A 144,179-nucleotide genomic window follows, 5' to 3' on the forward strand; every position below is an offset into this window, starting at 1 on the left:
ATATAAAACTTAGTTGAAGCAGAGTTTTATTGGTACAGGCCTGCCAGAGACTAGAGCTCTTAGATAAAACTGTCTGTGAATGCTAGTAACTGCTGTTTACACAACCCAGAATTAATGTTTCCAGAAAGAATTAATTCAGCTGAGAAATATACTGGTTGTGGTTTGGTTTTGGTTTTGGTTTTTTTAATCAGCTATTTACTCTTTTAATTGGGAAATTAAGAGAATAAGATATCTCTGTATTCTTCAGCACAGTACTTCATTTCATGTTGAATTTCTCATTTCTCCATAATTAGTGTGACTAATTCACAGAACTCTGGGTGCTCTATAAGCGCTCTAAGTAATCATTTGTGAGGGGTTTTCTCCAGCCTTTGAATCTTACTATTCAAATGTGCAATGTATTGAAGAAAAAAGAAAAAAACTTTCCTAGAGACATCTAGTCCACAGCCAGAGACACATAGTAACCAAGCCTTAAGAGAAAACACCATGACATTAGTAAACGAAACCTTAAAGCAGTCTTGGAACTCCCCATCATAAATCTCCTCTATTTAAAAGGACCAGTACTGTGGAAAAGAAAGCTGTGTACAACTTGTACTTCATGAGACTGTTAATATTTGAGATGCATTTATCTCTAAAGCATCCTTTTATTTTCTTTCTTTTTTTTTCTGAAAGCATAAAGCAGTTTTCATTTATGTGTTACCATCAAAGATGAGGAAAATTTGTAATATAACTCAAAAGCTAGAACGCAGATTTCAAAGTCAGATTTGATGGGAAACTTTTCATTTACTGTTTAGAGTTATTCAAAGGATTATACTGATCTATCTCAAGTTTGCTGAAGCCACTTCTACTAATTGAACTGACTTTTCTGACTACCTGTAGACAATCACATTATGAGTCAAAACCAGTCTGACTTACCATTTGCTATTGTTCATGGACTATTACATGTGATGCTCCAGCAAAGATCCATGGAAACAATGAAGCATCCAAAAATTGTCAGATGGTATCTTGAACACACACATTGGATCTGCATCTTAAAGCATAGTTTAAATAATCTCTAAAGGTGCAAAACAACTGGATTCTGTAATATCAGTAACTTTGCTCAGGGATAAAGATTACCTGGATAGCAAATGAGGCTCCTCAGAGGACAACAGTAGCAACCCTGGAATGAATTCCCAGAACCAAGGAAGCAAGCCAGCTCTCTTCTGAAAGCTGCCTTTTCTAACACTCCCCTAAATAACAAACATTCACAAACATAAGGAACATTTTGCCACAGAAAAGCAATTTATACAAATTTCCCATGGAGAGAACATGATAGAACAAACAATACCAGAACACAGACCAGCAGTCCAGGCTCAACGCTTATTTAACAAAACAGAGCCTCATGATTTTTATAGCATAACTTTCCTGAACACAGAAAAAATACCTTATAGCAAAAAAAAAAAAAAAAAAGTTTAGAGTGTAAGTAAATATAGTACAACAACAACTAGGTGAAGTAAATCTTTACCACCAGGGAGTTGAGGAGGAAGCCAAGTAACAATGAATACCTAAATTTCCCTAACTTACCCCAATTACAGAGATAAAAATAAACTCTGCCACTCCAGAAGACTGCAGTGTGTCCTATGTTATTACTCTTTGTACACAGGTGTGACAGTTTGGAGACTATGCCCATGTCAACTTCTCAGTTCCACAATTCCATCTGATTTGGAAAATAATCTTTAGTATAGAATGGAGTATTCGTTCTCTAGCAGCAGCTTGACACTTTGGCAAAGACCACGTCTAGAAAATCCTGACAGAAAAATCAGTGCCCACAGTTACTGAATGACTTAACCCCGGAGAAAGAATAGACTTACTACCAAGATTTACTACCAGAAAAGCCACTAGTTTTCAGTGTGTTTTTTCACAGAAACTTATCTAAGAGTCTGGTGCTCCTGCTGCACATGGACAAAAAGTTTCTCTTGCTGTCAGTCCAAAATCAACACCAGAGAGTCAGTTTTAAAGGTAATTCCTTTTAGGTCAAAGAATTCAGTTCACTGGTAAAAACAAAAGCCTGGCAGGAAGAAATGTGGAGAGATCAGACACAGGAACCAGCTCCTGGGAAACATGAGGTCTTCTGAGAGTGCACAGAGGAAAGCCCCAGTGCGACTTGGGACATAACAACCAAGCAGGCAGGTGGCCTCTGGAATAGCTCTGAGGAAATGCAGAGCACTGGCAACCACATGCCAAGGCAGCAAACGTGGAAAGCTGGTCTGACCACACACAGCATATCTTGGAGACGCAGATCTGCACAGCATGACTGGGAGTATGTGCTTGGATACTGGATCTGCCCATTGCTGTCCAAATAATGCCCTGGCTGCTCTTCAGAAAAACATTCTGACCATTATGTTTTGGAAGAAGTGCCTGGTGGGGCACTTGCACAGGGAAGAATTTCCCTGAACCTCATGTGCACTTAAGCTTTCCCCATCTCCACATTTGTATAGAGTTTCAACAAGGACATACATTTGCCTTCTGTCCTGGTTTTACACCTTCATTTTCTCCATCCTCCTCAATGCAAATTATGTCTTAAATGGTGTCTCCCAAGAAACTGGGGTCTGCACAAACAATTAGCTTTTGTCTTGTTGATTAGCCAAAGTAGGGCATAGTGGTTAGTATTTTAACACAATCTTATTTCCTTCATTTTTTTCGGAGCAGGATCAAGACTGTACCCCTACGATCTTATGCTCTTGGTGGATTTCAAAGCTCCCATTTGAAATGGTATGCAAATCAAGTTTCAGTGTCTGGAGTGCCCAGTCTAAGTATTCTATTTTAACAATTTCAGAAGTTGATGCTCTGTGCTTTGCCACATATTAAGTATATCTGTCTGCTATATATCCCTTATAAAAATTTAAGCTCATGCTCTTGAAAAGTACAAGTGCTAAGAAAAGAGAGAACACCTACAGGATAAAAAATTATTAGAGCTATAAGAGTTCAGGCAATCCTTATTCTCTCTTGGCTGTTTCAATTATGACAGGTTTGAGAGGGAGGGATTCAACCATTCCTCCAGTAGTCCACTCTGCATATAAGGCAAGACACAGCATGGTCTTTAATATTGAGACGAAGATATTTTAAATCTACAACACACACTTGGAAAAGAACTATTTTTGCTTCATATTTAACCTCCTTTGCAACTATGCATTGCTTGTAAAAAATGTCCCAAGCTTATTCTCAGTGCTGTATAAACATGAAAATGCTTGGGAAGTTCATGGCTAAGTCGTGGCTTGGATGTTTGTTGTAAAGATTATAGTAACAATTATTGAAAAATGTCTATCTTATATCATGTTTTTCCCATCCCTTGATGTACAGAGTGCAGTTTCCCAGGCAACAGACTAGTCCAGAGAGTCTGTAGACCTCTGAAGTTTTTCCACTGAAAATATGAACCATTGTAAACTGAACTATGTCAGCTGACCCAGGTTTGCTTTCCTTAGTGTACTTGCTCAGCTCTAGTCTCTGTACATGCTGTGATGTACACTTTCCAGGTCCAAACCTACTGTACTAATTGATTTTCCAAGATAGGAGAAAACTTTTAAGAAATAAAAGTATAAAAAAGGGTGTAGGGAGGTTTGTGAGCCTCTCTCACTCCCTCCTTCCCCACTGTTTTCCTAAGGGCACACAGAAAGGAAAAGCCTATCACAAACCCCTGATCTGACATGTCTTAAGAACCTTATGGGCTGAACAGAATAATTTTTTTCTGTCCCATGAGATCAAAACCTACCTATAATATGGGTGAAAGAAAAAAGCTGATAAAATGGATATTTCTGGCACTCAGAAGCTTCATAAGATTGAGCCTTTTCTAAGCGCTGCTATTATGAAGAAACAATTTAGTTACTCAAGGTTTACTATATTTAATTAGGACCAATGACAACATCAACAAAAGAAAATGTACCGATTCTGTAATTGTGCTTTCATTGCTGTAAAGGATACTTGAGTATAAGGCAATCTGTGACCTGCAAACATAGGCAAAAACATCTTTCTGCTTCCCAGTTGTCCTTTGTGGAGAGTGAGAGGATGAACCAGGTCTACAGGAAGGAGTTTCACTCTTACATGCTCATTCCTTAGCCAAACTAAGCATATATGATAGATCAAATTAAGTAGCAATGTAAGAGCCAGTTATGTCTTCCTGCTTTGGGATTTTTATTTTTTACATCTCTCAGGACTGCTGTAAACTATGGCCCTTGAAGCCTGACGCATGTCATAACCTGTTTTTTCTTACATTAGTCATGTATCTTCTTCACAGTCTTGCCAATGAGGCAGTTCAAGAATCAGCACGTCAGAAACTCCTCACAGCAGTGACATCCTCATTTGGCTCCGTAGGCTGCTGTCTGTCTCCACACAGTAGGCAGATGGAAGACAAGTTCATAAACTGAAGACAATTTAACAAGATCTAAGAGTTCAGCTGAACACTAAACATGGATTTCTCTTACAGATCACTCACATGTGGAGGCTAAAATTTCTCTATGGAAAACAGACATATATAACCCAACTGAATACTCACTTTTAGGTTGTAAGTCATATATAAAAACTCACCTCTTCTAAGTCATCCACTACTGACTATTTAAAAATAGTGGTTCACAATAAAACAGAAACCAGGAAAAGACAATGTAAAACAGATCAAATACTGCTTTCTGATATTTTTCAGTCTATCATTGTAAAACCAAGATGATTCTTCTTTACTATTACTGCTTTTTTTTCTCTAGATCACTGCAAATATAAGCTAAGATATGATTCTTGGGTTCTATCTGCATTCACCATCACTATCACAGTGTAAAACCTCTAAGCCTAGCTGAAAACATTTTAAGATCCCTGGAGCTATCTTCGAAAGAGAAACTTTTTGAATCTCAAGATAAGTCTGTATGGTTTCACTGGGTCAAAGCCACAGTTCTATTTGGGTTTTTTAATTTATCTATTCAGATTATACTGTATGAACAGGAGAAATATTCAGCTTCTTTTTTTCTGGCTAAACAAGGATGACAGAAATGAAAACTTTCCCTCCTTACCAGTCCCCCCTCTAAAATCAGTCACACTGTGTATATAAGGAGCCTTGTTTAGAAGCAAGGTATCATAGGAACATAGTCATGTTTTGAAAATGGGAGCTGTTCATCTGAGCTGAAAATCTAGTATCAGAGTGGTTGCTTAGGAAAGCACAATGTCAATTCTTTGTGTTCAAAAATAGACTAGCAATGAAAAGGAATAAAGTATTTGCCTCACTCCTTTTATTCTAAGCAATGGATATTCCCCAATGTGATAGGCACCCAAAAACAATGGTTGCCAAAGAGTTAAAGGCACAAGAGCAATTAACGGTTCAAATCAGAAGCGTTAGCACACCAAGGTGAAAAGAGTGTGAGCTTCCACTGTGCATCCTGAGTTTCTATTGCCATACAGTTCCTGTTTTCCCACTTCCTCTTTTTTCTCACTTTCAGGTTTCCACTGCTGGGAATAACAGTGAGATAATATGAAAAACTTAGTATATAATGGCACTGCACTGTTTTTATTCAAAGTACCTGTGTACATCATGTGCACCCACGCTTTCCAACAGCCATTTTAATTTTAGGAGCAGTTATTTTGATTATTTTAAATTCAGATTACAATGAAGATACAACTTTATTGTCAGGAGGCATTTTACAAAAGAGAAAACAACAAGTAAGAATTTGTGGAAGAGCTCTCAAGTCTGATAAAGTCTCCTACTGAATTGCCAATTAGCCCAGGAGTATAAAATAGCACTGAAAGGAAAAGGAAGGGAATTTTATCTACAGGTGCACTTGCATGCAACATCTTTTACTCTCTACAAAAATAAGAGCTACTGACAAATACTCTCCTTGCAAAAAAAACCCAAAACAAAACACAAAAAAAGGCAGAAAAGGTGTGCAAAGGCAAGGCTTTAGGGAACTAATACAGGAACAGTGAGAGGCAACTCTGGACGCCACTGAGGTTAAAGACCTAATTAAGAAAAAATGCAAATCAAGAAAGAGTTTATGCCATCAGAGGACCTCAGTGTGGCCATCTTCTGCTAATCTGAGAGCTGCAGGAAATGGATCAATAGAAAATATGGAGTAAATATATTATACAAACAGCTAGACTGATAAGCACATAAAAGCTCTCAGTAGCCAAAAAATTTTAAAGTTTAGTAATTTTTTTTCCTTCCTTCTAGCTGTTGTCATTTCATAAGAAGTCATCTGTGGATTTCAGCCATCCTCCAAGGAGGAGGTTAACAACCTCATTAACTATGATGGATTTTCTCTTAAGCTTTATTCAGCACAGAGATACCTTCTGCAAGGTTTGAGATCACGCTAACAGTGGCAATCTCAGGAGGACACTGAGCTGCTAATGCACCATTCCTCTTTCAACATGTTCGTACCCTGGGAACAAACGGGAACATAGCAAACGCTATCACGTTTGCTTCAGCACTCTCAGAGCAGCTTCATGGACACCAATGTCCTGAGAATTTGGCAGGCAGGGAAGCAATCTGGTGTTTATACTATATGGCACATGTATGAAACACTTCTATGCTAGTGACAAAGATAGTAAAGAAGGTCCCAGCTGTTACACAAACAAGTATCAGCTGTCATACTCCTCAGAATCTGTGTTCCTTCACTTCCTTGCATGAATGTACTAATGTTCCTTCCCCAAGCACCCACAACCTCCACTGGCTTGTCTGAGATACTACTTAAGGTCTTCAGACATTCTGGTAAGCAGCTGACCACTCTTCTGCAGGGAAATAATACTTATGAACTAGGCAGAAGAACTGTAGAAAACAGCTTCCTGATTTCAAGACACATATCTGCTGGAGGGTAGAGAGGCTCTGCAGAGGGACCTCGACAGGCTGGGCAGATGGGAAGAGGCCAATGGCATGAGATTTAACACATCCAAGTGCCGGGTTCTGCACATTGGCCACAGCAATCCCATGCAGAGCTACAGGCTGGGGTCAGAGTGGCTGGAGAGCAGTCAGGCTGAGAGAGACCTGGGGGTGCTGGTTGACAGTAGACTGAACATGAGCCTGCAGTGCGCCCAGGCAGCCAGGAGGGCCAGTGGCATCCTGGCCTGCATCAGGAACAGTGTGGCCAGCAGGAGCAGGGAGGTCATTCTGCCCCTGTACACTGCACTGGTTAGGTCGCATCTTGAGTACTATGTCCAGTTCTGGGCCCCTCAGTTTAGGAAGGATGTTGACTTGCTGGAGCGTGTCCAGAAAAGGGCAACAAGGTTGGTGAGGGGCTTGGAGCACAAGCCCTATGAGGAGAGATTGAGGGAGCTGGGGTTGCTTAGTCTGGAGAAGAGGAGACTCAGGGGTGACCCTCTACAACTACCTGAAGGGGGGTTGTAGTGAGGCGGAGGTTGGTCTCTTCTCCCAGGCAACCAGTACCAGAACAAGAGGACACAGTCTCAGGCTGCATCAGGGGAGGTTTAGGCTGGAGGTTAGGAAGAAGTTTTACACAGAGAGAGTGATTGCCCACTGGAATGGGCTGCCTGAGGAGGTGGTGGGGTCGCCGTCGCTGGGGGTGTTCAGGGCGAGGCTTGACAGGATGCTTGGTTGTATGGTTTAGTTGATTGGGTAGTGTTGGATGATAGGTTGGACATGATGATCTCGAAGGTCTCTTCCAACCTGGTTAATTCTATTCTATTCTATTCTATTCTATATACAGATATGGCAGTCAATGCATCAGGGACAGCCCCAACCTCACTGCCCAGGCACTGCAGCCTCTCACCTCCACACAGTTTCTGTTTCCCATCCACACAGTGGAGGATGGTGTCAATCTGCTCTCAGTACAGCATGCATGTCAGTATAGTGATACAATCCGATATGACTGTTACCATTTGTGAGAAAAAGATTCTATCCATACTTTTTTTTTTTTTCACTGTTTCATGCCTTTCTTTATTTATTTCTTTTGACTTAAGAAATAAAACAACTTTTACTAAGTCCTTTGAAAATACACTGAAGAGTTGTATGTTAGCAGCCACCATTTCTACTTAGGCTTCTAATAAAAAACACTAATAGAGCTACTGGGGATCCAAATTTATCTCTGAAAATTATCAAATCCTCAACATTTATTGGGCAAGTACAAAAAATATTTCTAATTAAAACTAGAATATTCCTCAAGAATTGTTTTGCAAGTTTGCCAGTAGCCCTGTGGCACTCTGTATTCCATGAGATATGAACAATCCAGCTGATCTCTTCAGCTCCCGTATTTCTATTTCATTGTCCAATATTAAGCAAAACTATTACAACAGGATAACTGAAGGAGAGTCCAGCATTAAAGAAAGGTATACAAAGCCCGTCTGGGGCACAAAAGTATGGCTGAGGAGAAAATTGTACTTTGCTCATCCATGCCCTCAGAAGAAGCTTAGCTAAGGTCCGAGAGGAAAGGATTGTTAAGTCCAAGCCAGCAAATGAGAAAACCCCCACTACAAGGAATGTGAATCTCAAACTCCCACATCTTTCCCAATAAGACCACTTCTGGGAAATAATCCAGATTCATTTTTATGGGGGGAGGAAAAGCTCAAATTCAATTTCACAGCAAGGTAGAAGAGAAAGAATTTTTATGCCTTAAAGATTTCTCATAAGAAAACAGTTTTCATCCATTTATAGTAATTAGCATTCCTAAAGTTAATTTGTACTAAAGAACTCAAAATTCCCGGCTTTGTCAAGGCCACTAAGCTCACATCACATAAACAGTTATCCTGAAATATTGCATCACCTTAATTTTGCATTTGCAGTTGATTTACACTCAAATGGTTGAGCTGTTCATACTGCCTACTTCAATACATTTCACTGATGATTCAAAGTGTCCCTTTAAGTTGGTACATTATAAGAGGACTTGAAAGACACCTTCATTCTTCTTCCCCAGACTCCTTTTTCCCCTCCAGTCACGTTCTCCACTCCCCTGGCTCCTGGTCTCTGTCTCACTCTTCAAAAACTTCCACTCTTCTTAGGAGTTTGTAAAGCAAAAATAGCAAACTACAGTCTGCTAATAGTCTTGGCCACCCAGCTCCTTACAACTGCTCTGGCTCTCCTCACACTCACTTTCCCTGCTGCTCATGAGCTGCAATGAGTCACTGCTGGAACCACAGCTTCTTCCTCTAACACCGGCTGCTCTCAAAATCAACAACAATCTGCAAACTGGAGATAATATCATCTCTCTTTCATAGGATGGAACAGTATTTTCTGGCCAGCCACCCTGGTTTTTCTCAGCTTGCAGTTTCAACTGTGTCATTCCCTCTCCCTCATGCTTGAAAACTGCAAACACAATTACACCTCATTTTCAAGAAACAGCAAGTAAAATGTCTTTTTTATAATATCCACGTGCAAGTGCACAGATGGGACAAAATAAAGCCAAAAAAACTCCCATCCACCTCATCTCTTTCTCCTAAATCCATATACTCTCATGGTACTACATACCTTAGAAATGCAAGTTATGTTCCTAATATTTCAGTAGAAATAATTGCCTCTCCACTGACAACTTGTCAAGTTTCAGGATGATGCAATATGAGAAGAAAGAGATAATCTTTCAGATTTATAACAGAAATATTTCTCACAGACCCTTAACCAGTGCAGTGTTCTTGAGTGCCACTGCAACACATGCTGATAGTGAAAGTTACGTTACCTGAAGTAAAGGACTTCTTCATGCTCCACATAACATTAGAAATTATCTGTGACACAAAAATATAGAAGACAGAAAATAAGTGCTTCTCACAGTAGTCTTTCCTATTTACATGATTTCTTCGCCTTTCTGGATCAGCTTTTTTTGTGGCTTTGTTTTGTCTTTTTTTTCCTAGCTTTACTTTTATTCCTGTTACTTGTCTCACTTCATCAGGACTTCTCTACGAATATTTCATTCTCACATTTTCAAGTACACAAGCAGGCTGCTATAAAGAGAAGCATTAAAAGAAAATCAAAAGGGTGTGTATGTATGTGTATGCATTTATACACGCACACCTGACAGCTCCTAAACTACATTTCTAATTGTGTATGTGTGTAAGCAGAGTACCCACCAGGGTACCATAAGGCTTGATGAGGAACTGAACATACACAACTGATGTTTTCCATGTGAAAGATTCTGTTCATCTCATAGGGACACTTGTATCTGAGAACGAGCATCCAGTGAGTAAAGAAAATCATAAACAGGGCACTATGCTCCAGTGTCACAGCACTGCACTAGGGTGCAATGTTTCAACACATGTTAAACTGGTTGCAGCCAGAGCCTGGCATGGGTGACTGCTGTGTGCTGCCCAGCCTGACCCCTCATCTCTCTTCTGCTGGGTGCAAGGTGGATGTGCAGCCCAATCAGATGCCATTAGCGAGCAGCACAGTATGTCTTCCAGGGCACAGCACAGATCAGCCTGTGCAAAGGATGGAGAAAGGAGGTGTATTGCACCTCTGAAGGCAGATTTACAGTTCAGTAAAACCTTTTACCAGCAGTAGAAATGATTCATATTCCATGGCTAGCTAGATCAAAAATTCCACATAAGGTTAATCCCTGTTTCCAGGAGAAGGCCAAGAGATGTGCACAAAGGGATTAGGCAGTAATCACAGCAGATTTCTAAAATAATGTAATGAAACAGACTCAGGTATTGAGGCCTGCTGGAATAAACCCAGTGCCCAACTTAGAAAGAATACGTGGAACAGGAAGAGACACGCAAATGACACAGTACCTGGAAGCTGGGGAAAAGGCTGCAAACCTTAACATTCCAGTCAAGCCTCAGAAGAGGCTTAATCAGAGCTGCCCGCTTTTAATGATAGGAATTATATCACAACATGGTTTTACTTCAGTTACTGAGGCATGCACTATGAGATTGAACAAGAAAGTGAAAGGTTGTTTTTCCCAAGTTTGTTCACATTGAGCCCAGAAGTCCAAGGAACAGTGCAGAAGAGTTCAAGCAGCTAAGAAACAGAATTTGAATGTTTCCCTGCTTCCCTACAAAGCAGCAGTAAAGCAGAGCTGACACTGCACTAGGGAGATGTAATAAAACGAATATAATTTTTCTCATAAAAATACCCTTTCATTAAATACCAAACCCAAGATTCTTTCTAAAAAGAGGTCAGTTCTGATATATCTCACAACTGAGATAATTACTTGATAAAAATATTTAAACTTCTCAAATTATCTTTTTCATGCTTAGTAAATAAATGCAAAGACAACACCTTTCCTTTGGGAAATGCCTGTCCCCTCATTGCCAGATAATAGGAGAATATTGAAGACAAATTAGTATGGCTTGGTTTTTGCTCTTCCCTAAGCACCCACTCCTGATCTCTGCTAGAGAGAAAGCTTTGATCAGAGTAGCCATCTCAACTCAATTCAGTTGGAAGATGGTCTTGTCTTGTCTCACCTCTCACTTTCAGGAAGACCACAAATGCCAGACCTGGCTAGCCATTGTACTACCTAAACAAGTCACAAAAACCTCAAGGGATGAAAAAATAGCCAAAAAAATCTCCTTGAGCAACAACTTCTAGTGCCGTACCACTCTTCCCAATGACCAGCTTGAATCTCCCAGGTTGTCCCTCATGTCCATCATCCCTTGATTTTTCAGCTGTAATTATCAAGATTTACTTGCCTTCATCATCTTCGTCTCTTCTTGCTTAGCCCAAGCCAAGCTCCTGTTGCTGGATCAGCATGAGCAATGAGTGTATGCTGTATGCTGCCCATATTAAAAGTATGGTGTATGCATGTTGTGTGAACTCTCAGCCTGTAGGAAGCATCTCACAGGGGTATGGCAGCAGCCTAGCACCCCTGTGGCACTCCGTGGTCAGACACAGCCGCAGTCCAGCTGCCCTGTACAAGGGCAAAGATGTACATGTACACTTACAAAATACTGCATGGGGAAGTCTTAGCAGGCAATCTCCCTTTGGCTTTGCTGTCAGGAGGAGTCAGACATAGCCTGGATCTAGCTTTTTGAGGCCAGGTGGCTACAGTTCTAAGCTGCAGCCCAGAATATAGACAGAGCATGGTAGTGACAAAGATGCCTTCCCAACAAAACTGCACCAGCCAAGGCTTATACTGAACTGTAAAATAAATCTTTGATAACTATACAGCTATACCAGAAAGTAAAAACTGTTTCTTTCACATAACATGTTTAGTGTTAGTTTTATGTGCAAGTCAGTCAAGAATGGGGTTACTCACATGCTTATAGTCAAACACAAAGACTTGCTGGACCAGATCCCAGGTGCCTCCATTATTATCTCCATATCTCAAAATTATGATTACCTATTCAGCCTGCTCAGTTTCTCTGTGCTATTGTATCTCCTGCTATGCTGAATAGATTTTTTTTCCCTATTAATTTTAGCAGATGTTTTAATTTATTCTTTATATTATATTTTATTAATGCTTCTCACACTGGCATCTAGGCAGATGGCCAACTTCAAAACCAAACTTTTATAGAGGAATTAAAAGAACAGTCAGGCAAATGGGTCCTTCACAGCTGGAAAGTTGTTACTGTATGGTATATTTATAGTATATAAAAGATACTTGTGAACAGAACAGATGGTAGCTTAAGAATTTACCTGCATTTGGATTTTGTCCTGAATTTCAGTAGGTCCTTGCAAGTTTGACATTTGGCAGTTTTATTCTTCCACTCTCTTCATTTTCTCTCCTAACATTGCACATTCAGGTTTTCTGAAAAGAGATACTTCTATAAACTCTTCCAAAAAAAACCAACCAAAAAAAAAAGTTTCTAAAAAAGGTTAAGCAATAACTCTAAACTGTTAATAAATCCAGCAGGTCATCTGGATATAGTCCAAATTATGAGCAGCTGCAGTCTCTCCCACAGATGTGATATAACACTTTATAAACACGTGGCTTCCTAAATATACAAGTGTGACAAACATATAATCTCTTCATCTATGTGTTTCACAAGCTATTTGAAAGCAAACTCTTAACTGGAAACCTACTCAAGTTTTAAAGTTGAAACTTCGGAAAACGAGAGCAGCTTTTATAATAGTTTCCTTATCAACTGTATCCAAGCTTAACCTCCCTTTCTGAGGTGACTGACAGATTTCTGCAGGCACTCAAAGCCTTTGGGTGTTTGCATCACGATTTTTATACGTATATAGTAAGTACCAGCTCTTTACACCAAACAGTGTACTTTACACTTGCAACATCCAAGCCTATCAGTTGAAGTCAAAGGAGAGATTTATGACTTCCAGATGGGACCTTCATCTCCAGTTGATTTACAAGAAAAAGGTCATTGGTACTTAAACTTGAAAATCCACTTCACAACAATCAAGCTGGGGCCTGGTGACCACTGTGCTGTAAGGTCTCTTCATTTGGCACACTATCACTCACAGATTGCTAGATTACTTTTAACAGCATTTTGAGGACCACATGGTCAATATTTCACCTTGACATAGACAATTCTTTACATCTGATATCTGTAGTGTGCTACATTACAGGGAGAAAAAATGTTAAGCTCAAAATCAACTTTAAAACAAAAAAAGTAAAATGTTTTAATAAAAATCATAATAGTAATATTATGATTAATAACTGTGAGTATTATTTGTATTATCATTAAAATTGTAATTATTGTTATTATATTACTTATACATTTGCTCCAGAGGGACGCACAGGCCTTTACTGTGAAGCCATAGAGTCCAACTAAATATATGAAAGTATATTACATTTATCCCTTTGTTCTTGGATGGATACAACAAATCCATCAGGCTTCCCATAACAGGATCACTCCAGACTCCTACAATTCAGCCCTTGTTTGCTTGGTTCATGACAGATCTGTTCAACTCATTGCATACCTCTGTCAGCTAACTGCACAAGCAAGCCACCGTCTCTACACAGACAAATTATACAATATAAGCTTTTCAACAGGTTTGGGGGGTTTGTCATAACACCTAATTGTATGCTAGGATTTAAGGAAAAAGCTATTAGTATTGTTGTCAGGTAATTATTACATTATAGAATAGAATACAATGTAATAGACCAGGTTGGAAGAGACCTTTGAGATCATCGAGTCCAAACTATCATCCAAACCATGGCACCAAGCACCACATCCAGTCTCTTCCTAAACACCTCCAGTGATGGTGATTCCACCACCTCCCTGGACAGCCCACTCCAATGGCCAATCACTCTTTCTGTGAAGAACTTCTTCCTAACATCCAGCCTAAACCTCCCCTGCTGCAGCTTGAGACTGTGTCCTCTTGTTCTGGTGCTGGTTGCCTGGGAGAAGAAACCAACTCCCACCTGGCTACAACCTCCCTTAAGGTAGTTGTAGACAGCAATAAGGTCACCCCTGAGTCTCCTCTTCTCCAGGCTAAGCAACCCCAGCTCCCTCAGCCTCTCCTCATAGGGCTTGTGCTCCAAACCCCTCACCAGCTTTGTTGCCCTTCTCTGGACACATTCCAGCAGCTCAACATCTTTGCTAAACTGAGGGGCCCAGAACTGGACACAGGACTCACAATGTGGCCTAACCATTGCTGAGTACAGGGGCAGAATGACCTCCCTGCTCCTGCTGGCCACACTGTTCCTGGCCTATAGTGACAAATAACATTTTTGTTTTACTGGGAAGCTGGGATGGGTCACTGTCTTTGTTCAGAGAGAGACAGATGCTCTTTCACCTCTTCTGAAAGGGGTGAAAGGAAAACCTCCACACAAACAATTGGATAGAATTGGAAATTTTAAATGGAAATGCTATTCATAACTACATAAACCAGCGTAAAAAATATAAAATACACCAAACCCATAGTCTGGGCTTCACTCATAACCCCATTAAGCCAAAGTTTCACACAAACCTCCCTGTAAACCAGGCCAACAGACCCAGGCCTTCCTACCCCCCCCCGCCTCCACCATGCCTCTCTATGCCCCCGTATCAAACCAAGGTGACAAAGCAAAAGTTCAGCTTGGCGGCTCCAGGCCCCAGTTAGGCCACTCTCCGGGCCCAGTTGGCAGCATTTCCAAGGCCAAAGCCAGGCCTCACTCCTCCACAAGGGATAACAGCCTGTGCGTCCTCCCAGGAGAGAGGGAGGGGAAAAGGAAGAAAACGACTCTGCAGCCAGACTTACAGGAACAAAATGCACTTTCTGGTGTACCTCCTGGACACTCTGGACTACCTGGACATCTGCAACTTCATGGTTCTTAAAGGCACCTAGCCTCAAAACCATCACAGTGGCATGTCACAAGCAGCAAATTCTGCTTGAGACATTGAGCTCCTTCCAAGAGCTTTGCAAGGGGTCTACGTGTCTTTGCGTTTATAGTCTCCCAAAGTACCACATTTCCCTTCCAGTCAAATATGTATTCTACTAGGAAGAAATGGATCATGGCCTTTGCACAAAATGTTGTTCCCAATAAGCTTTCCTGAAGTTCATACAGCCCAGGCATGAACAACAATAGCGCAGCCTCGTTGTTAATGCTTTTTGTTACAGACCGTTCTAGAAACAACTTGTTTGCTCTAATTATTTCAACACTGCTGCTAAGGTAGCTAGTATGTGCTATTAGTCAAATCTGGTTTAATATAGAGCAGCTGAAATACAGTCTTTAATTATAAAACACCTCATATAATGTTTCACCTACTGGAGAGAGTACAAAGCAACCAGAAAGACATAACTCACTAACTTTGAGTCACTTACAAAAATAAAGCTTTATTTTGCAATGAAGTTAGGATCAGAATGGAGTTAAGACCTAGTGCTCAATTCTCCCTCAAGTTTAGTGTTATTTAATTCATAAATTAATTTCAGTTTTTCCCTTTCTGTCATAAATATCACCCTTTAAAATCCTGATATTTTCCTAATTAGTCAATTCCTTTTTACTAAATATTAAATTACTGTCTGGAAAACCTCAAACCATCCCAACCTTTCTCCCAACTGATTGCAGGGGGGTGGAGTGTGGTAGCATTGGTTTTATTCTGTTGGGGGGAGGGGGCTGAGCATCCAGGCACAAACTCTATATTCTCATATTTCCACTGACATAATTTGGAGCCAGGTTCAACAAAGGACTGAAGGACCTCAAAGGTAACTGAGCACTTCAAGGCTTTGTTTTTCAGTATCTGACAGTGACATCAAGGTCACATTATCACTTTACAGACCATGCAATCCCGATGCAGAGCAGTATGCAAGCACGTACCTCACACAGGGTTCTCTGAGCAGGAATTTACTGATAAACTACTGTTATTCATTGGGAAACAAAGGAGTGAGCCCTTTCAACCCGTCAGCTGATCTGCCGGTCACAACAATAAATGCAAACAGCTTATTTTACCACACTGGAGCAGCACAAGAGCTGGTGTCTTGCCTGCAAAGACCTGGGTCTGACTGCCTGCTTTCTTGTCCGCAGACAGCACTCTGTGTCCCAGCCCTGCTGCAGACCAGCCTGGTCTGAGCAGGGATGAAGAGACGTGCTGTGGCACCAGCCTCATCAGTCTCTGGATCAGCCAACACTGTGTGCAAGAAAGGCCTCTCAGGGCTTCAATCTTCTCAAGCTCAGATGTGAGTTGCAGCACAAGCTGTGACCTCTGCACAAGACAGGCATGCTCTGGGGTATGCACACAGACACAGCTACTGAGAATACCCTTGAGAACACCACAGCCCAAACAGGAGAGCTCATAGATGTCTAAGGATATCAGAATAGGGGGCAACTAGGGCCAAAATTAAAACTTAGCATCCTGAAAAACCCTTTTCAGTTACTCCATCTCCAAATTCAAACTCAGAAGTGGCTGCTCAGAAGTGGCTGTTCAGATGTACCCTGACACTAGTCCCAAGAGCTGGAGTATAATTGCCTTTGCTCACCTTGCCAACTTTTTTCACAAAGGGAGTTCATTAATATTTTGACTTTCTGCAGTGGTAAGCATTGCTCAAAGTGAGCAATGGTGGCAGGATCTATGCCAAGGGGATAATTAAAAAAAAAAAAAAAAAGATGGGGTGGGGGGCAGATAAAGGGATAAAAGAGACATTACAAACACTGTGGAAAAACTTAACATGGGCATTGCGTAGATTCAGAAAATTCTGGAGGTTTCCAAATAAACTCATAATTCAGAAGCATTTGAGAGACAGCATTGCATCAATAATAGATTTTAAGTAGGTTATATCCTTGAAAGAAGGTAGATGCTACAGCGGACAAAATAAAGTTGTTGGTGGTCTAATACATTGCAAGTGGTTTATCACCTACAGCACTGCATCCTTTAAAGATATCCAACACACACACACAAAATCTCTCAAGTGAATTTATTGACTAAAACCAGTTCCACAGAACCAATTAGTATCTTACACAGGCTGCCCTGCAAGGCTTATGAGGCCATCCATCACTTGTCCATTTAACTATTTAGCATTTGTTCCAGCAATTTGTCACACTGTCAGAAAGGTAGCATTTCAGAATAGGAGTTTTGGGTTGAAAGAAATCTAAGTCTGATAGTGCAGATATTTCTTTTTTAATAAGACTTACACAAGATTTATGTTTCTCTTATTTGTAACCTTAAGCATCTTGTCTAAAAGGTGAGGTTAATCCTTTGTATTCCAAAGGTTCCACATTGAAATCAATTGCTTTATATGATAATTTAAAAATATAATGCAAAATGGAATTACTTCAAACTTTATCAACAATTTATAGTTCTGACATCACAGAGTACCTTATCTTACAGCTGCAGTGCTTACGCTTGTGTCACTTTTTCCATCTAGTCATTTGCTTTTACATTCATTTCTGGTGACTTTCTTAATTTCACAGCACCAAATTGAATGAAAGACAAAAATATCAACACAACATTAGCATGACTACTCCTGAGGTATTTTAGATTTTTCAGGCCCTATATATCTAAAAGAACAGAAAAAGTAGTGCTGCAGAGCTTCCATTACCCACCTCCAGATATTTATAAATACAAATTAACATGAACATATAGAAAAATAAAGCACAAAAGAAATATTTCAAGCTTGGCTATCTCTAAAAGAGAATTTGATATCTTTAACACAGGTACTGGGAACAGTTTCAAAAGGCTGGCATTCAATTTAAAACACATCCAGAACATTTTCTTTGAACAACATGTAGGAATTAGACTAACACCATTTCTACATTAAATGAAAACAGCTACAATGAGTATGTCAGCAATCTGTTAACGTCCAGACACACGGCCGTGTCCATGTACCTCCTATTCTACCGCTTCCCATGTTCCACTGAAATGAAAAAGAGTTATTCAACAACCTTTAGATTTGGTCATTGTTTCAGAAGCAGGAGTCAGTTTTTCAGTGCATGCAGATCAGAGGTCTGTTTTCCTGATACCCTGTAGAGTTTCATGATTTAGATTTCTTCTAAAGTGGCTGCAGCAAGGAAGCCTGGGAATCAAATGCCATCTCTGCATCTGAATGCTGTTAAGCAGCTCCCATGGCATTTCTCCCTGACTCTCAGTGTGTGCCTGTCACCGAGCTCACTCCCAGAGATAAAACAGCAAATGTGAACTCCTGTGGGAAAAAGCGCCAAGTAAAAAACCTTTCTTGAAGCCCTGAGAATGCTACAGCTGAAGACAATCAATGGGCCTTCAATAGGTGTGCCCATCTCACCTTGTACACAGAAGGGTTTGCAGTGCTGAAGTGTTAGGTAGGGATAACTGAATGTTTAATGTATACAAAGTAAAGTGAATATCTGTGGGTAAAAGGCTTAGCAAATTGTGCTAGATAGAAGAGTCACCGTTCAAAATCTCCCAAAATATGCCTCTGCTTCTTTGCTGAGTAATCTCAGTGTTAAACACCTGGCAGTTTTAAGTTTGGGTTTTTTATACCTCTACCCATTTATATCTATAATTAACATCCTCAGCCTTATCTGCTTATCTGCTGAATATAACTGTTATATTAGTCTGTCTGTAAAGGATGTACCTACCTTAGATCTAGGTTACTCTGCCCCCACAAAAAAAATATTATTTCCAGCTACAGTTAGAGTACCACTGCAGTTCTTTTAATGTGGAATGAAATGGTCAGAAGGAGAAAAACTGAAGGGCAGGCCAGCAGTTAACAAAAGCCAAGGTGCCAGTGCCTGACAGACATGCTGAAAAGCCCAGTTAGAAGAGGAGAAGGTGTACGCACATGTAGGGATGCTGAGCACAGCAAGCAAGAACATCCACTTAAAGGTCTTGGGTTTCTGTAAGAGCTATTTACTTACCCTCAGAACAAGGTTTGCTTTTTTGCCTTTTGGAATACGCATCCAACATCAAAAAGCGTAAAATAAATATGGAAACATCTTCCTGCCACAGACACTGACATAGGGGAAAAAATCCTGAAAAGAAAACTTTGTGGGTCTTAAACACAAGCCTGCAGGGAGAGCTGCCCACAACCAGCAATCTGTCTGTTCCTCTAGCCTCTGTCTTTAGGGAGAACTTGAAAAACCTATCAGTAATGACTGCCAACATGAGCCAGCAACAAATATCATGGGCTGCCTTGGGCTTAGAAACCATAGCAATTCCTTCTGACAGAAATCTGAAGAAGTTAAAAATTAACCAGGAGATAGGATACCATAATATTCATACTCTATAGACCACTCCACCCTCTAAAACAAAAACCCACAAAAATCCTCAGCAGCTTTGGATTTGCTTTTCATTCCCTTCTCTAAAGGAAGTTTCAGGTCAGATCCCAGAAGATGCAAGAAAAGGTTTTTGAGTTTAAGAGTCCAGAGTTAATTGCTATTCATTTGGCAGGTTTGGTACAGAAGGCAGGTCAGAATTTCTCACTTAACCAAGGATGAAACTCACATTTAAAATATAAAAAGCTATAGCTGCTAGTGAAGTCTTATTCAGAGAGATGATCGCAGCAAGAACCTGTCCTGAATATAAAATGCATCTGGGATCATGTAACCATCTCAAAGGGTCCAAACCCACCTCTGACTGCCTGTCTGTGGCTGCTTTCAATGACAGACAATTGAGCACTAAACTACAGCTTCTCCATCAGCCAGCACATGGGGCAGCTTGGTGCACAGCTGATTGAAATCACATAATCAGGTCAAGAAAGGTTTCACAATGGCCCTTAACATGGCTGCTATCAGAAAGTGGGCTCAGAGTTATAAAGATCAATTACTAGTTAAGCAACCTTCATTACCATTCATTAATACTTGCATCAAAGTGGGGAGAGGAAAGTAAGACTGTGGAAGCAGAGGCAAGATTTCAAAATAAGTGTAGCAGTGCTTTCCACAGTTTAACATTTCTAGAGAAAGAAAATGCTCAAAATAAGACAGCATTGGTAAATAATCACATTAAGTATTAAATTTCCTGAAAAGAAGATGGGGAACTATGAAAGTTTATATAAACAAAGCAAAATAAAAACATTGAACACAAAACTGCATTCTCCTAGGATGCCCTACTTAAATGAAAATATTCTTCCACTTCATTTTTACCATGCCACCTGCCTGTTGCCATCTGTATTTTCTTGCCCCATTGCAGTGGTGACCTGTGGATGTTATAATTTGGCAACTACTTTTGAATTTTCTAGGGAAAACCAGGATTACAGAATACAGAATTAACCAGGTTGGAAAAGACCTCAGAGATCATCAAGTACAACCTATTACCTAACACCTCATGACAAATAAACCACGGCTTCAAGTGCCACATCCAATCCTGTTTTGAGCACCTCCAGGGACGGTGACTCCACCACCTCCTTGGGCAGCCCATTCCAATGGCCAATCATGCTTTCTGTGAAGAATTTCTTCCTAACATCCATCCTAAACCTTCCCTGGCACAGCTTGATACTGTGTCCTCTTGTTCTGTCATTGAGAATAGTAATTTTTTTTATACAATAAAAGATACAGTTGCCCTGTCACACAGCTGTATCTTTTATAATATCACAGTTGCAATGGTCACAAGAAGGAAAAGGACGGGTTAGGGTTTTTTGTGGTATAGTGTCAGACTTCTATTTTTCAATAAAAAGGGGAGAAAGGGAGATAAGTTTCCAAAACAGACAAATTCCATACTAAAAATGCAATTTTAAAAATCACCATTTTCTGCCTGAATCTAAAGATACGTGATATGGTGTTGCAGTTTGAGCTGGGTGCCCCCCTGGTGTGTTCAAGAATGTGCTGGGTTGAGGCAGCCCCCTCTCTCCCCACCACGGGCAGGAATAAAACACTCAGACAAACGGATTGCAAAAGTGATGAAAGTTTAAATAGAAAGCAGTGAATATTACAGAAAACCCAAAGCGCAGTGACAAAGAAAGATCCCAAAGCAGACCCAGAGGCATCCCATCCCCACCTGAGGGTACACCCGAGACCCTCAGGGCTCCTTCTTCCCCCTCCCTCTGCTGGGCTAGTCTCAGCTGGCCAGGCCTGAGACTGCCCATCCCCCCGTGGCCTTGGGCCTAGCCAGGCCCAAAGCCAGGAGACATCTCCCCCAGTTACCGGCTGGCGGAGGAGGAAGAAAAGAGACAGTGCTAGACTCCGCACTGGATCTTATAGTGGTGCAAAGAATTATGGTAGGAAATACACAATTTCCTGTGTCCATCCCTCTGGGCTGGACTAATGGACACAGGAAGTGAACACACCAGGGGGGCACCCAGCTCAAACTGCAACATGCCACCCCTGTATTTCATACCATAATCTCTGCACCTAAACACATCATCAAATCAGAATCTCCTGATGACATGTCCGGCGAAGTCCACATCTTCATCTGGGCGTCCACTCAAACAGTCTCTCATTCAGGCTCAAGTGTCAGTCCATTCCAGTCCTTCTCCTCTCATCTAACGGAACCTCCCACGATGCAGAGTTCACTCTTCTGCGGTGCAAGCTCTTCATGGATCCGTTGGACATCCTGGTCACCTGGAAAGAACCTCACAACTTCTCAACCAAACCATCATTCCCATTTCTATCCACTCAGCGGCATATTTCCACCCCTGGGGCAAGTCAGCCAGAACAATCAGGCTCTGCTGCTTTTCCACCCCTCCAGGAAATAGCACGCTGAGCCTCTCTCAACAGTGCACGGACCTATCCAAGCCCAGTGCTGACCGCTTCCAGCCGCGGCCCGAGGCTCCACAGACGCATGCCACAGGTACACCGCCCCTCCACTGGGCGTTCGCGTACCGCAGATGTGGCAGCTCCAAGTACACAGCCCCACCCCGGGAGAGAAGGGGCTGCTCCACAACCTGCTGAGAAGAAGGAAGGTGGAGCCAGGTGCTAGGCGCCATTTTCGGAACTCGTCCGAAAACGTCGGGGAAGAGAACAGGGCTGGCCCCGCCGCCGCTCCGAGTGCACGGCCCGAGCCGCCGCCGCCGCTCCGAGCGCACGGCTCGGCCCTCAGCCGCCGCAACCCGAGCATACAGCAGGGCTCCAGCCACCTCTACCGCCGCGGTACAGAATCAAAATCGCCTCCACCCCTCGGGCATTCAAACGGCTCCTCCAGAGAAAGCCATAAACGCGTCCCCAGGGCCCTTGAGAACAGCTTTCGAACTGAGTTCCCGTTCGCCCTTCCTGGGTATCGGGAGCCGGGCTCGCCCGCTCCGCCGCGGCTGGCCCTACCCCGCAGCGAGAACGGACCTGACTTTGATCTGCTCGCCGCTGCCCCCTCCGCCACTTCACCCCCCGCCGCTTCTGCCGCTCCGCAGAGAGTAAAGGTGGAGGAGGGGCAGGTCCCGCATTCTTAAGCGATGCCCCAGTTCCGATGGTTAAGAGCCACCCCTGCTTGAAATAGCAGGAGGGGCTCCGTGCCACCGGCTACGCACCAGGTGCCCCCGGCAATCCACGAGAACTCGCACAATCGCCCCAACAACAACAACACTTGAGCCCCAACTGCCAGAGAACCAGAACAACGCCCAGAACTAAATTTAAACTCTCTTATCTTTTGCAATCCGATCTGCAGAATGCACAATAACAAAACTCCTCTCCTGCCTGGCTCGCCAAGAATGTGGTGGGTTCAGAGGCAGACCCCCTCCCCACAACAACCATCCTCTGCTACCAAGAATGTGCTGGGTTGAGGCAGCCCCCTCTCTCCCCACCATGGGCAGGAATAAAACACTCAGACAAACGGATTGCAAAAGTGATGAAAGTTTAAATAGAAAGCAGTGAATGTTACAGAGAACCCAAAGCGCAGTGACAAAGGAAGATCCCAAAGCAGACCCAGAGGCATCCCATTCCCACCTGAGGGTACACCCGAGACCCTCAGGGCTCCTTCTTCCCCCTCCCTCTGCTGGGCTAGTCTCAGCTGGCCAGGCCTGAGACTGCCCATCCCCCCGTGGCCTTGGGCCTAGCCAGGCCCAAAGCCAGGAGACATCTCCCCCAGTTACCGGCTGGCGGAGGAGGAAGAAAAGAGAGCGTGCTAGACTCCGCACTGGATCTTATAGTGGTGCAAAGAATTATGGTAGGAAATACACAATTTCCTGTGTCCATCCCTCTGGGCTGGACTTCTGGACACAGGAAGTGAACACCCCAGGGGGGCACCCAGCTCAAACTGCAACATGCCACCCCTGTATTTCATACCATATTTCTAAGACTTTGAAAATCAAAACAACATTTTGCATAATCTAAACCTTGCTGGGATTAGATAACAATTAAGAATTGCTTTACCTCTCTCTTGGGCTGCCCCTGCTACAAAGTTAGGTGTATATGAATTACCATTGGGTTAATTCAGGAAATTGTTTGTACTTTCATTCATATCAGGTATGGAAAGATAAGTGGAAAATCTAATTCTAAATCCAACAATGGTATATTCAACTACAGACATCTTTCAAGTATAAACAGGTTCTCAAGTTTAGGCCCAGAGGAATGTGTAAAAAGGACCAACATGCAAGAGCAATGCTGCTTGTGGGGTGTGTCAAGAACAAAGTCGAAAATATTTTGGTACAACAAGCAGACAAGAATAGGATGGATGCTCTGATAAAGGAAAAGCCAGAACGTACATTACCATTCTTCTGTTGTCTTCTACTCTTCCTCTCTCATTTGCTCTCTATTCCCAAAATATCTGTAGCTTATTGACTTCTTGTGATAAGATGGAAGGCAAAATTCTAGATGCAGCTTTAAAATCCACAAAAATAGTATTTTTGGTAGCAACAGAAGCAGCTTATTGGAGCTCACACATTTCCAAAGGTTTTAAAACCATACAACCCTGCATAGTTTGGAAGCAGACAAACTATGTGAAGAGCATAGAACCTTAGAAAATTTCAGGCTGCAAGAGACCTTTAAAAGTCATCTATTCCAAACCCTGTGCAAGAAGCTGGGATATCTTTAAATGAGCTTGCTCAGGGCTCCATCCAACATGGGGGAAGCACAAAAGCCTATAAAATGCTTTTTAAGGAGTTTTTGCTTTTACAGCTATTCTGGCAGACAGAAGTGGATGAAGCTTTGTGACAGGGCAGCTCTATCTTTTATTATATCAAAAAAAAGGGCAACAAAGTTGGTGAGGGGCTTGGAACACAAGCCCTATGAGGAGAGACTGAGGGAGCTGGGGTTGCTTAGCCTGGAGAAGAGGAGACTCAGGGGTGACCTTATTGCTCTCTACAACGACCTGAAGGGAGGTTGTAGACAGGCAAAGGTTGGTCTCTTCTCCCAGGCAAACAGCACCAGAACAAGAGGACACAGTCTCAGGCTGCACCAGGGGAGGTTTAGGCTGGAGATTAGGAGGAAGTTCTACACAGAGAGAGTGATTGCCCATCAGAATGGGCTGCCCGGGGAGGTGGTGGAGTTGCCATCACTGGAGGTGTTCAGGAGGAGACTTGATAGGGTGCTTGGTTGCACGGTTTAGTTGATTAGGTGGTGTTGGATGATAGGTTGGACATGATGATCTCAAAGGTCTCTTCCAACCTGGTTTATTCTATTCTATTCTAAAATCGCTATTCTCAATCCCAGTTTTCCCTAGAAAATTCAAAAGAAGTAGTCAAATTATAACACAAAACATAACATATTACTCAGAAGTTCAAAATTGTGTTGGAATGGGTGAAAGTGCTTGGAGTTTTATTCAACAGTTCTTTAACTGAAAATCAAACATGTTATTCAAAGGAAGAGTGTTGGGGGTTTTTTTTAAAGATTAATCATCTTTGTTTCTCATTTAAAGTCTGGGGACATAGCCAATCTTTTCTCCGTGTTCTCAAAGGGAGATATTTCGCATTAAAAAGAAATAACAAAATTGTTCTCATCTTCTTTATACGTTGTCATGGAAGACAAGTCATCACAAGAAAAAAAATTCATGTTTCACATTTCTTCAGGTCACATTTTGCCAATATCAGTAGTGCTAAAATTTTTCTGGAGCTAATACAATCTGATCTCTTAACAGTTTATCCACAGAAAATGCTATCTACAAAGGTGTTCTTGTAATGCTACTCAGGGGAAAAAAATAAATTGAAAAGAAATTGTACAGAAAATGAGAAAAAAATAATTTTACTACTCCTACATTTTCTGATTTCCTTTGCAACCTAACATCTCTAATTAAGCTTACTTCAAGTTAGGAAGCCTAGTAAATCCAGGAATTTGTTTCCACAGTGACCTATCAAAGCTCCAAGCAGTTCCATGGCTCTAGAGTCAAGAATTTTCTTTAATAACCTGTATAGCTTCAAGCATTTTTGCCAGTATGCCTGATTTAGTGCTAGCCTCATAACCTCCCTTCAAGTCTCACTCAAAACTCATGATTAGTTGATGCTGGTAGCAATATAAGCAGACTCCGTGGATTCTTAAAACATTTTACAAGTCTCATCTTTAGTAACCATTTGATCAGGATCACAGGATGTTAGGGGTTGGATGGGACCTCTAGAGATCTTCAAGTCTAAGCCCCCTGCCAGAGGAGGACCATAGAATCTATTATAGGTCGCACAGGAGCACATCCAGATGGGGCTTCAAAGTCTCCAGAGAAGGAGACTCCACAACCTCCCCAGGGATCCTGTTCCAGTGCTCTGTGACCATTACAGTAAAGAAGCTCTTCCTCACTGATTAGATCCCCTCTCAGTCTTCTCCTCTCCAGACTAAACAGCCCCAGGGTTCTCAGCCTTTCCTCATAAGGCAGTGCTCCAGTCCCTTCATCATCCTTGGAGCCTTCCATAGGACTCTCTCAAATAGATCCCTCTCCCTCTTGAACTGGGGAGCTCAGAACTGGATGCAATATTCTAGGTGGGACCTCACTAGGGCAGAGTAGTAGTATCAAATATTCTCTTACATAAACCACTAAAATCTATAAGAGAATTTGCACAGTTAAGGGTTATTGGAGTTCTAACAAGGAAAAAGATTTTTTAAATAATAATAATAATTAAAAAACCAACCAGACAAACCTAAAAGGCATAACAAGAGAGGCTCATTAAATATAAATTAGTCCACGGATTACGAGTGGATGTACTGCTCATTGCACATGTGCCTTGACACACTTCATTTTTTTCTGGACAGACTGCAGGAATATCTGTGGGGTTTGAAAGCAAAACAAACTGAAACAGTGGATTCCTTATAAATTACATGCACTATTTGTTGGTGTACTTGTTAAACCCATGGAGAAATTACAAATACTTCAAAATAGAACTGTCTTCTTGGTCTATGTTTATACAATGCCTAGTTCAGAGTGCTGATCAGTGACTTGGATGACACCAATACACAAATATTTCCATTGTTTCTGTTTCTTTGACTCTAAGAAACTCTGGTAAAGACAACGGTAGAATGATTCACTTAGCAGCTCAATAAAGGGCTTTTATTGAAAAGTTAAGAGCAGTTAGATGGTTGACATGAAGAGGTGTGAAAAAAAATTCCCTCAAGAAACCTAATTGAATAAAGTGTTGCCTATAACCTAAGTTATTTTTTACCCATGGCAAGACCTTCTGTCTTAAATTTAGTTTTCACTAATTATATTCACGTGAACCGAACACATATGCTGCAAAGTATGCCACCAAATCTTTCTATTTAATAGCCTCTGTTCTCAGGCTCTAGGAGTTTTGCAGGCTCCTTGACAGGAAAGAAACAATAATCCAATAGCCTCATCTCTTTGAACTATAAAACTAGGGATTTGGGGAAAAGCCCATATTAGAGTTCTAAAATAAAGCTCTAAGGCTACAAGTTAAAAATACATTTACTGACAGTACTGTTCCCCAGACAATGCTTATTCCCAAAATACTATAAATTAACAGTACCTTTGTGCATCTCTCTGGAATGCCATGATTGGAAAAGATTCTCAGAATAATGGGGGTTTGCACCTATGTCAAAAGCCTGCATATTCCTTTATTCCTCTTTCTTTTTTTTCTTCTTGCAGCAATCAGAGATTGCAACAAGGAATAGGTAGCTGTGAGGAGGGAGAAGAAGCTAAACACTATCCCCCTGTGCACTTTGGGAAAGCACACGAAAGACCTGCCCAAAGCAGCTGCATTTGTCAGCACAGCCTGCTGCTTCTGCTAGTTCACAGGGACTTAGTAGACTACTTCACTGGCCCACTTTGCATGCTGTAGCTGGAAAGAGCTATTCACCACAGGCCAGTTGTACTGGACATCCTATCAATACTTTCATCATTCTTCATACACTGAGCTGAGCTATGCTTTGTTTGAAGGCCCAGAGCATGCACAGGTGCTGGGGAGAGCTGATAGTGACCAGCCTGCCCTCCTCCAACTTCGAGTAGATGACTTGTAGCAGAATGGAATTTTCTTTTTATCTCTCTTCCTGTGGTATTTCCACTTCTCTAAAAGGGAAGTCTATCCACACCTTGATATAAGGTCCATAAGAAAAGGATGCAGCATGGATTTATTATTTTTTTTAAAAAGATTTTTCTCTACAGCTGAAATCTTGCTTCAAGAAACAGGTTATATGCATCAAATAAGCATCACAGCATAAATATGAAGCTAGGTATCTACACAAATGCTTTTCTAGTCTAAAACTCACTTGCTTTCTCAACCTGTTTTTAATGTTTTGAGCAATTATTAAACAATACATGAACTAGCAATGTTGAAGTGCAGCAACAGTTGATGAATTGCTTTGGTATCTAGGGGCAGAGATAGAAAATTAGGCAAGAGATACAAGATCAACCTCAGCTAGCCGAAACAGCTAAAATCACTCTTACCTCCCATAAAACACACCTGGTTTCGCCAAGATTTTCCTCTAGGTATCAGAGAAATCCTTAAAAGAAGGAGAGATGGCAGCACTCACATGGAAACTTGCAGATAGCTTTCTCCCACTCCTGACAAGCATGATACCACACCCTACTGAGAAACTTCAGAGGTCTTTCCCTGCTTATGCAGGCAGATGCTGCTCAAGTGAACCAACAGGCATTTCACTTGTGCAAAAAAACAGATGAAGCACCACATACATATTATTTCATTTTAGAAAACTTCTTGATAAATGCTAAAACACCTTTGTTCATGCAGTATTAAAAACATGCTCTAATCCACGTGAAATGCCAATAAACCTGCTGACTCTAATAATCCCAGACTCCTTTGTTAGGTACTGAGTGATCCTCCCTGCTTCTCCTCCCTCTTCAGTCTTACTTTTTCTCTTCCTTTCTTTTCCTTTTTCCCCTTCACTTTGTTCTTTGCGAAAATTTATCTTTCCTCACAAAACCCACAGATGAAATCCAAAGATAGCTTGTTACAGCCCTTTCTATTAGAAAGATTTGACTATGAGTGCAAAATGTCATTTCTACAATTAGGTGAAATTGCCTTTCGATGTTCATTTCTGTGAGCATATACAGACCACTCAAAATGCAGCTAGCAAATTGCCACAATTTTTTCCCTCCACACTACTATAGGAGCATTTCAAAAACTGAGAAAAAACTAAAAAGAATATTTGAGCTCACTAGAAACAATTCTAAACTTAGGTAGCAATGTGGCAATGGAGAAAATCTGAGGGACAAAGGCTTCCTTTAAGAAGCACAAATACAATTTATGAGAAAATTGCACTACACACAAAGCAAAGTGAAAAATCTTGAGAATATTTTTAAATGAAGACTATTTACTATAGTGGTAAATGTAGAATTAGGGGTTCTCAATTAATGTGATTAACCAAATATGTAACCAAAGAGATATTTTACAGTTAATTACTGTAATAATCACTGTTAATTAATAATTACTGCTGTGATCTCCAGTGATTCCATGAATTTCCTTCCCTTAACTGAGAAAGTACTTCAGTTCTCAAATAAATTCTAAAAATCAGATACCCTTAGTGTTTAAATCTGTAAATATTTATGCATATCAGGAACTTTATTTAATCACACATCTGAAGCAAGAGGAACTCTCAGTTTGGCATTACAAACCCAGACATTTTTTACTGCACACAGACCTCCAGGGCCTGTTGTCTAGTAACACTCACTATCCACTTTAACACATTGTCTTTAAGCTTTCCCAGTCATGGGACAAGGAATATGATACCACGTATCAGTGTTATTCCTCTCCCTACAACTTGGCTCCACATCACTTAAGTAACAATGTTTTTCCAAGAAGTCTATGCCAGCTAACATAGCTTCCTTCTACTCTTAAAAGTAATGTTCCAGTCACAGGAAGACAATCAAATAAATTGTCCCCTTGAATAGAATGTCTCTTTTCCCTTTGGCCATGTAAAGGACACAATCAATCTTTGTCCTCCAAAAATCTAAAAAGCAAATCTGCTTTCCTAAGTAGATCTGAGAGTTTAGGAACAAATTGGCTAATAAAATGCACATGGTTGGATGCCAGCTTCCTCCTCAAGATCCCAAAAGCCTAAACACATTTGGCACTGCTCTGCTTTTCCCAGAATTTAAGTATGGATAGAAAACAAAGACTCCTTTAAAACAAACAAACAATCAAAAAATACTACTGGCTTCCTATGCTTTTCAAAAAAGCTTTACCTAACATTCTGTAATCCAAACTTCCTTGAAGCACCTCCTCTTTGCCAGTACCCTTTCCTTGCCATTAATTTCCTTTGACTGCATTTGAGAATCTATGCCAAGCACATACAGCAATTCACGCGTGAAAGTTTTAAAACAGCTTTCCATTGATTTTTAGCCATTCCTCCTTATTACAAAAGTCATCACACAGAGCTAGGAGTCAAAAAAAAAAAAAAAAAAGGCAAAAAAGCAGAGGGTAGATTCATATTGAGAACAACACAAGTAAGACATCAAGTTTTCTATTAAGTGGCAATTTAGCATTTTAGAGCCAGCAGGCGTTCTGCACTATGCAATTCCAAGTTCTCCCTACCTATACAGTCAAAAGAGAGTTCTTGGCCATAATGGAGATCCAGACACACACACAAATAAAAAAATTAGTCTGGCTGTGGGCAAAAAGAAATAGTTACTGCCTCCAAAAAAAAACCCCACACAAATGAAAAACCCCATTCCACACACCAACATGAAATTAAAGGCCCAATATTCTCCCTTAGTTGGCTGATTCCTGTGCTGGTTTTATTTGCCCCTTTTTTCCGACCTAATTCCATGGTAATGTTAAAATTCAGTTCATTGAATAATTACAATTCTTTGCTCATCACCATCCCACCAGGACTTCATTTTCCATTGGCAGTTACTCTTCCCTTATTACTTTCTCAAGACAGCTTTCAACCAGCAAATTCAGGCTCAGTGCTGAAACAGCTGGGACATCGAGGCTTGGACCTCAGATGGAGTGAGCAGTTGTCTTAGAAAATGAATGTTCATGAAATGTTGAAAAGAACAAACTCCTGAAACATTTCTTTTAACAAACTTATAAGTCCTTATGGAAAACTTGCTTGGTTTCACAGAAGCTCATACACTAAAACCTGAATTTCTAGTATTCCAAGGTCTGTGACCTGCTCCTGCATTTTAAAAGCAATCATCACTCAGGCATCTCCTCCACAGCCACCTCTGTCCTTGCGCTCCATCAATGCTGCTGGGCACTTGGACCTCAGAGTCCAAAGCTTAGCTTGCAAAGGGAAAATGTCAATACTTCCAAAGATAATGCTATTAACTCTCCACTTCAAAACTGCTATTTTTCCTCTTTTCACAACACCAAACATCTTCAACTTTGTAGCAGCTTTAGGCTCAGCTCAACCTAGCAAGTACCTCAGAGCAATGATTTTCAAGATATAGTCTGCAAAGCACTCAAAGTTTGTGTAGATCTATATGGATGACTTGAAAAGAAAACATTAAAAATTCAAGCTGATTGTCAGCGGGGTTTTGACTTGCTGTACAGGGATCTGTATTTTCAGTGGAAAAGGTTGAGAGGTTCACATATCAAAAAAGGTTGAAGGCTACAAGTTTACAGTGTAAAATACAAGAAGGTTAAAGTGACTTGATAATTTCAGACCCAGATCTAAATATGTCTTTCAAGATGCAAACACAAGTGTTTTCCCTCACTGAGCTATACAGTTCAGAGCAACTGCAGTTCAGATACAACTAACATTGCCTGTAATGACTTGCGCTGGGGACTGCTGATAGGCTTACCCAACCTGTCAGCTCGTCTGGTTTTGTTCTGTCTTGCTGCTCTTTTTTTTGTCTAGAAACAAAACTGAGGAGAGAAGCTGAGATCCACAGTTTTCTCTCTATCAGGACGAGCTCTTGATGCCACAAGCAGAGTTTCAACAAACCATTCTCTCTAATGACTATGCTAATTACTATATCAAGAGTGGAAGCTCACCCCACCCATTCACATCTCCACAAGACCCACACTCTCCAACAAACCTATGGCTACATCTGTTCTAGGAAGCAAAGCACTTGTAGCCCAGGTGTGCATGATTTTTCTCCAGATAACTAGATCTCAGGCATGCATTTCTTTGTTTTAAGCCATGCACAGGAGTAGGAGTAGGGAAAAAAATTTTAATTGGGAAAAAAAAAAAATCTATTGCATCATTAAAATGAAAATGACCTTCCTCTCATTAACAATCTTCATTAAGGCTCCCTCTACCCACTTCACTGCTGTGTTGATCTCCTTCCCCTGATGGCAAGGACATCATGACAAGCCATCAGGGTTGAAGCCTGCTCCAAGACTGTCATCTTGATTTAGGCAACAAGATCCTAGTATTTGCTGTTTCAGATATAAACGACACCAACAGTCAGGCAACATTTAGGGGCCAGTGTGCAGCTATGGACTGTCAGGACACTGCATCTATTGCAGTGTCAGGTATGGACTTTAATAAACACATTAGAAACAGGAATGGAAACTTTCCCTATAAACAGAAAATGAAAGATTTTTCAATAATTTAAAGAAAACATAAGAAGTCCACAAAGAATCAGATTCTCAAAGTTATTTGGAATAAATATTACAAAGTTTATAGAAACCAATTCACAGATATCCCCTCTGATAATGTTATTTTCTCTATAATTCACATATTTTGCTTTGTTGGTTTCTTGGTTCTGTTTTTGTTTTGGGTTTGTTTTGGGGGTTTTTTTTATGAGGAAGGACTGTGTAGCACAGAATTTGTTGAGCAGACATTCAACTGGCATGCTTTGCATCACTATATTCAATAATAGAATCTTAAATTGCAAAATCAATATTGAATATAAATATTCAGCATATAGGGAAGAGAGCCTACATCAAGCACTTTAAGACATTTCTCTAACACAAAGATATAACAGAGCTTTACAAGATATTTCCCTTCCCCCCCCATACGCTTACCTGGAAATAGCCATTTGAGGATTTATTACTTTTTAAAGGTTGTTTTTAGTACTAATTCTGTGGATCCATAAAAATTTGATTTCTAAAGCATTTTGCAACTGTTCACCTTGTTCTCCCTTTCAATACACCAAGGAAACAATAACAACAGCCGCTAGAGAATTATGCTACATAGAGTGAGCCACCCAGTGATCTTGCACTGTCACCTCCCCGGGTCACCACCTCTCTTTTACTGACTGGCACAGCAGCCATCAGACACAGTTCTGCCAATCTCCTTGATAGCTTCTCCCCCCCTCCCTCAGACCTCCCAAAGGCAATCCCCAGGACTCTGTGCTTTGTCCGCTCCTTGGGAGCAGCTAAACATTTTCATGAGGAGAGGACAGAGAGGTGAGAGAAAACGTCAGTCATCCCTAGAAATATTGCAGTGCCAGCTGCACTGGTGATGAAGGAAGAATATAATTTATGTGACTTCAGCCTAAATACTTTTATTTTCAGCTTGCACTTTTCAAGGGGGAATAAAAGATATGCAGAAGGGTTTGGATGTAGCTGACCCTTACATTCACCAAGTTTGTTTCTTGCTCCAGTGACCCAAATTGCCCAGCATATAACAGACTTCAGAAAAACACAAACATGATTTCTCAAAAACAGTAGAACATACAGAAAAGAAACATAGAAAATACAGTAAGTCACTTACAAAAAAACCAAACAAACAAACAAAACCCAACATGCTTCTCACTGCATATTAGCATCTCAACTTTATGGTTATAGTGTTCAAGAAAAACTGCAAGAAATTCTCTTGACATAAAAATCTTTTTTTCTTCTGAACCCATGTTATCCGCCGTATTCCCTGGCAGCCAAGGCAGACATTCCCATGACCACAGGAAGCAATGACGGAACTTTTCTGGGGAATAATTCAATCAAAAAGAGAGCAGATGAGGGATGCAGAGAAGAGATTTCTTCCCACATCCTGTCCCTTTGCGTACCAATAGGCACAACAAAACAACAACAACAACAAAATCCTCAGAGCAACTGGATGCTGCCACTAAAATGACATCTACAAAATTTCTCTCCTGGACTGTGCAGTAGTTCTGCCTTAACGAGATCCTGTAAACCAGTGATGAACACGAAAGAATTTGCTACTTAAAACCCCTGTTACGTCTTTTAAAAGGTAATGTTATCAATCAGAAAAGACTATAAATACCTCTCTCCACACACAAGGCAATTTAATTCTTCCTTAGTACAGCAATCAGGTCTATAAGCACCAATCTGCAAATGACAATGACACTTTTTCTGCCACACCATTGCATTCATTGTCTGTTAGAAGTCTGGTGTGTTTTATGAAGTGATTTGACTAACTCTGATGATAGTATGAAATATATATGCTATGAAATGCTATGAAATCAAAAAATTATTTTTTGATCAATGTCATTAAAATTATATGGTAACAACTTCATTAAGAACTGTTCATAAGGGAAGAAAACACTTTGTTACATTTGTTGCATGTGCTTCTCCCTGTTGTTGCTAGTCTGGTTCTTTCAAGCATTAGCTATTTAAAGAAGTTGTATGATGCAAAGAAGACAGCAGGTAGGGTGATTGACTGAAAGATTCAGATGTTAAATTGCCATATAGCTGTGGAAAGGGTAAAAATACTTCTCTAGCTCAATTCATTCCATAGGAATGGTCTTGGATTTTGTATCCTGTATCAATTTTACACTTAAAGGTTTCAAAGTGAAAAGACAGTATAAAGGGTAGTGTTTAAAAATAAAAATGTGCTTTTGCACAGCTTCTTTTTTTTTTTTTTTAAAGAAAAGTATAATATTGAAGGAGAAGAAGCCTGCTTGCTCTCAGTTAGGTTTACTAAATCAGTCATGAAGGCAGCTGATCTAAAATGCATCAGCTGTCACCTGCTCAGTCTCAGTTTGACAGTTCAATACCTCCTCATCTTCTGAGAATGGCAGTGCTGAGACCTGAGTAAACCATGTCTGTATGCAAACTGTCACAGAGTTCTTGGCATACCATTAGGCCTGACCTCCATGGCTGCAGTGACAACAGGGAACATCACAGCCAGTTGTCACCAGAGTTGAAATTAATGTACAGGTCTCCAAATTCAGCAGTGGGCAAGGTAAGCCTCACAAGCAGTGGCCAGTTGATGAACTCCATAATTATAGCAACCCTTTGGAGAATGCAAATGTATGTCACCAGTTCAAAACATATCTCTCTACATATCTACAGGTATATTTTTTTCCTTCAGTATTTATCTGGACCAAATGTGACATATAAATGTCAGTATATCCTACTTGTCAACTTCAGGTAGTAAAATGAAACATTATTCAGGGCCATGAAAGGACAATCTAAGGCACATTCCCAAGCAGTGACAGTCACGGTCACATTCTTAGAGGTTAGAAAAGTTGTACCTGATCATTTCAGTAGCCCAGGCACATGTACCAACACAGCAACACTTTTCACTTTGAAATGCCACTTTCTGGACCACTGCATCTGGTGGCAGGAGCTCACACAACCATAGTATGATGCTTCCAGCAGTAAAGGAACCCCACAAGGGCTGAGGCCTTCCAGCAACATTCCCCTGCATCTCCACGCCTAACTTGGCTAGGTAGACATCTTCATAGCTGTTTAAGACCTAAGAAAATATGTTCTGGATAAACATAAAATGGGCTTAAAAAGATAAAAACTCATATACAGATCCCTTAGTTTTCATGGTATTATCGACATCTATGTCTTGTGAGATTCAGCAAAGACTGTTTGATTTGCAATTCACAGTGAATCTCACATCCCTTCTGTACCATTTTATTCAGGTTGCAACTTCTCAACTTGTTTTAACTTGCCAAGCCTGGAAGTGCTAAAGACCCTGATTCTCCACTACCATCAAAGTGTCTACACCCTTTCACTCACATATCCATACTCACTTCAGGTATCAGATATAAATAGCTTGGCTGAGCACACTAGTTTTGGAGCTTCTTTGACTAAAGCAATCGTGAAAAGCAACACAACATCAAGACCTGATAAGCTGGAGAAGCTACTAGACATATTTCCATCCTGCAAGATCCTGAACTGAGTAACATACACTATCTGTATTGATATCTCCCAAACACTCAAAAGCATCTGTGGAATATGTGTGGAATATTTAACAGGGCCATTACACTTATCTTTAGTCTCCCATATAGATGCTTTAATCCAGTTACCTTTTCACCATAATCATAAAAGCAATGTTACAATGTCAAGAGTTCTACAGTTGTTGCCTTTTTTTCACTATTTTCTCCAGTCATCTGCAGAATTGCCACTGCCTAGTCTGGGAACAGTTTGGTCTCTTATCTTATATAAATATTACTGGTGCTTATCTGACTCTTTACCTTGAGGTTTTCATAAAAGAAGTGAGCAGCTCATGAAGTTAACCCAGAGAGCAAATAACTTCAAATGAACCATTGCATATTTCTAGACTAAATTTCAAAGAGCTTCCATTGTCTTCATCAGGAGAGAAAGCTACTTTCATATAATCCTTTTCCTTTACACTGCATCACTGGATATGCCTGGTAAAAATAACTGCCATGAAAATACTGGAGTTGTTGTTCTAGTCTACGTGGAAGGATTTGTAGAAGTAGCAGTGTCCACCACAAGCTTCAAATCAAGCAAGCTTTGCTTACTGTATGTTTCCTTTCCACAGTGGAAGTATTCTTCTAGAAAGTGACAAACTGATATTTAATCTGCATTCCTACAACCCTGTGAAGGAGAAATTTTGAGCATCATTCAAACTGATTAGTTGTACAAGTTAATAAGAGTCAGAGGCAACAAAACATCCTTATGACACCCATGAGGAAATGAAGAGTAATAAAGACTGAATTTTACAAAATTACCTCTTTACAGAAGCAGTTTAAGGTACTTACATCCATCTCAGTGTAGGAACCATGTTTCAGAGACCCTACAGTACTGCAAAAAGCACTCTACTCTCTATCTACTCCACAGAGCTTTTGCCAGAAAGTAAAAACATTGCAAATCAGATTAAAAAAACCCTCACTTACTAATAACCATTTATATTTTATGTCTACTAGTCTTGTGGCTTGTATATAAACTCTCCTTAAGGGTGTCTTTCAGAAGCTAAGCCGCACCTAAGCAATCATTTAACTAAAAGTCGTATTTCCTAACAATAATTAAGATATGACTCCTATTGGCTATGAAAATGTAGTTTAACAAAAAATAAAAATCAGCAAGATTAAATATAGATTTATTAAAATATCTGAGCCTGGTTTGTAAAAAAAAAAAAAAATTTAAAAATCATCTGGTTTAGTATACATTATGATCTAATGTTACAGTAATGACAAAATGTAAATGGCCACTAGCATTACATGTACCATTACCATTTGAATGCATGGTGACACTCAAATCCACTTGCCAAAGATCACTGATACCTCGTGGATAAATAAACAAAGCAGCCTGGAGCTCCCCCTGTACAAGCTTCCACAATTTTTGTCTTTGTATGAATTGAGATATGAAATATTTTTCTGCTAAGCTTAGAAATTCTGCCACAAATAGAACTTGATCAAAACCAACTCCTCCTCATTAGGATGTCCCCACATAATTCATTCGTAGTCTCACTTCATACTACAATTCATGAATTACGAGGTCATTCCTAACTGAAAAAATATTTCATCTCATGTCATCTCACTGTCATATATCTCTGTACACTAGACTTCTCCACGGTCAATCAATAGTAAAAGCAGACACAAAGTCCCGCAATTCAGCAGATATTTGGGCTTTTCTAAATCTCCCTTTCCCTTGTAAGTTTGGTTCTTTTCGATCAAAGACGACCTGAGAAACAGCCGCGCAACCCGCTTTGCAGAGTGCAAAAATGCCACACTCCCGCCAGAGGGCGCTTAATGCTCCTGCAGAATTTACTACCCATTAGAAAAGCCACTTCTGCCCACCCCGGCTCTTCACATTTCAACGCTAACGAATTTCCAATCACATTTCCTAGGCTTGAGTCCTTATTATTGACAAGCTACCACATAGGAGACTATAGAAACTGGGTAGCAAAAAATCAAAGGCACAGACACTCAAGACAGTAGAATGGTTTTGGGTTTGTTGGGGTTTTTTTTCCAAGAAAAAGGAAAATTGTTAGGCATATGTCTTGAAAGAGTTGAGACAGGTTATTCTTTTAACTGAATTGCAGTGAAGTGGATTTTGAAAATGCAAACTGGTTAGAAGCATGTATTGGTAACTCCCTGTATTTGGGAAATGATTTTACCCTGTTCCTAAGAGAGAACTGCCAAGGTGATTGCTCTCAGAGTGGTACAATACCCAACTCTGGTTGAGTTACAGTGCTTTGTCTCTCAGCTGTTTTCAACTAATACAACCACACATTGATATGTTATCCCTCTTTCCTGTTTTCTTCCCTTCCCCCAAAGAGAAACACATTCTCTTAGTATTACAGTAAGACAACTGGTACATCACAGGAAGTATTAAGCCTAGATATAATATCTACAAAAAGAGACAAACTGAGAAGACTTAAGTTTACAGTTTTCTCTTGTCACTGTGAAAGAACCATTCTCAGCTTTTGGGAGGGGATGAAGGGGACTATCTCAAAAAATTGTCATAAATCTTATTTAACATCAGTATGAGGAGATTCAGAGGTATTTTACATTAATGCCACAAGCAGTTATTAAAAGATTAATGAGTTTCTTAATAGCTGGTTTACTAAAAAGCAGATCAGTGGACTGTTTAACAGATTGCTTACAGACATAGCAGGTCTAAATGATTTCACCACTTCTTACTGGCACTGATGAGCACTATTTACCAGAGAATACTCTTGTATGGATTTAATGTATGTATTTCTATTAATCATTTATAGTCCCTTTATCAAGCAATGTCTTTTAATAATACAGGTTTTATAAGATTAAAACTCATCCCAGACTCCACTAAAGTTTTCTTAGTTTCCTCCACACTTGACCCGCTCTTCTAGTTCTTTCTACTGTCTACTTTGCTAGGTCTGTCTGTATTTATCCAGTCTCCCCCAAATGAACAAATACTTTTGTGTCATTAAACTATTCCCCACCTTCTTCTTAAAGATAATTGAAAACAACAGACTTTTTCCTTTCTAAGGTGGGTACATCATAAACAGAACCACAGTACAGCCAGAGGATATTCTGTATCACCATTACAATAAAGAAAAATTCACAGCCATTGTGTCTTACCACACCTAAAGCAGAGTCCTTTCTCATCGTTATGCTGCTCTGGATAACTTGTGATGACTGATTGCTGCAGAGATAGCTTTAGTATTGTGAGTGTTTATCAGAGCTGAGAAGTTTAGGTCATTGAATGAAGACTATTTTAAGTATGTCATACCTCCACTTAATTTTCCTAAAGTACCACAAAATCAGAAGAATGAAAAGATAATTACAGGGTAGTGAAATCAACTTAAATGCAGCAACTTAAAGATATGTAATAATGCTTCAACTAATTGCAAAATTACCCATTGAGGCAGATGTATAAATATGACAGTTATATAGTGTCCATAGTGTTTAGACACAGAGAAACCCCAAAAGTGTTAAGCTGAATTCCTGACATATGCAATTTTCCATTGCAAAGCCTGCACAATATTTTCAGTGCTGTAAGATCTCCAGGAAAAGGAATCCCATATTATAATACAGAGTCATCAATACTTTGCATTTACAGTGCAGTAGATGTGGTTTTCCTTCTTGGGCCCAGCACCTTCTGAAGTCAGGATGTCACATCTCCCAGTTCTTCACATCTGAAGAGGAGGCATAGGAAGTTCCATGTAAACATGAGAGAAATATTTTTCAGTGTGAGGATGACAGAACACTGGAACAGGCTGCCCAGGGCGGTTGTGGAGTCTCCCTCTTTGGAGATATTCAAAAACCACCTGGATGTGTTTCTGTGTGATCTGGTATAGCTGCTCTGGCAGGGGAGTTGGACTGGATGATCTTTCGAGGTCCCTTCCAGCTCCTAACATTTGGTGATTCTGTGATGAAGCTGCTGTTGGAAAACCCTGGCTCATGTACTGTCCCAGACCATCAGTGCCCAGCTGCAGCTCTTGTCAGGAGAGGGATCACAGTGCAACATTCCCATCTCTTTTTTTATATACCAAACCAGATTTATCAAGCTATAAAATTCCACTGATGCTGCTTACCCTCCCTTTTTCATATCAATATCTTATTTTATTCCTGTCTTGTTTTCCTGGAAATCACTAGAAGCCAGCCATCCACTAAACACTCCTTCATTTTCCAGCCACTTTAGTGTTTATTTTACTTCAAAGATTCCACTCAAAATTTTAGGAATAATCAGTAAACACATCGTAGCATGTGCATTTATGTACTTATAAAGACAGCTTAAAAAAAATACATTTGGAAGATAGCTTTCAGTTCTGTAGGAGTATTTGATTTAGATTAGAGAGAAATAGGCCTTTAAGAAAAAGAAAAAATAAAAACGAAAGAGAAGAAAAAAAACCCTACATAATAGCAACATAAAATTCTTCAATAGCCTGACAGGGTTTTTTAAAAGCAATGCTTCTTTCACTGAGAACTCTACAGGGACATTTTTGACCTCATTGCGAATATCAGTGCATGCCCTCAGCTGAACACAAACGTTTATATTGTTATTACTGCCAATAACAAAACTTCACTATAGAGCTGTTTACAAATGGTTCTATTTCATTATAATTATGTGCTGTCATTTTCTGTTTTGTCTTAGATTTTTCATAAGAGAAGTAGCAGGGAGTCTATCTGCCGTTTGTCCTTTGCAGATTTTCTCAATGGACTGAGATTTCAGCCTTCACAAAACAGTTGCTTCGACTACCAATTGCCTTGGTGCTCAAACAGCTCTTGAGCAATTGTGGATATTATTTGCATACATGTATTTCATTGGAATTTTTTTATCCAAATTGGACATTTTTAAAAAACAGCTTATTGAATAATTAATAAATACTAACAAATCAAAAGATGCTCAAAGAATTTTGCAGTGGGAAATGTTATAAGCCCTTCTCCAAACAGAAAAGCTGTTCTTGAAATCACAGCTCAGGTTATTGCATGGGAGAAGACACAACTCTAGCCGAGACCCTCAGAAATGAATGGAGAAGAGCAATTTCTTTCATGTTTCTTATCATCTATATTTCTGTTTAACTATAGCAGGAGGAGACTGGCCTTTTTTTTCATAAGAACATGACACCACTGATCTTCACCAAGAAAACAGGATACCCAAAGTGAGTCGCTGTCACTCTGTGTACTCCCAGCCCACGTGGAACAGCAATACAACACAACTTTGTTTTAAAGAACTGCTACAATACCAGAAGTCTTCAATGCTGCCATTAAGTGGGGAAAAAAAAAACTACAATGCTAGAATGAGATACATCTTTTTGTCCAGATCCAACTTCCCCCATGTAATAAATTAAAACTATGCCTCCAGTGTTTTTTTTTTAATCTATCACCACGTCAATGATTATTACAGCATGAAAAAAAATTAAAAACAAAAGCAAACAAGGAAGATTTATGGTGAATGAAACATTTTGAACAACTAGATAAGAGTAACCAAATAAATCTGGGGTTTGCTCAAACAAAAATTTTTATAACAACTACAGGTTTAAAATATCAGTGCTGAATACTGCAGTACAATTGTCAGTGTTGGAAGGAACAATTACCAGTTAATAAAAACTGAATCAAATACATTAGCTGGATAAAAAGACTATCATGCAGACTATCCAACTGTCATTACGGGTTAGTTCTCTATGGTGCGACCTTCAGTACTGTCCTACCTAATCCTACATGCCTGCAATGTCTTAAATGCCCTGCATTTAAAAAGCAATAAACTTAAAACAGCCTCCAATTCAAGGTGGGGGTGGCAGGGGGGGGAGAAAAAAAAAATCACTGTAAAACAATTTGAAGGCTACTGTTGAATTAGGTAGCATCACTGTCCCTCAAAACCATGGAAACTGCAACAATAAAAGGGTGGAGATTTTCCCCTTTGTCTGAAGTTTCCCACTTATCTTTTCCTTCTTTGATATTTCACCAAAATGAGCTATTTCATATGCTATCATCACAACGAAGAAAGGGTGGCAAACATATAGACATTTCTGAAAGAGGAATTTGTTCTCCCACCATGCTGAGGGTATCCACCCCCCAGTTCAGCATTCTGTGCTTTAGTTCTTTCTCATACAAAGCCTGGCCATTCCTGCAGCCCTGGATGCATCCTCTTTGTTTTCCAGCAAGACCACAGAGCAGGACATGGGAGTTCTCATTATTATATTCTTTTTTAAAGTGTTTTTCTGTAATTTCTTGTAAGAGAAATACATTGTCCCTCAAGCAAGTAGCATGACAGGACCAAGGAGAGGTACTGGGCACACAGGACAACCACAGCATCACTGAGAGTTTTGCAGAGGATGCATACCTGAGATGGACCAGCTGTACAATTGGATCCAACTCTCAGTCATCATGTTAGCTGCCAAGCAAATTTATGCTATTAGTAGCATAATGAAATTATGATACAGATCAAGTTGTACCAGTATTAATTAACATGTTACCAGCCACAAAAATGAGATTTCCCAAACTATGAGTTACAATGACAGTGGCCACACAAATTCCTGTAGCAGAAATGGTATTAAAAGTGTCATGAAACGTTTGCTATGAAGTGATCCATCTTTGTAACAACTAGCTCAGCTATCTACTTTGCCTTGCTTTCTCAAAGTGAAGTCAAAAGGATAGCTGAGCAAGACAAACTACCTCTTAAAAAGCAGAAAGACACTTCTGAAAGTGAAAGCACACACTTTTGGTCAACAGTGTGACTGAAATAGCCTGAAGGCTGTGAAAAGACCACAAACGTTCTTCCCAAGTCCTATTTCCAGTGCAGGAAAGATAAAGGTGCTATTTGAAGAACTAAGCTTCTAACTGAGAGTCATTCATCTTTTTTTTAAAGTATACAGGTAGTAAGATGGGTAAAAACACTTCAGTAAACTTGGGAGGTGGGGTGGGGGGCTAAACACAAACCAACAAACAAATCATCCCACTGCACAAAATGTCCAAGAACAGTGACACATGCATTGTGCATTCATCTGTGTTACATCTGCAGCCTCACTTTAGTTTAAGAATTTTCCTATTATTCTCCATAACTCAAAAAGTTCCCCGTCAGGATCCTGAATCTCTTGCAGACTAAGCAATTTTGAAAACCCATTTTTACAGGGACAATGCTAACATTGCATTGTCTCTGCAACTGGTTGAACTGCAGTTTGACATTCCATTGTAGGAGGTCTTAAGTCTAACTGCAAATGCCCTTGAGCACGAAATGTCTGTGGGCTGAGAAACAAAGTACAAGACTTCAGCCCAACAGGTTTCCCTAATAAGCTCTCTATGCTACACATTTTGCAAGTTCTCTGTACCATAAGATGAAATGCAGATGAGTAGGAGAAGCATGAAAGAGAGCTGGAGTGATATGGTATTTATTTTTCCTTTGTACCATTAAGACACTGACATGCATCAGGCACAGAGTGCAATGGAGAAGCACAGAAAAACCTGGGGGCTGTAAGAGGCCTCACATGAGTCTAACAAGACTGACACTTGACTCTAAATACAACATAATAATTTTAAATTCAAATATACAAACAGTAGAAAACATTATTCTCTATGGGCCTCTATTGTGTGGACATGCAAGAGCCGGCCTACATCTTGACGTGTTTTGAAAACTCATTGCTGTTGCTGCTTACAGGTTATTAACAGGACATGCTTTAACTCTACATGTATCTTTCCTGACTGTAGTGAGGTTGAAGAGGTATAAGAGATGTTCCACCCAGAAGATTATAATTTTGAAAAAAATATTATTCAAATTTTTAAAGACTGAATTATCTGCCAGATAGACTGCCAGAGAGCTCTGAAACATGATGACCCATGAACTACAACTTTAAGACCATAAAGTATTATATGATAATGAAGCCAAAGGTACAATAATGGACTACTGAATAGATAATTATACGTTCATAATGGGCAGCAAGAGGGGTTATGATCTATTATGCCTATCTTGAAATTTATATAACAGATTATAGCAGCGAATACAAGTCCCATTCTGCATTTGAATCCCACAATGAAGCAAGATAACACAGAGGACACACTCAGCATCATCACCACCCTTACAGCAGTTTTCCTTTTTCCATCACCCAAAATGGCCCTTTCAGAGGTCATGAATGTGAACAGTTATAAACAAAAGGCAGCTGCACCCGAGATCATTACCCATGAGTAACTAAATGATGACACATTGTGTAACATACTTCACTCAAGTAGAATCCTACTTTGGGAACCATAGCTTTCACAAGTTTCCACAAATGACATGATTCCTCATAATTTCTGTACTTGGAAGCACCACAGGTAAATTTACAGAATCTCCATTTCAGGAGGTCACAATGTTTAAAAAAACTAGCCTTGTCTTTCCTTCCATAACATAGCACTAAATCAATGTAACCTTGCAAATACATTGAATAATACTCCACCCTCATCAGAGAGCTGACCTCAATGTTTAAGATTCATTTAAGTCCCACTGTTTCAATACAAAATGGGAGGGAAGAGGAAAGGAAAAAAAATTACTATATATTCCATATTAATGTAATCTGTCATTCATTGAAACTGCTTTATTTGTCTGCTTTGCTACCTGTGAATTCAAGAAACTAATAAGAAATTCTTAGAAAAGATCAAATACACAAGAATACAGGCATTTTGGTTGTTGTTTGGTTCTTTTTTTTTCAACCTTAGAAAACCAGCCATGCAATAATTTAAAAAAACCAAAAGTTAGCTGATAACACACACTGAAATAAGTATGTGATCTAAGACAGTTTTATCCACATAATGTGTTCATTAGCAAGAAGACAGCCTAATTTTAAACCTGAATTATTTTGTATTTCTGTTTGTGAGGGGAGGATCAACAGCAGTTCTCTGCTATCTCAGAATGAATCAGAGTGCTATACAAATCCTCTATATTTTAAGAACTCTGAAAGTGTGATTTCAGAACAGTTAAATAATGTATGAAAATGAAAAATGTCATTCTTCTAATATCTTTCTCCTTGTGAAAAATTTGTAATTACAGCTATAAAAACCAATTGTAGCCTTATTTTAAAGCATTACAGAAGTTGTCATTGTTTAGTTAACCAATTCGGATTCAGCAAATGTGACCTTATCATATCCCGAGGGAGAGACCTATTGTAGCAGTAAGCAATATATCTCTATACACTTGTAATTCAAAGGCACTGAGGCAAAAATTGTCAAAACATTACTAAAGTCGACAAGGATGTATGGTTCATTAGTCTAGGAACTGATGTGTTATGGGCCTGTTTGTGATCAGCCTGATAATTTAAATCAAGTTGCTTGTTTATGTAAACCTAGTAGTACTCTATTATTAAATTTCAGATCATGCCTTTGACAAAGGCAGTAGTAATTGTAGACATTTATCACAAAGCCATAACTAGCCTCCTATCATGCCAACTTAATCAATAATCAATTTATAAAATATCATTACTTTAATTGAAAATCTCTAGCTGTTTCCCTTGTATTGACTTTGAGGGACACACTGCTGCATAAGATCAGTAAGCCAGTCTTTGTTCATTTACATAGAGTTAGATTGCAAATGATTCAATATTTACAGGCAGTTACATGTTCAGAAAAGAGCAATATGCAGCTGCAAATCTGGCTGACCCCTTTCCCACACTGCTGTCAGCCTGTCCAAGCATGTCTGATGCTCACAGCAGACCACACCTGCTCTTGGGTCCCCACTGGAGTACACTACCTGAGTATGAGGTTTCTTCATTCCCCCACCTTCCTCAGATTGATATTTAAAATAGGCAGCTACTCCCCCAATGTTCCACAGCCCATTTTGCTGCTGAAACAGGGCAAAGGCTTGGGTGCAATTAGGTTAAAGACAAGAAGAGGGAGTTGGACTTGTGATCATTGTCGCAATATTTCATTCATCACAACAGATCACTGCAAAATAGATCAATTCCAGTGGCAGTGTTTGCATACCTGATTGCAGGTGTCAGAGATTTTCCCTAAGAGACAACCTCAATGCTGTTACATACAGATAGCTGTTTCTACAAGGTGAGCTTTCTATCTAAACAAAAGGAAAGCAGAAACAACAACATGCTGGGGGACTGTAACGAGCCAGCGCTACCAAACAGAGTTCCTAAGATACCTCTGATCCCTAAGATAAAGCTGCAGCTGTCCTAGAGTTAATTGCTTGTTTATCATTTGATATTAAGTTTTTCTGCATCACAAATTATTCTAGACTTAGCTATTTCACATTGGTGTGATCTTTCCAAGTCATCATTAATTTAAATATTTATTTCTAAAAGCGCAAATACAAGCATTTTGAAAGAACTCTTGTCCCATATTACTCCATAACCCAAACACTTTCATACCCAAAACCAATTTTTGCAGATCAGATGGTGCCTAATGACAGAGTGCACAGCAGGTGTGTGCTGTTTCTGCCAAAAGTCTCCAGTATACTCCCCTTCAAATAACCAGAGCTTCTGGGATTCTTTTTGTCAACCAATTCAGAACCAGATAAACCTCACAATGCAATGGCTTTAATACCTCAACTAGATTCCACCATTGCTGTAAATGTGGAGTGGTGAAGAACCTGATCTTCTACAGATTGGGTGGGTGCTAATCTTTGTGGGCAGGTAGAAGTGGAGCAGAACAGGGACACCATGCAGATGGATACAAGAAATTAAGAACTGGCAGTACATGCCAACCTTTCAGAACAAAGAATTTGCTTCAGAACACATGCTAGTCAGACTACAACTCTAAAGGGCTATCCGTGAATCAACACAAGATATCCCAAATTCCAAAAAGCTTATTTCTACTGCATGTAACCAACAAAAAAATCCCACAGAAACACAACAAAAAGCAAAATCTTCATACTTAATAAGAAAATGTTGCACTTATGACTTAGCCATAACATGAAAAGCTCAGGGGCCAACGTCGCTTTTCCAGGTGCAAGGCCCATTAGCCACAGCTCAGACACTGCTGGTTGTCATTGTCCCAAAAATGCCCTAGAAACAAATCAGATATTGTCTGGAACATCTCATTTTGATGAGGGATGAAACTGTCTCCTTCTAACTGCACCACTTCACAGTACTATTGCACAAATTGCGAAAAAGGGTGTTTCCCTGCAGGCCACGATCAGAAGCCACTGATGCAGAAGAACTTTGAGAAGACTATACAAGGCAAGAAAACAAAACATCTGCTTGCTCTGAAAGGCACTGCATTTATTTTTCTATAAAATGCAATTATTATTCCTGAACAGCACTGCACCAGCACTTTCTGCTCTTTCAGAGTTGCTCCTCTGAACGTTATTGTGGAAAACAGAGACATGCACACACAGAACAGGATACCAACTAGAATTTGTTTTGATACACATCATCATTTCAGAAAACAGAAAAAAAAACCTTGGTTTCTTTAAAGCTGTTTTATAACCTGTGTTACCCATATTGTTCTTTGATGTCAGTCCTTAGAAGTAGTGTAAAAGTAAACACTAAAAATAATAATAAAAGTGTTCATGGCATGCCTAACCCCGTTCCGTAACACAGTGACAAGGCTGCAGTGACAAAGACTCAAGTAAAGTGTATATGTGCACTGAGGCACAGCAGTAGAAAAAAGTTCATCTAATGATACAGCTCCAGAAAAATAAAATATGTCTATATATTTATGAGAATTTCCATGAATGGAATTTTTTAACTCAGAAATTCATGAGAAAACCTCTTGTAACATGTAGCTACGAGATTGGATATCAGATTTTTATTTGAGCTCAGGGTTAAAATGAAATCAGCTTCCAAAGCAAAACAGCATAAGTTTCTTCTCTCTCTCAAAAGCAGCTGAGACAATGAAGGGGGAACGGAGCCTTGTCTTAGTTTCCCCAGAAGATTGGTGTGATATCTTAAATACACTCTGTTTTGTCAAAAAGAGAGGCAATATCACAGTTGTGGAAATGCAGCATACTTGCTGAATTTTGCTTGCTTACTGGTCTTGATGATACACTTTCACATGAATCAAACTTCATCTAGATTTTCACATGAATGTCAGTACGGAAAGACTAAAGGAGTTAATAACATATTATTAAACATGTCACATTGCAAGGGATCTTAATAATTAAACAATATCACTTTCTCAGTGGAGAAAATTCCTAGCTGAAATTTAAATGTAGGTACTCCAAACAGAAATATACATAAGTAAACATTTGCTGAAATTAGCTGAAGACCACAAAATCACCAGCAAAGATTTTCTATTAATATATTTTTGTTTCTTCAGCTTAAATAAAATCTGTGAATTTTCTCATTGACAGAACAGTAGTGAAACAAAATGTTAACAGGCAATGCATAGCTTTGTTTTCAAACTACAAGTTTTCTTCCCACCCCCCAATCTAGTCTCTTCAGCCTTTTTCCTCACAGAACAATTCTTTTAAAAGAAAATAAAGATTACCATTTTCACAAGACTCCAGTTGAAAGTAGACAGGATCTTTTTGCTCAGAATCTCTTTCAGGGCTCCTATGACTTCATGGTAATTTAATTATTCGCATTATTTCTTTGGCATGAACCTCAATATAGTGAATATGTATACACCAATTAAAATTGCCTACCTGCCTGCCTGCTGTATGTAATTATAACAAGGTTTACAAGAGTCTTACTTTTCTCACCAGCAAGCAGACTCATGCTAGAAATAAGTAATACATCCAAATTAATATAATTTACTGGCTTGGTGAAATCATCATAATTTTCATTCAAAATGCAAGGATAAAAATCCCCTTGATAATACCAGGAAGACAAGTATATTTCCAGCTCTGTCCCTCTCCAGGATTTGGTGTTCAGTTGGTGGGTTTAGTTCCTCAAGATGCCTCTGAGGCCGTGACTCTAAAAGCAAGTTTTAAAAATCAAAAGAAACAGTTTTGCCCCAATACACCAGCTAGAATACTGACACTGAGACACACCTTACTTAAACCTCTCCTACACCTAATTTATCTCAGTTGGCACCTTCATTTCAAACCACCATGCTGCCTGATTTGTCTCATAGCTGAAATAATCTTTGGGCAAAGGTGTTTGTGGAAACCTGAATGATAGTGTCTCACCTCATGGGTAAATGTTGCAATCACTGAACTATTTATAGAAAGAGGTCCTTGAAGAGCCTCACTTAATCTTTCTATGTTTAGGTAGGAATCAGTCTCACAACAAGCAGCAGCAGAAGGATCACACATAGTCAATCAGCTTTCAGGTGCCATGGGTTTACCAGCACAGCAACCATTCAGAGGTTAGGAAAGCAAACATTCAAATTTCAAAAGAACATTAGTTTTGGAAACTGAGAGCTATCCTGGTGGGGGTCTAAGACAAGCTGAGGGAAAAGGAATCCAGTTTTAGATTTAGATACTTAAAGTGGCTGACAGGTGCCCGAGTTGTGCGAGGAATGAAGGTTTATGTCTTTACCACAGGATTAACTTATGCTACTTCCACTTGATGGATACCACTAAATACAGCAGAATTGTAGTGAGCAGTCACACAGGGAGATTATACTTGAACTGGACAAAAGATGTACATTTTAAGTCTCTTTTCAAGGACATACTTAGCGTTGGAGATTTTATTTGCAACATTGAGACATACAATGAAACAATGCTTGTTCCAGGCCGTAGACCAACACAACTGTGGCTCATGATATATAGCCAGCAAAGGGACAGACTGCATTAAGCAAATGTGATGAAGAATTGCAAGTGTTCAGACTAAGCTGTCTTGTGCAGTTTTCACTTCAAACTCATTTTGACAGGAAAAAGGTCAGTACGACCTTTCTCACCTGCCTCTCACCAATGCTCCCAATACCCACAGAGCATTGTCATCCAAAGCCCTGGGAACAGAAAAGAAGGACCAACCCTTGTCCTGCTACTGAGCTGTGGGAGAAATGGCCACTGCCACATCAGGCCAGAGAAAGCTCAGGAAGCCCAGCAGCTTTACCTGTATATTAACCCAGTATAGCAAAGGATGCCCAAGGCTCAGGGCCTTGTCACAGGCAATAAGGAAAGCACACCTCAGGTGTAAAGCCAAAACATTTCTATTACAAAAATTGGAATCTTTACAGTGTAGTCAAAGACTTTGCTCCAATTCAGTTGTTATGGAAAAAAAGTTATTATACAATGAAAACTGGTACAGGCACACTTCCTAATATCCACCTCTTTCTCTGGCATTATGCCTACCCTTCTACTTCCCCTTGGGCTTGTAATACAAGCAGCTCCCATCTGACAAAGGGAACTCAGCCAATGCTACCTTCACCTCAACTACTTCAATGGAAGGAGCATGATGTTGACAATAATCTCCCTAAGATGTACTAGAGAGGTCTAGTAGGTGTCTCTAGGATACTCTAGGGCATTTTTATGTGTCTTCTAGTACTTTTATACTACAGATTTTGCATACAACCTACTTGTTCTTTACACTCTTTGCTGACCCAACATAATTTTTACCCAGCTTCTAAGTTAATTGACCACTGGTGAGTGACTTAAAGCTATAGCTTCTCTGGTGTTCACTTGTATTACCTCATCACCCCATGCCTGTACTCCATGGGGTATCTTGTGTCTCTACCTTCGTGGCCTGCACTGTCCCACGAGGCTATATTTCTCTACACCACACCCCTGCATTAGAACCATGAGTAGCTTGTTCTGTGCAGAATTACTCCTTGTCACTATTATCTTTGTGAAAATAATGTTGTGCAGTATGAACGTTAGCAAAATTAAGTTTAGGCTATTAGAGAAGTTGCAGTTAGAGCAAATTCAAGCATAAAGAAAAGACTCAAAACATGTCATGACAAGTTGATTGAAAGTAAACACGACAAGCCTCAGCCCAGAGGCCTTGCAAACACAGTACAAAGCCTGGGGCTTCTTGCTATACAATTCATGCAACACCGTACTTGCTGGACTAGAGAGCTGTATGCTCCCTGCCTTCCTACACAGTCCCTCTGAGCAGCCCTGCAGAGTTTGGTCCTGTATTCCCAGTCGAGCTCATTGTCACAGAACAGTACTCCAGCTGGATCTGTATAGGCATGTTCACTCACAAATACAATCTCCCCATGCAGCTTCTTGACATTAATCTTGATTTGAAAGGAGTGCTCATTTTCTTCAAGGATATATCCATCATGCAACACACATAGTAAATATGAGTTCAAATGGATGAGCTTGTGTTCAGATAAGAGGTTTTTTCCTACTGTAGAAGCTTAACCACTCGTTGTTCCCAAATTATTCTTTAGACTTCACATCAGAAAAAAGAGGAACACAGATGAGGGAGTAATTTCTTTTCCTAGACCTTTTACAGACACAAGAGGTGGTGCGTTATAGGTGTTGACGTTTAGGAAGTAAACCCAAAAATCTTAGACATGTGGTGGTGTGAGGATTTGAAACTTGTTTTTTGATGTATTCTGGGAATAATCCATATGGTAGTGGCAAACTGTTAGCGCAAGAAATTTAAGGAAATTCAACAAGGGTAAGTGTAGAGTCTTGCGCCTGGGAAAGAACAACCCTATAGACCAATATAGGTTGGGGACTGACCTGTTGGAGAGCAGTGAAAGCGAAAAGGACCTGGGGGTCCTTTAATTGAGGTACTTCAATGAACCACTTTGGTTAATTTACAAAAGAAAACAAAATAAACCAAAAAAACCCATACCACACAAAGGACCCCACCCTACTGCATTACTTAGCGGTGACTGTTGTAGAATATGATTTGTACTACATAGGGGAAAAAGCCTGGAAAAATGGGTTCACTTGCAAAAGACCTCTTGGGCAATAATAACTGCAAATGATAGTGTTTAGGGGGAAAACCTGCACTGAAAACCATTATATTCAATATTTCAGTTTCTTGAAATGATTATTTGATATTCTGGAGGTTTTTGTCTTGATAGCAGTAGTTCTATAAAACAATTACATGAGTGCAGTTAGATAAACCTCATTGTGTTTCAGATGCATTTATTCCTTTAACCTGCTTCATCAGGGAAAAAGAAAACAGCAAAAATAAAGGAAATCATCTCTAACTAACATAAGAAGGCTTATGAGGTGCTGGAGTTTTCTGTGTAAATTTTAAACTGCTTGCTGCTTTTTATTGAGAACATGTGATTACTGGTTAGAGTTGTACTGTAGTATTTGCAAAGGTAATGAGCTATTCAGTGTCTATTCTGACTGAGCTATTTGTGTCTAGTTAATGCATTTCAAATGTAATTGACAAAATAATGTCTCTAACTTTTCCCATTAGCAGTATTAAATAAGGAAATCACTGTTCCAGAATTGTAACCTTTTTATTGATTATACCAAAATTCTCTTGTAACATATTAGTTGATCTAAGTTGATCAAGCTGGGAAAACAAAACCATTTTTTTTCCCTTCTATTTCTGTTCTTCTTTTTTGCCATTAATGAAAATTAATACAATTAATCCCAGTGTATATGTTCAGGTTCTCAAGACTGCAGGGATCAGTTTATCACTGATAAAGGTTAACTGCATTTAAAAAAAAATATTATTTTTCTTTACTTAAAACACAAAATTTATTTTATTTATATTACTAAAATGACACAATATGAAACAGTTGTGTTTGTCTTGTTGATTTAGCCATGTTTGAAACAACTTTTTTTAAACTAAAGCTTTTGCACCAAAAAAAAGCCCAGTAAACTACCAAATGTCACTGCAGCACCCTGACTATCAACCTGTTATATGTAATAACTGAGGTAATCAAAAAGGGGTCAGTTCTTCCTCCATTTTTAATACTTGAGTATCTCAATAACAAACAGTGTGAGCAAAGATCAGAACTTCCCTCTGATTCAAACCTTCAAGCCTTGTAAGGACCCCAGATTAGATATTTTGCTATTTTCTTTGGACACAGGTTTGCACATGACTGTTTCTACTGCCCAGCTGCTCAACTCAGAGGGTGGTAAAATAGCATCTCTTTAGAGATTAGGTGTTTCTAATCCTCATACAAGTCAAGGATACTTGTTTTCATGCCACAACAGAATTACAAGACTGCCATTTTACCAATGCACTATCAACAATCCTGTTGGTCTTTCTCTGTTGCATAGCTTGGGTTATTAGCAATACACTGAAGATTTATTCCTATTTTAAGGTACTGAAAAAAAACAAACCCCAGTTTGTGCTTCTGGTAAAGGAAATCGCTTGAGATTCCCATTGAATAGTCAAAGTACATTTCCCAACACTTTGGGTCTTTATAGGACTTCAGAGCTGAGAACACCCCTTGATGATAACATTTACACCTTAAGCCATTTACTGCCAATAAATAAACCAACAGCCTAGATACTCTAGAAAGACAGCTGGGTAACAACTCTGATGAAAATAAACATGCCACTACCATTTTGGAAACAATCTCATTTAAACCACAAATCCAAAGCAATTGTATTCATCACTTGCAGTTAAAGTCATACATACAATTATTTACAGTGTGAATAGTTTCACAGTGGGGAAATAACAACCTACAGTTTACCAAAATACAAATTGATTTTAAATGAAAGAGTTGAATTACCCACCACGCAGCTAAACTAAAAAGGTCGATTTCAGAATTGTTGGCATCCTCTACAGAAAGATATTTCATAAATGAAAACATTTGCTAGATAAAAGAAAGACAATTTTATGAGCTTTCTACATTTGCTCATGCACTTTGGGTAGAAGCGAGTGAATTGAAGAGCCAAGGAACATATTTGTTTTATCTACTGTATAATCCCTACTCAAAGACACTCACACCAGGTCAAAAATACCAATTTTGCATCTGATTGTTGCTAATAATAAAGTTTCATCATGCTGTTCAACAGTCCACAACAACTGGAAGAATCCTGTGCCCTACATAAGTGAACTTTCCCATTAATAAAATATAATTCCTTAACCTGAAAATGTTCATCTTCTCATCCTACAGATCAGCAAATGCAATATGACGGAGCTGCTGGAGTAATTCTTACAAATTCCAAGTCAAGCATACAGCGAGGAATGCAAATACATCCTCACCTCTTAGATAAAACACAAAGACTCTGCTGCTCTGATCCCTACATCCTTTGTCCTAACAAGCGGCTGCGTTAGATGTCTCGGCTCTATAAGCAAAACTGTCATTTACATCTCATTTCCCAAAGTCACTGAAATAAATTTTTGTGGCACCAGGCAGACAAGCTGGAATAGCAGGCATGAACAGGATTAAGCAAGTCCAATAAGCAGCATGATCTTAAACTTCTCTTGTGCCACAGATGTTGCTTTGTTAAGTGATAGTTGAGTATCTCTGCTTTAATATGCTTGAACCAGCACAAGTGCCACTTCATTCCTATGTGATGTTTTCATTTGGCAGGACAGGTGTTCTTGTCACAGAGTATCTCAAAAAAGAACATCTAAAATATGTATTCACCAACATCTGTCTCGCTTTGACTTAAATGCATACTTGAGTAGCTTCTTTAAGTACGAGCACAAAGTTTTCCCCTTACTTTGACCTTCTGAAGAGGCTTCAAGGGGCTGTATGCCAAAAAAACCACTTTTATAGAAAAGTAACCTTGACTATATGCGGGCATTGAAACTTAAGTTGGGAAGAAGGAAAAAAAACAAACAATAAAACCCATAACAAAAAAAAGCCTCTCAAGCATCTCTAAAAATACAGAGTTTAAAGCAATATGGTTTTCAAACGACATTAGCATTTTGGAAGCTTTTTAAAAAGAAGGTATGATGAATATGTTGACTACATTTTTTTTTTTTCCATCTTTTTTTTTCAGTTTCTAGACATTTACATATAAAGTTTGTATTAGGTTATGTCAGAAATACCAACAGTGTCATTTCAGAAAAAATAAATTTATTTGGGGCTTTGGAGGGTTTTGGGTGTGTTTGCTTTTCTTTCCCATGTATCTAGCACAGCTTAATTTTTGTAATAGTGTTTCACATGCTGTGTAAAAAATATTGCTGGAAATAAGGAAATAACTTGCTCACTTATCTGTCAAATTTTACTGTCAAATTTACACGTCAGTATCCAGCCCAAAATCTTTTATAGATAACATGTAAATACATTCCATCACCAATGAGATGTGGAACAAGAACTTCATGGGGAAACATCATTCTACAAATAGAAAATATGGAAGGAAAATGAGGAAAGGCTGTTTGAAACTGAAGGGAAGCTAATACCATACATTGCTTCACACTAAAGTTACATCCAAGTTTTGTAAGGTGAAAGCTGGATTAGAAAACTTTGTTCAAAAAGTTGCTTTCAACCCTTAAGATCATGTTAGTATCATAAGGAATCACACATACAGTGTGAATTTCTGTGTTAGTCTATGTGTTCCTGGGTTTATATTTCTGCATAGTAAGCCAGACCCACAGAAATACATAGCCCAGCTCAGGGCTAATTTTCAGTCTGGCAGTATCACAACAGTTGGTTGTAATCATTGCATTGCTAGTGATGCCAAGCCAACTAACTAAAAAAACAGAATCCCTAGAAATAAGAAGTATTTATTTCCTCCAGAGCAAAGTGATCTCTCTGATACAGAACAAAAATATGTATTTCTCAACATCTGTTTTTTCTTCAGCTGTTTTACTTAGGCAAGTGCTGAAAATGGGTACTGAAGAGCTGTTAATTTCTAAAACAGGATGAATTTTCACATTGTTTTTTATTCATAAACCCAAATATCACCTTTAGAAAAAGATGTGTGACATCAGGAAACTGCTGAGATAACAGCAATTCCAAGTGTTTTGGTTTGGTTTTTTTTTTAAGAAAGGAGGGAGAGGGAGGGGAAATTTACCATGCATTTTTCAGTGTGAACATCATTAGCCCTATAATTAAAGTTCTGTTATAATGCCACATCACAAACACAGTGGAAGCAGAGCTTTAAAGCAGAAAAATAATTTAAGTCATGCTAAACTGACAAAACTAAATTAAAAAAAGCCCAACAAAACCAACCAAAAAAACCAACCAAAATAACCACCAACACGAAAAAAGACCCAACCCTTGGAACTTTGTCAGCTCAGTCTCCACTAATGTGATATTCAGGAAGCTTTTAGTGGGGGGATACTGTAATGCTGAATGGAAATGCTAAACTACTAATGCTACCAACCTTTGGATAAAGAAATGCAAACTAAAGGATGCTGCTCTCTCAGGATGCTTGCTGGAAGATACAGTTTTGTTTCTACTATTTGACTGTTCAACCCACTTTACAGTGGGAATGGGAGTTAAATTTATCAGTGAACTTCCTGCAGTTTTATGAGCAAAACTTACTAGCAAAAATAAAAGTAATTATCTGAGTGAAACAAGTTTGAGAGTTAGAAAAGAGATATAAAAATATCCATAGCTAAAAAGCTTTTCTCCAAAATACTTTTAGATATCAACATTCCATCAGCCTAGCTTAGATGCACCTCAGAATCACACATAAAATGGATTGCATACTCTATTTAAGGAACTTGAAAGCTCCTGGCCTTGTTCTAAATTCCTTGTTTTGGAGCAATTGTAACAAATCTGTTAATTAAAGTTGTACATAATTTGCTTTAAAAAGTAATTGCCCATGATGACAGAAGTAAGAAATAAAATACAAATTAAGACATCAGAATTGTGGATGAAAAAATAACAAGTGGTGTTCTGTGAGGGAAATTGTGAGCCAGAATATTTAATGGAAACCAGTTATACATTTATAGAAGCCATAATGGATAGGAAACAGACATATTCATAATTAAGGAGGGAGCTGGGTCTCTTTAGCTTGGAGAGGAGGAGACTGGGGGGGGTGACCTCATTAATGTTTATAAATACATAAAGGCTGAGTGCCAAAGGATGCAGCCAGGCTCTTCTCAGTGATTCCCAAGGACAGGTCACGGGGCAATAGTGGAAGATGAGAAAATAGGAAGTTCCATGGAAACATGAGGAAAAAAATGTTCCCTGTAAGGGTGACAAAACACTGGAACAGGCTGCCCAGGTGGGTCGTGGAGTCTCCCTCTCTGGAGATCTTCAAGACCCACCTGGATGCATTTCTATGTGATCTGCTCTAGGTGATCCTGCTCTGGCAGTGGGGGTTGGACTGGATGAACTTTCGAGGTCCTTTCCAGCCCCTAACATTCTGTGATTCTATTAAATATAACACTAACAAAGATCTACCCAAAACTATATTTCATAAAAATCATGTTGAAGTGTACTTACCTGAAAATATCCAAAAAGACAGGAAATATTTGCATGCTTAGAGATTCTTCTGCAGAATGTATTTCCATTATTTCTGCAAGAGGAAAAAGTTAGATTTACCATTAGGAATAATAAGCTACTAGCCAGATTCTGTTAATCTACTAAAATATTTCAAGGAATTGGTAGGAATTTTATAACTTGGATAATATAAAATTAGATTAGGCACAACACTAGAATCTGCACATTATTGTAAACCCCTACTTCGGAAGGAGAAAAATCAGAAAACATGAGAAGGCTTTATCCCTCACTAAATTTTAAATGAATTATTCAAACAATGCTATCAATGCTACAAGAAAGATACCAGCTATCTAAACAACTAGTTCCCTTTACATAATCAGTTTTTGCAAATTTATCTTCTACTGAAAAAATTAGCAAGTATTAGTATGCAGTATATAGATTAATTTTTAATACTGCTTTAGATGTTTGAATATTTAAGGAGAACATTTTCATTAATGACTACAACAATAAAATGATTTCTTACGGATCAATCCTTGAACATCTCATCTCATTACTTGATCCCTCAATCTCCAGTTTCAATGAGAATAGCTATTACATAAAGGGCTTTCTCACTAAAATTCTTTTTCTGAGGAGCTCATATGCATTATCAATTCCCTCAGCCAGTGGGTTATCATGCAAAAGAAAGACAATAGCTTCTGTAACATGAACAAGGTTGTTCATGAACACTACTAGCTGTTGCTTTCATTCTAATGACTCATTTTATCCACTTCTGTTATCAGCGATAAACAGCAGTTCTTTTGGGATCAGTGTATTTAGATGAGCCTTGTTCGTACCCACGATTAGTTTGTTACCAGTAGGGTAGACACATCTCAAGTCTTGACTTCTTTTGGTAACAGTTGGGAAATTCTGTTTGTGGCTTCTATGGCTCAGCCTCTCAAAGAATACAGAATTTGCAAGCATTAATGTTATATATACACACACACACACGTTTTAATACAGAAGTTACATAGCAAACCCACTTATGCACAACAAACAAACAGCTCTTTTCCCCTTTACCATTTTCACAAGAACAACAAAAAGCAAAGAGATATTCAGGAAGAATTAGCTTGCTTTTTGTTGCTTTGGGGTTTGGCATTTTTGTTTGGTATTTTTATTTCTTGTTTGGGTTTTCTTTGTTTTGTAATCAGAATGGCTTGAAACACTGAAAGTAATTTCAGCGGACTGCAGCTGGTATTTCACTTTCCTCATTATTTTCAACAAAATGAGACTTTTTGTTTCTTTCCCCTCTAATGGAAGCCACCCAGAGTTTTCTATTGACTCCACAGCACTTTGATTCAGGCCCATAAAAAGCACTTGATATTTTCAATCTAACATACACACTGGATACTTACTCCCTTCCTTTTAATATTAATTTATAAATAAAACCATAAACAATTCATGTAGCAATCATAACCAAGATAATAAACATTTTAAATCCAAAAGCAGTACTCTTAGGAATCTATGTCATGTCATTTCTCTGAACAATAAATGCAAGTTCTCCAAACTCTCAGTCTTGCACTACAAATTATAAGTTCCCATCCTAGATTTGTTTTAACATTCTTTGTAGCAATAGCTTTATTGGAACTTATTAAAAATAAGAGCTCCTTTGCTGTTCTTCCTTCCCTCTTGCCTTCAGGACAGATGCTTTTTGGAATTGCTTGGACAGCAGAATTTGAACCCTTTTATCCCTCTCCTGAAAGCTGTCGTTCGAGGGAGGAGCAAATCCTCACGTTGCTCGACTGACATTCATCCTCCCTAGAAGTCTTCCAACTACATCAATATTTCAATCATCATCTGGGCATGAGCCATTTTATAATTAGGTGGTAAGCAGCTTACCACCCATTTGTTCTCCTAATGGCAATTGAGCTGGTATTAGGAGCTCATTTGCTACCAGAAAATGGAAGAGGTTCTGAGGAATACGAACCTTACAAGAGAAAGAACTTTTAAAAGGTCTCATACGGAAGCATAATAAATGAGACTTGCTAGATATTATCTATAATGCACCACCATATATAGTGTGCCAATACCCTCTAGTGGAATCACTTGCTTGTGTTTATTTCACCCTGTATGAGCTTGCATACAATGTCCTAGAGAGCTATAAGCCTTCTTATAAAAGATTCCCCTGGCTCATGTGGCAAATGATGACAGTTTTGGAACACAGATCTCCTTAATTCATGTTCTGCACTCTACTACGTGTGAGGTTTAGTTAACACAGTACCTACAACTGCTTCTCTCTCTCCCAGCACATGTAACTTGATTAAAATCTTGGTGGAGTGTTATGAAATACTGTGTGCATTCATAGAGGGTAATAAATAGATATAGCTGAAGGCAGCTTGACACTTCTGTCTTTATTCCTTTCTGTACACCAGCCTAACGATATCTTTTTGTTATCACAAAGTGACTTAAACAACAATGTCAAACTCTGAACATGTCGAAGAGGCAGCTCACATGAGCCAGACCGGGGGTGAGGCAGAAGCTTCCATTACCATCAGAGAAGCAGAACTAAAATTGATTGCCACACAGAGAGAGCTCTCTGAATTGGTAACGTTTCTTTCAGCAGCATGACAAAGTCCTTGTGAATAAATGGATATCCCTACAGCTTATCTGTAATCATTTGACATCAAACAGCATAGAGGAAAACACTGCCCATCTTACCGGCTTGCAAGGGGTTGCTTACTTGTCAGCTAACGTAAAGTAAGGATTCTACACAGCATTTCCTGGAGCTGTTGTATATATTTCTAAATTTAGCAAATGTGCCTGCATAAAGAAAAGAGACTCTGCTTAGCATAAGGAATTTATGGTCTTCAACCTGAAATTCAAGTGCAAGATATTAGAACAACTAAACTATATGCATGCATGTTAAGGACCAAAGGAGAGATCTTTAACATGCAAAATGTCTTCAGAAAACTTTAAAATTCCACATGAAAAAAAAAAAAAAAAAAGAAGAAGAATTTACAAGTTATTTATTTCTATGAAAACATTACTAGAAGACATGAATGGTGCTATTGCACTAGATGTTTTTCCAAAGCATGATTAAATAAGCAGCCCTGCTTACACATAATACACCATCTAAATGACAGACAAGCCTCTGCTAGTATTCTTTTTGCAAAATGTACTGATGAAAAAGTGTATTACACTACTAGGTCTTCATAAAGCACCTATGTTTCTTAACAAAATAGACCATATGCTTACATCTTATAAAACCATTGTTGCAAAAAAGCGTTATAAATGGATGTTTGTATTTATGTTGCATCTTCTGCTCTAAGGGACTAATGCCCTCCCCGCAGAAAAGCAAGGATATTTCTTGATGACTCAGTCCAATACAGTATCAGATAATTTTCCATTTCAGGGTTAAAGTCAAGCCAGAGAGAATCTGAGTAGGTCCTGGAGGGAGAGCCAAGGAAAAAGAACAAGACAAGGGCTTGACTTCTGCTGCATTTTCAAAGTGGTGGGAAAGCACAGCACTTCTACAGAATTTGTGCCTTTTTCACTCTTTAATTATCACTTTATTCCTAAACACATGGGGAGTCTGGGAAAAGAAAAAAGGTAAAAAAAAATTTAATTAATCACTACTAATGAGACAAAATTAAAAACATTTCTAAAAGTCATATTATTCTGTATTGGGAGGATTGGGTTTTTATTATAATTACTTTTCCAATCAGATCTGTGGCCAAAACCAAAATGGAAGAATGTAAACAAAGCAGCAGCAAGCAAATTTGTGGGACATAAATAGCTGCCTGTACCACAAGACAATACAAAATTTGGAATGTTGACAGAACTGACCACTATCAATGCTGAGATTTAATCTGGTGTTTCAATAAGCAAAACTAAAATATTTTAAAATTACCCATAATTAAAGGGCCAAATGCCCAAAAGAATGTTTGGGGTTTTAGTCTCTTGGAAACATGCAGTGTTCAGATCTATCCTCCATAGTAATAATCTTCTGTCAAACAAACATTAGATTGGTATTTAAGCAGGTTTCACAATATTTGGGGGGGAGGGAGAGGGAGGGGGAGGGAAGGATGGGAAGAAAAGGGGGGGCTGAGAAAAAAAAAGGGATGAAATAGCACAGGAAATTTAACTAATCTGTTACAATTAAATAGCATTCTTCTATTTAAGTGCTTGCTTCTCTAACAATTCAGCAGTCTCTATTATCTGTGTAGAGGTATTTGAATTGTAAAGAAAAGACACGCTTACCTAAGTGTTTGTTATATAGAAAATAAAATGAAGAAACCCATATTTCTGTTAGATATTTTTCTCTGCTAAGGGAGCATATAATTAAAAATACACTAGAAGCTAAGTCCAGAGGAAGGATCCTCTGATTTAAGACTGGGTCAATTTCTGTACATCCATTACAAGGAGACTGTAGACCGCTATTTTTCACACAAGTTTTTCTTTTGCCAGAAATTTCTCTGTGCCAAGCTTCTTCTGAGAATGTAGGGAAATAAAGCTATTGCAAATAGGTTAAATTGGGCACTTGTAAATATGCAACAGAAAGTAGTACTGGCACACCTCCTCTGCAGGAGTAAGAGAAGCTGTCATTAAGTGGTAAGCTATTCCCCTTTAGGTTGCCACTTCAAGTGAGATCCCAGAACAAGAGCTGCTACGATCCTGATTGCTGCTTCATAGCCCATTTTCAGGTCCTAATCAATGTTCACTAGAAAAGATACAGCACAAACACTACTAACAAGTCTAGTTGGCAGTATCCAGATCAGTGTTTGGCAAGAAATGGAAGGAGGCTGGAATCCTTGAAATTTATCCTGGATCCTGTCAGAAGCCCTATGCCACCCAGTGACCCTGGGGAAGAGATGCAGCCCTCACAGCTGTGGCTCCTGCTTCTCTGGGGGCAAGCACAGGACTGTCAGCTTGGGTGACCTGAGACACTGACAAGTTATTCAAAATTAATTCAGAGAGATTAAATAAATAAATAACCAATTTTGTCATACATAATATTTCAAGTCATCACCACATGTGTTGAATTCTTAATTTTGCCTTTTAGAATAGTGGAAAGGGGGGAGATGAGTAAAACAAGGCAAGAAGTCTGAAGGGCTTTTCAAAAGAAGAATTTTGTTCCACCAATAAAGTCAGAGTCTTGACAGCACACAGCCACTCTCAAACTTATATCCCAGTTCCAGGCACACCACTTTGTGGCCAGGAACAACAAGAAAAGAAAACTAAAAAAAAAAAAAAAAAAAAGAAAAAGAAGTCTTTTCCTTCCTGCATCTCCTGGCAGACCAAAAATCAATACCGGTTGCCTAAGTAAAATCTCACCCTGACAGGGCCTCCCTGCTGGCTACGCAGCAATACTAATGGTCTTTTAGTGGTCTTTAGACAACACAGGGATGTCAATATAATTTTGTTCCACTTTTCTTGCTTGCCAGCTCCCATCTGCAACCAATTCATAACCTCAGTTACTCATACCTTTGCACAAATGGACTGACTCTCCACCTACACATTTAGCTGTCCCTTTCCTCACTCCAGTGCTTCCCTGATCATTGTGACAGCCTTTGCAGCGTGTCCCTCCAAATCTGCTTTGCCTTTAATATTTCACTAAAATGCCAATGAAAACTGCCTTCACCTCCCAGGAGCACAAAAATCTTCCTTTCTTCTTCAAGTGCAGTAGACAAAGCCTATTCCCATCAGGCTAAACAAATAAGCAAATCTGAAAATCAGGGACCTATATTGAAGACCTCTAAAATCTTAACCTCAGAATGCTTCAGAGATATTAGTTAACTCTTTAGGGAAAATATCAGAGAGAAACAAAATTATTATGCATTTTGCAAAAGTTTGGGGAAAATACAGCACATACCTTTTTGTGAGCAGTAACATAAAACATTCTAATGCTTTGTATCCAAAGTATTTACATTTTCTAAGCAGGTAAGTGGCTGTAGAGATACAGCCTACTAAACAAACAATGCCTGAAACAGGGTGGATGCTAAACATATCCATGAGGAAGGAGAACCACCTCTTCGTAAAGTGAGGTCTGGTCCTTTAGTTCCACTGAGGATTGAGGAACCATTGAGCCTGGGCCAGGGTCCACACCACAAAACAGCTGCCTTAGCCCCTGGCTGGAACAGTGCCTGGTCAGCAAGCTCTCTGTGGGCATGGTCTGCCAAGGAACAGCCAGCTCCTGTAAAACCACCTTAGTTAATGCAAATGAGCATGCAGGGGGAAAAAAAAAAATCAAGCAGTAATACATAATTCATTGGCCTCACAAGGCCGCTGTGAAAGCTAAACCAAGGGGACTAGGGGGGAAGGCCTCTGCTGCTTTCACTTGGCTTTCACGTGGTGCCCCAGACAGGCACGGTGTCAAGTGCCGGGGCTCTCCCACGGGACATACGGCAGAATCTGCAGGCCACAGTCCCCAGAGCCATCACCACTTCCAGCTGAACATAACTGGAACCAGTAGCAAAACATGTAGATGACAATTCCAGCAGGTCTGTGCCAACACTCCACTAGGCCTTGGTCTTCTTCCTTAGCCTCAAAGGCAAACACTAGCTTTGTCGCAGAATATTTCTTCTGCTGTGATAGCGAGGCACATGTTCCAATACAGCATTTGTGTTTTTAAAGCACAGCATAAGAAGTAAAGAACAGATTATGAGATAATGCTTCCTTAGTTGAAATTCAAAAAGTTAATCTTATTTTTGTAGGCAACCATAAGGATATGCAAAATCAACAGTGTTCTATAGCAGAAAAGTTTGGGAGCAGCTTGCTTTGAAGAGTTGGAGTAAGAGGCTCAGTTCCTCTATCCTATTCCTCCATCTTTCTCTTTTCCAGCCCTGCCTCCATGCACCCACTCTATCCCAGCTATCCCAGCTGCTCAGAGGAGACATGCTCAGACTCTTGAGCCTTTGCATTCAGTTACTAGTCCTCAGTGAATCAACACCTCCCTGTACTCCAGAATTCCCTCACACTAATTTTAACTGTGTTGTATGGAAACCTGATGCAAGTCCACCTGCATCCAAGCATTGTAAGAATTGGGTTCTGAATTCTCCAGCTATTGCTAAATATTGCTTTAGACCAAATGAGGTACACCAGAGTAACAACAAATAAATAAATCATTGATTTTAAGGAGATTACCCTCAAATATCAATGCAGTAAAATCAATCTGGTACAAAAAATGAACAGGTGAGAAGACCCTCATCCCTCCCCTCACTAAAAGTAACTTTTTATGTGCTTCTTACATTTTAATCATCTGGAGCATTTCTTGCAAGAGTTAACATATTGTTTATGGAGGGTGAGGATTTGGCCATGGTACTGAGAAACCTGCAGCATTTGCTCATACATTCAGGCACAATCTAGAAGAGTGGTTCACGTTATTTCCATAACCATGACCACTTAAAGAGTTTTATTGCCTTTTTTGCTTCCTACAAGGCATTCTGACAAAAAAACCCCATATTAACAATTTGAGAAGACCATTGCTACATAAAGATATGGATTTTTAAAAAGCATTTTAAGAATCAAGGAAAGTGAAAATTAGCATGTAAAAGTCTTATGTGAAGTAGAAACACAAAGAAAGATTAACACCTTGCAGGGAAGAAGTGAGAGACAAATGCATTTTAAGAAATGAGAAGAGTTTCAAGAAGATCATAAAAGGAATTAGAAATAGTGGGAATCATAAAGAGGATTCAGGAAAAAGAAATTTTGGGCAAACAATAGTCTGAGAATTCTTATTGCTTGGATGGAAACGGTCAATGCACACCACTCAAATGAAATTCAAGATTGAACTATATATTTGTTTTGTTAGGATGCACCATCTTATTTTGCTACTTTACATTATTCATGGAGAGCATGCCTTCCAATTCAAAGTCCTTGTTAATGATATTCAATGCAGGCTTCCTAGCAAAACTGATGACAAAACCATTTATCTACTATACTGCTTTTAGCATGTCGGCATACAACTCAAATATTTTTAATTTTATTTCTGGTACAAAATTTACTTCAGAGCAATTAGCAAACATCCCATTATATTAGTGCAGGATGACAGGATCAAAAAAAAATTTTTTTGTTCTTCTAAGCTTGATACTATAAAATAGAACAAAGTGAATTATCACCAAGGTAAATTCAAAATATTTTGCATTTGTCTTATTTAGGAACAATATGAGTTTTCTTCCCCATAGACAAAATAATTGGGCCTAATCCCTTACAGGTACAAATTAGTTAAGTTTGTTTACTCCATCCTACTCAGTTCACAGTTCAGATCTTGCATTATGACCTGACTCAGGGACTTACACTCACAGAGAACCCTATCAACAACTGATAGGCTGAACTTCTCTCAAAAGCTGTGAAATCACATCATCTTAAAATACTGACAATAAGTAACTCCCATACAAAGCCAAAACTTTTCACACTGAATTTGCAATTTGTTTTTCTTAGAAAAACAAAATATTTGCAAAGATTGAGAACTGCTATTTCACAATATAATAAACCAGGTATGATCCAAGCATGATTCACCCTGAAAACAGGAACATTTCTTAGCAAAAGTAGTATTAAATTCTCACCAGGACAAATTTGCTCAAAATTTGTTACTTTACTTAGGGCAGAAATGTCACACTGAATTCACAAGGTAAGTGTTAGAATTGCAACTTCTGTCAGATTTGGCCAAACTATCCTTAAAGAGTCCATGGGTAAAAACTCTCAGTCAAACAGCTTTCATAGATCTGTAGGTATAATAAAACATCCAATCTTCAAATATGCTGCAATTAACATGGCTGGCTTCATTATTGGCATAGCCAGTGAAAAACAAAGTGAAGGGTATTATGAGCTCCTTCTTGTACTTAACCTAAGAACAACATATAAAGTACATGGTGTTTTGCTTAACCTGTGGTGATATGAAATAGGAAAAATTGCAACAAAATTCTAAAAGTGCATCTTCATTTTAGGCAATATTTCAGAGGGGAAAAAAAAAAAAAAAGGTGTCTTATGTTGGAAGTCCCATTCCTGAGTTTAAAAATAATTCTGAGGCTCAAGGAAAAGAAATAACATAAAGCATGGTTCTCATCTCAGAACAATCCAAAGCACACAGCTGCCAGACCAGCATACAGCAGCAGGTATGAGATCTAATTCAGAGTACTAGCACCTAGCCTGTTTCAGAGGTAGCAACATATGGCCCAACAGAAAACCTAGAAAAATCCAGCTACTCCACAGTAGAAAGTCAGAAATCCAGAATGTATGATAGCAGGACCAGGGGAATTTCATTGACAAGATTGTAAGTTTCAGATTTGTATTTTTAAATTACCTGGATACAGTGGAGAGGAAAACAAACAAACAAAACCCTATATGTTTGCACTGATTACAGTTTGGGGAAAATTATAATCTTTTGTAGAGTCCATCTCACACTAGTACAAAGTCTTTAGCCAGGTATGAGCATGGGCCCTCAACTTACCAGTGAAGACCAGATAAAGGAGTTGCACATGCAGTTACAAGCTCTCCATTCCTAAACACGTCCCTGTTTAATGTCTCAGCATCCATCACACAGCATTGAACTGCTGCTGGTATAATGCACGAAGCAGGAATCTAGAAACAGATGGAATTTCCCCAGTTTATTATTTAGTCATATTTTAATTCAGTTATTTTATAACTCCTCCAATGAACCATACCAGACTCTCAAACGCAATGATGTACATTGTCACCACCTTGACTGTAAAATTGCTATTCAAAGCTTAATAGCCCTGATGTATAGTAGTAGTCATTAGTGTTATAATACTATTTCTCAGTGTACTATATTCTTAAATTGTTTCAATTTTAGGAAAGTGGAAGTTTGAAATTTTCCCATCAAAAAATAAATGCAAGGATTTGTCTTTCAGTTTTGCTTTATATACAAACATACAATCATGCAATAAAAGCAGGTTAAGATAAACAGAAGAAGAAAGCAAAGCAGAATTAAAATGTTAATTTCAGAAACTTCAAGGAAATGTTTTATTTTCAAGTGAATATTTTTGGGAGGGGGTGGGAAAAGGTGCACACAATCAAGATGATGCTTTCAGCAGGATTAGATACTATATTTGCACCAGAAGCAATTAGAATCTAGTTCTGGTGCAATTATGGATCACAATTAGAGCTCACCTACAAGTCTGCCTCCATGAAGGGAGAAAAGCAGACCGTAAGCCGCACGTAATGTCCCAGCACAGCACTTATCCCTACAGCTGACAGAGCAGAGCTCTTTAACGTAAGAGTTAATACAAAACAAAAAAGATACGAGAGTATGGACTTGCCTATGTAAACTAAAAAGTATATCAACTCACCATAATCCTGGGTGACAGATCACAGAGAAAGCATCACTCCTGGGTTTAGGCTTATCTGCCTTTGAAGGAAATTATACTCCTTATTTTAACATTGTAAGAAAGATTCACATTTTCTATTAGAAAGCAGTCTTGCTCTTTTCCTGGCTGTTGGCTACCACTGAGACTTAAATCAGCCATTGCAGAGGTAGAAATAGCAGCTTGCAAAGAATCATTAGAGGCTATTTCCTCAGTTTTCCTATTAAAAGATACTTTACTATCTCAGGAGTGACTATGTGGTGCCTGGCCATCAGAAAAGAAAGCATTACATATGACTATCACATGGCAGAGAATCTGAAGCTGAACTGGAAAAAAAAAAAAAAGAAAAAATAAGTCAGTGTAGCGTGGAAAAAACAATCAGAGTTTTTACTTTCTAATGTACTTGGAGATATATGTTTCTCTTTTACTTGAACAAAGATCATTACATGCACAAACCCAGCTTTGGGTACACAGGTTCCTGTGAGTAAGTGTCCTATTAAATCAACACCTGCACAAGCATCTCAGCTGAATTTTAGTTCAGTACTTTGAAGAACAGAGAGTGGTTTTTCTACCTCCTCCTTCCTCTATACCTAATCTATAACAATGTATAGCTTAGGAGAAGGAGAGAGTTGAAACTACATGGAGCTGCTCTTTCAGAAGTCCTCAGCAATAAGACCTGTAGTAAGTTCACCAAGGCAAGGATTGCTGTATCCCTGCAGCAGGACAGCTGAAGTTCCTGTGGCACAGTTGCAAGGCCTAGGAAACTCAGTGTTCATTAACCTGAGTCAGAGGCGGCTTCATTAGAGGTGAGGCAAAACAAACAAACAAAATTAGACATTTTTTATTTCTGACTGTGGTAGAGCAGCAACCACCAAAAGAAATTGCCTGCCTGCCCTGGCTCCTTCTCTTCATAGATAAAAAGAACAAAAAGAATTAGAAATCAGCTGAAACACTGTAATACTTTGAACTCTCATGACTTCTCACTCTTTTTGCTCATCCAGCAGACAATTTTTTGCACACTTGTAAATAGTTCCATGTCTGCTGGAGATGCGTCAATGTATAGAGGTGTGAACGGGGCCCTGAAACTCTACGACTTCATGTATTCAGGTGAAGAGCTGAGAAAAACACAAGGATACAGTGAGAAGCTACATAGACACATCACATTCAGTCCCCAGAGGCTCAAGCAGCATCCTTATGCTGCTAGGCCACATCATTACCTTGTGAGCAGGGGCTGTGCCACACAGAAAGGCATCTGCTCCATACCCACACCACTGTAAGGCACTATCCCATAGCTGGACAGTGGTGAAAGGCTTTGACAGACAATTTTTTTCCTTGATTTGCCTCAGAACTTGTTTCATATCAAAGAAACTACTGGTGAGTAAAGCTCTAAAGGTTCAAGGCTCACTCACTTTGTTTGGGATTTACAATTTTATTCGTCACCCTGCCCATGATCTCATGGCAGGAATAGTCTTCCCAAGAGATTTCTGGCATTGCAACTGTATTCCGGGTGGGAGTGTAGGGATATGCTTCTATCCTTAAAAAGTGAAAAAACTTCTTCAAACATTTCATGGCATTTAAGAAAATAAATAGGCTCTGTGGCCACTTCTCAAAATTTACACTATATGAAGGGCAGCCCTCATTTCAGATATATTGAACTAGTAGTGAAAGTTTCCAGGGTATATTTTTCTTGTATTTTGTGAACAGCTGTTTTTTCCCTAGAATTAGAATTTCCTGAATTTCTGTACTTTTTTCAGTAATTCAGTATCACTAAGGTTGGAAGAGACCTCAAAGATCATCGAGTCCAACCTGTCACTACTGCCCACTGCAGGCTTGAACTCACAACCTTCCCATTAAGGGTCTTATATGCTACCAACTTCCAACAGAAACAAAGCTTGTACATTTTTATTGCTGGCATAACAAATATAAGTCACAAAGCTCCCTGGTTCAAGAAAAACCTGATTAGAAACACTAAAGGCTCCAGGCTTCACTTTATATTTCGCTGTATTGCCCCAACCCCCTCCCCCCAGAAAGCTATATTAAGAATTTTGAATCTCCCTCTTCCATTCTGTATACATTTTCATTCTCCAACAGCTTAAGAAAGCCTTTCTCCCTTCCTTTAAATGCCATACTACTTTTATTTCCCTGAGAGATGAGCCTTCCTTATACACAAATTCACAATTACAAAAAATGTTTTGCATGAGCTCAGGCAGCAGCATCCTACTCAGGCCTCCCAAAATACCCTTCATTTTACTGTGTCTCCCAGGTTGCTTGTAACTAACAAGAAGTAAATTTAGACTGATTCTCATTTTCACAAGTGCATAACTGTTTGCATTTCTGCATTTCCTCAGACACAGAATCTTTATTGTTATTTGTGTGTTAGTTCTGCAAGTCTAAGTATAACCTGGCATAAATCTGTACTTGCAACATCACACTGTCCCTACACCAAACAAAGCTTACCAAAAAAAATCCTAAAACAAAACACTTGTGACTAAAAACCAGACACTTATTTCATCAGGAATTTTGTTCAGCTTGACATTTATGCAGATTATAAAGTTCCTGTAGATTTATAAATCCAATGATATATAAAAAAACAAAAACAAAAACAAAAACCAACCAAACACACACACACACATGCACAAACAAACAGAAACCCACCCAAACATTTCAAGAGGCCAGGATTAGAAACATTTCAGTCCTGGTCAAAATACAATTGAGGTACAGTCACCTGAATTGCTGTACTTAGTCCTGACCTCTTCATTCATCAGCTCCTGTAGATTCCCAGTTTATATCACTCTCATGACAGATCACAGCTCTAACACAGAGTGCAGCAATTTGTGCAGAAGTGGAAAACCACAGACTATTTCAGGAAATGTAGGCTGTGCTGTCTTTGTGGACCACAAGAAAAAAATAAATTTGCAGAAGCATGAGAACTTTGTTTTCCTAAAAACGTGATTTCTTTTTTTTCCCCCTTTAAGATATTTTGACAGAAGAGTCCCAAAAATATTTATGGCACAGCTTGAAGGAAACAATATAGATACCATCTCACACACACACTGTAAAAACAGTCTTTTACTAGTAAGAGTTCACAAACCAAAACAATGGGATAGATAAGAGGAGAGAAGAAAGACTGTTATCCCTACAGGTACAAGTAGTTACAAGATCCCTATAGAGATACACAGAGTCTAAGCAACATGCTAGAAGGCACAAAAAGTATTTGACAGATATAAGAACAGAGTCTTTATTCCCTCCCTTTGTTCTTCCTTCATCAATCTTAGCCACCAAAACATTCATCTTTAAAAAAAACAACACAACAAATCTGGACATCATTTTATGACTTTCCAATTCCAGATGCATAGACAAACTTGGAGAAGTTGAAAAATCAATCTTTTTATACCAAAAAGCATCTGGTAACCATAGCAAGATCTGAAAACATTTAAGTATTTGCAAAATAAGACCTAACTAATACTAATACATAGATTCATACCATAGCTTTATATGGTCATCAGAAGCTCAGAGAGAATTTAGATATGAAAGGAAACTCATAGTCTACAAACTAGTAAGAGAGATAAGAAACCATTAGTAGCCAGAATCACAGGAGAGAAAAACAGAGGGAAAGAAAGGGGCATTTGTTGCATTTTCCTCAGAAGGGGCGGGGGGGAAACAACCACAACAAAAAAAACCCAACCCCCAAAAAACCCAGAACCCATATACCAACAACAATAAAAAAATACCCAACCAATCAAACAAAGAAGTTATTTTCCCTTCCCATATATCTGCTTTTGCAAGACACAGTGATAACTTTAGTTAACTAAGAAATCCCAGATTGTTTGCCCAACATTACCCATGTCTCTCTTTCTAGGTACAGGTCTAACTCCTGGCAGAGCAAATTTCAGGCTCCTTTGTAGTTTACCAAACAGCACAGCTGTAGCAATGGCCTCATTATATTACCTACTGTTTTCACTCTTGAATCCATTTTAAAATCCTCCATGTAACTATTAGCTTAATAATGAAGAGGTTATCAAAGAGTATGTTGCTAAGTTGACTGAAAAATTCAAAGCAATCCCAGAGAGACATAGCTATGGAAACCATGAAACAGAGAGGTCACCCAATCCTGTTTTCATTGTGATGCTTCTAGTTATATTCATGACCAAAACCTGAAGTTCTGAGACAGGCAGAAGAGGACAAGTTTTTGTATCTTTGGTGACAACAGATTTGCCATTGAATGTAAGAATCAAAACATTCATCTAGTCAATTAGCTGGCTGAACATCATTTGTCTCAGCTGTTTCACACTTCATCCTAAAATCTGATAAGTGCTTTAAACAACTTGCCTATGAGTAAGGGAGAGGAGTAACTACTGATTAAAGTACAGTCCCTGTCCTATTACTGCCGTAGCTACAAAGCAGAATTTCATTGCAGCATGCACCTGGAATGCAAAGAATCTCTACTTCATTAGCACATGTAACAACAGCTGTGAATGTTTAACTTTTTTCTTTTTTTTTTTTTTTTAATGTAGTAGCCCAGACTTCTGACAAAATGGGGGGAAAAAAAGAAGAGTGAGTGTTTGGAGCAAAGCTAGGTTTTCTATACCAAAGTACAAGGTAGTTTCTGACTAGACTTCTGGCAGCTGCTTATCTTCAGTACTGCTCTTACCCATTTTAGCTAGGTGATGATGGCATCAAAGCTTGTTTTTTTCTAGTGCTCATCTGTCCTCATATTCTGATTTCATTTATTTTATAGCAATAGCTGTTTTAAAAGAAATGTCACAAGTTAGAAATTAGAGAACATGTGAGAGTAATGAGATATCACCAAGCAAAGGAGACTGGGTAGCCTAAATAATTTCAACAAAATGTTTAGATAAATGGTTAATGAACTGCACTACAAGAGAAAGCAATACACTGATTTAGTTTTAAGATTTACTTTTCCAACATTTATTCACTCTCAAAAAAATCAAAGATGGCTCAAGTTCAGAGTAAATATATAACCAGAATTAGAAGCATACAGTGGAAAACTTGTTTTGTGAGAGTCCTCAGGTACCAGGGTGAGCGTGCCAAGACTGAAAGAGGAGTTGCTGAAAGATTCCACTTCAGAGAAGCACATGGTACAAGCAAGGAAAGAAAGCTACAGGAGTTTAGATGAGTTGCCACTGCGTGGGATAGAAACTGGTAGAACAGTGAGAAGGTTATGACAGGGCAGTGGTTCCTCTGAACTACTCTGAACACAGATACGCAACTGACACAAAAATGGACCCAAATCAGGGTGTGCAAAAAGTAAAATGTCACAGAAATATAAAACTTCAAAACCCCAAGCACCTGAACCAGTCCACCTTTCTAGCTACCTCCAATTTTGTCGTGCTGACGGGGTTTGCAGAAACATATCTGCAACTCATCAGAACCACTAAGCTGCGTACAGATGAAATTGTGGCACATGGATGGAGAAGGTTGGCATCTGTTATGAAAACTCAGAGTACCCAGTTTTGGAAAAAGAACAGAAAATAAGTAGGGGGGGAAAAAAAAATACAGATTTGGTGGCAAGCAAGCCACTGACATGGAACATTAAAGAAGGCACAGCATCATTTAATACAGTTTCAGGGAACACATCACCTGCTGAGGGAAATATCACATCTCAGTTTGCCACAGGATCACTCTCTCACACAAATAGCCAAGGCTAGTGAGAGTAGCAAAATAAAAACACTGACAAACATAATCTCTTACCTTTACAAATGGGACGTCTGCCAGCTGAAACAATATCATTTCGCTTTCTTTACTGAGACAGATGTAAGGCAGGAATACCTCATAGTTTATTTTAGTGAAAGCAAAAAAATGAATGGAAATATTTCAATGCCTAATGTACAGTAGCAGAAAGAATCTTAAGAACAACAAAATCAACAAAACCCCACATATTTTTAACCTTTTTTTTTTTTTCTTTTCTTTTCTGTCTTCACAACTATTGACTTCTCCCTGCTCAGTATTTACTGCTTCTAGAGCTCTGTCTCATCATCAGGTCTCACTGCTTCCCTGGAGTAGCAGATTCAAGAAGGAACTGCAGAGATTATTGAGCAAATGGGAAGAATTTCAAAGATTCTATGGCTCATAGAGAAATGGCTGTCCCTGTGCTACCAATAACGTGTTCTTTTATTTCATGTGTTATTTTTAAATACTTGAGTTCTTATGGTTACGGCTGTGGAGGGAAGCTTGCATAAGTACACTCCAATGATTCAAAACTCAGAAGAGGGTAGAATAAACATAATTAAAACTATTTAAGGCCTTATTCCCTTCATCTTCTTGATCTGTGTGGTTTAGTTGGTGATGTTGCCAGTTCCAGCTACCCTAAAATGCTGAATACCTCCAGGACATACACAGAACCTAAAACTATCACAAGAAGGAGAGGAACAGACATCCGATATTTGCCCACACAATAAGGAGGGAAATACTAACATTTCTATAAGTATTAGACCAAACACTGAATTTTAGGGACAGTCAGTGTTTCCCATGTAGACAGAAAGAGGCAGGAAAAAAGAATAATCCAAGTACATGAATTTTTGGATCTGATAACAAAAAAACATAATCCCATTTCTACACTGTTTATTATTGGTTGGAGAAGTACAAACAATGTAATGTTTGCTTTTGTGTATAAGACTAACAAACATAACTTCAGATTCTAACAGAGAAGGAAGTACTTAAGTACACGCACACACAAGAAGCTCCTGGTACCGTTTCCAATAAGCAGTTAATAGATTCATATTTTCATTCCTACATAGTAACAGCAAAAATTTAAATTGCATCATCTCCTTAAGAACAGCAACATTTAATGTTCAGTTCCCACAGTCATGAGGAGGCTTGTAAATATTTTTATATACTTTAATATCATCTGATTATAATTTCATGCTAATTGCTTTAATCAGTCCAAGCTGAAGTGTTATAGTATTTTTCCATAATTAAGCAATATCACATGACAAGCAGTGCTTTTCAGAGCTATTGTAATACTTTCCAATGCTATAATAAACAAAGATCATGCATCTTAATTATGATCAATAAAAATTCCATACACATTTAATTATATGCTACAGTGAAATTCCCATAACTATAACAAAAAGCTTTGTCATGATTATTAACATGTTGCTAATATGAGCTCGCACTAATGGGCTGTGCCCACTATTAATGTCACTGCAAACAGTTTACATCAGGAACCTGTATCTCCAATTTAAATGTTAATGGACTGAGTCTTTTTCATTTATAGTGCGAGAAAAGGATAAAGCCACTGAAGTCAATGAGATTATGTAAACCTGCTAACTAGAGAACTACTGGCTCAGTTTCCAAACGGGCAGCATGGAGCATAACAAGTTCTCACATATTTTTACCCCTCAGTGCTGACAATACAGAGAAAAAAACCAACAACAAACCAAACACCAAAAAACCCCACAACCAACACAAGCAAAACTAAGAACATCAGTACACACTGCATATAAATCAGAGCAAAATTATAAGTCTTTTCATGTGAATGACGCTGATAAAAATCAGTTATCTTAACTGTTGTGTGTCATGGATAACCTTTAGGCAAAAAGTTAACAAGGCATGCTCCAGTTTAGCATCTGAAACATGTGTAGGCCCCAGGGCATTAGTGCCATACTGGTTATTTCTTCTGCAGCTCCCAAAGCAGTATTTTTTTCTCTGAGGTGTCTATATGGAAGGAGGGGAGTTAGGTACAAGCACTGAGCTGTCAGAGTTCAGTCTGTTGGTCATTAGTGACCACTGCCACTGGCACAGAGTTTGAACAGATACCACTCTCACTTTTTAAAAGATGAGTTTAACTGTTACTGCGTGAATAAGTTTCATTTCTGAAGTTTCTCAACCCCTTCCAGTGCGTACACGACATGATAACTACCAAATAAATGCCCTAAATTCCTTAGTTTACATAGTTTACACCTCAACACTACCATTATTCAGACACTGGGTAATGTACTTTGATAAGCTCACAGTAGCAAATCAGATGATATAAAAACAATGCCTAGAAAAATAATTTGTAATATTATTGACCATAACTAAAATCTGAACAATCTTCTAGTGCACAAAACCTGACATATTTCTAAAATATTTTTTCTCCTGACAGTGGACAGATTTGCCTAAAAACAGGGCCTAACTGAATAGTGAATAGCTGCCCAATTTCAGGTATTGCCTATTCTAGTTCAGTCCTGAATCTTCACATAACCAAACAAAGCTACACTCTTCTTCCTTCCTTGGCTTCAGTGAAACCTAGACAATGGTATGTCTCTTGAAGCCTATTGCCAGCTCCCACAACTTAGATCAGATAATAATCAATCCATTACAAGACTATCACGGGACAAAATTCACAAGAAAACACAAAGAGATTTTGTCCTTCCCCACCCTGACACTGATGTACCCCAGTTTATGACCATTTTCATCATGCAGCCATACTTCACATTTGCAGTGTCTGGTTCCAAGAAGTTCCTGCAATATTTCCTAATGGCAAGCAATAGGCATTGGCCCCCCTGATGAGCTGTTCTGTACAAATATATACCAGGAATACTTCTTTGCCTCAAAGAGCTTACAGATTACCTCCTCTTCCTTATCTTTTCCTCCATTATTTTTTTTTCTTACTGCCTTTTACCCTATTTTTCTTTCTAACCTTTTAAATTTTAACACAGATTTTTGCAATACCATTTTATTGAACTGCAAGAGCTTCAAAAAATATTAGTATAAAATTCTCTGTTCTTTTATTTAAGACTTCTCAAGACCGAAGAAAGCATTATTAAAGTCATGGGAGAAATTTCTGACTCCCAGCCAGAAAAGTTAAGAGCAAAATTCTGGTCTTGAATTTCAGTGTTAAGGAAGGAAAAGCATTCAATATCTTTCCTGTTTGGGGTACATGCTTAAATAACACATATGGAAACTCTAATACTTGAGTGACTTACTTGCTACTCAGTGTTAATGTCCCAAAGAGATAACAGTATTTAAAAGATGATCTTAGACTACTACTTCTTCAGCTACTTCTTAGAGCAGACCTACTTTCCTGGCAAGTAAAACTCTCAGCCACAAGCCAGTATGTTCCCTTGTGCAACTATCCTACTGTGTTATGCATCAAAGTAGGACAGTTCTAAGGGAAAGGATGTAATACTTGGTTATGTCTATGAAATTGTAATATTTATTTCTCCCTGGCTACAGAAGCTTATGAGTCCTATATCTCTCTCTTTCTTAGGAGCTACTTCAAGCTTTCCAGGTAACTCTGAAATTCAGGGTTGGCCTTTGCAGTTTCACTTCCCCTCTTTCAATTTCAGAACAGCAGGAGTCAAATTTCCTGAAACAGTATACTAGAAAAGAAAGACATTAAAGTGCAGGGCAGCCAAGTGCTTGATACCTTTATTTTAATTGGTAAGATGAAAAAGAATCATTTCTGAAGGTTCTGTAAGGTCCTAAAAGGACTAGCAAAACATAATTGCCTGGAGATTAATGGATTCTTCCTTAATCCCCTTTATAACAGATGGACCACCACGGGCTATCAGTGATCCATGAACCACAGCTGGCCCATCTCATTTTAGACAATCAGGGATTAATGCTGTTAAATTGTCAGTCTCCTAAGAGACTGGGACTTACTACAAAAGAATGAGTTTTCACCATAGTCTTACCTAACTGTTGCTAGCTTGATCATAAGATTTTTTGGAAAAAGAGCTTTTCCCACTTTACAACATTCACCACTTAAACCACAAATGACAAATTTTGTCCCTAAAAATTTACACATAGTTTTGATTGTCTTCAGCGTGAGTTAGGTCCAAACACACAGGTTCCTAAGTGCAATTAGTGATATACTCTGAGAAAAAGCAGATTAACAATAAATACTGAATGTGTTCATTAAACACTGCAATGGTCCAAACATCAAACAATTAACAGTCCAAGGCATTTAAACAGAACAGAAAGCAGATAATTTCCTTCCTCATAATCTAAATTGTAAACAGTGTTTCTGCTCCCTCTGCAACAGCTGAGCACATTACTCTTCATTAAAGGCTTTCAACTCAGAAATCACCTCTGCTATGATGAGATCATATTGGACACCTTTAGGCTGCTGTTTTTGGAGGGCTTCATAAGCAAGTCAGCAGTTTCTGTTCTCAGCCAGGGATTTGCCAGAGAGCACAATGCAGTGTCCACTTTTTCACTGGATCTTTAATACTGACATTACCCCCAGTGTGAGCAATCATCATAGTGCTCTTGCTCCAATTTAATATCTCTGTTTTGATTTCACACTCAACCCCAGACAGGAGAGGACATCCAAATCTGCTTGCAGTAAATGAAGATGTGAAGAACAATTTGCAGGTGTAAGAACAGTTAAGGATAAATCAGGACTGTGTCATAATTGAATATATGTCATTCCTGGGATATAATACTGGCACAAGAACTGGTAAGAATTTTATAAGAGGCAATTGAAGGCTTCACTTTCCCCTTTTCATTTTAATGTCTTACTCTAGATTGCATTTGGAGTACAAGTTATTTAAGGTCCTCTCCATCGTCAGTGAAGGAGCTTGGCAGAATTTGTACCTGATCAAGACTTGTACAATGAGGACCATAACAGACCTCCCTGTCCTTGTAACAAATATTCTATTACTGGCCTCGGTAAGTACTCCTTATTTGAGTATCTGTCAGCAGAGTTGTTATAAACTCTTACAGAGTTCATAACTGTCATTTCAATTGCTTTGGGATGAAATATGACCTGTTTTCATCAGAGCAGAAGCCTTTCAGGCTGTCTTTGGGAAACAGACCAGAAATTGAAGTAGATGCATTTTCTCCCACTAATCCTAATTTAAACCAGAAACATCACAAACAAATCTAAGAAGTGCAGACTTCAAGTCAAGATTAGTAGTTTTCCATTTGGCAATCAGATGGTGAGTTAGTGCTGTCTGTTGCAGAGGAGAAAGGAAATGTATTGGCATTTTTTGAAGGGACATTGTTCGAACATGCACTCCAGAACAACAGTAACAGACCTAATAGTGGAATCATGTTCATTGTGGCAGGGCTTGCCTGGGTTTGAAGGTCAGTGTCTGGCTGATGAGGCCCCTCCAAATTACAAGTCCCTGATAGAGACCCTTTGGCACAGATAGTTCCAGATACCTTTGTTTACTCATGGAGTGAGCTTCATGAGGCACCGCTCCACTCCTGTGTTCTTCCAAACTGCCTAAAGATTTGCAACAGCAAAATCTGTTCAAATAACTTAATGTACCCTTATTTAGATGGAGAGAATTCCTCATACCCCCTTGTTGACACAATGAACACCAAAATGTTATAAACCAGTACCTTGAACAAGTAGTATATTTCTGGATCATTAGGCAGTCAACAAAGAATGTGTCTTTGCAACATTCATCTCTTTTCTTACTCTCAACATTTCAGCCTCTGGTGACAAACAGAGCATATTGGACCAACCTCAGCCTGTGTTCCATTTTCATCATTCAGCAAATTATGGCTTACATGCTTCCAAGCTTCTGCAAAGTCTGCATATGTGCCACTTACTCATACAAGCAGTAACACATTTCAGAGTGAATGCCAGTGCCAGGAATCCATAAGATGAGACAGTTAAACAAGGAAAGATGAATAGAAGCTACTATCATAGTATTTTAATGTGACCTAGAAACTGGTTATTGAAAGAGTTTCTGACTGTGGGAACTCACGATTTTGCAATCAGAGGGTTCATAATAAGCTCTGAACACCAGGCAAGGAGTGGACTGGTTATTTTGTAGGATAGAAGTGGTTACAAGAAAATTCTGCACAGAAAAAAAAAAAAGTTGGAAACATAATGGAAGAACCAATTTATTAATCTTTGGGTCCAGGGTTTTTAAATGGGTTTCATAATCAGAAAATACTTCAAGTAATCTATTAGGGGCGGGCAATGAGGTCTCATTCTGTGTTAAGGAAGAACTGGCACAGGTTATCTGAGTATACTTCAATATTTATAACATCTGTTTCTTAATTGTACATAAAATATAGCTGGCCTTAATAGCTTAGTATCTACATATATTGATGCTTTTGATGTTGAAAGAGACTTTTTGGGTTAAGAATGGCCTTTCTCAGTTTTAAACACCTCCTTTTCTTTGTCTTGAACATATAGAAGTTCAAAAGTAGTTCCAAGGTTGTGTACTATTTAAAATATATATATACACACACATATCCATACATACATACATACATATATATATATAAAAAAAAATAAAATGGGTACGATCAAAGCTTTCTTTTTCAGTCTTCAAAGAAAGAATTTACAACAGAAAACTCAGAAATGTCCAAAGCCTGATAAACTTAATAATCACAATGAAAATGAAGCTACTCAGTTCCTTTGTGACAGCCAAAAAGACCAATATCCCAAATTCTTCCAGAGGAAATAAAAAAACACAAAAAAAGGCAAAAAACCCCTCTACAATATTGTTCAACTACAACTAATTCACCTTAAGCACCTCTCACAGCACCACAGTGAGGCAAGCTATAGATAATCACGTCTTCATGTATTCTCCCTGCCCAAACATTACCAGCAAAAGCAACCTCAGCAGCAACCAGCCCAGAAATGCACCATGTAAAATAGTTACAGAACCACACTACACCAAGCTTTGCAAACACTATCTGAGCTCAATTTCAAAAACCAGATCTACTTTGAATGGAGTCTAAGATGACTGCATAAAGAGAGAAAAAGTGTTTGAACATGTCACATTTCAGGGAGATATCAGCACTTATATTTCTTGCTAATAGCATAGAGTGGTCTGTTTTATTAGACAGTGATTTTGCAACACAGCAGTAGGAGTTGCATATCACTTTAGTCAGAAACAAATTCTAACAAATGCAATTTCAATACTCTCCATGGAAAGCAAATACAGGTGATGTTTAGCTTTCAGCACTAAATTCATGATCAATCCATACCGACAGTCGTGTAGGAAAACTGAACAATGAATATATCAAATGAGTTGAAGTCAGCTCTTGGACAATGCAATAATATGCTGAAAGGAAGACATTTTGATCTGAAGAGTTTTCATTAAGCTATTAACCACCTAATTCAAGACTACATAATTCATAATTGGCCAGTAGAAAAACCTTCATAATTGGCAATAAAAAGATTTACAGTTCATCCTTGGTTTAAGAAGAAATGTATTCTTGAGTATCTGAGCCAGCCTCTCAAAACATGTGTTTATCATGTCTTGAACCTCTGATAACTTCCAAGAGAATCTGCACCATTCTGATGACAACTAAGTTAAGAAACTCTCATTTCAGAAACTCCTAAATTGGACATTTTCTGGATGAGTCTACTATAATCTTGCACAGGATTAATTCACATTGGAATTATTTAATAAATGAATAATAATTAAAAAAACACAACCAAAAAAACCCCAAACACACATACTAAAACAAACCAACCAAATAAAATGTAGCAACCCAGCAGCACAAGAAGCTTACTTCTGGCTTGTTTTTTTTCTCTCAATCAATCACCTACTAGTTGAAGTACTAGGGTCAGTTGTTTTCTGTCACTGTGGAAGAGCTCAATTTCATAGTACTAAAACTCACCACTTCACAGCAACAGTTTTGATGACACACCAGGGTAAAGTCTGTAGAATATAAAGCAGAGGATACCAGGAGCAAATACTCTTCTGAGGTCAAGGGAATTGAATTGCATAGAAAAACAAGACCTCAAAAGCAGTATAATAAAGGTATTCAAGATGAAGGAAGTGCTCAATAAAATAGAGATTTAGGTATTTTTATACTGATGAAATAAAAAATTTGAAGGGTCACTTACAATGTAGAAAGAAGGAATAGCAAAGCAGAAGCAGAAGTATTAAGCTAGGTAGTTAAAATATAATATGGTGCTTGTTTCATTTATTTTCACAAGAAATATAAGCATATATGCAACAACCATCTAACGAGAGATTCCAGAAAATAACTTCCTGAATGGCTCAGCTAGCCAATACTACAGCTCCTCCAGGCAGAATTTAATGTCTTAAAAAAATAAAAAAATTAAAAAAAATAGTTGTAAAGCTTCATTGAACTTGTTCCAGCTACAGAGATCCATCAGAGAGGATGTGACCCTCCTCTACTTATAGCAACGGTTACTCCACCTCCTTTCTTCATGCAGCATGTTGCTTTGGCATGCTTAAATCTATCATTATCTTTTCTGATTCATACTACAATTGATGCTTGCTTATCACCTTAGTAAAGAGGCTTTTGTGCTGTGGGAAGGGCTGAAAAAGCTCTAAAGTTAAGGTACAAGGAAACAGAAAGAGACAAGCAAGGAGTTCCATTTCTGAGAGAATACCCTTTCAAGACATTTTCCCCCAGGGCCACAGTGACAGAATGCTGTATTTAAATCAGCAGGTCATGCACTAGAAGATGGTTTAACTGCTAATTAACACTAAGTGATATACTGAAAATTACATGCTAATTAATTCTCTGTAGATCCAAGTGCCCTTCATTCTATGTCATTTTCAATGAACATATTAACATTGGGAAAAGAATGGCATTAATTACTAATTCATATGACAAATATGTGAAGCTATATTAAATAGCTGATGGAGGTTAACTAAAAAGGAAGATGTGGGTCAAAGTTGTCAACCACAAGCCATGGTATCATAAAGATACCACACATTAAAAAGAAGAGGGCATACATTACCCATTCAATCTTCCTGTCACTTTGATGTTGTTCTCTTGTATTAGATTTTCCTGCAAGACCATCATTATTCAGAAAATAGGATTTGGCTGTTCAGAATACAATAGTGAAAATCCCACAGAATGAAAGCAAGTAAATCAAAAGGAAATAATCTCGTTCTTTTAGAAAGTGACAGCAATTACAGTTCTCTTTAAAAATTAACTGTTAACTATCCAGACATCAAAAGAGTTTGAAAATGGCAAAGAAACCGGGCAGGCATAAGAATTGGTTTGCACCGTTCCCACTCTACAATAAGAGAGAATTTTAGCTTATATCCAGCATCAGTATCTAGAGCTACAGCTTTAGTAACTTTTACTTATGAGGTCCGGAAAGATGGCAGGTAAAATAAAATCCAGTCACTAAAAGCAAAGAGCAAGCAATTAAATGCCAGACGTTGCCCAGTGTTCTAAAGTACCCCAAACTCCAAGTACTGACTAGAGGTTGGTTCAATTCAGGGTCTCCAAAAGCACACAGAAGTAATGATAATGTTAAAATTACATTGTCTGTTTGTCGTATATGGGTACACCTACTCGCAGCATATATTGGTACACCAACTATTTTGGTTTTTAAAACAGTTGAGTTTCTCCCTTCCAGTACCTTCCTGAGGAAAAAGTACCCTTGTCTGGAGAAAAAGAGGCTGAGGGAGGCTTCATTCCTCTTCACAACTACCTGAAAGAAGATTGTAGTCTCATCTCCCTAGTAGCAAGTGACAGAACAAGAAGAAATTACCTGAAATTGAGGCAGGGGAGGTTTAGATTGAATATTAGGAAAAATTTCTTTATTTCACATCTTGCACTTTTACACTTCTAAAGAGAATATCAGCATGATTGCTTTATTTAATGAAAATATTTATCTGAACCTCAAATAAGAAAGATGGTTCAGTCACAGCACACAATGGAACTAATATATCCGCTACCTTGTTTAACAATAAATTATTACTGTTCAGCACAAAATAAGTACCCAGTGAAGCCAGGACTCCCATGCATTACTTATGCATGTATTTCTGTTTAAACATATATTTTACATTCTCAAATGCTTACTGTTATTTTTTTAGACAAAGTAGGAAAGCACTCAATTTTCTGCAAGACTCTTTAGCAGTCATTCAGATTATGGAATTCTCTTGGGAAGTTCCTTAAATGGGATTGTTAGGAGTAAAAGAAGGTGATAGTATCTGCACTTGAAGACTAACAAAAAGACTCTGTGTGTGTGTATATATAAATATATATAAAAAAAGTCTAAAACATGCAAGCATATATTGACTGATAAATTAGATATTAAAAATTGAAGTTATTCAGCCTACTCTGACTAGGATACTGTTAGTATAGAAAATACAGTCATATACAATGGCTTTATTTCACCAAATTCAGAGCCAACAGTTAAGAAATACAACATTCATTCTAAACAATGAAAACCGATTTTCCAACAAAATCAGTTAAGTTCACATTCCTACCTGAACTTTAAGATGTAGGAAAAGCTTTTAAGTACTCACACATGTGGCATCTCAGGATATGCTTAACTTTCAGGGCAGGTAGAGATTCTCCAGACAGAACCTCTGAGGTCAGGTTTTATGCATCCTTATGCTTCTCCCACAGTTGCTGTGGAATTCACAGGCTGGCTTTTCTTTCTGCAAGCTCAGAGATGCTGAGAGCACTTTCCAGGACACGCTTAGAGTCCTGCTGCTCTCTAGACTAGACCACAGCCAGGAAGGAACTAAAGATTCCAAAGTTTCTTTATGGCAAGAAAAGGCTTTTACAAAATCCACTGCTCCTCTGAATTATCTCCTGCAATAATTAATACCTACATGATGCTTTTATCTCTCCCTTTCTGCTCTTGCTCCAGTCCCTGATGGGGCATTGCAAGTGGCTGATCTCCAGGCCGTTGGTTAGGGTGCAGCTGGGGCCTGTGTCCCTCGCAGTCACCCACAGGGCAGGGTTTGCTCTGCTACCTTTCCTGTGCAATCCCAGCAGCTAGGTGAGACAGACAAGGGTTTGTGACTCCTAAACTCACAGAAAATATGAACAACTGCAGAAATATCACAGCTATCAGTGTAACACAAGATGAAGCTTTCAAACTCTGAGCAGACCTCTCAGCATAAGCAGCAGGAGTTTTGCTCACCTAAGGGCTAAAGAATTTGGATTGGAATATGTAAAATTTAAAGTCTTTTAAAAAGCCTGACATTTATGATTCATGCTATAGTGCCCGGTTAGAGAGTTCTCATGCACTAGCAATTATTTCCAGGTGCTGGACTCCTCCTTTCATTTTTGCCCTGGAGTGTGGAGATATTTTCCAGTGCAGGATAACATGAAAATAAGCACCATAATCTCAGTGGTCTCTAATTTTTGCATGAAAACCAGAAGCATAGCTGTCACTAAGCTATTTATTCATCCCAAATCCCCAGGGGGCTTGTAGCAGCCCCCCTAAGTGTTTTCTCTGTGCATGGTCACAACCCATAACAGAGAGTCTCCCCTGGGCAGCATTTCATCTCCTCTGTTGAGTTTCTCTCAGTCTCTGCTATAACTTCTTAAACTTCAAATCCTGCAGGAATCAAATTTAATCTGTTTCAGTATATTTTATGAATAAAAGCATTTCAGTACTTACGTTTCCCATTTTATTTTGGGAACTATATTATTAGCAGCCCCATTCAGGAACCAGATTAACTTGAGTCAAGCAGATTAAAAACCCAAGCTACACCTGTGGTATTCAGCTTGCACTTTAATCTTATCCACTAAATTAAAAAAGGTCTGGATAAAAATGAGACAGATTAACCTATCACTTGTCTCATAGAAGATTCAGTTCTCCTGCAAGTCTGGTAACTTTCCCCCTTCTTCGATGGAAAATACTACCTCTGTACCAAACTATTCCATTTCATTGAACAAAACAAAGTAGCCCTTTTGAGCTGTACATAAAAAAAAGGTCATTACATACATTATATATACCCAAATAAAAGGAAAAATACTATAGGTTGACAGGTTGGACTTGATGATCTTTTACGTCTCTTCCAACCTTGGTGATTTTGTGATTCTATATTTCTCATGTTTGATTGACACTTAGTATTTATCCTGTAACTGGTAGCTTTATTATTTGGTACTCCTTTTTCAATGGGATTACTTACCTTTCTAATTACACTCTGATATTATGTAAGTGAGCTTTGTGTTTTAAATATAAAATGAAATTGAGTAAATGATTGAAATAATACCTATAAGAATGGGTTTAACACCATATGTGCATTTATATATATAAGCATATATAAGCATATATATATGAGATGATCAGCTAGAGAATATTTCAAGTTCTACCCTATATAATGTAAAATTTCTAGATGAGCTCCAACAGATTGAACAATAAAATGAACATGACAAAATGGGGTTTAAGTCAGGAAACAGAAGAGTAAAGCAATTTCCTGAGTTATTTAAATGCTTTCATTGGAGAAATGTCATTACATACTTGAATTACACTAGGATATAATTACATAAACACCACAAATATCAATGTTTTACCAAGAAAAAACAGAAGTTAAGAGAGGACAATTGTTTTCTCTCATATTTCTTCATTTAAACATCAGGTTCTGGTTGCTGTAAAAAATAAATCAAAGAAAAGGTTCTAAATTTATTGTAGAAGTCCATGTCCTTTACACTTATGCACATACTTAAAGTATCTGATATATAAACAGTTCCATACATTTAGTGCCCTGCAGATTTAAGATGCAGCCCTTAGTCAAAAATGCTCCTTTTGAACTATTTTGGTGACTTTCATCAGAATTTTAGCTTCATAATTTATTATCACTGAGGATCACAGAATCACAGAATGTTAGGGGCTGGAAGGGACCTTGAAAGGTCATCCAGTCCAACCCCCCTGCCAAAGCAGGATCACCTAGAGCAGATCACACAGGAATGCATCCAAGCGAGTCTTGAATTCATCTCCAGAGAGGGAGCCTCCACAACCCCCCTGTTCCAGCACTCCATCACCCTCAGTGAAAAACCTTTTCCTCACCGATGCTTATGGAAAGGCTCTTTATTAACTTGAATCTTTTCATAGGCAAAGTCAAAAGGCAATTTTTTCTTCTCACGTCATCTTCTTAATTTTGGTACTATATGTTTTATGAATTCATCAAAACTATCCACCTACTGTGTTTAACTGAAAGATTGCAGAATAATATTATCCAAACTTTGAGACATTGAAGTTGTGTTTCCTTAAGAATCTGGAGCGCAAGAGAACTTTAATAGCTTGAGAATGGTCAGAGGAGAAAATAATCATGAAATGTGTTGCAGAATGTTTGTCATCACTTAGTAATTTTAACATTACAACTATTGTAACTGTGGACAAACTTTCATACATTTGAGTAACCCCCACTTGATGTTAGAGATTCCCACAAAAATACCTGTGAGTAGAATATGAACCTTATCCAGCCCCAAAATATCTGCTACTATTTGAAAGCCACTTGTAGCTTTTCCTGCTTATTCTCTCAACCACTCAAACAATCCTGACTCATAGGGTATCCTCACTATGCGTAAAGTTCAGTTTCATACTCACAGCAACAGTATATTTCCAGAAGGACTTAGAGATGAATTCCATCACATTGTGAGCTAAAAAGGAGGCCTGTATGAAAACAAAACAAAACAAAAAAAATCACTTTAAACACACGTTCCTCTCCATTAATTGTTCCATAAAACTGTATGTTATGGCCAAGCAGCTCACCTTCTCAAAAATATTTGTCAGATGTATCTTTTGGAAAAGATTAATTGCAAATAAGTGACACACAACCTTCTCCCCCAGGTGAAACAATTTCACTCCTCCTCTCTCTCCTTCCTTAGTCTTTATTGACAAAATTTATATTCACGGAAACATCTAGGGAATATGTTGGAGAGAAGACTAAATCACAGAGGATTCCTTTTTTTACTCCAGCCCTTATTACAAATTCCCATTTTAAGTCAGTCATTTAGGTGCTTTTTTTTTTTTTTTTTCCAGAGGCAAACATTGTTTCCCACAGTGTTCAGCTATACCTAGGCGGCCAGTACCAGGACAAGAGGACACAGTCTCAGGCTGCACCAGGGGAGGTTCAGGCTAGATGTTAGGAAAAAATTCTATACAGAAAGAGTGATTGCCCATTGGAATGGGCTGCCTGGGGAGGTGGTGGAGTCGCCATCATTGGAGGTTTTCAGGAGAAGACTTGATGGGGTGCTTGGTGCCATGGGTTAGATGTTTGGGTGGTGTTGGATTGGTTGATGGGTTGGACGCGATGATCTTGAAGGTCTCTTCCAACCTGGTTTATTCTATGTATTCTATAACTGGTCAGCAACATTACAAAGGGACAGTCTTGCCTTCCACTGTGCCTCAGTTTCCCCATTTGGAAAAGGGGGTAATGAAAAAACACATATATTTTAAAGAGATATTATCTTTGAACAATGTTTGAATTGTATTTCTGTTTTATGAATAGATGACTTCTAAATGAACAACTCATTAAAACTAATGCTACACAAGAACACTGCCAAAATGCAATGCATCATTTTAAGACAGGCTGTAAGGGGATTAACTCTTACCTGAGAATGGACAGCAACTGTAAAAATTAAAATATTTAAAACATTTATAAAATCTGTATCCAGAATTCAACAGCATGATATCTTAAATACCCATTAATGAATAAAGACAGACTGCTTTCCATCAACACAAAGTTACTATTCAGAAAAGAAAGAAAACCAAAACAAAACAATCTAGTGTTTTTCTAAGCAAGCTGTAACTAAGTTGAAATTTCTACTTTTTAGGAATTTCTTACTGCTTAAAAGAAGGAGTATTCTTATATTTAGGAGCCACAGTATGACACTCAAAAGCTTCCAGTCTTATAAACCAACATCTATTTCAATCTGACCTAAGCAAATCTGTATCATCATCAGGTGGGTTGGACTAGGCGGTCTCGAGAGATCCCTTCCAACCTCTACCATTCTGTGATTCTGTGATGTTTATCTTGTTTCTGAATCCTTTTTTTGTAAGCTTACTGGAATCTGATAGTGACATTATACACATGAAATGTCATAGCAGCTCTATGGTTCTGGCATGGTTTGGGAGTGGAAAATAAAATAGGAAAATTTGTCTACTTGTAGTTTGAATTTTTGTTAATGAAAAATACTTGTTTTTAACAAGTTACTTTAAGTATTTAAAATCTGTTAATCTAGCAAAAGTCTTCAAAACTTTTATTCTTCTTCAGACAGACATGAAACACTGACTTTAAAAGAAAATAAAGTCAAGTTTTTAAGAGGACAGTCTCAAGCTGTGCCAGGGGAAGTTTAGGCTCGAGGTGAGGAGAAAGTTCTTCACAGAGTTGTTAGCCATTGGAATGGGCTGCCCAGGGAGGTGGTGGAGTCACTGTCCCTGGAGGTGTTCAGGAGGGGATTGGATGTGGCACTTGGTGCCATGGTTTAGTAGTCATGAGGTCTCGGGTGACACGTTGGACTTGACGATCTTTGAGGTCTTTTCCAACCTTACTGATTCTATGATTCTACATTAGGTGAGCATAGTCCCTCAGGATAGAAAGAACTGCTGTCTAAGAAAAATAAACCAAGTACAAGGGGAAGTGAGGTGAAGTATAATACCATTTGAGGGGGGGAAAAAAGGCAATAATATTCTTTTCCAAGAATTGGCATATATTCTTAGCCATCAATAGAACAATCTTTTCCTTCATAGTACATGTATTTATATCCTGGTATGAAAGCTACATATGCACAGCAGGGAACAGGAAAATGTGATGTGTTTTTATTATCAAGAGAACATCTGGGCACTATTGTTTCAGATTAAGATTCTGCTTGTTTAATAAAAATACAGCCTGTCCTTAAATAAACTAGTCCACTCAATCAATAAATGTTAAATCAAGCAAAGACAATTTCTGGAAACTCAAAATGCGGACTTTGAAGGTAACTTGTTTAGCACCAACAACATACTTGTTGCTATAGCACGTCCCAGATACAATATGACCTATGTTAGATGACATGCTCATGGAGGGTCCCTGAATACACCTTAAGAAAACTGTTCACTTGAACCAGTGTACAGAAGAACCACCTAAATCCTACAGAAAGACTTGAAAAAAAGAACTTATGCATGTAAGGCACATTTTTATTAATTCTATACCTTGTCTGTGTCAAGAAATCTCCTGTCGGATGGGGAGATGACCTGGCATACAAAAACCATAAAATATTCCAGGCAGAGCAGAAAAAACTGAAAGAAGTTATGGGAGTACAAAGAAACTAGAATGATTTTTGTATTTGAGGAGAATGGAGAAGAGATCTGGATTCAAAATTAAAATATTTCTTCTTCCTGAATAGTATGTTTAAGTAATATGACATGTTTCTATAGTAATAGGACTGGAAGGTATACAGGACTGGAAGGTATACAATTCTGTATGTGTTGTGACTGTCTTCAGCAAGTGGCAGTGCAAAATGATTTTATCATTTAGATTGGTTAATGACAGCATTTTAAATCTCTAATTCTTTCATGGCCTTGATTTACTACTGTCTGTCCATAAGTTCCACAGAGGTTTTTACATTAGCCATACTGACGCAACAGCAAGTGGAACTCCATGACTTTGGGGTGGGAACAGTGGGGAGCCACACAAAGATATTAAAAATGTGGTGAAAGAGCCCACCAGACTCAGAGGGGTAAGGACAAGTCTCCTCAGAGAAACTGTTCTGAATTTGCAATGGACTCATGTTCTTGAGCACTGCAGAGCTGATTATAGTAGAACACGTTCACAATTCCAGCTTTTGGTCAAGCTGAAGTTAAGGCTGCAAACACCCAAGTTTCCAGAAGATTTTCTGCAGGAGGAAAGGAGAAGACAGCTAAAGTCACCCCAGTAGTGTATCTGTGTGTGGCTCCATAAGTGTATCTCCATCACTTAAAGAAAAGTCTCTCTAATCTGCCATTGATACATATTCAGTTCCACCTACCTTCAAGGAATGAACTAGGTTTATTTATGTGTTCATCCTAACACTACTTTAGGTTATAACAAAACTCTTTCTCTAAAGGGAACAAGCTCAAGGCTAAGAGTGCCTTGTATTTCAGACAAATAAATCCCCATGTTTAACTTGTCATCAAAATGAGAGGGATATTAGAGAAAAAAAAATATCCATCCAATCAACAACAAAAACCTCTTTTTTGTCACAAAAGCACATCAGAAAGCCAATTAAATGAGAAAAAAAAAAGAAAAAACATCTTGCTCTTCATTTTTAATTATTCTTTTTTGTTAACAGATTCCGATGACCACAGATATAATCAGGTTATCACAAAAAAAAATGGCAGACATCTTATAATGATTTAATATGCTGGCAGATTGTCAGAACCTTCAGTTCAGGCAGAGAACCCTGGACGAATCTTTTTTGCAAGTGCCTACACTACACCTTCTCTGTAAATTCCTTCCTCTAAGCTACATTCAGGAACTGCAAAATGATAGCAGAGAATCTCATGCAAAAATGCCTATGCACTTCAGAGATATGGCATGGAACTCCTGCACAAAAGAAGGGTCATCCCTAGCTGACAATACATATTGCTCATGCTGTTAATAGAAAATAAGGCATTGTCACCAGAGCTAACAACGGAAGAATGTGCCCACTTCGCTTTCAGCCATGGTAATAGCATTAACATTACCCATGCCTTTTTCAAAAGCTCTCAGCTTCAAGGGATGTCCCTCTCTAGTTGTGGCTACCCAGGTAAAGAGGTTTCGGTCCTGGTTTGCTTCCAACATGAAGCTTAGAGAATACAGTAAAATAAGTGCTTCTCTAAGCCCCTTTCAACACTCCTTACTCTAAATATAAAGCAGAATATTTTCAGTGAATAGGAAGGGCTCACACTGCTGTCAGGTACTATAGTTTACAGAATATGTAGTTCAGGATCACAGGGCTGTTACTGACTGTGAATATAACATGTAGAGTTCTCTAGCTGACAGCTTTTGGAGACAACATCTTGTAAAGATTCATTGCTAGGAGGCAGGTTATATCCATATTAAGGAGGAAAAGGTAGCAAGTGATGAGACAATTACAAGTCCATTTAGTTGTAAACAAAGAAAGGAATGGATAGAAAATCACACAGGAAGGATTTTATTTTATATCAATTCAACACTATCTTTAAACCTTCCATTCACTTCAAGTATGTTGGTAATTCCATTCATACTCTTGAAGCAAGTCAAAGCAGCTGTCTCCACACCTTTCACAGAGGCTCTGGATTTTCATGACATTCTCAAGCAAACAAATCTCAATAAGAGTGTAACTATGACATCATAAGCTGCTCTGAGACCATGCACTGAATAGATACAATAACAAACCAAAGGGTTTCCTGCTTAGTTTCATTTTTCCTTTACCTTAGGTCTGCTTGCTTCACAAAATTCTCCAGCTACAGCTGGTTGGGCTAGTCTAGGGCACTGTTGGAGTCGCATGCTCATCCACTAACAAGGATGCAGCAGTTTTCACTCCTTCCCAACGCTAACCCAAAATTTTCATTTTTAAGAGTAGTTTCCATCACATTAGCAAGCTTGAACAGAGTAATTCAAGATATTAATTTCAAATAGCTGTTTTTCCAAAGATAGTCTTCTACTATGGCTGTCTTTTCTCCTCCTACATTTAATGTTTCTTCTGACCTTCTCTACCCCAATTGTCTCTATCTCCAGAACCGCTCCTTTACTGTTCAACAGCCTGTTGTTGTAATTATCCTTCTCTGAGGAAAGAGTCATAGTTGAGAAAAGAGGAAAACATCTACAATTACATTGCTTTTTAAGTTGTTCCCACCTCTTGGCAACTACAGATTATAATTCAATGGTTTACAACTCTTCCTCGTCACTTTAGAAAGAATAAATAATGTAGTCTTACATTCACATTTTCAGTAGAAAAGGAATGCTGAGAATTATAAATTCCATTTGATTTTGTTAAACTTTCTGAACTGAGGCACCAAAAATTAATTTTGCCAAGTAGATCCCTCAAGAGTCCTGGGTTCTGAGACAGGAAAATATTGTGATCCCTTATCTTAACACGAAAACACAGATGTTGCACAGTCTGCCCTCATATGACACATACTTGATTCTCTTGATCTTGAAGGCCCTTCATTGGACTCACTCCAGTAGATCCATTTATCTCTTGTCCTGGAGAGCCCAAAACTGGGCCCAGCAAACAGACTTTTTTCACCAGTGCTGAGTTGAGGGGGAGGACCATGTCACAGGATCTGCTGGCAATGTTATTGTCCAGCAAGACCCCAAGGTCCTCCACTGCAGGGCTGCCTTCCAACTGGTTGACCTGCAGCATGAACTGCCACTTAGCATCACTCCTCCTCAGGTGTAGCACTTTGCTTTTCCCTTTGTCAGGTTATTCCCCTCAAAGTCCGTCTGAGTGGCAGTATAACCAAGTGGAGTATCCAACACTCCTTTTTCTCTCCCACAAAACTGCACAGAAAGCACTCTCTCCTATTGTCCACATATTAAGGAAGATTTTCATCAGTAGTAGACTCTCTATTGCTGAAGGCCAATCCTATCAGTAAAGACGGAGGCCAAAAAGCATTGAGGATCTTGGACTTTCCCGTATCTTTCACCAGATCACCTGCTCCTTTCAGTATCAGGTCCCCATTTACCTCAAGCATTCAGCTGCTGTGATTTTAAATGTTCACTCCACCCAGTTCTATTCCAGTATCATAAAATGGAATGCATGTTCACAGCCTGGGAGTTCTGCCTTCAGCAGCAGTTCAAGCTATGCCACTGGACATTGAACAGCATGACACATCCAGCCTTTTACCTCTGCTTTTCAGGTAGTTACTTCCAGCTGAGAAACAAGGTGTAAAGAGTTCTGCATTCTATCACTGCATCTAAATCTGTCACAGCTAATCCATCAGAGCCCTGACTTACATTTATAAAATGCTGGTGAAATACTGTACCAAAGAGATGCAACATAGAAGCTTACTAGACTAGAATTAACTTGTAACTTAAAGTAACCAATAAGTGAGAGTTTCTTCTCTTTTCTTTTTTTCCTCCTTTCATATAGTTTTCTCCCTGCTCTTACAATGCTCACTGTGCAAACATGGACCGAACTAAAATGTTTTACCCAGTGCCTGAGAAGGTTTCATAGCAGTACAGGACATAGTCTGTGCATGACAGTGAGGTGAGTGACAGCATGTCTCTCACTACACCACTTAGGATATGGCATGTTATAAAATGGCAGTAAGGTATCGCAAAGCAGATATGTGACATGACAGTCACTTCGGTGACAGGCATCATGCAGATTACTCAAAGACTCTGCAGTCTTTGCTTGCTTGTTTTCAGTTCTTCACTTTAACAAATGCTTGTGTCAAATGTAAAATGTTTTTAAAATACTGCTTGGAATATATAATTACACAATAGCCTTTCAGGATAATTTATCTGGCTTAATTTTAGAACAATTACAACTAGTGACCAGAGAACACAATCACCATCTACAGTATCACAGTATCGCCAAGACTGGAAGAGACCTCAAGGATCAGCGAGTCCAACCTGTCACCACAAACCCCATGACTAGACCATGGCACCAAGTGCCACGTCCAATCTCCTCTTGAAGCCCTTGAGGCATGGTGACTCCACCACCTCCCTGGGCAGCCCATTCCAATGACTAATGACTCTCTCTCTGAAGAACTTTCTCCTCACCTTGAGCCTAAACTTCCCCTGGCGCAGCTTGAGACTGTGTCCCCTAAGTGGCAACCCTAAGTGTCACCAGTGATACTGTTGGTAGCCTAAGAGATTGCTACTTGGAGGAGAGGGTACAGCAGGAAATCACAGTTCTCCTTACATCCTTGACAGGGTCTAATGTGTGGAGGAGATCTTGGGGTTGGGGGAGAAGAAAAAAAAAAAAGAGCACAGACTGGTAATTTCCCACCAAAATCAGTAGTCACTAAGAATGAAAATTAGGCACAGGCTGCCATGACTTCTAAGTGGTTTCATCTTCTTCCCAACACAGGAAAGGTGTTGCAGAATGGGAAGAACCCTTTCCTAAAGAGAAGGTGGCAGGAAGATTGCCTTCAGTATAGGAAGAAATAGACTGTAAAAGGTGAAGGCTTTGTTTAGCATCTTCAAATACCTGCTAAAGTCTAGGAATTTAAAGACTACATCAGTGGAGAGAAACAGCATTGATCTAAAATTCCTTCCTATGAGTAAAGCAAGCAAGATGCCTATTGTCGACAAATAATAGCTCAAAATTATTTCTCTAGCTCTAATACAAGAACCCAAAATCAGAGAGGGGAGTTCCTTCCACAGCTCACTGATGGCAGATTGTCCAAATTAGTTTTCAGAGAAAGATTGTTATCTAGGTTTTGGATTTTAAAAAGTCTGAAGAATGAGAACATTATAACAGAACTGAAATAAGCAATTAAAGAGCAAATACAGGATTCACACCTCCCATAACTTGTTGCTTGATTAGATGCTGACAAGAACTGAAAAAAAAATCTCTCTCATCAATGACCTTGGACAGTGAAAACTAAATAAACAGAGCAAATAACAACAAATGCACAAGATTAAATTTCTCTTTTATCTCTAAATCTCACAAGAAGTTATTAGAAAGAAAAGTAAAACAATGAAGCCTGAAACAAATGCAGCTTGGCTTCCTGTGGATTTCTATCTCATGATTTAAGCTCTGATTTGAGCTTTTCCTCTGGTATGAGAACTTATAACCTCTCACAAAATATGAACTCGCTTTGTTCTCTTTCCCTCAGTCAAAATGCTTATGGGGTCTTGTTTTTACAATACCACAGACAATTCAATTACCTCTGATACCTCTGCCCTTCTGTCAAATTTAGATGACACTGGCCAGCAGGTTCAAAATTTATTAGACAAGATACTTAGATAGTCACCCACAGCCCAAAGGCAAAAGCCAGTATTGCTATAAAAAAAAAATATTTAAAAGTTAAACCATATTTTTACTATAGTGTTTGGTTTGGTTTTTTTTTTAGTGTTTAGTTTCATATACAAGGAAATCTGACACCTGAATCCTTCTAATGAGGAAATCCTAAGGAACAAGTCAGATTCCTGCCTAAGACTAAATGATTTCTAAGGAAAGAATAATAATACAGGATTTCCTAGCAGCTGAAATTGTTTTGGCAAACACTGACCCTCACAGATCTTTGCAAAATAACACCAAATGCTACAGGGAACTACTGAATAGAGCTCAATGGACAGCTACAAGAATGATTAAGGCACCTGCCCTGAAGGGACAAAAAGCCTCAAAAATGCTCTGAATCAGACAATGGGACAGGAGCCAGCTGGTCTGGTTTTTCAGGAAAACACCCACATTGCACAGGCTCCTCCGAACATGCCCTGGAGTCCAAATGGGCCAGGTGTGTGTGCCTTTGGCCACATTTGGAGAAAACTCATTCTGTAGGTTGAAGTGTCAGGTTTTTATCTCAATCTTTGTTATTATTGGCCATTATACTGGGAAATCTATAAATACCATCCCAAAGAGCCAGTGCCTTGCCTTGCAATTGTCCCAACTCTGGGACAAGTCACAAGCCTTGCTTGGAATCCTATCTGAGCTTCAGTTTACCAAGACAAGACTGCAAAATCCCTCATTGTATAGCATTGTAAAGCACAGAAGCCGGGCTGAGAGACGAACCTCAGGAGGAGCCAAGAGTCCCAGGGATAGTTTTGATTTATTGGAAGAAGCAACAAGCACCACTGTGAAGATTGCAGCTGAAGAACCTCTCCAAACAGGCAAAGCTACAAAGCCAACAAGCCCTGCAAGCTTTGGTAGCAACCTCTTTTCTACAAAGATTTCAGCTACAAAGCCTTCAGAGATAAACCCTGCATGTGCCTTAGTGACAAGCTGCAGAAGCCAACAGAAAGTGAAACTGTGCTCCTGCAGCTCTCATGTGGTCGAAGTCGTTTTGGTTTTAGTTAAATTCCCGCATGTGCCACGTGGTACCACGATCAGTGAGTAATTACAAAACCTGATTTATTTATAAGCAGCTGTTAAAGATCTGTTGCCCTAGAGAATTCCAAAGTTCTGCCCCCCACCCCGGGACAATCTCTGCCTCTGTTGCTGATGTTCCCTTTTTTTACAGTTTAAATTGCTGTTTGTTGTTTCTGGATTTTGGCTCATATTGTTTAAATTGTTATATGTTCCTGCTGGTGAGATATCTGTTCCACAACCAAATATTTCCAACCAGTAAATAGGTTTTATTAATATTTTCCACAGGATTTTTTTGTATAATGTTATTAATATTTTCATTAATCGTTCCACCTATTGAATATTAATAACCTCCTTACAATCTTAACAGCACTGAAGAATCTCTTCTGAGGAAAGACTGAGAGACTTGGGGCTGTTTAGTCTGAACAAAAGAAGGCTGAGAGGGGATTTCACCAATGTTTACAAGTATCTTCAGGGTGGCTATTGGGAGGATGAAGCCAGTCTCTTTCCAGTGGTACCTCATGATAGGATGAGGGGTAATAAACATGTAAACTCAGTCACAGGAAATTTCATCTCAACATGAGAAAAATTTTTTTTACTGTGAGGGAGGACTGAAATAGGCTGCCCAGAAAGGTTGCTGACTTTCATTCTCCAGAGATCTCCAAAACCCGCCTGGACATGTTCCTCTATGACCTGCCCTAAGAGGTCCTGTTTTGCAAGGGGGTTGGACTCAATCTCTGGAGGTGCCTTCCAACCCCTAGCATCATATGATTCTAATATGGCCTATTTTTATTTCTCTCTCTACACTTTTTACATCTAAACAACTTGTCAGTTCCCAGAGTTTACATTTTGCTCAATAAAGTACTTGAAATAAGATTTCTGTAATGAATACTGTGATTTTCAATGCATGTTATTCTCTTATTAGAAAGACTACCATGATATCTAAATATGCAAAGATTACTTCTGTAACACAGTCAATGCCTTTCTATGTATTCATTTACAGAGAAAAAAAATCATAAATGAAAATATTAACTTGACCACTGAGGAGACATTTAGCATAAGTCTCTCTCAGGTTCATCATTAGTTGCATGTGACTGATGACCATGAAAAGTTTCCAGGTTAACCAAAAGGGGTATTATAGACCTAGGACACAGAACTCACAAAAGACATTGCCACCCAGACGATGTTCATTGCTTTGTAATCAAAAACATGTCCCATTTCTTGCTTAAAATGACATTTTTTTTGTTTGTTCTCAATAATTAATTTATTAAATAGCTTTAATTAGAACAAATAAACAGAATATGTATATGAAAACCAAGAGTACTTCTATGAGAAGAGCAGCTGAGATAAAAACATCACAATACCTGACCTATGGCAAAGTCAAAGACAGAAGGGCACCTTCCAGCATCCATTTTTGAAGAGAAGTTGGTCCAGCAGAAACAAATAAGGAAAAAAAGGTCCAGTGTGATGATCATGAAAAGACAGGTTGAGAGATCTTGAGCAGCAGGAGGGTGGCTTTGTCAGCATGGGGGCACCTGCAATGCCACAGTGCCAAATCTGCAGGGTGTAGGAGTCAGCCATTTGACAAATCAACACCTGCGAGAAGGAAGCAGCTTTCTGACAGGACAGTTTCCATGCTTCTGAAAACCCATCTAGCCAGCTACTTTTACAAACTTCTGGTTCCAGGCAAGGTCTCACTTTTCATCAAGCTGCCTATGTAAGCACTGAGCAATTTCAGCTGCAGCATAAATGCATTTTATAAGTCTCTTTAATATCAAAGATAGAAACCTGTGGGGTTTGATTGTTTCGCAGGTGAAAAGTTGCTTCAGTGCTGTGACATAAAATAAAATGGTGTACTTAACTGAGGATTAGGCTCCACTTGCATTGAATCACTGCCTCTTGGCTTGCACCTCTGAAAACCTACCTTTTAGATAACACAACCGTTAGCAAGATAAATAGGAAATGCAAAATAAAATAAACATAGATCGAATAGCATGACATAATTTTAATCATATGAATGAGCAAACTCAGCAAATTCAGGCACAACTTGTCAGTAGCTAACACTTCTCTGTGATCTTCATGGTTCATTTTTCTTGTACAACAACCACCATAAAATGTCTTCTTTTTTTTTTTTTAAACTTAAAAGTCATTATTCTTGTGCCTTCATTTGTAATGTGCTGCTTACATTTATTTGACTTTGGTTTAAATGGATGGGTATGCTTTCAAAAGACCAGCAAGATTTGCACTTTGTCTTCTAAAACTTTGTTTAGCTGTGCCCAAAACAGTTTGGGATGGCTGAGCTCAGAGACTGCAGTTAATTCTGCAATTCAAATAGTGAAAAGCAGAAACATCTGATAATTCTTTCTCCAACCTCCCTGTGACAAGACAACCAAAACACATTCTCCCTGGAGGAGGTGGGGGAGGGAAAATTATCACATTGAAGATTTGTTATTTTTTTTTAATCAGTCTTTAAGCTGTGAAATATACAACAACAAAAAAGTTAGAGCAGTAAATGACAAAAAAAAAGCAAAAATGGCAGCACATGTAGCACTGTCCCAGGATACTTTTATCGTGAAGCTGCCTGGGCTAGGCTCCTCTCAGCAGCGTGCAGTTACCCTCAGTTCATGCTGGGCAGGTCTTTTACCAAGAGAGTTTTTCTTTCAGTATTTATGTAGTTCAGCAGGCAACTGTTTACCTCAGCGGCATAAAAGTAAATCCGGATGTGTTTGATCCATAAAGCCACAGCAGCTCTGTTGCCTATGGAAACAAAGGCTCCTTTTCAGGGAATTCACACAACAGGCCTGAGACACCAGAGAGAGCCATCAATTTCAGCCACTGTATTATGTGTAGCTATTTTGCTGAGACAGATATATATATATATATACACACACACAAAATATATAACAAAATATTGTCTTTGTAATAATCCGGTATGAACAACTGAAACTATTCTTGTGTCTCTCATTAATGTTACATCAGTTAAGCAGCATAATCCCAGTTTAAACAAATTGATAACTGAAATTTAAGAAATGTTCAAGCTATAACCATCTGTTTTGTTCCTCTACCTTTCACCATGTAGGCTGCTTTGTGAACAGCAGCTTGACAAAGCTGTTTCATGCTTCCTCAGAAACGTGGCTTTTGAAGATGACCCTGTCCATGGAGTTTTAAGATACTGCAGAGAATGGATAACATACCAGGAACACTCTTGTTAAAAGTTTCCTCTTAAAAAAAAAAAAAAAAAAAAAAAAAAAAAAAAAAGAGTCACTTACTTGTGAAAATATTGAAACTCCCTAGGTGTCATTCATGGGTAGACCTCCATCCATTTTACAGATAACTGATCAGGTCTGACCCATTTCAACAGACTTCAGCGTACTGTTTGTTAAAACCCTCCTCACTATGAGAACATGAGATGATACAGAAGGAACATGGACAGATCCAGAACCTGAATGCAAATTGCATGGTGTAAATCTTCAACAGTAGACATCAGTATCTCCAGTTTGTAAAGAATATAGCCCAATGCCTCCTCCCTCTTTAATGACATCATTAAAGAATAGCTTCACAAAATACATACCTGATGCGACTTTGCTTAAAGACATCTGCATGAATCTTCAGATTTCAATTTAAGAAGGCAGCTAGCAGCTAAAAGCACCTTATTAAATCTGTTTTATTTACAATTCACTGATGTTTATTACTTGGTTATAATTTTTTTTCTTCTTGGCACATGATTACATGTTACTAGGTAGCAAAATGAATCAACAGTTCTCAACATTTTCAGCTAAAATGAGCATACTCAATTTTACCTTTCTGTGTATTCATTACTTTATACACAATGATGATGTTTCATACTAACTTAAAAGAAAAAAATAATTCAAGTCCTTTAAATTGGAATAATATTCTCCATTAAGAATCTAGGCTAAAGAAGGCTTGAAGATGCTGTCTCTAAATATTCACATACTTCTGAGCAGATAACTTTAGAAGCGGATTTGACAGTGGGGGCAAAGAATCACTTCTTCACATTGCAGTAGATGACTAAGATCATTTGAATGATTTATTGATAAGCCAATGTAAGTACAGAGGACAGACTGGACTTGTTACCAAAACAAAATTGATTACAAGAATGTCTAGCATATGAATTCATAAGCACAAAAGCACTATGGGTATATTTGCTTTGCAAAAAGGTTCCCACATCATAAAATACAGATAGCAATGATCTGAAATTTCCACAACTTTTCCATTTTTGTTGTTTGGGGATTTTGATTTGCTTGCCATTTTGTTTTGCTTTTTTCACAACTGTTGGAATTCAAACAAGAGCATTTATTTAACTTTTTTTTTTTTTTTTTTTGAAGAAACCCACACACACACCTTTCTATTAAGCCTGAATTACACCACAATTTGGAACAACACAGTTGTGGGTAAATCCAAGACAATAAACTTTAATGTTATAACAACCAAGCTCTGGGCAATTTAGATGGTAATTCTGACACCTTCCCTATATAAAGCGATACATGAGTAATCCCACTGAAAACAGAAGGGTGACTTGTGCACTAAGTGCTATTTAATGAAAAGGTAGCAGGCTGGAGACAGACAGAACAAGGCTTATTAGTTGATAAAATCATTTCTTCCTGAGGAAGGGCAAGAGGAACTTACAGGTAGTACCTAACCCCGTTTCCCAGCAGTGCCAACTATTTCCAACTGTAAAAGGCTAAATATTCCAGAAATTATATGAATGGGCAAAAGCTATACAGGACCAGCAGCAACTGCTCAAGATGGCATAAGATAAGCTTATAAGAAATAAATGTCAAAACTTATGTTCCAGCTCCTCTAACTAAAATGTTTTGAGCCCTTTTTTTTTCAGGGCTACATCCATAGCTATGCCCAGTAGCTGGGTTGCTGGTCTGGGTACAACACAGATCTACTGCAATGAAGAAAAGTAAACAGACTGATTTTTTTGTTTATTATTCCTAAAACCATCTTCACAGGACTATGCTGATTTATTTTCTTAGCTCAGTATTAGTTATTATATTCTTTCTGCTCCATGACCCAGCAAGACCAAGGTTCAGCACCAGAATTTTTTGATGTCAAGAGTTGCATATACTTGACAATAATGCTCCTTTAATCCATTTCCATCACATATACACAACAAGCCAAACCATAACCTGGCCAGCAATTATTCATGCTGAGTAGCACCTGGTGTGATTTGGGCCTTCTAGTAGACATACTTAAATCAAAGACCACTAAAATAAATACAGCTCCTAGATTGTTAGTTTACTTACACTCTTGGATATTTTCTCACTGTGCAGACAGTAAGGCAAAAGATAGACTGCTGCTTTCTAAAGGGGCAAACTGCATCCTCTATTGTAAGAGCCACGGATATTCTCAATGTTATTATTCAAATTATCTTCAGGATATCTCACACAGCAATAACTGTGTAATAAATGCATCATCTGATAGACCTCAGAAATGGAAGACTGCAGCCATAACGGATAAACATCAGATGAACACCTTCAAAAAGGGTGGAAGTGCTAAACTTTTGGATTACAAATTTAAAAGACATAGAATAAGAGAAGAAATTTAACAGAAAGTCTATCTGGAGCTTCAAAGCTGAATACTATTTTATGCCTTTAACAAGAGGGGGCTGAGCAAGAGCAAAACTTCAGGTGCAAAAGCAGGCACATTTGACAAGTTTGTAATACATGAATAGAACTTAAAGTATTATATGCGGCTTAAAAGATCAAAAGATAAAAATTAATTAGCAAATCCAGATGCTCCGTGCAATTAATCCTGCTCATAGGATAGCTGGTAATCACAATGGTATTTTTAAACAGATCCTGCTAATTCTGTTGTATCCTTTATTTCTGATTTATCCACTAAAATATTAGTAGCGGTATAAAGAAGTGCACTTCACAGTTGAAAGAATATCACAGAAATAATTTTGCTATCTCTCTTCCTACAAACAGGAGATAATAAACACAGCTTTACATGTTAAAGAGTTGTCTACTGTGAAAACTAAGGAAATACAATTAAGAAGGGGGAAACAACAAAAAAAAAGAACCGTTATAGCATACTACCTCTATGAGTATGATATTGAGCAGTATTCAAATCAAAACAGGCCTGCAGTACTGCCTACACTTTCTAAAACCAGGAAGGTAATATGAGGCCTCTAATCCAAGCACATCTCACCTTAGTCTTAGGACAACCCAGAATTTCACAGAATCACCAAGGTTGGAATAGACCTCAATGATCATCAAGTCCAACCTGTCACCCAAGACCCCATGACTAAACCATGGCACCAAGTGCCATGTTCAATCCCCTCTTGAACACCTCCAGGGATGATGATCCCACCACCTCCCTGGGAAGCCCATTCCAATGGCTAATGACTCTCTCAGTGAAGAACTTTCTCCTCACCTCGAGCCTAAGCTTCCCCTGGTGCAGCCTGAGACTGTGCCCTCTGATTTCTTTCAAAAGTGAGAATGGACCTTTCCTCCCTGCTTGTAACTGTTTATCTGAATGGGACTTTTGACTTATGTTTTCTAGAATAAATTTCCATTCAGTGAAATTTATTCATATTTCTGCCTTATAAATGGAAATATCTTTAGTATGATATTTATCTAGAGACTCTAATAAATCACTGTCACCCTTATTCCTTCTATTAGGAAAAGGTAGTATTGTATAACACCTATCAGGTTCACAGATACGCAAGCATGTTTTTATAACTAGTTGACAAGCATCATTTACAAGGATAAATCACTTTTTTCTAGGTTCCAGACTTCCAAAATAATCCATATTAGTCTGCCTATATAAAAACATTAATCAGCCCATACAAATGCTAGCCACTTGAGAACAAAACTTCTTGCTACGAAATTTAATATAATGTAATTAAATTTAAGATAGCAATTTCACTGTACTTTCAGTCCTGCAAGGCCCAGGTCCTCTCCCTTACTGCCCTCTCAGGTAAGGATTCTAAATTTCCATAGCTCATGGATGCTACCACTCACCTGTATTCAGACACTACCCTACTGGTACACATACTGCGCAGCTCACTTTCCCTTCAAGCAGCTGAAACAAGCTGATAATAGTTTTACTGTTCTGATTGCTGAGCAAAAAGGACAGGAAATCACTATACTCAAAACATTTCTAGCAAAGACCATTTTAATACAAAATTACATCAATCACCTTGAAGGGGAAAAAAGTACATTTCAATTGATGTCATTCATTCCTGGGCTAATATCAGCTTTGGTTTTTAAAAAAGTTGGGCTTGTTCTGGAGAAAAATCATTAAAAATTAACTATGTCTTTCAAAAGAGATTTAAGTCTTATGTGAGAAAGCAAAATTGCATGCCTTGTTTCATCCACTGATCCAAATGGTGCCTTGAAAACTTCTTCCTGAAGACATTATTGTGAAAGTAGTTTTAATGCAAAAGAATCAGCTAGAGAAGATAACTGTGGAGAAAGCATTTCTCTGTATTTGCCCTGGTCTGGTTACATGCACCATAAAAGCCAGGCCTTTAGCTCACATACACAGCAGTACAGAACTGAAAGAATCCACCATTATTATACCTATAACTCATAATGCATACACATAGGCACAACTATTAGACACACAAGATGAGGTATCTAACTTTGTATAAAACTTCAGGAGTTGATTTTGACACGGCCATATTTCAAGAGCATCTTTTAGAATTGTGGATAAAGCTTTATAGGTCTAAAACTTTTTAGTGGAAAAGGCTAACTGAATATGTAGCTATAAATGAGATCTCAGCTTTCAGCCATTAATACTTATGTGACTGCTAAAGTCAATAATTAAACTTCCAGTGACTTCACTGGTACAGGATCATACCCATATATCTTCATTCAGATCATAAACCACTTCTATCTATATCAGAGTACATAAGGATGTGCTTAGAAATATGCATATAAAAGGAACTGGAGGACTTAACCACATGTTAAGTGATTTGATGAAGAAGGATGGATGGATATATAGTTTGGAGACAGTGATACTGTCTATGGTGGTATTGAGGAACTGGGTTCTATGTGTATCCAAATCTCCTATTGAAATATTATCTATTTGATCTTAATATGGACAAAGAGTATAACTGGACTAAAATTTACAACATAGGGTAACTATCCAATCTCAGTAATTTTGTCCTGTGTGTCACAACAACAACATCCACATTCTGCAATATTAAAAATTGTCTAGGACTTGCAGGGTCTCTGCTAGTGGGATTAGTCAACTGGCCAGTTTTAATCCCAGTGAAGGTTTTTTCAAGGCTAAGGGCTAGCCTTGTAAATATATATATATGCTGCCATTTTAAAACCTCAAATGTTTTAGAGTTGATTTATCTGTAATACATTTGTCTACGGATTTGTAAATAGTATATTCAAGTTTCTTAATTTCAAACCAGCTGGAACACTCTGTTTTGAAAAGGCTGTTACAGAATTGAATGCTACTTGATTGTTATTCTGCTTAGGAGAGACTACAAATGAAGGATCAGTGTGGGAGCTAGAGAAAACTCCATTGAGAAATATGATGAAAACAGAGCTAGGAATGTGAAGAAGAAAAAATTGAGTGTGAAAAAGAGAAGGACAGAGGGAGGGAAAAAATAACCATAGGGTAGCATTTAAGGGACAAAGAAGCTTACACAGCCCACTGAGCTGTGCCTCATCACTTTTTGAGGATTGGTGTACTCATACAGTGATGACCTGGCACAGTGCTTGCTTCAGGAGAAGGTTTACTCAAGAAAAGTTTACTATGTCAAAACAATAGTTCACAAGCTGTAACTAATACCTGAAATGTGGTGTTGCTGAAAACCCCTCCACCCCATCCTTCCCACCCCATCCCTCACCCCATCTCTTCTTAAGTGTATGCAGTCTGGTACACATGACTAAAACATACTTCACTCCATTTTAAAAGCAACCTCTTCTTTCTAACTTGCATCCCACCCCAGAAGGGGTAGAGAGACACTATGCTTGATGTTTTAAGAGCTGAGGATCCACAACTCACAGAAAGGTTTCTGTCATGTTGTTCTGGAGTCATTCTCCTTGAAGACATGGAGCCATCCTGAAGAGCTACAGACATGCTGCTGCTCCTTGGCCCTAGAGAAGGCATTGCCATATGACTGCAATCACAGGATAACAGGATGTCAGAGGTTGGAAGGGACCCAAAGAGATCATCAAGCTCAACTCCCCCCACCAGAACAGGACCATACAATCTAGCTCAGGTCACAGAGGAACACATCCAGACAGGCCTTGGAAGTCTCCAGAGAAGGAGACTCCACAACCTCTCTGGGGAGCCTGTTCCTGCGGTCTGTCATCCTTACAGTAAAGAAGTTCCCCCTTGTCTTGAGGTGGAACCTCTTGTGCTGCAGCTTACATCCATTGCTCATTGTCTTATCACAGGGAGCAAGTGAGCAGAGGCTGTCCCCTCCCTCCTGACCCCCAGCCCTCAGATATTTATAAACATTTATTAAATCCCCTCTAAATCTTCTCTTCTCCAGACTAAAAAGCCCCAAGTCCCACAGACTCTCCTTGTAAGGCATATGCTCCAGTCCCCTAATCATCCTCGTTGCCCTCCACTGGACCCTCTCCAGCAGATCCCTGTCTCTCTTAAACTGGGGAGCCCAAAACTGAACACAGTACTCAAGATGAGGTCTCACCAGGGCAGAGTGGAGGGGGAGGAGAACCTCCCTCAATCTGCTGGACCCACTCTTCTTAATACACCCCAGGATTCCATTGGCCTTCTTAGCCTCAAGGGCACACTGCTGTCCCATGGATAACTTGTTATCCACCAGGACTCCTAAGTCCCTCTCCACAGGGCTGCTCTCCAGCAGATCACTGTACCGGTGCAGTTATTATTCCTCCCCAGATGCAGGACTCTGCACTTGTCCTTGTTGAACCTCATTTGGTTCCTCTCTGCCCAGCTCTCCAGTCTGTCCAAGTCTTGTTGGATGGCCGCACAGCCTTCAGCTGTATCAACCAAGCCTCACAGTTTGGTGTCATCAACAAACTTGCTGAGCAGTCACTTTGTTCCCTCATCAATGTCATTGATGAAAATGTTGAACAGCACCAGTCCCAGTACTGATCCCTGGGGGACTCCCCTAGTTACAGCTATAGAAGGATCTGAATGGTTCTCCTTTCAGTTTTTGAAGCTGTGGCTTCTAAAGGCAACAGCATTAATTAGTCCTAAATGCCTTATGAGGCACAGAGAGATGTAGGAGAATATGTCCAGCAGGCAAGGTTTTTAAAAAGTCTCTGCCAACACTTTGATCACAGAATGAATTGTCTGGAATGCTGTGAACTCTTTACTTATTGAAAATGAAACTAGGATATTGTATCAATGAAATATATTTTACTGTGTTCTGTCAATGAGACATATGCTATTATATTATCAAGGTACACATTCAGACTATAAAATCAGCTTTCTGTTTCTCTTAAAGGCAGACTGTACCACAAGCAAATTACATGAGTTTTTAGCACTGTATTCTTAATAAGAATAGGACATTTTGATCCTTTTTGTTAAAGTGAAAGATAATACAGTATTTATAAAGTCTGTGCACTGAGCAGTTAAGGACTAATAATGAATATCTAAAATGCCACAGGATCTTTACTCCAAATAGTGCATTATAGCATAAAACACAAAGCATTTTTGTCAAGAAAAAGTAACAGAAAAAAAAAAAGTTTCTAATACTGGGGAAAGGGAAGGGTAAAGATGGAAAAGTGTGGTAGTTTTAAGCTATGCTTTTAAAATTTAGCTGCAGATTTTGAGCAGAAAAGTAGAAAAATATAAATAATTCACTACTGGGTGTAAAAAGGAAAACAAAAGATTATTCTAAACAAATTCATTGGGCAGTTGTACCATAACACCTTTCACATTTCACTTCCATTCCCATTCATCTTCTTTTCTCCTGTGGTCTCAGCTTTTCTGCTTGTCTCAGGGAGACAACCGCTTCTGGCTGGCCTTGAGAAAAGATAAGAACATTAACACTGCTTCTCTTTCTAACATTCCTTCCTTTTTTTCCCCTCTTTGGTACAAAGGGAAAGGAGAGAAGATTGGGGGGGGGGGGGGGGGAGGGGGGAGCAGTGGAACAGCTTCCCTGCTCTCTGGGTGAGAGTCTTCTATCAGAGGGGTATCAGGGGGATTGTAAATATCTGTATAATATTGTAAATCCTGTATATTTTGTACATATTCATTGCATTCCATTGTAGACTGCAGTTTTTGCTTGTAAATACAGCTTCCATTTTCTTCCAACTGAGTTAGTAGTGATTAGTTAACATGAATGGGAAACTTCAACCCACCACATTACACAAAATAATTGTCACTCAACTTTTCCCAATATAAGGAGCCTTTTTTCTCAAAAAAAAAACTAAAATAAGGTGTAGGGTTTTAGAAAAAAGATGCCTTCTAGACTGTAGTTGTGTTTTCAAGAGAGAAAAGAAACAAACTTGAAACTCTCCAAAGAGACAGCAAATGTAGACACTGAAAAATCACCTGAGCATTTGAAAAGAAATGGGATCTTATTTTATAAGCATAAAGCTATGGAGTGCTTCTTTTATTATTTAAGGGGTCTTGCATTTCTGTTCTATCAAGAAGACTTCAAGGTCAAAATGTCTGTGTGCTTAATGCCACTTTAGATGCCAATGGAAGGAGATTACATGAAAAATGAGAACCCTGAGGCTTGCCAGGCCTTTCTGGGATAAATGCACCTGGTAAAGGCAAGGTTATATAAATGAAGAGAATCCATCATCTGATATTGTTGTGGGGGATTTATTTACATTTAAAGAAAGATAGAATGAAAAAAAAAATTAATAATATAAAGTAGCAAAATGTTCAAAGGTAGTCTGCATGAAAAAGACAATGTAATAGTATAATATGTGTAATAAGTCACAAATCCTCCTTTCAAGTGAGGGTGAAGCAATTTTTAGAAGAACAGAGGAAGGCGTAGTTTGATAGAGAACTTCAGATTGGCATAGTCTGTTTCTTGGAAACATGACGACCTGATGAAGGTAGACCAAGATTAAGGAGAATTTGGTTGGCATCCAAGAATGTAGGAGAAACTTAAGCTTTAAGTCAGAGGAGAGTAAGACTATTAACATCAGGAAAGTGTACTAACCAAGGGAGTGTTTTGAGCACAATATTTCAAGGCAGAAACACATATGGAGAGAAGTTTCCCTGCCATGGAGTTTTGTCATTCAGTTGTGATTAGAAATCTTGTCCAGAAAGATACAGCACATGTTATTTCTCTTGCATTGCTCTAGAATGGCTAAACGGATTGGCAAGGTCACCACGAGGTTCATTTTCCTCAAGGATAGAGAGCTTAATTGATTTATTATTATTATTATACCTCAGTCCTATCCCATTGTTAGAGATGTGGCTTCATGTCTTATTGGTTGTTGTCCTATCCCATTATAATCAGAAGCTCAATGTGCTACACAGCCAATCTATTGTGAGGCATAAATGCCACACTAAACTCAGCAACTACAGTTCAGTGAAGAGAGTACAGATGTTAAGTCATTTAATTTCCTTTTCCCAATACCCTGATGGAACTAAATGATCATTTCCTAGGAAGCTGAAGGTCTAAAAGGCATTCTTTCAATCCATTTAGTATCCTTGGTGCTCAGATTTGGAGCAACATCGCTCTTCAGTATGCAGATCTAACCGATGCTGACAAAGTACATCAAAGAGGGAATTACTCTCCTACAATTTATAGCAAAATTCACTGTTAATTGAAAAGATTATGCCTTTGCTTAGAGACTATATACTGCTGCACTGAAAGTTATACACTTAAAGCAAAGGAAGGGCTGATGCAGGTGTTGGGAAAGAGTTTGTACACAGCTTCCAGGAGTGAAAGCTGTCATGAAAGGGAGACGGGGAAGTGAAGAAAGGGACTGAGAGCAGTGAGAAAGAATGACTGAGAATAAGGGGAGTGGAACAGGATTATGTTGCAGAATTTGTCTGCTGGTTCAGAGAGACAAAGACAGTTAAAAAAAAAACAAAAAACAAAAAACAACAACAACAAAAAAAACCCCAAAACTTTCTCCACTAGGAAAAACCCTCCCACATGAGTGGAAAACAAAGCCTCTGCAAGGACACAAATAAATGAAGCAATGCTAATAATATTCCACTATAGAGCAGCTTTTGCTCATAAAAACTCCTTTGAAATCTTTTCACCTTCATGCATCTGTCATGGAGGAAAAAAGTGCAGACAGAGTAATTCCTGCCCAAATATTAGCCTCTGCTGTTTGCTGTCTTAACCACGGGACATCAGAAAAGCAGAATCAGCAGCTGCAGGTGTTAAAATGGATATTCTGGAACAGAATGCTACATGCAGGAAAGGAAACACCTATTGTTTCCAAAAGGCATCTCAGTAATAGACAGAGACTCTAGCAAGCATTCACATTTGTCCCAGTCTCATGACTTTCCATCAAGCAACTTGTAAGTTGCTCTTTACTAATCTGTTAGACAGAGCACTTTACCAACAAAAGGTGGGCTCTGAAGCACCCAGAGGAGCTAATACCCATCTTTACTTGCAGAAGCAGCATAAGGCCTCTAAACAAATTAAGCTGCAGATAAACTCTGCAAGATTCTTAGCTACAGTCTTATTTATTGAAGCTTAATATGTGCTTTCTTATATAAGAGCTGGAGGATCAAGCTGGTATTTTGATTTCAAAGCACTCCAGAAACGTGGACCTCCCAAGGCATAAAAGTAGCCAGAGAACTAAGTGCCAGTGACACACTGAGATTAAGCCCAAAGTCAATGAAAAAGCTTTTTGTGTCTTAAAACAACAGGATCTGGGATCGAACTTTAAATCAACTTTGCCAATTTGGCCTGAGCATGCCTGGTGTGATGCATTTTATACAAGCAGATGTGGAACATGATTGTTGTACCAGTTTCTGGGATAAGGAGGAAGGTACTCATAGGTGAAAGCTGCCGTCTAGGGATACTAAAACAGCAGAGATGATGGTTCCCCACCCTGCCCATGGCTTGGTTTTTGCTGTATCTTCATTTATATAAAGTCTTGAAGCATTATCATCGCCAGAAGAAGCAGATCTGTCAACTAGAATAAACTCTTGGCAAATTTGCTCTCACCTTTCACTTTCAGCTTCATCAGATATGACATTTGTTTCTGTCATTGCCCAACGGTAGATACAAAACATTAGAAAACCACATTGTCATTAATCAGAAAGGTAAAACCAGAATAGTTAACCAAAATATTTAAGCAGGAAGAGGTTGGATAAAAAGCCACAACAATTTATACCAACCCATTGCACTCATCTTTTAACTCCAATCATAGCTGAAAGCATATTAGAGTGCTTTTGCATTACACTGAAATGATAAAATAATTAATAGAATATGATTTGTACCTAAACATTTTTCTCTTTGCAAAATCAATACTCTCACATATGGTTACAGATAGCAGCCAAGGAAAATGCAGGGAGTCCCAAAAGGAAAGTTTGACACACGCTTGCAAGATTATGTTTGCAAGGGTCTTGTAACATAATCCTGTTCCACCAAGGTAAATGTGCTCTTGTACAATATCCAGGATAAGGCCTACAAATCACTGGAGTCCTCAAAGCCTTGCCACACAGCAAAGAACATTTAAGGCTATAAACTGTTTATGACAATATGTCTTTTAGCACAATAAATGTATGTTTTTCACTCTGGGGTGTTTTTTAGGTTGAAAAGCTCAAATCCATACACATACCTCCAAGCATCCACAAGTATTAAGCTTGAAAAAAAGCAAGGAGATCTGAATTTACATTGAATATTAAGTGAAAAATATGTAAGATGTTTGTAGAAGCAAAGTCACCTGCTGGAATGTTGTTTTCTCTGCCACCCAGAGCTTCTATAAACCTGTTGTTTTGGGGGTGTTTTATCATGGCAGAAAAGGTGCCATGGTTCCATTCTTTGTAGTTGCCTTCCTATGAAATCGTAAAGACAGATCAGTCAATTGATTTTAACAGCACCACAATTAGATACTGATTTATTGACATTCAAAGGCAGTTAGAAACATGATATTTAGAAAATGTCCTTCTATGCAACTAAATTGAAGCAGGAAGGCTGTGAGATATAAATAACCCAAATCCCATGACATGGAAACTTCTGATCTAATACTTCAGGTATAAAAAGTAACAAGATAGAGGCTCCACATTAAATAATAATAATAACAACAATAGCAACAACAGCAATAACAATAATATAATACTACTAACTTGGACCAGTTTTCTCCAAGAAAAAAAGCAAAAAAAGAAAGAAAAAGAATGGCAGGACAAGAAAATGAGTCATAAGGGCATGATTTACTTGAGAAGAGGTCATGTAAGATTAGCACCCTGCATTGCCCCAAACTAAAATTTAATAATCATAACTATGAGCATCAGATTTGAAAAGGATGAATGGGTGAGAGAGCTCAGGAGGGGGTTTCTTTCCTTTTCTTTTGGGAAGAGGGATATGCGAGAAGAATAAAAATCTACTGAATCATACCTATCTATTAGTCATACCTCTGTTGTGCTGGTTACTTATTCTGTAGACGTTCTCTCTTGTATAAATAAGGTGCAATGCCTCAGGGCTTAATATAGTATGTCTTTATACCTTGGTTTTCCAGTTTTCTTTCTAACCCCTTGATCATTCTGCACTTTCCTTCACATGTTTTGTAATCCAGCTAAAGATTTTTGTAACACAAAGATTTTGTGCCATTTACTGGTACTTTCCAATTAACAACTGCTGGATTTTTAACTTGTGGATGTACATCCATTTCCTGAAGAAAAATATCTGTTGGTAATTTTTAGAGCAAAAAAAAAATAAAAATAATAATAATTCAGTGAATATAACAATAGAAGAAATAATATTTAAAATATATACATTATGAGAACAGAGGTTTATTTCCAAAGCCCCTTCATGAAAGTGTCATTTGAAATTTCTCACTGTAGAGGTTTCTGGGTTGTTTTCTTTTTAAAAGACAGGCAGACAGAAAGAGACAGAAAAAAAAATAAAATATATCAGCTTGGCCACACTTTTCAATGTAAAAAAAAATAATCTCATTTTGATTTAGACTCAAGTATATACCATACTATAAATTTGAGCAAACTTCAAAGCAAATAGCAAGGAGGGGCATAAAGGACAAAATCCAAAACTTCCTTGTCAAAGATTGCTAATCTCTCTGCATATACTGTTTAAGGCTTTGCAAAAGAGTGGTCTCTAACACTGGCTATTTTGTATGCACTTGTTCAGGTATTTTGTCTTCTGTTTGCTTGTGTCTCTGTTTTTACAGACTATTAGTTATTTTTTAATCAAAAAGGCGTATTATATGCATTTAAGCTAAAGCACAGAAGTTACCATAACATGGGTATTTTTACCCCAATATCTGCTCATATTGCATGAATGCAGAAGAAATGTGACAATTCATGCAGTCAAACTTGCAGTCAAAAACTCATTAACGATATGTGATTTGACAAGGAAGAAGTTTAACAGAGTTAAGTGATTGTTTCTGCATTAACCTTTCCATTTCAAGTCAAGGGTACAATAACCTTACCTGATGTGGGTTTGAATTTATTAGTTGTGACTGGTGCAGAAATGTAATGCTGGTGTACTTTAACTCATGCCGACACTGAGGTTTTCTAAATCCAATCTGTTTGGTTCTTTTAACCTTAACATAAATACAGGCAAATAAAAGAGTTAATACAATAATTTGCTTCTGAAAATTGTTGCATTTTTTTCCTAGTAAAAGCATTGCCTTTTGCTCAAATTTCAGTGAAACAGTGTTCAACACAGACCATTACAGTGACTGACACCAACAAAGCTTCAAACATTATCTCTTAGAAGGGGGATATCACAAATTTGGCCTCAGTAATGTCCAATGATATGACAAGGGGCCACAGGTGCAAGATGGGGCACAAGAGATTCCGTGTTAACATACAGAAAACTTTTTCACTGTGAGGGTGACAGAGCCCTGGAACAGAGTCTACTTCTCTGGAGACATTCAAAACCCACCTGGATGCATTCCTGTGTGACCTGCCTGAGGTAGTACTGCTCTGGTGAGGAGGTTAGACTGAAAAAGTCTTTTGAGGTCCCTTCCAACCCCTAACATTCTGTGAGTCTGTGATTACTGCTTCAGCAGCATTCAAGTCAATGAGAGTTTTTCTACTTCAACAGACACTGGATCAATTATGCAGAAATACACTGAATGGAAGCCAAAACAAAAGTATCCTCTCTCGCCATTTGCTCATTTTGACCATTTGACTCTTCGCCAGGCATCAAGCTGCTGTTTCCAGATTCTCCTTATGAAAAGTCACTTCTCTTTGGAGTTTGACTGGCTTCTTAGATGTCTTTAATTATTGCTACACAAAATGCCTATGCATTCATCCATCATATCTCATTCATATTATGTCCATTTTGTGTAAATCTAGTCATCTTTTACTTCAATTCCCATTTTTGATGGAGAGCAGGAAGTGTCATTTTTAGTTTAGTTTTCCTGGTTCCTTTTTTTGTTTCTTTCCCAAAGTAAATTCCCTCATGGCAAAAGCTCATGATCTTTGGTTCTAGCCTAAGCAACACTCTTTGATATATTAATTGTCTTGGCTAGAGGTATTCAACTCCCTGCCTGATTTTTGTCCTCTGTTTAAAGAGAAAAGCTTTGCCTATTTTTTTATTCTCTTAACATTAATTCATGTCTGTGTCAAACATGAATCATTGACAGATTAAAGTAAATCTGTCACAGTGAGATTACCAAAAGCATAAAAAAAGTTGCTCAGCATGTGCCATTTTCCTTTGCTAGGGCTCAGATGAAAGTACAGGAATCATAAAGATAAGTTTGGCTTAATACAAGATACAGAACCTCTTTTATTTACCTAATGCAGACTAGCAGGGAAAAATGTGAAGTCATGTTTAATGTTTCTGAGAATTCATTTCAACCCTGTTTTAAAATCCTCTGTCTTTGCCAAGGTTAGAAAAGTGTAGTATGAGAAGGCTGTAGGATACAGGGGAGCAGCCCCCAAATGGGTTTCTGTAATAGCACTGAAACTGAACAGAAATACACCAATCTCATTTGAACTGACATATCACACTGGAAATACTGTAGCCTAATGAAAACAAGTGACAATAATTTATATTTATCTGATTGAATATATAATTAAAATAAAAATGTGATTTGTATCAAGTAATATTTAACCAGGAATTAAATAATAAGGAAATTCTGAGCCTTTCAGCAGAAAAATTATGAAATAAATATTGGACCAAGAAAATAGAACAAGGCCAAAATACCTTACCATAATTTTTTTGTTGTTGTTTAAATCTATCAAAGTGTTTTCAAACAATGTGGTTCCTTCTTTTTGCAGGTTTTGGGGTTTTGGTGGTGGTGGGTTTGTGGCTTTTGTTTGTGTTTTGGGAAGGAGGGGTGTTTTGTTGTGGATTGTTTGTAAATTTTGTTGTTTGGGGGTGATTTTCTTCATTTTGGTTGGGTTTTTTCTTTTTTTGTTCAGACTTTGGTTTTTTTAATACTTCTGGTGATATTATTGAAATCAGCAGAAGTCGTTCCAATAAGTACACTGAGTTTGGAATTAATTCAATCAACTGAGATTTCAGAGTAATCAAACTAATCAACAAAGTCCAGAAACTGGTATCCTACTGCACTGTAACAGCCACAATCTGTGTCACAGTAAACAGTATTTGCCTCTGACAAACGCCCTCATTCAACAGAATCATGAACAGAGTTAGAGCAAGAAATCTCATAGACAAGCAGCAATCTTCTTTATCAACTGATAGTATTTCATACTGCCAGCAAGATGTCAGGTCATTTTGAGTTTAACTGTAAAATACTAGTCCAGGGATAATAACTATTAACACTGGAGCTATGAGGCAGGATGAAAAGGGTTTTGGTGTTACTTATTTCACAGAAGCACAGAATCACCAAGGTTGGAATAGACCTCAAAGATCATCAAGTCCAACCTGTCACCACAGACCCCATGACAAAACCATGGCAGCCACTCCCCTCTTGAACACCTCCAGGGATGGTGACTCCATCACCTCCCTGGGCAGCCCATCCCAATGGCTAACAACTCTCTCTGTGAAGAACTTTCTCCTCACCTCAAGCCTAAACTTCCCCTGGCTCAGTTTGAGACTGTGTCCTCTTGTTCTGGTGCTGGTTGTCTAGGAGAAGAGACCAACCCCCTCCTGGCTACAACCACCCTTCAGGTAGTTGTAGACAGCAATAAGGTCTACCCCGAGCCTCCTCTTCTCCAGACTAAACAATCCCAGCTCCCTCAGCCTCTCCTCATAGGGCTTGTGCTCAAGGCCTCTCCCCAGCCTCATTGCCCTTCTCTGGACACGTTCAAGGGTCTCAATGTCCTCCTTAAACTGAGGGGCCCAGGACTGGACACAGTACTCAAGGTGTGGCCTAACTAGTGTTGAGTACAGGGGTGCAATGAGTTCCCTGCTCCTGCTGGCCACACTATTCTTGATGCATGCCAGAATGCCATTGGCCTTCTGCCACCTGGGCACACTGCTGGCTCGTGTTCAGCTGGCTGTCAATCTGTAATTCACTCTGTGGCACCTTCTTTCCACAGAGAAAACATTGTTGGATATATTTGACCTTCCTCCATTCCTAGTGCACAGAAATCAGAGACTTTCTAATTCAATCTGGCTCTGATCCATAGACAATAAGGAGGAACAAAAAATCCATTACAACTACATTCTATATAAGTCAGTTTGCACTGCTCTGAATTTGCAGTGTATAAGATGATTAAACAAGTCTTACCATCATCAAACCATGCATGGGTAAGAAATGTGCCATTAGATAGAGGATCACCTGTGATTCTGAACCTTGTCATTTTCATGGCCAAGCTCTCTTGCAGTTTAATGTGTTAGCAAAATGCCTCTACTTTTGAAGGTAAGAAAATCATCCCAATACTTAAGATGAAAGTTTGCAAATGCAAAACATAAAAGAGACACCACATAACCCGTACTGTGATTTGGCAGCTTGGTGGTGGGAATACGAAAACATCTCCAGACCGCCGATGGAAAACAACAAATCTTCTTTGATTCCATGACATCTACATTGCCTACATGAGAGGCTTCAGGCAGTTTTTGGCCATTACATGACGCTGCATTCTACAGAGAAGTAGCTAGTGAAAAATCACCTGGTCCAGTCCTGCCAAGCCATTCACTTTTACCCTTTAAAAGACTTCTAAATTGGCTTTAGAATAGAATAGAATACACCAGGTTGGAAGAGACCTTCAAGATCATCATGTCCAACCTATCATCCAACACCACCTAATCAACTAAACCATGCAACCAAGCACCCTATCAAGTCTCCTCCTGAACACCTCCAGTGATGGCGACTCCACCACCTCCTCGGGCAGCCCATTCCAATGGGCACTCTCTCTGTGTAGAACTTCCTCCTAACCTCCAGCCTAAACCTCCTCTGGTGCAGCCTGAGACTGTGTCCTCTTGTTCTGGTGCTGTTTGCCTGGGAGAAGAACATCTGCCTGTCTACAACCTCCCTTAAGGTCGTTGTAGAGAGCAATAAGGTCACCCCTGAGTCTCCTCTTCTCCGGGATAAGCAACCCCAGCTCCCTTCAGTCTCTCCTCATAGGGCTTATGTTCCAAGCCCCTCACCAACTTTGTTGCCCTTCTCTAGACATGCTCCAGCAAGTCAACATCCTTCCTAAACTGAGGGGCCCAGAACTGGACACAGTACTCGAGGGGCAGCCTAACCAGTGCAGTGTACAGGGGCAGAATGACCTCCCTGCTCCTGCTGGCCACACTGTTCCTGATGCAGGCCAGGATGCCATTGGCCCTCCTGGCTGCCTGGGCACACTGCAGGCTCATGTTCAGCCTACCATCAACCAGTACCCCCAGGTCCCTCTCTGCCTGGCCGCTCTTCAGCCACTCTGACCCCAGCCTGTAGCACTGCATGGGGTTGTTGTGGCCAATGTTAGTTACAGGACAAGATGGGTCTTAGGAAGGAATGATCTCATGTCACAAGAAAGTGACTGCTCATTAAACTTCTGACATTGTGGAGGATTCCACATGCTGCCAAAAGAGAAATCTACATAGACTAATCTGGGTTTGTTTGGGCTACCTGGATGAAAGAGGCAATTCAATTTAACAATGAAGGTTGAAAAATTACTTTATTTTGAAATGCATTTTCCCCAATTTTATCTATGCTTAGGAACGGTGAGCACTTCATTTAAGTTTATTACAAAAAGTATTGAAAAGGCAGTTATATTTTACAGCTTTCTTGTGTCTATGGGATGATAATGTATTGCACTAGTGATACCACTTAAGATCAAGGGGATTGAATGAACTGCTGAGAACACCAAAAGAAAAACCATAATCATTGCCTATAAATAAAGGCATTTTCCTTCATGACCTTAGAGACTACTTTAGTTTTTTTTTGGGGGGGGGGGGGGGTGGGTTTGGTTTTTTTTTTTTCCTTTTCATTCTCTCACATTTTTATAATTTTTTACTTCTCCAAGTATTTTCAAAGATGTCAAGGCTCAGCGTGGCACCTTCCACAATACAGAAGTTTTGTGGAAAGTATCAGGCAAAGAGCAAATGTCCCATTTTTCTAATCTGACTCAGTGGCAGACCTCTCATTGCCTTCAAACAATCACACTTCACTTCCTTACTTGTTAGCCAATCTGAGCGATAGACTGATCCAAGCAGTCAAAGAGTTAGCACCATATGGTTCCCTGAATAATACAGCACATTCATTTCAAAGTTTATAATTTTCAGCAATACATTTAGACCCAAATTGTTAAACAAATATATGTGGGTTTGTTCACCCTATAATTGCATACATTTTCTCACTTACTCATCCACTAACTTTGTAATGCAAGTTTTGGCAAAACTTAGACCCTGGGTGACTTGGGATTTTACATTTGTAAGAATGAGTTTTGATGAGAAAAGAACATGACTAGTTACACTCAAAAATGGGAAACAGAAATATATCAAGTGACCTCCATGATTAATCAAAATATTCACATTTTGGCTCTAAATGTCAAATACTGACAATATTCAGTACAGCACTTTATTTTATTCCATACCATATTAATATAAGATTCACTAACACTGAGATCTGAAGAATTACATACAATGAATGACACCATCACCATTCATCAGTAGTTTTTCTTGCACAATATTTGATTAAATAAAATTTTCCCAAATGAGTGTGGGTTTTTTTAAAATCACTTAATATACTCTGAATTACTCATGCATCCCAACACTGAAATATCTAGAAACTTTTGGGCAGTAAAACCAGCATACTACATATAGCATCAAATGGTGATGCCTGCAGACTTGATCTGTCTTAATAATATTACTCTTCCCCAAGTCTGAAGAAAGGTAGGACCTTCAGGAGGCAATGGCCCTAAGAGAGATGTATGGCAGCAGGGAGAGGGTAGATATCATTGGACATCAACATGTGATCAAATCTACAACTTGGTGATCCAGATAGGGCTCTATATAACTGTGAAAGTCTTGTCACATAGTTGGACCAGACCTGTACTGCCCATAGGCAAATCCTGTCACAGTCAAACAAAAAAGCCAGGAAATTCCACATGAATCTGGTTTGATTTGAGATTACTGGGGGCTGGGGGGAGAAGGGAGGGGAGTAATTCATACAAATGAAAATTCTTCTAGCCAAATTCAAATCACTACTATTGTAGGTGATAACAAACATATAACACAATGATATAGCCCAATGATATTTATCATCATTTAAACTATTCAAGCAGCTCACGTAGTCTGGATATAGTCAAAGCGCAATCTGCACTTGAAGTGAGCATAAGAGCCCTGGCTCTGTGTTAATTCTCAAGAAAGAAGCCTTGTTTATAGAATCATAGAATTGCCAGGGTTGGAAGGGACCTCAAGGATCATCCAGTTCCAATCCCCATGCCATGGGAAGGGACACCTCACACTAGACCAGGTTGCTCAGAGCCACATCCAGCCCGGCCTCAAAAACATCTAGGGATGAGGCTTCTACCACCTCCCTAGGCAACCTGTTCCAGTGTCTCACCAGCCTCATGGTGAACCTAACATTCAATCTGACTCTACCCCATTTCTAGTTTTGCTCCATTCCCCCTAGTCCTATCGCCACCTGACCTCCTAAAAAGTCCTTCACCAGCTTTCTTGTAGGCCCCCTTCAGATGCAGGATGGCCACAATAAAGTCTAAGAGCCTTCTCCTCTCCAGACTGAAAAACTCCAACTCTCTCAATCTGTCTCCATATGAGAAGAGCTCCAGCCTTCTGATTGTCTTCATGGCCCTTCTCTGGACACATTCCAGCACACCTATACCTTTCTTGTAATAGGGACAATTGTAGTATGGACAGCTGTTTCTCATGTTGTACTAAATTATAGCTGACCTGGGTTGTACAACATAAAAAGGGGACTGATTAGCAAAGAGTAACCAGACCACACTGCTTCTTTAGCTGGAGGAAAAGCACTGCAAGTCTGACTGACAAAAACCCCACACCAACAGGGATAATTTCTTTCATGGTGAAAAATTTTGAAGGAAAGTAGAGGATAAGAAATTCATGGAAATTAATAATTAAAAGCCTCAGGATGATGTGAATTCTCTTCTTCAACTGCTGAATGTTACAGCTTTCTGTATACTCAGAGCAATTCTTTTTAAATTCAGATTACATTTTTCCACTAGGGTATGGATTCTGAAGTGCTTATTCAGAAATTGGTTTAGGTAAAAGTCCTCCTGAAGCTGCTGGGAATTTTATTACACATGAGACTGCATAAATATTGAGAGCAGATTTCTGGGTTTTACCCTCCAGAGTAATAGACTGTGTAAACTAGACAGAATGATTGGAGGGACTAGTAAGCAACCGGGCTCTTTTATGCAATTAATATTATTCTTATGAAAAAAGCCTTGCTGCTGTGCTTTCTGTGACAATTGTTGTCAGGGGAAAAATAGAACAAAATATATTTTTAATTTCTAAGTATCTTAAAATTTAAATCTTACCTCATAAGACTGTCTTGCTGTTGTACCAGCAGCTGCCCGTTCTATAGTCTCTTCTTATGATATTTGTGAGTAATCCAACTTACCATTGCTATGCTTCCATAATTCACTTATAATTACCCACTGATTATAGTACTAACACTTCTAGATTTAGATAAATATTCCATTTCACTAATTATAAAATTCACTGTACAAAGCCCATTTATGAGTTATGAGGCTTCATCTGCCTAGTTCATGGTAAATCTTCAAGCTTTCATTTAGTTTTCCAAGGGGTATTGTAGGAACACATAGGATGAAGTCATGGGGTAGTAGGAAAATAATATTCACAATGTCTTTCAAAAATACTAATATGACCTCCTGAAACTCTGACATATTCCATGTTAGAAAAAGGCCAGTTTACACAAAGGTTATTCACATAGATAGTAACAGCAACAATGAAGTCTTTAGTAGGATTATAAGTACGAGCTACTTATCAAAGCTAAAAAACAATATTCTGACCCTCTCCAGGTACTAGCACATAAGAAGATATGTTACATCTACATGAAGTATAGTAGCTCTGGCAAACTGTTAGGCAGTAGATAGGTTGATTGCTCTAGAGGGTATGAAATTCAGAGGCATATGTTGTCCAGTGCTTCAATCATAAGGGGCAAAGACACTTTCACAGAATGAGACCTTCGATGTGAAGATTCCTCCATTATGTTCAAAATTCACTTCACAAAATTTTTCTTCATTCAATTTTTTTCCCTTATAAATTACCATCTTGTCAACTTTAAAAATGCTTCTGCATGCATAGAAAACTGAAATTAACATAAAAAGAGAAGCTTGTTCCCATTTATTTCCACAACAGATTGCTGACATTCTTTTCAAATTATCTTGACTTTCCTGTTTGCTTATTAACTATGGAAATATTGTTGAAGTATATACTAAGCCCGTTCAACACTTTAAACTTAATGATGGATTTACATGCTCTACTTTCCAGACAGTTAGATGTGGGATCAGAGATCAACAAGAGGATCGCTTTGTGTAGCTAAAATTAAATTAGTTGTGTGGTTTTTGTTTTTTTCTTTCCCTCACATCTAAATATTATGAAGTTTTCAAAGCCTTTTATCAATATATATCACGACCTGCTGGCATGCTACCATCTATCATATTTTTTAAATTATTTCATAGCTATAATAAACCTAAGAAAAATGTTGCCTCCTTGCTTTCTGGAAAGGATGAACTTGAAAAACCTCTCTGCTGCAAGTACTATGATTATAATTTGTTCTGTAGTTTTCATTGATCCATGGAAGTGTGAGGAAGCTATTTTAAAAAGACAGGGTGACCAAATGTGTTTGCTTTTCTTAATTTGTCAATAAATCAGAAATGTAATTTCAATTATTTCCATTAACAAGAAATGTCTACTTTCCAGCAGGAAAGTACTTCTACAATTCAGGTTGCTCATTTCTAACGCCCACATGTTTTTTCAGGCCTGGATATTCATTCATAGATATGCTACCAAAGCAAAATTAAGCTTACCTGTGCATGCAAATTTGAGACCAAAGCTATGTAAGTATCTTTTATTTAAGAATACTTTGCTGGGGAGCAGAACTAAGAACATTTTTACAGGTCTTTGCAAAGGATCCATGTGGTAAAATAAGAGCCAATATGATGCCAATATGACTCTTTAAAACTTAATCTAAAAATGTTGTTATACAAGTAACATCTTAGTAAAAAATTCTCCCTGGTCTTGTTATCATCTCAGCATGTAAAGTGGGAAGCCATCACAAACATGCACAATTACATCAGCTGTGACATCATAGTTGTGACTATCTCTTTTAACACAGTTTAGATGGGTCAGCTTTAGATAAACACTGCTGAGCACTTCTCTCTCTTAAGGGGACTTGATGCCAAGGGAGACCTGATGTTCACCCTGCATCCAGCTTAGCTACTCTGGTTCACCAATCCTGGTTCCTCAGGAATTCAATGGCAGCAGCTTGGTGAGAGCATGCCAGAGGTACCCCACACACACTATAGGAGGAAACCACCTACTATCCATAGATGAGTTAAACCTCTTGAAGGTTTTTGTTTGCTTATTTTGTTGGCATCTTTTTGGTGTTGTTGAGGGGATTTTGTTTGTTTTGTTTTTGTTTTTTTCAAAGCTATCTATGAGCGCATCTTAATGAGGTGCCCCATGCTGTGGACCTGATGTCTGTGCATCTGAGTGCTCCTGGTGCTTTGCTCATGCTCCTGCAGTGCACCTCATCTGTACACCTTGCAAGGCTGTTCATGGGACTTTGTGAAGGGCAGCACTAGAGTGCCAGCCACCACATTGTCCAAGACTGTTTGGCCACCTGAGGCCAAGCGTGGAGCACTACCAAATTCAGCAGCCAAATTCATTGGCCTGTGTCAGTGGCATGACCCAGGAAGCAGAGCCAAGCAGTCTCTGCAGCTGATGCTTCTCTTCTGGGTGCCAAATCAACAGGCAAATGCACATCACTGCCTTATGTATTTTCTTCCTATTTGTTGCCTGTATTTCAGAAGACACAGGTGGCTGAGGGATGGCCTTGGCCAGGGGAAGCTCTCAACCCAGAGTTATCAGCAGGGAGGTGGCAACAAGGAGCCAGGAACCAATAGCTTCTATGAGGATGCACTGAGTGTCTGTGCAGTTTGCTGTGACAGAGGAGAGTGCCTGCAGCCAGCCCAGAGCCATGAAACTCTGGCAAGAAGGGCTGTTCACAAACAGCTTCTGCTTCTCTTCTGCTTGCTCCCTGGTCACTTTGGCCTTTCTATGTACACTCCAGACATGCTGGCTTTTCTCTAAAACATCTATTTTAAGAAATCTTGCTATTCTGAATTTAGAAGCTTTTTGGTCATCTGCTGTAAAGGCAGAGATTCTAGGTAGGTCTAATTGAAATCATGAGCCAAGCTGGGGCCCTGTCACAAATTGTCAGGTCTGTAAGCTTTCACACAGTTAAAATGAGCAAAGATATTTTTGTGAGTAATTGAAGAATGCATAAGGGAGGCTAGTGCTAAGTAGCCTGATTAAATGGGTTTATGTCCTGTTTTCAAAACAGCCCCCATATTTTGGAAATTTTAATTCAAATCTAGAGTCTTTTGCTGATTAATGAACCAGGAAAAAAACCAAACACACACCTAATGGAGTTACTACTAAACTAAATCAAAATACTATAACTGCATCAAGAGGAGTTGGAGTTTAAATGTTTCAGTACTTCATGATTTTAGGGCTGGTGAACCGGAGTAGCTAAGCTGGAGCCAGGGTGATCATCAGGTCTCCCTTGGCATCAAGTCCCCTTAAGAGAGAGAAGTGCTCAGCAGTGTTTATCTAAAGCTGACCCAACTGTATTAAAAGAGATAGTCACAATATATACTGCAAAAAATCAAAGTGATATTAAAGGCTTTTTCCCCCCCCCTTATATCATTCGTTTTCCAGTGCATCCACATATGCTTTTTTTCATGAAAAAACTAATCTTTTTATCCTTCAAATAAAGCTAGTTGTTGCCCTCTAATTGCAATAAGAACTTTAAAATTACTTTTTATATTATGTATTGTAGTGGTTTGAGCCTTAACTGGAATTTAAGAGCTCAGATGGTAGCAAACAGAGACCTGCCTGCTCTTCCCTGCTTTTCCCTGATAAGGAAAAAGGAGAAAAGGGGGGGGGAAATGGCGTAGAGGAAAAAAGAAGGAGGTAAATCTACCAATAAATAATCTGGAGTTGGTTTGGAAGTAGAAGTAAATTTTTTAAAGATATATATATATATACACCAGTAACAGGGAGGGTTTACAAGAGTAAGGAATAAGGACGAGTAGGAAAATATACAAAACCAAACTTGGATGGCCTTGTATTTCCCTCAGTGTATGTGGATTTCAGTCCTTTAGAGAAACGTGGATACAGTAGGGAAAGACCAGGCCTGGCTGTGTGGAAGAATCAGGAGGCTAGCTGCAGCTAGCCTTCTCAAACAGGTGAGACAGGAGCAAAGAGACCAAATGGTCACAGCATCTTCCTTTTTATAGGCTTGCTGGACAGGAATGGGGAGTGGAATAGACCACCTTTGACCCAGGGGACCCCTCCTTCTGGGAGGGGGAAACCAAGTCCCTCTCTGTTCACCTGGATCAGGTTTTTATTTGTCCCCTGGGGAAGCAGGGCTCTTGAAGCCCTCCCCCAGGATGGGTGTAACCCAGCACGTGTATCTATAATATAACCATGCTGAAGATTTCAGACCAGACCAAACTAGACAGGTGGATGATTTTTTGTGTGTGTGTGCTGTATATTTTCAAACCTCAATAGTATCATTTGCATGCTAAAGAAATGAAATTTTGATTTTCCAGAGGCCACTAAGGATTAATTTAATGATTTAGATGGAGTTTAGACTGCTTTGCAAGGGGAATGAAGGTTAAAAGGCACATCTTGCTAAATATTTAAAATCTTCAACCTTGTCAGTGTAAAGCCAACTGATTTGAAGTCCACTGTTCTGTTACTTATATAGCAACATTTTAACTTACTTAAATTTTATTTTTTCTGATACGGAAAATTTGCTAGAGCACCTCCAGTGAAGGGCAATAAAGCCGGCGGGGAGTCTGGAAAACACATCTATGAGGAGAAGCTGAGGAAACGGAGATTGTTTAGTCCAGAGAGTCTGAGGTGAGACCTCATTGCTCTCTACAATGCCCTGAAAGGAGGTGGCAGTGAGGTGGGGTTCAGCCTCTTCTCCCTAGTATCAAGTGATAGGACAAGAGAAAACAGCCTGAAACTGTTCCATAGGAGATTTAGATTGGATATTAGCAAAAATTTCTTTATGGATAGAGTGGTCAGGCCTTGGTACATGTTACCCAGGGTGGTAATGGAATCACCATTCTTGAAGGTGTTAAAAAAAAAAGTGTGGACATGGCACTTTGGGACTAATGGTCATGGTGGTATTAGGCTGACATTTGGACTTGATGATCTTCAAGGTCTTTTCCAACCCAAACAATTCTAATCTGTGAAATATAGAGAAGTTCTTATTGGTAAATGTGTGTTGGAACTTTGGTATACCTTGGTTAGTTGACATCTGGTATTCCCCTTACACACTGTCAAACCACAGTCAGTCTGTGTGCATGAAGTTCGGCAGCAAAGCACAACTGTAGATCATCAGGTTTCTTTTTCTACCTTTCTATCAGATTAATTTTCCTTTTACTATAAATGACACATGCCAAGAAATCTGTCAAAAATAAAACTAAACTGAGTCATCTTTAGATTAGTTTAGATAAGGAAAGTACAAGCTCTATGTACAAGCAAGAAATTATCTTTTTGAAGGTACGCATTGATCTCATCAAACCAGCAGCAATACTATTTGGCCATCCAGAAAAAAAACCTGAAAGGACAACAAGCTAAAGAGAAAAGCTGCCTGCCACAGTCATTCTGCACCACAGAAATATACTGCCACGTAATGCCTAGTATTGATGTTCATGGAGTCCAGATGCATGGATCTGGTGTTTGTTCTTAGCTCTTTTCAAGTGGTACTATTCTTGACCATTAATCTCTCAGACTGTGAGGCTTTCAGGACTTTTTATTTAGAAATTTTTTGTGGTGCTGTTTTTGCAGGGGTATTGTTTGGTTGGTTAGGGGGTTTTTTTGGTTGATTTTGTTGTTTTGTTTGTTGTTTTTTATTTAATAAATAAAAAAAGTCAACAACTTAGTCTATTGTGCTTTACTCTGACAGAATTTCAAGAAAATTCTTTTCATAGATTCACAGAATGGCTTATGTTGGAAGGGACCTTGAGGGTCACCTAGTTCCAACTTCCCTGCCATGGGCAAGGACACCTTCCACTAGACCAGGTCGATCAAGGCCTCATCCAACCTGGCTTTGAACACCTCAAGGGATGGGGCATCCACAACCTCCATGGGCAACCTGTCCAGTGTCTCCCCACCCTCCCTGTAAAGAATTTCTTGCTAATACTAAGTCTAAATCTGCCTTCCTGAAGCTTAAAGCCATTTTCTCTCGTCCTATTGCTAGAAGCCCTACAAGCCTTTATCACTACAAGCCCTTCTCTGACAACCTGTGATGTACTTGGGCATTACATCTATACCATTGAATAGGTGAACACTGCAGAGAGCCACAATGAGTAAGGTACAGATGAGCTCTTTGTAGAGGAAGGTGCCTCTTCAGCAATAATATCATAAACAGAATCTATCCCTTAGAACACAGGATGCTATGTGATTTAAAATATATGAAGACATATTCTGTGAGAGCTGCACAAATCAAGAAAATCTGTTGCAGCACAAAAGGTAAGATTTTGATTTTGTTCTGATGCTTCAGAAAATCCAGCTGGGTACATACCTACCTCTTCTAAAAATACTTCCCTAGTCTTACCACCCTCAAAGTCACATAAAAATGTACTGTCATATGAAATTGAAGTACAACTACAGGAGACTGTATATATTATGATTAGCATTATGAACATTATATGTAATATTTTATGTTTGATATATAATAGCAATGAATTCCTAGTGTGCTGAATTTAAGCACTGATGAAAGCTAATACAGTATTTGAAATACATAGTTACTGAGTTCTATAGCATGAGTCCATGCCAATTCCCAAATACAAACTCCATCCACTTCTGCTCATTGAAGCAGACAGAAAAACATGAGAAACTGTCCTTCCACGGCTGAAACTCATGGCATAAGTTTAATGGCAGCAATCATGATGCTTTTGAAGCATCTATGAAATGTGTAAGAAATTAAGATGATTGTATTTTAACATTCTCAGTCTTATTAAGACTTAAACTTTACTTCTGGAAATATATTCTGGGAGAGAACTTTATGAAAACAAATGTTTTGATAAGGGAGCTTACCACATTGAGGAAATCCAGTACAAAATCACAATAATTAATTGCAGCTAATTAAGTAGATGTAAGGGGTTAAAAATGTTGTGAATGGATCAACCTGCGCACCTCCCCTCAACACAGATGTAAGGGAAACGCAGCAGACAAAAACTCTGGGTTGTGATAAAGAGCTGAGTTTAATATAAAATAGCATAATGTACAATTACCTCAGCTAATAATGCAGTGTACAGTCACCTTAGCTTAGCCTATTTGCAGAAAAAACACAGTAAGTCACAGGAAAAAAAATAAAATAAACAACAACAACATAAAGCAGAAAAGCAGCATCCTAACCAGCTCCCACCCATCTCACCACCATCCCAACACCCAATACCTGGAACCCAACAGCAGAAACCACAACCAGGAAACCTCTCATTTTACAATCTGAACTTCAAGCCCCATCATACTTTGCTCCAGCCAGCACTTCAATTTTGAAGCTGGCACAAATATCAGCAGCAGATTCAACTTAACCCATGACAGTAGTTTAAGGTTCTGATACAATTGTTATACTATATGCTTCCTTCTAATGCAGTGGAATTCTGTCTTTTCTTTAAATTGCATATTTGCAGATTTTTTCTTTTAAAGTAACTTTGTCTTTAAAAGGAAAAAATGCAGACAATCATTCTGATTGCCAGAATTTGAGTCAACTACAATATGCTCTGTGTTATGCCTTAAGCCAGAAACTGCAACAAACAGAATCACAAGTTGAGTCACAAGAGTGGGCCGAAGTAAGTGCCTCAAGAATCTTTTGCTTTCAAAAAAGAAAAAATTAAGTCTGCCTCTAATTTCCTGAATAAAATCATTGCAATTTGTAGATGGATGGCAGAGTTGGCTTGTAAAGCCAAGGTGATTTGTAGGTGGATGGCAGATCTGGCACGATATTAAATATATCAGTGAGGAGATTAGGTTAGATAAAAAAAAATAAAAATCAATGGCTGCTTATGGATACTAAAACAAAAAAACCCCAACCTCCCACAACAAAAAAAAAAACCTTTTAGGAAATGGAGAGATGAGGCAAGCTTCCAAAACTGCCCTATTAAGAACTTCTGGACCTAGAGCTGCCTTTATTTCAACAGCCAGAGAGATATGTCTGCTCCTCTCTTTGACAGAGGCAACATCCATTGATTGGATTTAAATTCATTCCAACTGTGCAATTCCTTTAAAGCAAAACAAAACAAAAATTTAAATGTAAATTCACTATCAAGAATACACCAATGAGAACAAACTAGTTCTGGTTGTCTCTGCTTATAGCAAAAGATACTAGAAATAGCATTTTTAAATGCAGGTAGATTATAGCAGATGGGCATGTGGCACACTCAGACTTAATCTGATGAGTAACATCAGCAAAAAATACGAAAGCACAGGACCCCAAAAGACACAAACAACTTCATGTGCAAAACCCAGAGTACCAGTGCATCGTGCTGAGGCTGCCAGAAATACCTCTGCAAACCTGGAAATCTTTCTGTTGTAGTTGCCCTAACCTAAATTTGGTTATCAGTACTTTGATTTTCAAAGCATTATTTTGTGGCCAGCAACCTGTAGAGCTGCATCCACCATACCTTTAGGGCACACTGACTGGGCCTGAGAGTTTGTGCTCTATGAACTAAAACTGTGATTAACTCTGGGAGGGTAAGTTCTAGCTTTATTCCAAATTGTCCTTACCTACTTTAGAATCACAGAATTGTTAAGGTTGGAAGGGACTTCAAGGATTATCCAGTTCCAATGCCCCTGCCATGGGCAGGGACGCCTCACACTAGATCAGGTTGCTCAGAGACACATCCAGCCTGGCCTTAAAAACCTCCAGGTATGAGGCTTCCACCACTTCCCTGGGCAACCTGTTCCAGCACCTCAGCACCCTCATGGTGAAGAATTTCTTCCTAATATCCAATCTGAATCCACCCATTTCTAGTATTGCTCCATTCCTCCAAGTCCGATCACTACCTGATATCCTAAAAAGTTCCTCACCAACTTTCTTGTAGCCCCCTTCAGATACTGGAAGGCCACAATAAGAACTCCTTGGAGCTTTCTCCTCTCCAGACTGAGCAACCTAAAAACTTCTTTATCACTAGTCAGGAATACCTGAGATATGAAGGTATGATTGACCCTTCTGCAGCAAACTAGACTCAGGCTTAATGCAAGAAAAAACTGCCTTTTGTCCAAATGTTTTAAACAGTAATTTTAACTTCTGTTTTGCTGGAGGCATATTTCCTACAAATTATATAGTTTGCCCTGTTCAAGGTACACTGGATAGAGAGAACCCTAAATTTAATCAGCATCTGATTACTTCCACCATTTAAAGAACATAAAAGGAACCAAGAAATAACTCTCAGCTCTGTGTTACTCAACTTTTCTAAATGCAGAAGAACATTGCAGAAACTCTCTGCTCCATGAAAAGGATCCAGAATTACTGAGAGCTCAGCCACACATGACAACTCCTAACAATAATGTTAGCAACTGAGAATGACAAGTTGTAATCTGTCATATTCCAAATATTGTGTCTATATTCAGCATTTGCATCTCATTTTGGTTGCAAAACAATGTTTTGCAAATGTGTTTTTAAATGACTGTACACTGTGGATATTTCTGTTCAAATATGCTCCAAACCCTGTATCATTTATGATTAATTCATTTTTGCCTCCATGAGAAGAATGCTTGTTGTGAATGAATAAAAATACAAAGCAATATTTAGCAAATTTAAATTAAAGGTTGATTGGATAAGCTCGGGGGGAATAAAATATCATGAAGCTCAAGACCTGCTGCTTTTATATGAAATATGTGGATTTACTGTTCTGCAAGACATAAATTTCATCAGTGTCTCCATACCAGATAACAGATGTGCATTTAGCATCACTTGTTTGTATAAAAAGATTTTGTCAAGCTTTTGAATTTGCTTGACAGCCTTATTGTCCAATGATGTATTCTTCAACCAAAATTGATTAGCAAATGTATCAGAGTCATATAATCATTTAATCAGCTCAGATTATGTCTTTTCCACAGCCTTCAAACATAAAACTCAAAAAAACCCCAAACCTGTTGCTAAGCCAGTATTGGGCCAGAGTCACAAGAGTATAAATGACTTCTAGAAACTTCAAATCTTAAGAAATTTATATACATATATATATAATCTCCCACACACTTCAGCAGCACAATGGTTAATATCCCAGACTGTACATGGCAAACTCTGCTAATCCTACTCCTGAATCTATGTATAAAGGAAATGCAAAAATGCTGCAAAGTAAATTCAAAGTGTAAAGAGTAGTAGTCATTGTAGGGAAGTCGAACTCTTAGGTCAAATGCGAATGAAAACAATAAACAACATGAGCAACAGCAAAACCAAAATCAAACAAAAAAAAGAAAACACAAAACAACACAACAAAAAAATCCACCCAAACCACCAATGTATCATATTCCAGCTCAGTAAAAGCACCTAACAGACTCAACACTGAAAAGCAATGAAACAGAACAGCTTGAGTCTTGCAAAACCTTTTCTTTTTGATTTTTTGTGCTTTCTTCTGTAGCATCATAAAACATAAAGAATGTATATTTAAAAAGAGATGCCTGGAAGACATCTCAAACAGTCATCTACTGTATTGGGCCCCACCATCAGTCCTGACAGGGTTCTGTTCTGAAAGTCTCCATCACTGAAGTCACACAACCTACAGAGACGATTGAAACTGTCCAGTTTTGACACTAAGGTGTTTCAGCCCCATGCTACAATCCAAGATAATTACTTCCTGTCCTGTTCACTGTGGACACAGACACTGGATCAATCCCTTCTGCTTGCAGCAATATTTTTTATCTTTGAAGATATGCTCTTCTTCAATCCGTTCTTCCCCACTTCATTCCATTTGCCTTTGTACAGCTTGCTTTTCTATGCATAAAACAGTTCTCTTATCTCTTCTGCAGTATCTCCCTTTCAGTCTCTATCTTAAATTGCAGCATGCAAACAACCGCACTGCAGCTGAGGCTTGCTTAGTAACTCAGAAAGGTTACCTCATACATCTGGTAGGGTATACGCAATTCTGCTTACACCAGTTTCACAGCATTACCTAGATCATGTTTCCCTAGACTGCTTACAGCAGTTCCTTCCATCCACTGCAGAAGGGGCAATTTGCCTTTCTAGACAAGCTAGAGACATGTTTGGCTCATGATCCACTGGAAGCCCATGATAACTTCCTGCAGAATACCTTGGTGAGAAGCTATTTCTGTGCCTGCTTTCACTCCACAGAGAATAGCCAGCAGACTTCATCCATCTTTTTCACATTATTTCTCCAATTTTTCAAGATAATTTTTGGATTTTGACATATCCAAATTCTCCCCAGGTGTGCTCCAGATTTAAAAAAAGGATGACACACTATTCTAACCCTTAGCTCATTCATTTAAAAACTAAATCAATGCACACAGAAAATAAACAGACAGAAGGCTGAACAGCCCTGTTCAGCATTGCCTTCCATTTTGACTCTGGACCACCAACTACTGTCTGCATATGGATTTCCAACTAGTTCTGCATCTGTCCATAGTAACTTCATCCACATTTCCACTTCCCTAGATTATCCTGAAATTATGTTTCTTGAAAGATCTGCTATATCTTTGTAACTCATTTGGTTTGCCTTTTTTTTTTTTTTTTCCCTTCCCCACTTGGACCTTTCAGGGGAAAAAAAAAAAACCCAAAAGTCATTTAGGAGCACTCTATGGCATTTGAAAACTGCCTTTGCAAAATACATTGGTTCCTTTAGTGCACATTTTGGAGACGTTTGCTTGGGAGAACCAGGTTCTTTCTGCTCTGAAAGTTAAGAATCTTTCCAGATGTCACAAACCCACCATTTCTTGTCTGACATCATTCAAACTATCTCCAGCTTTAATATTATTCAGTCAGAACTTATCTAACAGGTACAATAAAATCTAGAAAAGAAACTATCTCTAAATCTTTCTTCTCTATTATGAAGTTAAAAAAATAGACACCATCTGCTTGTTCTGTGCTCCTTTCCCTAATCACACTATAATGTGCCTTCTGTCCCCTTGTCCACTGTTCACTCAGAACTTCACCCTGATCTTTCTGGTGTGGCAGGTCATAGTGAACCACCAGCCCCTTGCTCTTCTCTTCAGCCATTACCCAAAGATCACTGTCATGGGTATTTTCCACTCCTTGATGTCTGATATACAGAGCAATACCTCTTTCCTTACAGACATTTTATTTTGGGGGGGTTGTCTTTGTTGAATAACCTACTCATATTAGTATATCTGTCACAAATTACTCCATAAAACCAAATTTCTTTACCTTCTATAGGTCTAACAAAGACATCAAAGGTGATCTGAAGACTGACCTGCTATCATTCTGTGTCTCATCTTTGAGTTTGTCATAGAAACTATAAAACTTCTCTAGTCATGGCCCATGCAGATTCTTACCATCTCACTATGCAGATCCTAATTTAAAGCCCTGCAACGAGGTAAGGAAGGTCACAGGCCTTGGTGTAATTTCCAAGCTGAACCAAAGGATGGTGCTCCAGCAGAAGAGCAAGAAAAAAAAAAAAAAAGGCAAGCAGCACTATCCCTTCACCTAGTTATTCACCATCTGCTACTCCATTCTACTTTATCACACCTGACACGTGAATGAAAGGAAAATGCAGTAGCACACAGAAATGAGAGAAAATTAGAAGCAACTAGGTGGTCACAATCCCCTAGTCTCACATGCATTATGGGATTCCATTAAAAGTTACACCGGTGTGATATTATTTACATCACTTCTACATTTATTTAACCAGTAGGAATATGAGGTTTAAGGTATTAATTTCCAAATTCATTCAATTCCTTTCTTGTTAAAAACAGGGGAATAAAAATAATTAATTTTTTTTTAATTTAGAAAATGTGCATGTATAGACATTTAATGGATATCAGTTTATGGGCTGAAAAAAATGAGGTGTTCATATATAAGGCATGAAAAGATTTATTGACACTAAGTAGTTAGGACAAAAATATTGATTCTGTACACCACAAACAAGTTTAACCTCCTAGTACATTATACCTCCACAATGCCTCTGAAGGCATATGTTATAAGCTCTGTGCCCAAATTCTTTTCCCATTACTTTTCTTGGTGGTTTGTTTTGTTTTTAAAGGAAAGCTCACATTGGAATAATGATTTCAACAACACTTTCACCTAGTTCGGAGACTCCACAGATGGAGTAAGACTGAAGTCAGACTTTTAATAGAAACTCATGGACAGAAAACCCCATTTTAAAAGACTGCAAGTAGAAACTCCTCTTCTTTTCAAAAATTCTGAAGTTCAAGACAGGAGTACCACCCCCACACATATTTCCAGATCTCAACAGCATCAAAATAAGCTTCTGCGTCAGTCTTCAAATCTTGCAACAGGAAAACTTTAAAGTAAAATTCTTGTCTTTCATTGACTTGAATCAAAGAAAATTTCCAAGAGCCACAGCTTATTTAAATTGAGTTTCTGCCAGACAAAAGTCTCTATTATATTTGTATGCCCACTAATGCTTTAGCAGAGAGTATGTGTAAAAATATAGTAAAACAAACAGCATTTAAAATGAAGGTGCAGATGCAAAAAAGAAAAGTAATTCCATAGTAATATAACCCTGAAAGTCGGCACACAGGCAGGGAAAATGGAAAAGCAGGCAGAACTTCCTCTGTACTTCTATTTCCATTCAAGGCAGAGATCTTTTTATATAGGATCAGCATTACCTTATATATTGCTTTTTCCTCACATAAGAAACTAGCCTTGGGCTGATAGAGACATTACTTATGCATGAGATTGAAGAGTGAAGGCACTAGCCCCAGCCCTCCCTTCATGAAGCCCCCTGGACAAGCTCTCCCTGGCCCTAGTTACTGGAGCAGGCTGGCAGGAATTCCTCCTAGGGCCCCCCGCTCAAGCCCAGCTACAGCTTAGAGCCCTCAGCCTCTATGTGCTGCACAAAATCAACCTGAGAAGTTTTAAAATTCTGGTTTTTGTGGAATTATACTTGCTTGGCAGTCAAGTCAGAACACCCCTATCATCTTAGGTGATTTTCTTTTTTTTTTTTTAGGTAATCTTAAATAGTCCATTTTCTTATATATATTAACAAACAAACAGGAGGACCCTTATTACAGCAACCCCTTCTGCAGCCACAGGCTGTAAAAAGTAAACATTAGTTTTCTATCTCTTGGCCTTCTTTGATTAAAAGCTACAACCACAAAGTCTGATGATGAAAATCAGAGTACACCAACATTGCTCACTTAAGCCAATTAAGCCAATCTAATTTTCACCAGCTGAGGAGGCAGCCTCAAGTTTTATTCCTTTAAATTATCAGAGAAGTAATTCGTTCATATTCACATATTTATCACTTTGTCTGTATCCCATGACCTCAGGTTGCTCTATGAAATCTACATTTTTATATTATATTATCTGCCACCATCAGTAATGATGAAAAGTATGATCACTGTTTCCCTGCCTGTTTAAGAGCTCCATTTAGACAGGTAGTCTTCTTGAGCAGAAATAGAATTTATTTGGTAAAACTATTAATTTCTTTCCATCTTCCTCTGCCTGTGAAAGACAATGTGTGAAGAGTATGTACAAACAGTGATAATTTTTCAGTGCCATCACAGCAGGCATTGTGCTACTTTAACCACACCTCTCACAGGAGGTGTTTCTGTATTTCTGTAAAATAGAAAAGGTTTTCTATTTCAGTCATCCAAAGAACAGAGTAGTTTATGAACACTACAGTATGCTGTGGTATCCTCTATTACCTCTTCAAACTTACAGTTACTGCCCTTAAAAAAAGAAATCTGCAGGAACCTACCTAGGATCTCTACAGTGTCTTCATCTGGAGTACTTTATGCAGCACTTCGCAGTGCTTTGCATTTGACATTTTACAAGTCAGGTGTTTGTTTCAGTAGCTGTGCCTTTGAATTACTCAGCATTTCCTTTACCTAGGTAGGTCACATCAGGCTAGTGTCTTTACCTGACCCTATCACAGGGTCAGATACAGATTCTGAAACAGAAGCAGGATGACCTTTATGAGAAATCCTGGTATTTCACAGGAAGTGGATTTCTCCCATTTAGAGGCACATAGGAGCATCTGCAACAGAAGAAAACTAGGAAGCTGTCATTCTTTTAAAGTTTCACAAACCTACTTCCTTGATTTCCTACTGGGACAATGCAGCAGGCTGACTTGTCTTCCAGTCACCAGCCTGTTACATTATTTCACCTCTTATATCTTAAAAACACAGTGTGTCCCCAGTACTTCCAGTGGTAGCTCTGGTGCTGTCCCCAGAACAGAGCCAGTCATCTATTGGTACGTGATGTACTCTGGCACAAAGCACGAGATCCACAAGAAAAGGACACTCTAAAGGAAAGAGATGAGGGCTTTTCTCAAGGACTCTGAGAACAAAAACCCACATGCAGAGAAGCACAATGTGGCTGAGAAAAGAAACACCTGAAAACTCTGCAATTCACTAACTGGAGCAACTTTCCTAGGCTGTTTTTTGCTTCAGATCCCTCCCCCAGTGCAGTCTCACCTGCCCTGAAGCTGGTCTCCACAGCAAAACAGGGTGAGAAAAAGAAAACAAGAAACCAGACCAAAACATTTGCAAGAGGTGAAAATTAGTGGCAGCCCTGATTCAGCAGAGTTCAACAGTCCTGCTATAGACCTGCAGTAAGAAAGATTAGAGCAGGGGTAGAGCCACCTATAATTTAAACCTAGGTCTTTTGAGAATAGGTATATTTTACTGACCAATCTTTATAAATTCTGTCACAAACAGATTCAGGCTTAGGTGAAATTTCCCCCAAAATTGTTAACTAGGCTTAGTCAAATATTAGTTTCTATTCTACAGCGCATTCTGAGGTCGGGATCCTTGATCAGATGACGTGAGAAGAGAGCAGAACTGTCTTCTTACCTCTTTCAAAACATTTAATTTAGATGTGATGGTTATTACCAAAAAATAAAATCATAGAAGAACTGAAAGGAACCTTAAGAAGTCATCTCACATATACCCCGAAACTTGATACAAGGTCAAGCATTCATACGCTGTTCATGCAAGATATTTGTCTAACCTATAATTAAAATTCTACAGGAAAGGGCATTTCACAGCCTCCACATGTAGCCTTTTTCACTCCTTAAATATCCGTATAATTAATGCATTTTTATTTAATCTAAATCAGCTTTTCTTAAAATTAAGGTAATTGCTCCCTTTTCAATAGCATTTTAATACTTAGAAACTACTGCAACTTCTCCTCCTAACCTGCCCACGGAGGTTGTGGAGTCTCTTTCTCTGGAGATATTCAAAACCCACCCAGATGTGTTCCTATGTGACCTGCTCTTGGTGATCCTGCTCTGGCAGGGGGGTTGGACTCAATAAGCTTTTGAGGTCCCTTCCAGCCCCTATCTAAACAAATATAATAACTTCACTTACTTCTCAAGCATTTTGTAAGTCTTGCATGTACTGTTTGGTGTTAGATATATATATATGTATATGCATATTTACTATAAATCCCTAAATAACAACAGTGCAATAAAGTGTCCCAAGCATGCTGAAACAAAGCACTTTTATAACTTTTACTATTTAGGTATGTTCCTGCAAACACCTGCAAACAGTTGGCATTTCTGAGTCAGTATTTCCTTCTTACAAAAAAAAAAGAGACGGGAGAGAGTAAAATCCACAAGACTTACTTACTATTTCCAATGTTTAAAAGGCCCCAGCATATCCTCAGATATAGATTATTTACTAAAATTAAGTATTATTTGTTGCTAACATTCAAAGTTTGGCTTTGCATCAGGCAATAACCTATTCAGATCCATAAACTGCTAAAACTGTTTGCAATAACAATTCTGCATCCTGCTTCCACTAGCACCAAATTGTATAGCTCATTCCCCTTAACTAGACTCTTACACTAGCTAGGATTGCTTAAAATAAGATTGAATCTGAGAGCATTCCTACCAATTGGAACACAAACCCTATGAGGAGCAGCTGAGGGAGCTGGGGTTGTTTAGCCAGGAGAAGTGGAGGATCAGGGGAGACCTTATTGCTGTCTACAACTACCTGAAGGGAGGTTGTAGCCAGGTGGGTGTTGGTCTCTTCTCCCAGGCAACCAGCACCAGAACAAGAGGACACAGTCTCAAGCTGTGCAGGGGGAAGTTTAGGCTTGGTCTTAGAAAGAAGTTCTTCATAGAAAGAGAGACTGGCCATCGGAATGCACTGCCCAGGGAGGTGGTGGGGTCAACACCCCTGGAGGTGTTCAAGAAAATAAAGGACTTCTGAGAGTACTTTGAGATTCTCTGCTCTCTGCATTGGGTGCATGCTATATTTTTCACGCAAATGGCCCCCCAAATTGGGGGTTACTATAGTAATTTCTTTCAACAGAATCAAAGGGGTTTAGCTAAAAAAAAAGTGTGCCTCTGAACAGTTGTTTTTCACAAACTTGAACTCTGGCAAATAGATGTTTACCAAGACAAAACCCATCACTGCTCCAAACATCTGATCTATTATGCCATGCATCACACAATTTACATAGTGATCATTTCTTTGGAGGTTCAAAGAGAAAAATAGAAGCTGGAAAATTTTAGATGAACTGCTTCATGTTCATGTACAGAATCTGGAGCTTTTACTAGAAGATATTTGTAATCACTTGGGACTTTAAGAGCAACCAATGTGTTTGTCAAGAGCAAATCTCAAATTAGTCCAGTTTCCTTTCAACAAAAACTGGGTGAACAGAAAAGTAGTAGATGTCATCTACCTTGTTTTTAATGAAGCTTTTGACCTAGTTTTGCATGGCATTTTCACAGGAAAGCTGCAGAAATATGATGTAAATGAAATTACTGTAAGATAGATACAAAACTAAGTAGATAACTGAGAGGTTGGGAGGAGCTGAAGGTAACATTGGCAAGCAGGATTGGAGTTCAAAAGAATCTTGAGAGAAAAAATTATCTTTAAAAGAAGACAAAATTCCAAACTAACAAATGTATGTAAGTTGCTGCATGTGGGCAAGAAAGATGAACTGTAAGAACTGAAGCACCTGCACTATAGGGCAGGGAAAGGTCAGGAAGCTGCTGCAAGTTCATAAATTGAAGGGGAGTCACTAACACCAGAAATGCTGGTTTAGGATGTGCAAGGAAAAACAGAGCTGCAAGAAACACAACCTGAGAGTCCTCCCACCTAACCTGACATAATTAATAGTTGCTGTTTACACTTTTCACACAGGTTTATCATCTTGAAGACTCTTAGGACACCAGGCTAAAAAAAAAATTTAAAAAAAAAAAAAATGAGCCCTTTCTTTTTACCTGCAGCTGGCAGTTCCAATGGAGTGAACCTCTCTTCAGAGTCAAGGAAGAGCTCTGCAGTCATTGGAAATACATCACTTGTATGAGTGACGGAAACCCTTTCAATATTTATTCATGCGCCCTTGCTTTTATCATCATTATCAAGTCCAGAGTAATAAAAAATTGATCACAGAGCTAATAAAATAAAATGTTTATCTAAGCTGGTCATAAAATCGGACCGATGGGATTAGGCCCCAGGTATGGAGTAATTAGGTAAAAAATGGATGTCCTGTTTGGCATTAGAATTAAATGAGCAAGGTAGGAAGGAAAGTTTATGACTTGTGTCAAGTTCAGGGGAAAAGGTTAAAATTCAAGCTTTTCTTGGAAAGATTATGTAGCAACTTTGACCTATGGTGTAAAGTGAACTGATTTAAGTGAAAAAACACTGCGAAATAGGTCAGACTCTTTGCTCATTTTCCACCCCCTCTCATTTTCCATATTTCAGTCATCTTCCTTTTAAATCTGATCTTTTCAAGTGGGTCAGATAAAGTATATCTATTTCACTAAAATTCTTGTGGGCTGCTTCAACCTGACCCTAAATCAACAAGTCTGAGTCACTGCCTATGCAGTCCTTTTAAATCTGTATTACAGGGCCAGCTTCACTGAAGGTGGTACAGAAAGCTAGAAACTGGGCCTCTGAACTCTGCAGGTTGTGTTTCTATTCATGACTTCATAGGGGAGGCTTGTTCTGGGACAGAAAGGGATGCCATCCCTTCTTCAATGTGGTCAGAAAGGAATGCATGTGGGTCTGGTGATGTTTGCCTGCATTCACCAAAATCTGCTGCTGAGCTGTACTCTGCATCTGCTGCAAGAGAAGAGCTCTGATACAGCTTCTCTCTTTGTTCTCTTCTAGATACCTGATTTATTGTTGCATGACTTGAACTTGGCTATCCACTAAGTCAGAGTGGAAGAATAGTTTTTGAGGTGAGGCTCAAATACATGTGATCCTTCATGATTCAGCAGAACAATCTTTCATTTCTTACCCACCAAACTGGAGTGAACTGGAGTTTCACTGTTCCAAACACACTTGCCCCAGACACCACGGGCTCTTGAGGTAAGAGACACAAACAGCTTGAGTTTGCCACTCTTTGATGACCCTAACACATCTTTGCAGCTTACTTGTTTTTTGGTTTATTTGTTTGTTGGGCTTTTTAAAATAAGTTTCCAAGGATTGGTTGTCCTCCTGGTGAATAACAGAATGACATCCTGATTTTCCCTGACATATAAATGGAATTGAGTGATATTGTATACCATATCTCTACCAACTCTTTTCACACTAAGCGATGCCTTATTGTTTAAGCAAACATGGTTGTACTTGTGTTAACTCATGTCACCAGTACTCTTGAGCATTAGTAAAGAAATATAATTTCTCTCTCAGTCAAGACACTTTCAAAAAACACCAGACTAAAAAAAAACACCAACAATCCCAGCCTAGACAGTACTATTCCCTCCCCAGCTACTCTGCTCCTTGGAAGTCACATAAATTGTCAGGTCATGTAATTTGGCTAAACAACTAAGAGTCACTTGGCCTAAAATATGAATGATACTCTGCAGCTCCATAGCTATTTTCAGCTGCTGAAAAAGCTGACTGTCAATGACAGTTCTTATTCTAACTCATTTGAAAGAAGACCTTGAACAGTTAAAAAAAAGTAAAATAAAATGCAGCATACTGCATTATTTCCTCCAGAAAGCTCTGAAGTTTAAATGTTTGCTGATGCTATACATTTAATTGAATAGAATTTGGTGATAGAAAAGATGAAATATTTTGTAAACTGTGTTGACATTCCGCAGTGGTGGAGAGAATAGTTCAATAAAACAGGATTCAAGCACTGGAAATCAATAAAGAATGTGAGCAGAATGAAGATTCTACATTGCAGAGAAGTATCTCTGATTTCTATTGAAAGTGGATGAAGGATCATTATTCCAAGCATGATACTGTTATATCGCAACTTCATCCACCATGGTCTCCTCAAGGTGGCCCTTGACTTGCTTTGAGTTTCTGCAGGTAAAAGATTCCCTTGCAAGAATCAAATGAATGTCATGGAAGACCTCACAAATGCAGAGTGGAAACACTTTGCAGGTAATAACAGAATACTAGAATAAAGCAAAAGCACTTCCAAAAAAAACCAAAACAACAAAACAACAACAAAAAACCAAAACAAACAAAAACAAAAACAAACCAAAGGTTCCAGCACTTAACACAAAAACATAGAATATATTTCTCAATGAAAAAAAACAACCCAGATTTTTACACTGTGGCAAACTTGCTGTCTCCATACAGCAGCTATACATAGTGACAATACCAGAGAAGGTGACAATTTCATAACTCCTGACATACTTCTCCGAAGCCCAATCTGCATGCAGCACACTGCACCAAAACCAAGAATCTTTGCTGGAGGAGGGCAGAGTACCACTGGTGCAACAGCTCTTACTACTGAAAGTAGAACACCACAAAACCAAGAAATATAAAAAGATAAAAATATTTACATCAAAAAATAAGTGGAAAAGGAAATACCCCCTATTATTTTGTGAGGCCCCAGGCTGTCAAATTGGATAGCTCTCCATGACACAAGAGAATGTACAGGCAGCAAAAGCCAGCATGCAAATAGAACCATCACCAGTAATAATAGTTCCCTGTTAAAAATGAAAGGATCAAGTTAATCATTTTAACATTTAGCATGGAACAAAGTTAATAAAAGAATCAGAAAAAAAATATAATCTTGTTTATTCTGTACAATAGGCTACATCCAGCATTGTTTTGCTGTGCTCTAATGTTCTGCTCCCTCCTCTTTAAAATGTGTGCTTTGTTGAAAAAAATAATTGCAACAGCGTCTCAGTTTAAGGAGCAATACAGGCTCTCTTCAACTCTTAGAACCATAGGATCAACCAGGTTGGAAGAGACCTCCAAGATCATCCAGTCCAACCTATCACCCAGCCGTATCCAATCAACTAGACCATGACACTAAGTGCCTCATTCAGTCTTTTCTTGAAGATCTCCAAGGATGGCAACTCCACCCCCTCCCTCGGCAGCCCATTCCAATGGCAAATCATTGTCTCTGTGATGAACTTCTTCCTAATATCCAGCCTGAAGATCCCCTGGCACAACTTGAGACTCTGTACCCTCATTCTGTTGCTGGTTGCCTGGGAGAAGACACCAACCCCCACCTGGCTACAACCTCCCTTCAGGTAGTTGTAGACAGCAATAAGGTCTCCTCTGACCCTCCTCTTCTCCAGGCTAAAAAACCCCAGTTCCCTCAGCCTTTCCTCACAGGGCTTGTGTTCCAGGCCCCTCACCAGTTTTGTCACCCTTCTCTGGAGATGTTCCAGTAACTCAACATTTCGCTTGAATTGAGGGGCCCAGAACTGGACACAGTACTCAAGGTGTGGCTTGACCAGTGCTAAGTATTGCATGTCCTGCGGGCCACACTATTCTTGACCACCTGGGCACACTGCTGGCTCATGTTCAGCCTACTATCTACCAGCACCCTCAGGTCCCTTTTTGCCTGGCTGGTCTCCAACCACTCTGTCTCCAGCCTATAGTGCTGCTTGGGGTTGTTGTGCCCAAAGTGTAGACCTCCTGGAGGTCTTGTCTATGGTTTCTTAAAGGCATCCATGTAAAACCATAATAAACCAAAATAGGAGTAATATCCTTCCTGATGGACTATGCCAGAAAGAACAGTTTGCCTTGGTGCTTTCATATATCTGATATGATATATGTGAGGTCTGTAAAAGGATCTTTGTCAATTCTGCATTCCTTTCAAAGCTCAGCTGTGTTTGAGGTATCATAGCTTGCTCCAGGAAGCTAAATAAGTGTCTAATAACACAACTAACTATTCAGAATATATAAATCAAATTCTCTACAGTACATCAAATAGAAAGTTTGTATGTCTGAACAAGCTAAAATGTGGACACAAAGAGTTGAGAGATCTTTTATTATAGGCGTGCAAAAATTTGAATATGAACCATAATATTTCACTCTTTTACCCAAAAGTCAGTCCTCTCAGTAACATTCAATAAGCATTTAATCCACTGGAATAATCAAAGACCAAACAGTGCTATCATGCAGTCAAATATGAAAAAAAAATAAGAGAAACATGCTATAAAATAGCAGAAACCCATCTGCTGTAAAGCATCAGTTTTCCCCACAAAGCCTTTGAAGAGCCTTTCCATTTTCAAATGGCTCCCATCAGTGAAATACAACTTCTGACCTTTATGTGTACACTGCCCATGGTTCAAGGCACAAACATGAAGCAGCATTAAAAACATTGTTAGCATCCAGTTTATTTTCAGCAAAGCATGCATATGTTTTTATGAGCAAGCTTAAGCACCGCTTACAAGGTAAGCATGTGTCAGCAAGTTTTGCTGAAGCACCCATATTACTACAAATTTCATATGCTTAAAGCTTGAATTCAAACCACTTAATACCAGTTTAATCTGGATCTAATTGAAGTGGATCAACACCAAATCAAGACTTCGTGTAATTATGTGGGACCCAGAAAGTACCTCCCTAGATTTTCCATTTCCAGACTGATTACAGGGATAACCACATGGAAAATTCTCTCTCTATTTTGTAATGTGAGGTGGCCTAATAAGAAAGTGGGAGACACTAACAAATGGGGAAAATCAGAATACAGCTTTTAAACACTCCATTTGTACCAAACATCTAATTCTCCAAATAGCCTCTGTGTACAAGCGCACTTGCCACTTCTCATTACCACAGTCCTTTGGTAATTCATGTCCAGCTCCCTCTACATACAGTAACACCTGCAAAAGTGGGATTGAATTTTCCTCCACCTCATTCTGGCTTTCCACCTTCCCTCTAGGCTTCTTCAGAACTGTCTCACTTTCACTGCAGACCCCTAAGAACTATTCCCAAATTCAACTGAACCCTTAAACTCTTAAGAGTTTAACAACTCATTGGGAAGTTTCATGTCTCTTCTTACAAAGGAAATATTCAAATCTGCCTGTTAGATGAATTTCTCTTGTTCTTGTAAAAATTTAAGTGAGGTATAGCACACCAGTACATGAGATCAGTCTTGATAGAAATCAGTCATGCCAGTGACTTCGTGGTGATAACAGTCTCAAGCAAATGAGCTTCCCAGTCCCAGGCTCATACACCAAACAGCAGTTAAGTGGTGTTCACTGTAAATACAGTAGTATACAATACTCTTCCTAGGACTAACAAGGAGTTTAAAACATAAAAGGGTTATACAGCTTCATTTTACTGGAATCCAGCTAGTACCAAAATAGCAGTATTAAGCCTTCCTTGTTGAAAGCACACTCTCTTTAAAACTGCCTCACATAACCACCTCTGAAAATGATCCATCAAAACATGAGCCATGCCCCAGCATCATGCACTCTCCTCCACTTCTACTATTTTTCCAGCTTTCATCAATGGGGCAACTGTAAGTTTGATACCAGTCATTTATAAAATACACAGCACTTGGTGATACTTGACTGAGTCAGGTTCTTCTCTCAGTAATTTTTGTGCAAGTCCACACAGACTTCCCTGACTGAAACAGTTATCCTGGATTTCTAACAGCTCAGCCGAAAGCTAAATTTGACCAAACTCTCAGCAGGACTTTTAACAGAATTGGATCTTTTTTGTTAGATGTAGGATCAAGAACAAATGTGTTAGAACACAACCCTGGAAGATGAAAAGCTTTCTCTCCTTCCCATCCAAATTAAGCAGATTACTATAGTATGTGCCCTACATCCACTATAAATCATAGATACATCAGGCCTCAAAAAAAAAAAAAAAAAAAAAAGTTAAATGTATTCAAAACTGTTAACAGGGTATCAGATACCATTCTTACCATATCTATGTGCTCAAAGGACCTGTCAAATGATTCTTAGAGAATATTTTCTGAAATTTACCTCAGGGATTATAGTTTTCTGTCAACACATTATATAATTCATCTTTGGAACTGTCCTATTCAAGGGCAGAACCAGAGCATATGCTGCAACATACCTCCCCCATGTACTGCTTCTACTGCTCCTTCCAGTTGGTGGATTTCACAGAGATTAATTTAGCAAGTATATAGTAGAAAATCTGGATAAAATAAGATTGTATTGGATTTGGGCCAAACTAGATATAGCTACTGAAGAGGGACAAAGCAGTGCTAACATATACATGACAATCAATTGATATTTACTCCTGTCTGGAATTTGTTAAGGCCAAACTTTAAAAACTTTTTGGATGTGAAGTATCTGAGGTCTGTCTGATTTCTGCCCCAAACACCAGGAAATAGCACTTTTCTTAGTACAAGAGATACTAATACCAGTCCTGTGGTTTACCTGAAAGGAAAAAAAAGCCCTTTAAGATTGTAATTTTTGTTTTTACATTCTAGCAAACCGATGTCTAAATTCTACATTAAAAGCTAATGTGTTCTGAAATTCAGGTATCTGCACATGAAAACATGAAATACTTTTGCCTATTTTTTCTTAAAGCCTGTCCTTCTGGGACAAAATCTCTAACCATTACCTCCATCGCAGACATTACTCTCTCTTAGCATTTTCTTTAATACATCAGCTAGTCATCTGACAGCTCCAACCCAACAAATCAGTCTGAAATGCTATCATATCATGATTTCCCTTACTCCTGACTCTCTAGATTCTTTCCTCTCT

The sequence above is a fragment of the Dryobates pubescens genome, chromosome 11 (genome assembly GCF_014839835.1).
Source record: "Dryobates pubescens isolate bDryPub1 chromosome 11, bDryPub1.pri, whole genome shotgun sequence".
Lineage (NCBI taxonomy): Eukaryota > Metazoa > Chordata > Aves > Piciformes > Picidae > Dryobates > Dryobates pubescens.